The 143805-nt window shown below is 44.6% G+C and overlaps 1 long non-coding RNA gene across 4 annotated transcripts; it reads left to right on the plus strand.

Annotated features, from left to right (window-relative positions):
- The first annotated feature begins 770 nt into the window (after positions 1–770).
- Positions 771–93956, plus strand: LOC104687930. Of its 4 annotated transcripts, XR_005602687.1 has the most exons (10): positions 771–1043; positions 2329–2369; positions 34612–34759; positions 39861–40078; positions 50296–50461; positions 60297–60618; positions 61206–61338; positions 85665–85757; positions 86884–87042; positions 93187–93956. It is a non-coding gene; the product is annotated as an uncharacterized LOC104687930 (long non-coding RNA). The 4 variants fall into 4 exon arrangements; XR_002273370.1 differs by lacking the exons at positions 771–1043; positions 2329–2369; positions 34612–34759; positions 39861–40078; positions 50296–50461 and adding an exon at positions 79830–80024 and having other exon boundaries at positions 59032–60618; XR_002273369.1 differs by lacking the exons at positions 771–1043; positions 2329–2369; positions 34612–34759; positions 39861–40078; positions 50296–50461 and having other exon boundaries at positions 59032–60618.
- Positions 93957–143805: the final 49849 nt, after the last annotated feature.

The following is a 143805-nucleotide window of genomic DNA, read 5'->3' on the forward strand; positions in this document are numbered from 1 at the left end:
GAGAGAATCAAAAATTCTTGAAGGATTATTTGGCCTCACAGAACAGATGGAATTCTAGCTATTTTAGGAGTAGATATTTCCAGATTATTCTTTTAGGTACCCCTTCACTGAATTATTAGGCATGCCTGACAGTCTGCTGCATAGAATACCTTGAAGAATTAGGGAAATTTTATCTCTTCTCAAACACCAGGGAAATGAGACATATGGAGACTAAAATCCACATCCTCAAAGGAATGTAGATTTGTAATTTGCGCTGGAAAGTGGTGGAGATAGCAGGATTTCCTCAGGGTTATGGTTAAGCTGATTGACTTTTCTGGTATATGGGCATGTAATTGATTATCTTGGAGGCTCTGGTACTAAGCATTTTCCTTAGATGAGGTCTGTAGGGGAGGACAGAAATGAGTCTGTGTCTCCTGAGCTAGTCTTCCCTCAGTTGCTTCCCTGAGTCACTGCTGCTGCCTGTGATGGTGTTTCTTACCCTTGCCTCTCAATCAGCTGATCTGAGCTCTGTGGGAGTCAGGTGGGCTCCGATTTTTGGTAAAGTTATTACAGGCATCGTCTTTCAGACTCAAAACACAAGACCCTTCTCTTATTCTTCCTGTTATTGCCCTGTTTTCAGCTGTGCAGTCTGGAGTGCCTGGACTGGCCTTGGCTCTCCTTGCCTAACCTCTCACAAACAGCCACGAATTTTTGAAAAGGGCCTTGGTTTGCTCTGCCAGCACTCTTTAATTTTGCCTTTCCTCCTTGCAAGCCACACTGAAGCAGTGCTTTGCTATTCTCCGGGAGGAAAATTAAAAAAAATAAAGTAGGTCATGGTGTCATGTAAGGCAGCCGAGCGCTAACATGGAGCCAGGCGAGCGGAGCGAAAAAAACCCCTGTGGGATCGGAGATGATGAATGACCAGCTGTGCGGGATAAACAGGGATGAAGGGATGGATGGGGAGCGCAGGAGCCGAGCGCGGCAGGTGGAGGCGCCGGCGGCCGCTCCGCTCCCGGGGCTGGGGGCTCCGGCTCCGCTGGACCACGCGCCCCCTCCCGGCACAGGTGAGTCTCGTCCCTTCCTCTGGAGCAGCTTTCCTTGCTCTTCCAAGCAATGGCGGTGTTTGGTTTTATCATGGCTTTTTTTTCTTTTTTTTCTTTTTTTCTTCCCCTCGCACCGGAGTTCAGTCCAAATAGCCCTCGCAGAAAGCATGGGACAGGCATGGAAAATCACTGTTAGCAGACCAAAAATATCTTTGCAAATAATTTTGTTTTAATTTTTTATCCTCTTTATAGATTTGAGTCCCCTTGTTTATGTCAGGTTTTTTTTTTTTTTTTTCAGAATTAATTTCGAAAGAAGGAGGTGGTTTTATGCCTTCTAGCTCTCTTGATTCTCACCCAGCATTACTTACTGGGCCTGGAATGGATCTCTTTGGAATGTGGACGTGGGCCTGACCTTATCTCTGAGGCAGGATTCCACCCTAGTGTTTAAAGGGAGAAATTCAGGTCTGGCTTATCCCTGTAAGCATCCCTTAACTTGGGATACTGGTTACAATTTGGTGTGGATAATGATCTCTGCTACATGCCTAATTTAGAATTTCAACCTATTAAAAAAAAAAAACCCAAACAAAACAACCAAAAACCAAAACCAAGGGTGACAATCAAACTCAAAAGACAAAAACGTTTTAGAGCAGTGCCAGGTGAGAGAGTGTGGGGTGTTAATCTTCTTGCTGTAGTTCTGGAGACACAGGGATTGATTTTGACTTTCACCAGCCTGTTTATACCATTGCTATTGTCACTCAAGACAAATTCACTTTGAATTTGTCCTGGGTAAACATGTGTTGCAGGGCTCCCAGTCCTCCAAAACATATGCAGCAAGGACAACTTACTTTTTCCCCAGGTCTCAACCCCCAACCTCAGAACTGGGGTGGGGCCCCACTGGGAGGAAGTGATCCTGGATTAAGAGGCTCAAAGTGTCAAACCTTAGAAGTGAGGGTTCTTTCAGACTTTGGAGGGCTTCATTTTTTTATAGCACTGTTCAGAGAAACCAAAAGTTGTCTCTGTAGGGCTGGAATTTAAATCCTGTTCATTGCTCCCATCTGATTATAAATGCCTCTTCAGCAAGTTGAGGCCAACCTTCCCTTGTACCCAGTGTTTGGGGATGTAGCATGTTCAACAAGCTGAAATATTCTTGTGGTTTTTTTCTCCACTCTTTCCCTGTATCCAGCAAGGGTGGTGGAACAGAGCTGGGCAGTCTCCTGGTGCTCTCAACATTTGCTGCCTGAGCTGCACAGAAACTGGTGCTGAAGTCCTGTGTCTGAATGATTCTTGAAATCTTCATCTTTTCCAGTTCTTCAGCCAATTTACTTCTGCAAATGCTTGGAAATACTGGTGAGTGGTGGAAGCAAGCAGTTTCTAGTCTAACCAAGGATTTCTCCTGCTGCTGGCTCTGTAGAAGAGATTTTAAGGTCAGTTTTAAAATAGTTCTGCCTAGAAAGAGCTGGTTCGGGGGGATGGCACTAACTAATATGCACAGGCCAGAGATCTGCAGACAGTTGCTCCTGTAGACAAGCCTGTATCTGGTGTTTGAGCTGAACCGTGGTGTGCAGAAAGCTCTTCTGTCCAGAGTGAGTGTCTCAGCAGTGCCAAGGGCCAATTACCTGCTCCCTGTCCAAAGCAAGTGTCCTGTTTACTGTTTGAACTGGCTGACTCACATTCCAGCTTTAGTCTGTGCTTCTAAAAGACGTTGGTTCCAAGGTTCTTTCAATACTATGCAGACATCAACAAGCCTTCTTGGTGCCCCTAGAAGGCTGCTTGGTGAGGAGGATTTCCCTTGCTTAAGAAAGGGGGCTACAAGAAGTGAGGGTGGGGTTGGCTGCCCATGTCTGTCCCTGTGCTGGTGTTCCTGGCTCCTGCTGCCATGCTTGAAGCATGTGACAACTCTGTGCCTCCCCTCACAAAGGCACTGCTTGTCCTGCAGTTACCAGCCTGTTTTATGAGCGGAAACTGAATCAGCACATGGTGTTCACCAATGTAGGCTACTGTTGCTTCTCCTACCCACTAGGTGTGAGCTTGGAAAACAGTTCGAAACACAAGCATAAAATGGGCTTTGTTGAGATGTGTTAGCTCACCTGGAAGTCTCCAGAACCTGTGTGCGTATTTTTGGAAGCAGAATATCCCAACTTTACAACTTGCAGTATTTGGAAGCACAGCACAATTATGTGGCTGTTCCAGCCCCTGTGAGACTGGGAGATGAAAATAATGGTGTTTGGGGTAGTGAGTGGGGCGGAGGGACCATTTTGGAAACAGCAGTAGATTAAATGGCATCAAAGCATTGGTGGTGTTCATTTCCTTCCCCAGAGGTCTTTAGGTCTGCTATTAGGCTCTCCCTAATTATTTCTAAGGCAATAAATCCAATCAGAATACTGAAAGAGGTTCACCCAGACCAAGAATTGTGTTTTAATGCTCCTCCTAGTACATTCAATTATTAATCACGTGTAGAAGATTGGCTGGTGCCACCTTTTCTTTCTCATTTTGTGTCTGTTGTGATCAGCAGGTATCCTGATAACCAGAGCTTCAGCATTTCAGAGGACTTTGTGCCAAATAGTGTCTCTTTACTCATTTCTTTCTTTCTTTCCTTACTCTTTAAATATTAGGAACTGTAATAAAGCCTGCTGTCAACCTTTGGCTTGGATTCGAAATACTGACCCACATCCAAATTTTGCAATTGGTTCCATTTGTTACAATGGATGGAACTAATTCTCTGGATCCAAGTACAATTAGATTAATCTAGATCATAATTCTGGGCACTGAGCTCAAAAAATAAGTTCATTTCCCTTTATCTACTCCTTCCATTGACTAATAATAGTCCACTACAAGCCTTTCCTCTTTAAAAATCTATTATGAGCCTCCTCAAAGGCCAGTGAAGCCTATAAAGAGAGAGCATGACAACCTGGGAGGAAACAGCTTGTCTTCACATGCTTGCAGGATCGAAGCAGTGGAAATATGTACTTTGGGGGACTTCCAAATAATCATCTTTCTTTTAGTTTTGCCTTATGTCCTGGCCTCCATGTTTTAACCCACATTGGGTTGTTTATCTGTTTTGACTTTCCCTGTTGTGAGCTGCCCAGCAATGGTTTTGTGCACTTTTCCACCAGACAGCAGCTGAACAATTGCTTTGTGGTGAAGTGATGCAGGTCCTGTGTGTTACCTTGTCATTGTTGGGGATGCTCTGGGTCTAACATTTCCAGGCTGATATGGAAAGATCAAAAAGCTGTTTACTCTCTGTCATCATTCTGGGTTTGGTGCTCTCCCTTCTGAGAGACAGCTCCTCTGTCAACATCCCCAGCACAAACTACACATCCATGGTGCTGTCTCTGGAGCATAGAAGACAGCTTAATTCTGTTTCAGTAGCATAATTTCATTTCAGGATCAAGTCCAGTAGTAGCTCAGAGCTTTTAGGTTAGTTACTGTCCTGCTAAAATAAAAAGCTGAGTTCATAAGTGACCTTATGGTGAGACTGATTTTTTTTTTTTTTTTTTTTTTTTTTTTTTTTTTTTTTTTTTTTTTTTTTTTTTTTTTTTTCAGGGGACTGATTCATGAAATAGGCCCAGAGGAAACAGGCCAGGAACACATGCTATTCATAATAATGCCTCCAGAGAATAGCTCATTTCTTTTTCTCTTCCAATGGTATTGTCAGGCTTGTGTACTTCAAAACAGATCTGGCACCAACAGTACAGATAAGTTAATGAAAGTCTGCAGGGGGTTTGGGGCTTTTTAAATTTTTTCTTTTAAACTAAAGGTAGTCATAAGTTCTAATGAAACTCTATTTTACATTTGGATTCTTTTTTACATCCCTTACTTGTAGTTCTTAAGATCTTTGCCAGCTTGTTCCACATCTTGAAGAACAGAGGATATCTTGAGCTGCTGTGTAGCAGCAGGAGAATGCACAAATCTTAAATTTCTGAAGAACCATGAGCTAGTTACTCATGCAGTGTCAGGAGAGTCATCTGTAATTCTTTTACTCTACAGAGTCCTGGGGAAACAGCTGGAGCATTGTGTACAATTTGCTGAGCACATTTCAGGGAAGATGTGGACATGGGGAGATGCCAAAGGAGAACAGGGAGAACAATTGTAGATCTTGAAAGCATAACCTCAGAACAAGGAGGGGGGGAAAAGCTGACTTAACTGTGATTAAAATAAAGTAAAAAAAAGAGCTTTCAAAATATGTAGAAAAACTCATGCAGAGAGGGGGAGAAAGACACTGTTCTCCAAAGCAATGGAGACAGGTTGGGAAATAATGCACTTAAATTGTAACAAGGAAGAATCAGGTTGGATGCTTAGGAAACTTTCCCAGTAGTAGAGACACTGATGCAGTAGTTTGAAATATTTGGGAATGTCATGGGGTTCCTGTCACTAGAGGTTTTTAAGGTGAGGTTAGCCAAACATATCTTGTGCTCACTTACCAGAAGTGACCAATATTTGCTTAGGATGCTTTCTAATAACTGTCTAATCCATAATTCAAGCTTTTTGAATTGTGGGAAACTTAGCCACACTTATCTTTGCAAACCTTAGGACTTAGAACAGAGAAAAAGCTTTGTTTTAAGCTAAACTGCCTCCTCCATTTACTTCAGCAGATCTTGGATTGTGTTTGCAGATACCACAGAGAATAAACCAGGCAAAGATACCCAGGAGTTGAGGCCTGAGACCTCAGCTGAGATGGATGCTTTGAAATCATGTAAGAGGAAGCAGAATTACTTGGCCAAAATGTAATTCTCATGATATTTAGCCCACATTAGCCCCAGAGGGAAATGTCAGCTGGTTTTCCCAAAACTGATGCTTATTAGACCATGAAATATTTTTCCCTCTGGGACATACTTAGAAGTGAATTGGACAAAGTGCTGGAAAATGTAGGGTCCTGTATGGTTTGGAGACAAGAAGTTCCATTCAGTTGGGGCATCTGAACTGGGTTGAGTTTCCTATTTTTTCACTGTTTTATTGTGTCTTTGCATTGCTTTTGTTTTGAGATCTACAGTTGGGAAGAGCAGAAAGTGCTGAGATATTCTGAGTGGAGGGTCTGAAGTGGTGTAGGATCTAATCCTACTCCTGCTTTCAGGTATGCTGTGTCTGCAATTTGGCAGCAGTGATGCTAAAGCAAAATAGACTTGGGCACATAAATTCCTGTATTTGGTAGTTAAAGTTTATTACAAAACTGTGGACGAGCAGTTAGTCTCAGGCACTCTGACAAAGTGCTGATATCTCAGCTGATTCCCTGCTGTTTTGCTTTTAGAAGGCAACATGACATCTGTAACAGCTAAATGGGGGTTATTTCCATCACTCACCTGTAGGAGAGGCAGCAGTGGAATGAGCGTAGTGCCTTTGCTTGCGTGTTGGCCTAACGTAGGTCTCAAACCTCTTCTTTGGTCCAGAAGGTAGCAATGCCTGTTCTTTTGCATTACCTATGGAAATACCTCTTCAGGAACTTACCCAGAGCCCTGCTCTAAGTGTATTTTTTCCAAGTGGCACGCAGTCTGCTATGATCTGGCTTTGTTTTTAACGCTTTTCAGAGAGCAGCTTAAATTTTTGTTTGTTTTGCTTCGTTCCTTATTATTCTGATGCAGAATACTCCACTCTGAAGCACACAGGATTGAATATCATCATGGCTAACCAAGCAATGCTACTTACCATGCTCTTAGTGGTCCTTTCCTGATAGCAGCTGAGGGGCAGAGCTGTAGGCTTGCTGTGACTTCTGAGTGTGCACCTAAACATACTTGAACTCTGAAGAGTTTTAAGCAAAGGTCTTGATACACATGTCAAAAAAGATTGTTGTAATCTTCCAAATACTCCTGAATCAGTCATGTACAATTAGAGGTCAGAATTTAGGCTGATGTTAGGGGTTTTTTTCGTAGGGCTGGGAATAAAATGGAAATGGATCTGAAGGAACTCTAAGATGCGGAGAAATGATCTAACCTGGTTTATTCTGGTGTTCCCTTTTGGGAAAGGCAAAGTCATGGAACCCACCAGAGCACCTTTGCTGTTGTTCTCTAGGTTTGTAGATCTGTACTCCTGAGTATTTTTTTTTTTTTTTTTTGCCTGATTTGGCTATCTTGTTTTTATTCTAGCTTCTCTCAGCTTCATTAGAGTCTTGTTTGTGTCTAATCAGTCTGTACTGTCCTTCAGCTTCTGGCTGTCTTTCTTATAAATCTGTGTAATGCACAGATAGAAGCTGTTCCAGGAGGTTTTCTAGCTCAGCATGATGCCATACCAATATTCACATCTGAACGTGTGACCTTGTTAGTTCAGGATATGCAAGGTAGGTATTTTTCATCTGTCCAATGCACTGCTTATTATTAATGAGATGTGCTGTATAAAACAGTGCCATTAAATTTCTCCCAGCTGGAAGCCTTATTTTGATGTTAACCTACTCATTATAGGATTTGAGGAGAACTTGAGCCATGGCCTAGAATACAAGTCTGGTAGCAAATGATTCTGTAGGTGGGCATTAATGCTGCATGACTCCCTATAGCCGTTGTATCAACAGCTTGTGAGCAAAATCCTAAATTTGTGTAGTAAGTACAAGGATCCTTCTTTGTGTTATGGTTTTTTTTCTTGTGGGACTTGCTGGAAGCCAAATGAAGTCTGCTGTTTCCAAAACCATCAGGGAGAAATTAATGAATCAACACAGTAAATAACTCTCTGCTTATTTCCTGAAACAAAGAGCACCTGTAACATCCAAGGGGTAGCTGCCTGGCAGGAGGCTGGTGGCACTTTTGGGTGTATAGGAATGTTGGGACTGGGTAGAGAGCTAGGAACAAGTGGATACACAGAACCAAGTGTGTGGTTTGGGCTATGAGACCTTTTTGTCAGATGTTGGTGCCTCTTCAATGCCTCTTTCTGTTCCTTGATAATAAAGCCCATGTTTGTGTGGGATCTGACCTCAGGGGAGGTTAAGGCTTCTCCTAATGAGGAAAGCCAAGTCACACTCCTTTCAATCCTGTTTGCTGTTGCTTGCAAGGCTGTTTCTATTTGTGTTGTCCTTTGGGTGTGATGCCTGCAAGGAGGGAATTGCCTTAAGCTGGGTTTGTTTGGTGAGAGAAGGAAGGCCTGTTTGTCAGGTATGTTCTTTTCTGAACTTCAGATTTTGCCAAATTAGACCCAGCCTTCAGGCTAAAGACACAGGTGTGAAGTGAGGTGAGCTATAAAAAGGAAAACACCCCAAGACACATGGAGTGGACTGGTGAATGGGGGAGAGGAGGAGGTTTGCTTCTGGTTCTGGGTTGTGTGGAAGGCAATGAGAGTCTGGACCTGTGTTTCAGCAACCCAGGGTGGCCTGAAGCTGTGTGTGCCTATTGACAGTGCTGCAGCAGGAACCTGGAGAGCAGGGTCTCTCATGTAGGAGCCCTCTGGCTATGCCTGGGGTGGGAGAGGCTGCTTTTCTCCTTGTCTTTAAGGATTTAGTCTGCCTACAGCAGAACAAATAATGTGGGAGCTGCCCCATACCAGCCCCTCCTCTCTGAGCAGGCTGAGAGACTACAGCTTTCTTGTTAAACAGGTTTAAGGTCACCCTTGAAATAAATCTCACGATTGAACTGTAGCCTTTGCATGTGTAAGATATTGCTTCTCTGCAGTATCTCAAGGAGCACCCATGGACAGAGGCATCTTCAGTGTTGATATTGCACAGACTGGTGTAAAAGAAGTGCTCTTCCTTCTTGGAGACTTTAGAGGTAACAGGGATGGATCTGTGTCAACTTCATGTTTGAGTGGATTTGAGAGGAGCATTATCTAAATGCCAGTTTCTCTTCTGGAGAAGTGGAAGTTGCTTAAGCAGCTGATGACTCAGCTTCTCTGTCTGTAGGATGCAGATGAGAAATGTTGGCTTTCCAGATAATGAATGAGATTTTCCCATTTGGGATGTGCTTTGCAAAATGTAGGGTGTTAAAAATGGTGGTATGAAGGTCAGTGAGCAAACTCCTATTCAGCCTTTGACCCACCATAAGATGGCATAGCCATGTAATAATGTTCAGTCTGATGGCACAGAAGAAGATAGTAGAGGTTTCTGCTCATGTGTTTTTGAACAGCAAAAAGGATGAACACAGCACCCCTTCTTCCACAGAAGTTTTTAATATACAGTGATGCAAAGAGAAGCTCTGGGAAATAAGGAAATACAGATAAGATGCTCACAAATCTTGTGATGCCTTGGGATTCACTGTAGTATGACACAGACTTTAAAAAGTTTGGGTGGTGGGAGCTGAACTACAGATTGGGGAAGTGGCTTTTAGTTTCTAGTGGGACATGGATTCCCTGCAGCAAGGTCTTTGCTCCACTCTCATGTAATAATGACTTTCCCTTTGAAGACTTGCATTTAAATGGCAATCTTCAACAAATGCTGAAGCAGAAACAGCTCTCTGAACAGAAGTTTTGGGTGAGATGCCAGAGGAATGAGCAGAGTTAATTCCAGTGAGTCCCTTCCCAACACTGTGGCATGCAGTTGGGCTCAGTGGTGAATTCTCACCACAAATCAAGAAATAATTTGCAAGATGCCCTACAGAGCTGTTCCCTGAGTGACCTTGCTGTGCTAGGTCACTGCTACCCACTGATGCCAAACCATGAGTGCGGTTTAGTGGATGGGAGAGGGGGGTAATGTGGAAAAGGGATGTTTGCCCATTGGACCACTCTTGGTCATGGAACACTGCTGTCAGGCGATTGCCAAGGTGACATGGGAAAGTATTTTATTGATCATTTAAGCAGATGAATTATTGCTGTGTCCTCCCAAAACGGTGTTTCATTTTTGCAGTTTTTTCCTGAATAAAGCTGTCCTTGTTTCCTACCAGGCTCTGCACTGGCATATGGAGGAACAGTGCTTGGCTAATGTTGCCAGAGATGCAGCTATCCCAGAAGAGAGGGCAGGTATGCAGCGATGGTGGTCATGGTGCTCTGTATTTGTAAGAGGGAAATTGTGTGAATCCATATGCTATGGATGCTGGTGTCTCCTGACAAAGGTCTTATAAAACCTAGCACTCATCTTGAAGGCAAGAATTTATTCTGCTTGGTCTGCCAGCTGTACTGGCTGCCTCCAATGTTGTGTGTTTTCCCTTGTAAATATTTTCAGTGGGCTATTTTCCCAGGACCATTTTGCTTACCTTCTTCTCCATCCTCCCTGTCTGCAGAGTAATTTTTTTTTTTCAGACCAAGAGAAGGGGAGAGGATGTTGTTTGTAGCAATCAGTGTTATAAGCATGCCCTGTATGGTTATTTTGGAAGATTAACAGTTCTTGCTGTCACTCTGAGTAGTCACTGGAGTGACTTAGCTCCCCAGAAGTGTTCCTGGTTTGTTCCCAGGAATACGACAGTCTTGTCTCTCACCCAGCTTCTCTGCTCACTTGAGGAGAAAGGAAATAGAAGTTGGAGCAAGGATTCACTATGATTGACTCCTTGCTTCCTCACCCTAGCTCAACATAGAGCTGCCTGGAGGCTGCTCTGCTTTAACACTGCTGGCAAAATTACACTCCTGCCACTCTTCATCCTTGCCGTGGCTTGCCCTCCCTGGTAGGGTAATGCTGGGAATCCCCTGCTACGTGTGCAGCTGTGGGGGTGACACAAGCATAGCTTTGTGTTCAATGTGCCATTTAGAAGCTGTTTTCTCGTTGCTGATGATCAGAGCAACATCTGTCTCCTTGTTTACAAGGGTACAATTGTAAGATGATCAGAAAAGCTGTGTTTGAGGCTGCTACTTACTCTAAATACTGAAATGGATTCCTGCACTAGCAGGAAGAATCTCATGATATATGGATAGACCTTCTAATCTGTTCTGCATTAGCAAGTCATGGAGGCAGTCCAAGCAGCAATAATGAAAACGTGTCTGATGGAAGGCTGTCAGGATCCTTTTAGCTACATCTTGGTGATTGAAGTTGGGCTGAGTGCTGTCCTGCTTAGCTCTTGGGCATAGAGGTTTGACCTGGGTGGGGACTGCAGATCCCTGTGTGTACCATTAGCAGCCCTGCCTGGGATAGTTGACAGGCATGCTGGGCTGGGCTGTTCCAGTGCTGCCTCCTTCAGTGCGGTGAAGACCTTAAATGTGGTATCTTCGTCCAAGATCCCAAATGTTGTCCCTAGTACTGAGGAGAGAGCCACTAGCTTTGGACTTTGAGCACATACTCAGACTTGCTGAAGTAAGTGCCTGCAGGGCAGCTGTGCCTGAGAATTGACTCGTTCATGTGTGGGCACCTGGGTTTGGTGTGTCTCTGCGTGAGGCTGCTTTCCTGTCACCTGCCTGTGTCTGGGCACAATCCATGATTTCTGCAGATCTTTCTCAAAGTGGCACCTACTATTTCCCACTTCTCGTGGGAATCCTTACCCTGCCTCTGATTGCCTGGTTTCTATCCTGTTTTTTTCATCTCCATAGCTCTATGATCTTTCCCTTGTACAGAGGGATAAAAGTTACAGTGGTGAGCTTCCTTGAGGAGCAGAGGCTGGATGAAGGGGCAAAATTTTCAGGCCTCTGGTCTCTTAATGTGCCTGGACAGAGTTCAATTGTGTGACATCTGTGGGATGTTTGGGCCCACATGGCTGCTTTTGTGCTCTTAGAGTTATGTGACTTCCCCTATTTTCAGCATTATTTTCTGCACCCTTCCTATTGTTTTTGTTTCATCTGTACTTTATGGTGTGTGAGAACACTGCCCAGCTCTTCAAGAGCTCTACCCCACACCCAGCAGTTAAAAAAGAGGCATTTGAGACTGGCGATGTCCCCAGGACTGGAGCAGTCAATGCATGGCTGTCCAGTCTTCACCTGAGGAAGCAGGTAAGAGTGTCTGGGTAACCTCGTGATAACTACAGAACAAATGATCTGTAAACAAAAAAAGAGCTGGAGCCTTTTCCTGCACAAAGACAACTTGTGACAATAATGGGAGGAGTCAGCAAGCAGAGGTGGCTTGTCCAGATGTTTTACTGTCTTTTAATGTATATGTGCTTAGGGTGTTGATTGCAAAAAAAACCTGGGTTTTTTTGTCAGTAGAGTAACTTGTATGTCTGTGTCAGATGTTCAGGAAGTATTGTGTGAGTGGGAGTGTGGAATCTCCTGATCTCTTTTAACTCTTTGACATTACTTAAATTCCCTGAGTTCTCAGCAAAGATTAATTGAATGCTTTTAGACATTCAGTGGAAGCTCATGATGCAGTGACCTTACTGATTGCCACTGACAAGAGCAGGAAGAATTGTACTTTTGAGCTTTTACAGACACAGTTTTCATTGTCGTGTTGGAAACAGATCTTGTCCCATGGGGAAGGAACATGTTCATGTGCAGAAGGAGGTGCTATTATTTTCAGCACTTTTGGAGGTTTGACTAGCAAATAGATACTTGGAAAAAACTAGAAAATTAGCTGTCAGTTGAGAGAAGATGAAGAAACAGAGTTGTTGGTGTCTTTAAATGCATTTGTTTCCAGTGCAAAGGCTGTGCTGTGGTTTGAAGTGTCTTCTCTGTGGCCTGATTTCCTCAAGAGGAGGAAGTACTGGCTAAAGAGAAGGTGAGGTGTTTGGATTAGATGTTAGGCTGGAGCTCCAGAGACTTTAGCTGTATTTTTGGGTAGGCTATCAATGACACGTGACTACAGGCAAGCCACAAAACATGTCTATCACCTTGTCTTTATCTTATTTACTTGAATCTTAAGCTCTTTTGAGCGGAGTCCGTCACTGCTGACTATTTGCAGAATGTAGTGCTGTGAATCTGCTTTCTGAGCCAAACCTTTGGATGCTGCTGTTCTACAAGCAGTAGCTCAAGCTCATCTGTTTCAAATGTGTCATTAGCCTGCAGAAATCCATAACCTCTGCTGGAGCTTCCTTTGCACCCAGCTGCATGTTTGGAAGGCCTGTGCCCCTAGACAGCAGCAGAGGAGCTTAGAGGCAGCATCCCATTTCTGTTTAAGTATTTGTGCACTTTTTTTACTGCTATTGCCAGTGCTGGCTGCCCTTTGACAGCATCATAAGCAAAGCAGCCGTTGCTCATCTAGGTAATGTGTTGTGTCCTTACAAAGTCATTGGCACAGGTTTCCCTGGCACTTACCTCAGTGCCAGATACCTCTGTCACCTCGATGGATTGCAGTAATGCTCTCCACAGTGCTGATCCTCTCCTGAGGCTGACTCCTCTGGGGTACGTCCTTATCGGTCTTTATGGCTTGTCCCCAGAGTCTTCTGACGTCACCATCACTTACACTACATTGCTTTAGAGTGTTCCTCCTGCCTTACCTTGTTCTGCCAATCAGTCTCTGGCTGCCGTGCCTGTCCAGGCTGTAAGCCTTTGGAGAAAGGGCTTAGCTGTGTCACTCCTGCTACACTCAGTCACAGCTTGTCTCTTGGTGGGGAGTAGCCCCTGAACTTTCACTCACAGAACAGCTTTGATTATAATAGGCAGGCCAAATTATAGGGCAGCCAAGGTCTCCAGTGTGGCCTCTAAGCACAACAGTAATATACATAATAATTTGGGTAGCTGCATGTGTTCTAAGACCTCATAATAACCAGAGATGGAGGAGGTCATATTTTATCTTCTCCCTGAGCATATATTTTGATAGGTGCAATGGGCATGTTTGCAGTGTGCTTGTCCTATTAAAAGTGTTTCTATTATGAGATTTTCTATTTGGAAAAGCGATTACAGATGCAATCCCATATAACACTAGTTTACACTCTCCTGATCCCACTGTAGATATCCTGGTATGGGCTCAGGAGTGCTAAAACTTGTCTCCACATATTTTTGCTTTCCTTGGTAAGAACAACATTATACCTGGTGATCTGATGTTGGACCCTGTGCAGTACAAATCCAGCATTAGCCTACTGGCTATTGCATTTACCAACACTGTTTCTGGAGTAACACAGAGTCTGGCAGAATCCAAACTTTCAGCAGCCCAGCACTGAGTGTGCAACCACTGCTGGATCCTTGAAGTAGCCTCAAAGACATGATAACACTGGGAAAAATACCAACCATGTCATAGAATGAGAGCTAGTCTCAGGGTAATCACTTCTACGTCAGTCTGTGGGTGGTCATAAAGGATCAAGAAGTTACGCTGACCGAGAAAATAAAATCTATTTTGTGTGTGCTAAGGAAGTTGCTGCCTCAGACTGGGACATCAAAGTTCAGTTTTGTCAGTCTGGGTGAGTTCAAGAGGAGGCCCACAAGCCCTCTCTGTTCCCTGGGTAAGGCCATGACAGGTGTGTTGTGCTCATGCCTACCAGACCCTTGCTAAAACTACCTGCTCTTGACCTTTTGTTCTTTGCTTTCGCTTCTTCCATTCTAGACCTGCCTGAAGCACATCCAAGGTGCTGAATGTCCAGGCACGTGTCCAGTCACATTCACTTTTGACTGGAATTGTGATCCAGAGTGGTGTTTACTTGTGAGGGATGAAGCTGGACAGCCTCTGTGATTACTCCCGAGAGTTGAATTTAGGTGTGCAGGCTCTGATAGCACAAGCTGGAAGCTGGCCAAGGATGCTAAGGCGAACTGCTTTTGGGTGAAATGGTATAATATCACTAATAACCAGAGAGACCAGACTTTGTTTCCCTTAAACTGTTATCATCATGGGGATTTGTATGCTGTTCTTAGGTTTGCAAGGAGAGGGAGAGCACCGTTTTATTAAGCAAAGGCTCTGGGGGAGTAAAAAGGAGGCACTTTTCTCAAAACCTTGACATGATGTAGCTCACTTGTCCTCCAGCTCTCTCATGCCAGCAATACAGGTGTTCCCTGCTGGCATTCCCCCTTCCATCCGTGTCCGTCGATCCTACTAAGGCTCGTTTCAGCCCTGTAACTGCGCTTTACTCGCCGCTTCACTCCGAGTTCGCTCTCGGCCGTGCTCTGCTCCCGCCCGGAGCTGTGTGCCCGGAGCCTTCAGCACTGGGAGAGCTCCAGCGGGACATCGCCTGGCGGTGCTGGGGAGAAGCAGCCGATGGCATCCGGCTGGTGGGGGATGGTTACTAATTAGTTTGCATAAAACGCATTTTAAATAATTCAGTTCAGATCAGTGTTTATGCTCTGCCCGTCTCCATGCTGACTCTCCAACTCAGGCTGCAGTGATGGTTTTGCTTGACCTCTGTGACTGGATGCCTCCTCCCCAGCTGTACGCTGAACAAGCAGGACCTGTGCCCAATCCAAGCCTGGGCAAGTTTCCTGCTATTTTGCTCAAAGACTTTCTGAGTTGGAATTGGGTTTTGCCTTAGATTTGCACCTCACCGCATTGCGTGCAGCACGGATCTGTTCTTAGAAGGGGAGGATCTGCTTCCACCTAGAAGAATTGTTCACCAAAGTGATTTAACAAAAGTGATACTAGGGCAGAATCTGCAGGACAGAGAAACTCTTATCCCAGAAACTAAAGGCAAGACCACAGAAAACAAGAAGTGGTGAATAAGAGCAGGCAACAAAAACTTCAGATACTGTGCATAGATAAAGCAAAATTATTTTTGGCTCTTGTCATGTATTTGGAGCAGAACTCCCTTTCTGTCTATGTGAAACAGAATGCCATGAGGTTTTAAGTTCTCCATGTGACCAGATGGGGTTTGCCACAACAATAGGGTTTCTGCTTGGTTTTGGGAAGGGCAGCAGTTTTGCTGGCATTACAAAAGGCTATGTGTGATAAAATAAGGAACCTTCCTTCTCCAGCACTTCTGATTTATGAAACTGCTGGAAATCAAAACTTCTTTGCCATTTGGATAATTTTTTTATTCCTCCAAACTGTACTGGATGTTCTTCACATATTAATTTGTGGATTACAGAATGTTCTAGGCAAAACATCAGTGGGGCAGTAAAATGTTAATCCAAGAGTTCAGCTGACATAAAATAAAACCACAGTGTTCTTCTATCCTGCTTAATAATGACTCAAGTGAAATGGGGACAGTTGTGTGGTCTAGTGGCTAGTGAGGGGTGTGGTCCTCTGGATTCCTGGAGCTGCTTCCCAGTTCTTCTTTCCCATGCTGGGTGACCTTAAACAAGTTTACCCCTTGTAAATTGGAGCTGGATGTCTGGCTAGGAAGGCTTATTAGGAAACTTAATTTTTGAGAGAGCATTTTGGGAGCTTGAAATGACAGGTGCTAAATAAAGGTGCTTCTCTCTATTAAGTAGCTCTAAGAAAAGACATTCACATTCCAATTTTGTGATATTGATACTTTGGGAACTCATCTTTTGGCTTTTTATGAATTGAGCACTCTTTATCTGGATGACAAACATGGATACTCCTGACCATTTTGCTGGAATGATTGTTCCAATTGTCAGCACTTTGGTTTATTGGCATCAAAAGAACAATGGTTTAATTTCCACTTAAGCAAATTATTCTGGATTTAAACAGAACTGTGTGGCAGTGGTCACAAGACCAGCAAAAGGTGCCCCAGAGCCAGGAAGTTAAATTGATTGTAAATGGCAGTAAAACAGTCTGGCTGAGCTTTGCTTTGTGAGCTGAGTGTAAGGTATCAGTGGGGAAAAGCAAAGCAAAGAGTAGGAAAAAGTGTGTTGCAGAAAATGAAGACTGGACATGCAAGGAAAAGGGTTATCCTGCAGAATACCACTCTTAGGGCACCTAAAGTAATTCTGCAGAGATGTATCTCTTGAAAGCAAATGTCTTTGTGCCTCAAAGACTAGGTATAATGTGAGGTTCTAAAATGCTGAAATGTTGTGATTGTAGAGATGATACAGGTAGAAGGAAAGAACAAGCTGTAGAGTGGATTCCTGGCTGAAGGATCTTCATGCAGGTTTCATCCTAATTAATTTGTTTCTCTAATCTAAATCTTTAAACAAAGAAAACTTTTTACTCATCAGCCTATTTTTCCTCTTCCAATCCCTACCACCAGGAGTGCCCAGGTCTGAATGGCTGGTGAAAACTTCCCCAGCAATGTGACAGGAAGGGTCTGACTGCTTCTAAACAATGAAGTGTGAGCTAAAGTCTTTAGGAAGAAAGTCTGGTATGCTCAGTGTTTTGCACCAGAGTTTTGCCATAGGATTTTGCTGGAACTGGATCAAGCTGTTACTTTGAATGGACTCACGATCAATTAATTTCAAGCTGCGTCCTCATTTATGGCCAGAACAAATCCAGATTTTTCTCTTCCTCCCCCAAATGCACAAGTGACATCATATTGTTGGGTAAATGTTGCTTTCTTGTCCAGCCAGCAGTTTGTCCTGGCTTGAAGTTTGGTAGCAGTTCTCTGCACAGTGTGTACTGTACTGCACAGGACACCTGGAGAAATATGCTTTGCATTTGCAAGTAGTTGCTACATACTTACGTAGCAGAGAAGCAAGGATTGCTGATCTGTGTGTGCTAGGCACACAAAGGCAGGCTTGTGGCTAATTTAGATCTTGAGCCTTCATTGCATTGAAAACTACTCTTTTGCAGGCACTTGTTCCCAGCATTAAGATTTAGGTACTACTTAGGACAAGGAACCATTTGCAAAGTAAGGTTTGCTCTGAGCTCTTGCATAGCAGGCCAATCAGCCTGTATAAACCTCTTGGCTGTGAGAAGCTGGTGTGGATCAGAAAGCCAGAGTCCCACTGGAATATTGGGCAAAGGAGTGTTGTGATCCAGAGCACCCATTAATGAGGTCCTCATGCCTAATATGACAATACATCTCTTCATGAGGTGAGGGTTTATTTGCACTCATTTATCTTTAAAATCTGTCATAAACAGGGCCCCAGTGTCTTTCCATGAAAATGGAAATTAGCTTTTTAAAAAACTTTTTGGAATTCAAGTCCTTTGAAGAAAAACATGAAATTGTTAGGACTACCAGAAAAAGGGAGACAAATGAAGTGATTCGCCTAAAGTCTTATGGTTAGAAACAGCCATGACTTCCTACATGGCAGTCCAGTTTATCTCATGGAGAAACTGCTACAGGTCCAGCTGTGTCCTGATTTTTACTCCACCCAAGCTGGAGAATCAGTACTGAATAGGGCTAGGTTTAGCACCATCACAGTAAGAAAAGGTGATGAGACATGGTTCTGTGACTGATTATCATGGTCTAATGTAGAACCAGCAAGAAAAGCAGAGTGGGATACTGCAGAGGAGACATGGGTAGGTCTGTGAGCCTGGTTGGCTCTGGAGCAGCAAATCTCTGCTGTAGGAATCCAGCAGCATGTTCAGCCAGAGCAACTGGGTATGTCATCCCCTTGACAGCAGGGCTTTGGTGCATCTTTGGCACTAGCCATGAGCTGGTGGGTGGAAATACTCCTGGGGAAGGGATGTCTGCTGGGCCTACTGTGCCTCAAGCTCATCCTTCTTCCTCCTGTCCTATCCCTTACCACTGAGATGAGCTTTTTGCTTCTGGGTTGTCTGAGGGAGGGAGAGGTGCACCTGAGAAACACCACTCCTTTGTGGTTTCTCCTGTTCTTACTGCCTGTCATTCCATAGCAAGGCAATGACTGGGCCCTGGACAGTTTCACCAGGATCAAATGATGAAGAGAGTTGTCTTCCCCTTCCAAATCTGACCAAGGTTTTACAAAGCCCAGAGGAGCTCACCTATGCAAACAGTCTGAGTAGTTTATATCAATGCACCAGTTTATAATATCTAACAGAAATTCCCAGTAGCCTGGGACTCTGCTGCAGACAGATGTGTTGCCATTTTGCTGAGGTGGAATTAACAATATAATAGAATTATTTAGAGAGCTGGTGATAGGGTTTTGACTCTAGAGTGTCTGACTCTCAAATCTATGCTTTCCTATATCAATCTTCCCTAGACATTATTTCAAATAATTTCTCCTTCCAAACAAAAAATAATTTTGGGAAAGACACATTCTCAACTCAGCCATGAAATGTCATCTTTGTGGTGATAATGATTATGGGATGCAGCAAATACATGCATAATTATTCTCACTGCTCGCAGAGCAGCAGATAGGCCTATTTCCTGCCTCCTGAAATATATAACCAAACACTTTTCCTCATGTTGTTTTCTCTGTGCATTTTCATGAGCTTGTTCCCTAGGGCTCGTTGTGAAATTATTCTAATTTTTCTAAGTAGGGAGGGAAAAAAAAGAAATAGTTCTGTTGGAAATGGCATTGATTTGTCTATGAAGTCATTACATTTCTCTCTTGAAGGCACAAGAAGAGGAATTCCTGATTTATTTATTTATTAATGTAGAGAAGTGGGAAGCAGTTTGACAGTAAGAATGCAGTGAATTTTGGAAGCAGTTCTTGAAGTGCTTTCCTATTCTGCATTTGAGAATGCAGAACAAGGATAATAAGTATTTTCTGACTTTCAGAGGTATAGCTTGGTCTGTGTCAATAGTTATAACTGGATCTTGGTGTAGGGTGATTTATTAGATGCAAAGCGTTGTCTCTGACAGTCTGAGCTTGTCAGCCTTAAGTCACATAAGGGAAGGCCCAGCAGAATATATAATGCAAATATTCACGTAGTATAATGAAAAATACCCTTCTGAACTATTTTCCATTAAATACAAAAATTAAAATTACTTAACAAAACATGCCTTTTCTCCCTGTCTTTTAGCAACAAACAAAAGCTCTGATGTGCAGTCTAAAATTGCTCATCAAGGGGAGAGACCAGGCTAGGATTTAGTAAATGGCTTTTTTTTTTTTTTCTTTTTTTTTTTTTGAATAAAGCAATTAGTTCTAAAGGGAACATGTCATCTTCAGTACATTGCTAAGGTAGAACACTCATTGTGCTTTCTGGCACTCCATCAAACTGCTCCTTGTGCATAGTTATTGGAGAAAGTGCATTTACACGTCCTGTCGACGTCCGATGCCGGGAAGAGGTTTCTTAAATAACAAGGCACAGGCTATTATGTGCATTAGCTTTATTATTTTTTCAAAAGTGTCTTAGCCTTTGGGGACTGAAGGTACTTAATAATATGTTGCAATTACAGTGTGCCAATGTGTTGTCGTCATATCTCAGGTGCTTGACAATCAAACAAGTGCAGGTTAACCCTTAGACGTCCATTGAGTTTCCAGCTAGCTGCTTTTATGTCTAGAGCTTGTGATGTGTCCACAGTGCAGTAAAGGCCAACACAGATCTGTTGTCTTGGGGCATTGCCAGAGGCTGTCCCAGGAGGACTCTCCTCTGCCACCCCCAGGTATGCCTAGCCCACTTAGGAGACATGAGCTCCATGCTTTTGGTTTGGATGGCCTGTGACTTTCTGTGCAGAGGTACATGGTGCTCTGGAACACGATCAGGCAGCTTGCCCCAGGAAAACCTGTGTTTGTGAGGGTGTAATGATTTAATCCCACCTGGTAGTCAAGTACCACACAGCCCTCATTCCCTTGTCCCTGGTGAAGAGGAAAATAGAAGAAAAAAAATGCAAACCTCATGGGTTGAGATAAGAACATTTTAGTAATGGAGGTTGTATCTGGTAGCCTGCTCACACAGCAGTAAGCTAAGAGTGAAGTCCCAAGCCACGGACATCACCAAGGGGAGTTGAACTAGTGCTATGGATGAGACCTGAACTAAAATGTCTCATGGACAGAGCTGTTCAGTCCCTAAATCAGAACAATATGAAATTAGTTCTGCATTGTGGGTTTTCTGTTTTCCTGCTACAGCATCCTTGGTGTTGAAAAAGCTCCCAGAATGGATGTCAAGGAGTTGTTCTGTTGAAGCATGGCAGGTACATCACCCTTAAGCCACAGAAAACATCCATTTTGAGTTGATCTCTGCTAGATATCCAGGTACAACTTGTCATTATTTGCACTCTGTATTTTGTAACTGTCTGGGTGTGGACAGAATGATGCAAAGGGAGAACAGCTGCTGTCTGTAGGTACCAAACAGCAAGAGCCCAAAGCAGGCAGCCTTTGTTTGCTGGACAATACAAGAGCTTTTGTAGGTAATACATAGTGTTTGTTATTTTTTCAGTTTTTGATTTTTTTTTTTTTTTTTCCTTTGGAGTGTGAGTTCAACTCAGAGGGGAAGTTTTAAAGACTAGGTGCAGAGGCCGAGTAAAAGCTCTGAAGAACTAATTGAGTTACAGCTGTTAACATGGTTCCTGGTCAGTAAATGAGCTAAGAAGGCATGAGTTCTAGAGTGGCAGTCACACTTCTTTTTTTGTGGGTTTTTTTTTTTTTTTTTTTGCTTGTTTGTCTGGTTGATTTGGGTTTTTTGTTTGTTTGTTTAATTCTGAAAAAAGTTGTCTCCTGCTGAGGAAGCTTGGCTGGCACCCAGATTAGTCCTACTCTAATCTTTAGAGTGACTTTCTCTGTGCAGTGTGAAATGAGGTGAGGTGATGGTGCAGTAGACAAGTTGCAATACCTTGTCCAGGGCAGAATTGCTCTCATTTGAGTGAAACCTTGCATCTGCAGTTAAGCCAACAGCTGAATTTAGGCCTGGGATATTCCCTTTATGCAGCAGGGGTATGTAATTCTTCTCTGTGGTGCAGGCCATTCAGCAGAGTGTCAGTCCTTACAGCATAGCATTACAGGTAGAGATGTCAGGATCACCAACCAGGTTAAGGCTTTTCCATGAATAGCCAGTGTTTGCAAGAGCTCCCAGGTTGCAGACTTTAACTGCTTCACTGCTTCAGCTGATGCCTACTATGCAAAAGGTCATTCCTCTCTCTCATTTTGGTCTTGGTTTTGTTTTTGCTTTCTTTGTGTTTTTGAAAGTTCCAGTTAAAGTGGTTCAGCTGTTTTGGAGAAGGAGACTGGAAATTGTTTGTTAATAACAAAAATAAGCTTAATTATCCTCCTCAAGTTCCATATTTTAGAGCAGGATCTTGGGCTTTAGAGGACAAAGAGTTCACAGGGTCCCCATAGTGTTAAGGAGATGCCTTGCATGACATGTCTATGGGAGGGTGTGTGTTGCCAAATTATACATTTCTTCCTTCCAAAAAAAAAAAAAAAAAAGGAAAAGCAGTTTCATTGTGTTAATTATCTGCCAGCAAATCCTCCTGATACTTCCCCTGATGGAATGAGAATATGGGTGAGGCTGAACAGGTTTGTCTTTGGTGTTGTTGCTCCCAGATGAAGGGGCTTATTGAAATGGGAAATGTCAATCAGATGGACATGACTAGAGCCTGGCAGATATTCTCAACCACAACATTTGATTTCAGGGCCTTTTTCCAAAGTGTGGAAAATACTTGTCTTAACATCTTGCTCCAAAAGAATTAATATGGGCTACACAGTTCTCTCTTTTCTAGTATATGCATTAACCAAAATCCTACCCTTTTATGATCATATTAGACAGTCCCTGGTTTAGCTGCTCAGACCAAACCTGTAAAACCTACAGCAAGAATTGAAGTTCTTAAGGAAAGTCATGTGCAGAAGCCTGAGGTAGACTGATCAAAAACACAGGTGAGACTGGTGAATGGGAGAAAGAAGAGGAAGCATGGCTCAGTGCAGGAAATAATGATGGATCCCATTACTAGGAGAACCTCCACAGTGGAGGTTAGGATTAGATTTCTTAGGTTTTTTTATTTACTGATAATGCCTAAAGTAAGTCTCCATACTACAGAGAGCGCTAATGGAGCCCTGGTCTTTGCTGCTCACAGTCATAAGGAAACAGTCAATCTTGCACACTCTGAGAGTTCATTGCAGCTTCACAACTTTGCTTGGAGCAACAATTCTTTGGTGAGCTTCAGGAATCCACTTAACTTCCCCTCATGCCTCTGGAATTCAGGATGGGGCTATTCCTGGGAATGCTGTTATTACTTAGGGTGAAAAGTCCCTGGAGAGGGCGTGTACTGATAGGACAAGGGAGAATGGCTGTAAGATGGAGGGTAGGTTTAGATTAAATTTAGATATTAGGAAGGAATTCTTTGCTGTATGGGTGGTGAGACACTGGCACAGGTTGCCCAGGAAGGCTATGGACTTGCCATCCCTAGAGGATGTTCAAGACTAGGCTGGATGGGGCCCTGGATAGCCTGATTTGCTGGAAGGTTCCCTGCCCACAGCAGAGGGGCTGGAATGAGATGTTCATTAACTGTGTTTTAACCCAACCATTCTATGACTGTGATATTTCTGGGTGCCTTGTTGGAGCTCTGATAGCTGTGATTAAGACTGAGTAATGAGGTGTGACTCAGTGAAAGAGCTGACTATGAGAGTTGGCCACTAAGCTCAGTATTGCTCACCCTCAGCTTTTGGATCACTGTAGGCCTTGGCTTGCTCAGCACTCAACGTGGGGTGCAGCAGAACCACAACATGACCATCCATGCTGGAGGGCAAAAAGGAGTCAGAGGCCTCACAAAGTAGTCCAAGCAGTGGAAAGAAACACTAAACCACCCATTTATATAACAAAAGAAGTGAAAAATGAAAGCCAAGAACTGCATAAAAGGATGGGGATTTTCTACCTTCATATTATGAAGCACGGTTGCCTGCAATCATGGAACAAGTTTCATGGGAGAAATTAGCTCCAGCTGGGAACTGGTCCCCACTTTTATGTCTACTTTACAGGTCTAAATGGATTTGTTATGCTTCATGGGACACCCAGGAAGCAGCCAGCTCCATGGCTTACTCTCAGCCAGCTCAGCAGCTGCCTGCTTGAGTAGGATTGCTTCTCATACAAAGCTTCTTGCTGATGGTTCCAACAACTTGGGGCACTTGGCTGTCTTCTCCCAGCAATTCCTATTGGTCTGGGATTGAGAGCTCTCACTGAGAGCTTTGTCTTGTTCTCTTGAGCATCCGTAGGCAAGGGACTAATGCACTTTAGGTGCTTTGGAGGTAGGAAGAAGCCTTCTTTGTGGAAGCTTGATATTTGGTAGCCCTATATGAATCATCCTAGCTCCTCATGAAAACCTCCTAGCTCCCTAGGCATGGGGCCCCCTGCCAACAAGTTTGTAGTGCCCATCCTGTGGTGTGAGCAGAGCTGGAGAGAGCTTCTATTTTTCTTACTGTCTGAAATCCTGAGCTTGTCTGTGATATTTTTGTTGTTGTTGTTTGGGGTTTATTAGGAGACCTCCTGGGAAAATGGCTCTTCTTTCTCTCTTTTCATTTGGATGCTTGACTCCTGGGAATGTGTTTAGAGGGAGAGTCTGAAAAATGCCTTTTGCCTGGCAGTGGCATTGTTGCCTGGAAATGTAAAGCCAATTCCACAGGGGGCTGCTGAGCTATAGCATTTAATTCCTGGAACTGCATGAGGCAGCTCAGAGCATGGAAGCTGCTGCCACCTCACTGACACAGAGCTTTAGGGAATCATGCCATTGCTTTCATGCCTGAGCAACCTGGAGCCCTGTGTCTTCTGGCTGGTGGTCACTTCTCTGTGAAACTACAGAAGTGTGGTACACAGCACTCTGCTGCCTGCTCCTGTGGTTTCTGGTAACACATGGTGGGAGGGGTGGGGGATTAATGACACCATGAACTTGATGGGCAGTGCAGTCCCTTATGTGATGCATGTGTGGGAGCAATTCCTTCCTGATCGTGACGTACATTTGGCTCATGTCCTAAAGAGCAGGATTTAGATGACTTTTATCTTTATTCTCATAGCTACAGGGATTGTCAATATCTATAAAATGACCCAGCTACAGTATTTGACTTGGTGACCTTCACTAACAGTGAATTTTATGGATTGGCTATACAGTGGGGGTGAGGAAAGATTTTCCTAATTCTTGAGGGATGTGCAAATGCTTTGTAGAGATGCTAGACTGGAAAGGAGGCCTTGAGAGGCTGTCTATTTTGTTTATCAATGCTGATCTAAGCAGCTGAAATGTGTGGTGCCTTCTGGTGAGAGAAAGAGAAGCGAGGAGAAGACCTCACCTGATTCACATAAAGCAAAGCATTTATCCTGTGGTATAAGGGCTGTGTTTACACACAGTGCTTGTGCATCCAGGTTCCATTTAATATTTAAAAGTGCTCAAGTTATCTGTGCATTAGTACTGGCCTAGGGGCTTTGCATAGTGAAACTCTCTGTACCACCCCTACAAACATTGCCAGGCATCTTTACCTTGTCCTGGATCTGTACTCCTGTGGCTCAGGCCAGGCAGTGAGAAGTCTTTGGCCTCCCTGCACAGTCTGCTTATTAGGAGGCCCATTAGCATGAGCTGAGCTGGGTATTTTTGTGGCAAGGCCTTGGAGAGAGGCTACCAAGTTGATTTGGTTGGTCATACACAAGTAAGCAGGGGAGAGCTCTCCTCCTGTACCTGTTCTGAGAGGATCCAATGGGGCCGGTTTTTCTCTCAGTTCATTCATTTAGTCTTATTGTACCTTCAGTTACGAGAAGTCTGCTGTAAGAGCTGAGGTACATTTTGCAGCCAGCCCAGGGAGACACAGCACACTCAGACTGGAAACCCATCTCCTCTCATGCTGACCTATTTTGAAAGAGTAAATTCCTCTTCTCTGACTTCATTTATGTGCTGGCTGTCAAGTTATAAGAGCAGCATTTGACAGTGCCAACGCTGCTGTTTGTATCAGCAGACAATCACCAGCCTAGCAAGAGTTCATAATTTGACTAACAGCTCATGACATTATTATTCTTATTCATTTATGGCAGAAGAAATACAGCAGCAACTTTCTTCCATGGCATCAGCTCCAAATGTCTGTGGCATCAGATCAGCCAAGGTTCTTTTTGAAAAATTTAGCCGTACTCCCCCACATCTTGCTAACTTTACAGTCCCCCGTGGCATCTGTGGGCAGTGAACTGAGCTGTTGAGACTAAATGCAATTTGCAATCAGGCTTCTGTTAACGTGGAAATGTACCGGCTGCTCTCCTGCAGTATGGATTCTCATGCTGTCTAGCATATGGTAGCATTAAACCCAGTCTGGAGTGCCTCTCGTTACCACACTGTTGAGTGGAGAGTCCTGAAAAACAAGTGTGAGAGAAACACTTGTGAGAGAAATGTATTTTGGGAACCAGCTCTCCTCTAGCAGAGCCTGTCGGGAGTTATCAAAAGGAGACTGTACCTCAAAAACTGGCCCTGACAGCCATCCAAGCAAGTACAGAAAACTGACTTGAACACTGATGCAGAAGCCATGTACTTCCCCAGGCAGGTATTGCACAGGGAGAAGGGGACAAGGAGAATCAGACAAGAGCAAGTTCATTATTAACAAGTTAAAAAGCTAGAGGCAGTCTATTCTTCTGCTACCAGTATGGGAGAGATTTTGATTCAGGAAGATAGCCTTGGGTATGAAGCCAGCAGTTATGTAAAGACTTGATATCAATGTAGGCAAAACAAGAAATATATCCATCCACAGAGGAAACAAACAGGTGAGCCTTTTAACCATTAAGAGTTTCATTCCAGCTTTAGTTCATTGGGTAGCACTTAAAAGTAGCTGTGGAATTTCTTCAGTTTTAGCATATCTCCCATTGTCATGTAAGGTAGTTTAATTTTAATTTTGCTATTTGAGTGATATGAATAATTCAGAGTGTTTTCTCACTGTCGGCTCTGGATGTCCTTATCTCTTCTTCCCTGAGGCACTCAGAGCACTGGCCTTAGTGAAAAAGATGCAAGCTGGATCTGAAGAGAATTGGGTTTGAGGCAAGTTGTCTATTGCTGTGGGCCAGTGGGGACATGGCATCTGAGTCATGAGCTCACAGTGCTGCTTATTCATCGCTCTCTTTGGTCAGTCCCACCCTGAATACCACAAGCATCTGTTATACTTATGTACGCCCGTGTTATTTGTTACTTGCAAAATGACCAATTTGTTTGGTGCCCTGAGTCTTTGATGTGTGAAGAATCTCAGAGATGTGGGTTGTGGCCAGAAGTAAGTTATTGAGTGAGTGCATTTGATCTGAACACCTGTTTTTCTTAAACACTTCTCTGAAAATGTCTTATGAGTGGAAGTTCTTTCAGTGTAGGCCTGTATGTGGCTGTTGAGAAGAACTGGAGACAGAAGTAGTATTGGTAGCTCCAGGAGTATGATTACAAAAACCTTGAATCCTGAGAGGTAGGAGGGAAAAGTGGCAGTAGATCAAAGGCTACTTTTCCATCCTGTAATCTTCAACCCTGTATGCTTCACTCTATAAATGACTGCAGCATCCCAAAGTGCTTCCCAACAGTATTATGTTTAAATAAGACTAGTGTGCCTGTTGGACATTGCTGCGTCTCTTTATTGCACTTCTCTCTACCTCTTGGTAGAGCTAAGACATAGGACACTGTGTATTACCTGGCTTGGACCCTGGCCTTCACTGGTTCTCACATCTGCAATATTGCTTTGTGAACACTTCAGTGTCCTGACCCACAATGCTGTGATGATCTGAGATGGGGACAGCTATGGACAAATTTGTGAGAAAAATAGAAAAAGGCTGTTGGCTAAGGAAGTTTGGTTTTTTTCTCAGAGAATGCTTTTAGACAGGAGAAAAACCTGGACCAGAGAGCAGATGAGGTAGACTTTGACCTTTCTCAGTTCCAGATGGTTGGAATATTTCACGTGTGCTCATGTGGAGAAACTTTGTACTTTACATGGAGACAGAAAAGAGATGCTCATCCTAGCCTTGACCCAGCCTCATCTTTCGGTCATCTTTACTTCAATTTAAAATGTGAGTATTGACCTGGCAGGGTCTCATTTTTGAGCTTTAGGCTACTGCAGTTTTGGCTTTGTGTGGCTAGTGAAAATGAGGGTAATCTCCTTCACAAGAGCTGAATAGACCAAGAGACATCTCATCTCCCCCAGGAGGTGACTAATCCAAACCTAATCCAGGAAGATATAAATGCATTTTAAGAAAATATCTTAGCATAGGTTTAAAATCTGAAAAACATGATGGAATTGAAAAATAAACTTGTGTGTTTATGGGCTTAAATGAATATTTGTAGAAAAGGGAGTATTTTCAAGCAACTTCCTATTTCAGATTCTTAAACCTCTTTCTGAGAAAACCCGGATGTCAATTTTTTCCTGACTGTGAGTGGTTAGTTTGTCCTCAGTAGCGGGAGGACAAGCAGCTATTACTTGTCATGTTTATCCTAAATGTGACAACAGACAATCCCTAACTGTGTAACTCTCTCTCTCTTCTCCTCCTCCATGTGGCATACTCACTTAGTTGCCTCAATGATATCCAACTGGGCTCCATCCCAATTATTTGTTTTTCTGGTAATCATCCATATTTCCATGTGAAAAAAAAAGGCATTGGAATAACTGTGGTTTTGCAAAGTAAATAACTGAGCAGATGCTCTATGCATCTGGAAAGGGGAGAAGGGGGGATTCTTTTTGGGAGAGGCATTTTCTTTGGGTTTAACCTATATCCTCAGGTTCCATCAGCAGAGACCTTAAGCTGTGCAACATTCCTCTCTGCTCCTGTGCTTTGGTGCCCCGTGACAAGGACAGACAAGACCTGTAAGGCTCTGCACAAGGCTCTGTTGACACTGATGCCACTGTCTGCTGGGAAGTACCTGCAGCACTCAGACCTCCAATGCTTGTGGGTTCGGTCTGGCAGGGTTCATTTCAGATGACTTAGATCTGCCCAAATGCTATTCCTGTCTTGAAAAGCAAGAGGTCTCATTTGTATGTGTAGTGTCCTCATGGTGTCTTACAGAGACCTCCTCTGTCCTGTCACTGCTCGGTGATCTGAGCACTTCAAATGACCAAAAGTTCTTGGGCTTTGTGTTCCTTTGACATGAATGTCCCCAGGTTATGTGGGAGCACTCTTTGTGGCTGTCTCTCCAAAAGGAGGTTGTCCTTTTGTCCACATATGCAACAGGAATGCTGCATACGTGGCTTCGGACTTGGGATTTGGTTGACTCAAGTAAGTTTCCTGCCAGAGCCACCTTCACAGTGGGTTGTCTGCTTCTACCTTGCAGATCTTTTGCTACCTTTTCTCATTTGGTTTCAATCCTCACCCATTGCTGCAGCTTTTTCTGTCCTATTTCTAGTTCTGATTTCTGGGGAAGCTTTACAGAAAGAAGAAAACTGCAGTTTCAGCAATGGAAATAGATAAAAAATCTTGCAGTTTCTGCAAACTGTAGTGAAGTGTCAAGAAGTTGGTACAGAGGAAGCTGTATGAAGGGCCAAGATGGACAGGTGCTACATCTTGGGTATTTTGAGAGTGCTGGTGAAATAAAAAGGGTGAAGTTGAAGGCATATTTTTGGAGCTCCAAGGACCATAGATAACAATGTTGCCATGGTGTTGATTAGGGAAAAGGGATGTTAGTTTACCTGTAATGATCTAAAAGAAAAAAAAAAGTAAAAATAATATAGTAGGTGAGACCTGAAGGCCATTGGGAATTGAGAACCAATTTTTGATATCCTTCATACTGATGGTGTGCGCAGTAATTCACAATAATTTCTTAGAAACATTTGAGGAGAAAGGGTTGTGATTATTTATGCTTAATGGGATCTGCCTATGTCATTCTGGGGAAAAATATCCAAGGTTTTGGGAACTTAGTAGCAAGTGAAGCCATCAGTTCTCTGATGGGACTTCAAAAGTAGAATTGTAATGCTGTAAAATGTTTATCTTTGACTTTCATCTCTTGGTGAGTTCAGTTTCCCTTGGCCAAACTTGGGATTAAGAAAATGAATTACCCAGAGATATTTACTTGTTCATAGCACGTGAAATGCTCTAATCACTGGCAATTTTTGAATGGCCAAAAATAAGAACTTCTCACTTCTGTGCAGCATGGTCTGTTTACAGAGTAATGAAGGGAAAGATATCTCCATAGTAACCTGTAAAACAGGCAAGCCTACTTCTTCCACTTCAATACAGTCTTCAGTAAACAGATTTTACATCTGTTTTTTAAAAAAAGCAAACAGAATAAACCACACTTTTGGATTGTGGCTTTTATTACTACTGGATTCAAGATCTGTCCCTCTGCTTCCCCCTTCTTTGTTACATTTGAAACGATTTGTGAAAGCCAATAAATTTTAACACATGTGAGTTGCTGTTCCATCAAGGAGTCTCTATCTGAAGGGTTCTTCTGCAGGTGGAGAGACGGGCACTGTGAATAGCCTATAAACACGTAAACAGATACTGTGAAAACATTTCTACTGACTGTGGATAGGGCCAAAAGTCTTAAGCTTACCTTGAGACAGGAAATGTGATCAGGCCTAGATACATGATGGTATTTTCTGAGGGTAAGAGGAGTTAATGGATTTTTGGCAATATAATTTTCCTTGCTTGAGATCTAAAAAAGAATAAACAAAACAGATACACACACTTCACCTGCCAAAAAACCCCAAAACCACACCAGAAATTCTTTAAGTGGAGATATTATATCCCCAGTGTCTCAAGGCTTGGTTATCAGTGACTTTCTGAGTTCCCGCTCAGTACTGTACTCCACAATCCCTTACATTTCCTAGGGGGCTCTCCTAGGAAGCAGGTATGTTTCTCCTAGGCAGAGGATATGAAAGCTGCCTGCTGGTTTCTGTCTGTTGCCACTTCTGGCAGACAGCTGTGTGTGAACCTCTCCTGTTGGAAGGGTAGATACCAGGTGACAGAAGTGAGGTCTGGCACACGGAAATAAAAAAGGATGGTTGAAGGAGTGACTTCAAATTCAACTTTTGCTTGGTGTAGAGGAGCCAATTAAACCAGTGGTGTACTGCCTGGAGGTTGCTGTGTGACACAGGCATCTGAATGGGGACAGACTGGAGAGACCAGGCACCAGGCTCTGGAAAAGGGATGAAAGGTGGGGCTTGCCTGACAGGGTGTCCCAATCCATTCCTTGTACTGGCATCTATGCTCTTTTGTGTCTTTGTTTCAGTGCACTATGACCAAACCCTCAAACTTCCTGTGTGGCTCTGGAGAGATGACTGGTAGGAGCTCTAAAATCCAGCTGGTTTTCAGGTTTTATTGGTCTGAGGAAGGTAGCCCTAGGGATACAGAAGGGACTAGTTTCTGGGACTACCTGTTTCAGCTGGACTGGTCTGATTTCCCATTAGTATTTCTCAAGATGGCAGAAGAAAATAGAAATTACAGATTGTTGGAAAATAATTCCAGTTACTATTTTTTTTTTTTTTTTAACTTCAGAAAGTTTTATTCTGGTGAAAGCTGACAGATGATGCAGGGGCCAAACATTTGTGGATCCTTATGTTATCTGAGCATGATTCTTGACTGTTGAGAGCCTGTTGAGACTTGGATAGCATGTCCTCTTTCCCTGGAACTGTTCTTAAAAAACTGTACATGTGGTGCTTAGGGCCATGGTTTAATGGTGGACTTGGCAGCATTAGGTCCAAGGTTGGACTCCGTGATCTCAGAGGTCCTTTCCAACCTGAATGATTCTATGATTCCTTTTACTCCATGATTTCCGCCCCCCCCCCCCCTTCCCTTGGTTAATATCTGCACTCATTTCTGCTGCTCCCCGTATATCCTACTGCCAACTGTAATTCTGCATTAATCAATAATAGTCAGAGCTTCCTAGCTGCTGCCATCTGTTTTCTCGATAAAGGCTGTTTTTAAAACAACTCAACTTGTGGCAAAGCACTTCCAGGGTGTGGCGTGTGCGGAATCGGATGGGGGCTCGGAGCCAGCGGGCACGAGGGGGGAGACGGCGCATCCCGGGAGGAGGGATGCTCTTGGAGAGCACCTCCTGCCGTCCCTGCCCAGTCGCTGGGAGCCGGGAGGGTTTCTCCCGCGGGTATTGGGGCGTCCCCGGGAGATGCTGTCGGTGGCCATCTGCTGCCACCTCCCGTCCGAAGGGCGATGCCGTGCGGGGAGGGACCGCGGGCGCCCGGCGCTGCTGCGCGGTGCATGGGGCAGCAGATGGGGATGCCACCTCCAGCCTTCAGGTACAGGATTGCTGTCTCCTTGAGGTTCTGGCAGTGGTGCCTATGCCTACAAGGTCTGCGAGGATCTCAGCCATCCTGGGTGCTACTGCCGGCTGCTGACCTGTCTCACCTCTCTTTTTTCCTATCTCCACTGTGCAATGACCTCGTTTCTTTTCACAGTTTGATCTTTCTGGGTATCTTGGCCACTCAGATCCCCCAGCCAAAGAATGACCAATACCAACAGCTTGGAGGCACCTGGCCAGCAGCAATATCAGGAGGTGAGCTGGCTTGCTTCCCTCTGGCAGAGCAGCGGTGGGAAGCAGGGGCAGGGCTCCTCTCCCTTGTCCCCTTTGTTGCAGTTCACAGCAGCTCCCAGCTCCACTGGCCTTCCCAGTCAGCTCTGGACTGCTTGGCTGGCGCCTGGACACCAGAGCAGGGTGTGCCACACTCCTGTGCCAGAGCTGCTTGCTGGCACCCAGGCTCTGGCCAGCCCACAGTGATTTGCTAGCACTAGCCACTAGTAGTTGCTTTTTAATTTGGATCCCTGTGCCTCCTCTCTGTTTTGGGGGGGAGGGCAAGGGTTATTCTTTGTCTCTGCTTGCTTTTACTTCTTTGGCTTGTTCTCTAATAGCTATTGCAGCTTCCCCTGCTGCCTGTGGTGACTACAAATTTGAGCTGAATTAATCCCAGACAGAGGCTCAATCTGAGGCAAACTTTCCTTCCGAAATGTTCAGTCTGAAAAGACATGAAAGCAGGATGGGCTGGCCACCTACCTTCCCTGTTTTGGTCTCATCCAGGGCAAAGGTTTGTTCTCTCCCTTCAAGCGGGACTGAGAGGCCCTTGGTGCTGTGCTGGGCACTGACCAGGCACACATGGAAGGGAGAGTCTGTCTGCCAGACCTCAGTGAGCAGACAAACAAAGCAGCAGCGTGGCTGGCACTCACAGGTTTTGCTTGCCGCGCTGGAAGCAGCCCTTGGTTGCAGCAGTGGTGTTGCTTCTCCTTCCCCAGCTGGCCCAGCCTGCTGGCACTGCTCAGACCCTCAACCTGTCCTTGTGCAACCCTGTGCTGGCCATGTCTCATCCTGTTCAGTTATCCCTCTCCATTTCTCCTAGAAGCATCAAGATTTCAGCTTTGGTTTCTCCTTGTTTCCTTTCTCAAGGAGTCTTATTTCGTGGCGTCCTGCCCTTTTGTGCTGAGGTTTGTTTTCCTGCTGCCTGGCTGAGGTCAGCATCTGTTCCCACAGTCCCTGCCCAAGGGGCTCTCTGATACCTGATAACACAGTTGCAGGCCACAGAGCCTCTCTGATAACAGCTGGGTGTTAGATCCCCAAGCAGACACTCCTAAATCAAATATAAGGAAACCAATTGCTTTCTTCTTTATTTCTGGGTCTATGTATGCAAGTATTCCCCATTAAGAAAGAGGTACAGATATCTCGTGGTGGGGATCATGACAGCAGTCCCCTTCCACAAGGAGCCCTATGGTTGGTGCTCCTGGCAAGAGCTTTTCCTCTGAATTCGGGTGCTGCTTCTTCCTTGACCAGAGACTAGCAAAGAAGTCCTTCCAACCCCATGCCTGTGACAGGTAAAAATCCTCTGAGCTGTTTTCCTGAGGGATGTTTGGGGGTTTCTTTTTGGTTTTTTGTTTTTGTTTTGTTGTTGTTGTTGTTGTTTTTTTGGGTTTTTTTGGTTTTTTTTTTTTGCTGTGGATCTCCCAGCACTGTCATATTTCTAAAGAGGCTGAAATGCCAGAGCAAAAGCACAGAAAGCCCCTGCATCCCTCTGCCACAGTGCTGTGCTGAGCATGTTGCTGTGCCATGCAACAAGCCTTTTCTTTGGAATTCATAGATAATTGCTAGCCCTGTCAAGGGCCATTCATTTTAGTAGTGTAAAAATCACTATGGTTTTATTTCAAGCTTGAGAAACCACTTTGTCAGACTGGGCAAATTTTACCAAACCAGTATGTGGGCTGTGGGCACAGCTGGAGTTAAACAGAAAGAGCCCAGTTCCACAAATACCAAAGCTTTTCTTACTTGGTTTAAAACAGGGAAACAAAGTAAACAAGGGAAGGAAGGGCTGGGGAAGTGGGGAGAAAGGAAGAGGTGAAAACTTCCTCCTTTCTGCTGAAACTGTTTTCACCTCTTCATTCCAGAGAGATTTTCTGACATATGGGGTTTTAAAAGTTTGTTTGCTCTGCCTGCTTGGTTATTTACTGCTGTGAGAGTCTGTGCTGCCTTTGCTGGCGTGCTCAGTCTTTCAGGGAATATGACAGAGTGCAAGGCTGTTTACTTATTTCTACTAGCACTTATTTAGCAGTGAAGTTGTTTTCTGATCCAGGTTTTGCCAGGAACCAGAAAATGTCACAGGAACACGGGGGTGGTGGGGATCTTAAGGGAGAACTTTTGCCTCTTCTAGGCAGCATAACTTCCATTATATGCTTTGCTATCACTGGTGTATTTGGCTCATGGTAGAGGGGAAAGTTTTTATTCCTGAGTTTTTTCCACGTGGAGAAACAAAGGACTTTGCAGAGAAGGGAAGGTGAGGGAGATGTTTGTTAAAAGGCCATGCAGAGCATCTATGGGAGAGCCAAAGTCAGACAGGACTTGTCTGGTTCCCTTACCCCTGCTCTGTGAACATCCACCATCCTTACATGTACCCTCCACCAGCTTCTCTTTTCTGACCTGGCCCAAGTGAAGGCAGGCTGTTGTCCCAGGGCTGGTTCTAGCACAGCTGTGTGCCATGGAGGGCCTGAGGAGTTACTGGATGAGCCTGATCTCTGCCATCAGCTTTGGGCTAGCCCAGCTGGAAACGTGCATTCGTAGACAAGCTGACTGCTGCTCTTGTAGAAGTTCATGACTCTTACTAAGTTTCATTTTCCTTTTGCCATGTTTCCATAGGGATGCAATCATTTCTCAAGGACTGTGAGGTGAATGCATCTTTTCCTTCATCCTCTTAACTTCAGTGCTGGGAAGGTGTGCCTTTGCTGCTGAAGCCTATTGTAGTACACCTGCAGACTAAACAGCAATCTCTGCACAGCTTCAGGCTGGTCCATTGACCCAAGACAAAGAAGTCCGCTCTTCCTTCAGAATGACACTTTGTTTTCTCTGTTTTTTTTCCACAACAGGAAGAATGAATGACACTTTATTTTATTGAAACCAGAAAGGATGCTGTTGGCCACTTTGCTCAACGTCCTCATCAGTACTGCCCATGGGACGCTCTGCTTGCTTTCTGGATTGGGTCAATAATATGCCTCTGACCCAGGATTTTTCCAGGTAGTAACCTGATGCTGTCTGAGTAATGCTATCCTACAATTAGTCTGAAAAAATGTTCCTTTTTACATATTTCTGTTTTGTCATTTAAGGATTCTAAACCCCAGATCTTCCTTAACTGTCTGTCAAAGAGACAAAGACTGCTTGCTATGTACTGGAATGTGTCCTTTATGTTTGATATTAACTAATGGGGATGAAATTGCTCTTGTCTCCTGATATTACTGAGTGTTCCTCTTTGGGGGACTGGATTCCTTCCCAGGAAGGTAGCCACCAGCAAAGGTGAGTTTGTCATTGCTGCAAACTGTCCCTGAAGTAACCCATGCAACTGTGCCAGCACTAACTCCCTTTGTTCAGATTATTTATTGAAGGTGAACTCCTTGAGCATACAGAGCACAGAATGTTTCTGTGAGTACAGAAAAAGACCCCAGAGATGTGCTGGAGGAAAAGTTCTCAGGGTTAAAACCATGTCAGGCACTGCATAGGCTGCAGGCTGCTACCTCCAGCTGATCTTGGCTACATGGTTCCAGGCAAGGGGCAGCTTCCCTTTTTCTGAAAGATCCTGTTGTTTCCAGTAACTGTGGGAAGAATTACTGTTGTTTATGGTTTAGAAAGTACAGAGTGAGAACTGGGATACTTGGCCCTCTGTGCCTCGCTATTCCTTTCTATAAAGTGTGGGCAACAATATTTTACCATCTTCAAGGGGACATTTGCAAGCTAATGGACAGAAAGTGCTTAGGAACTCCCCACCTCTGCAGCTGGGACACGTTGGCAATCTGCCCAATAGCTTTTAGATGTGCCTTACCTAAGCAACAACAAGCGACAAAGGACATAAACACTTTGTCTCTAAAGTGCTGGGCTGCTCCCTGCATGCTGTGTGTCTGTGGGCAGTGCTGCTCCTTCATTCCGTGTTGGAGTAAGCCTTCTTACTCCTCTTAAGAGAAGCCTTCTCCTCCCTCTGTTCCAGGTTGCACAGAAGCTGCCTGCAATTTTGCTGGCAGAACTGCTTTTTTAGCCAAATGAAAGGTTCCTGTGTTTTGGCATCACCATTAACTCAGAGAAAGTTTGGCTAATGAGCTGTGGTGCCTGCAGGCCCCTGAAGGCCAACATGCTTCTGCAAGCCCCAGAGTGGGACAGTGCCTGCTACCTCCAGCCTCTTGCCTGAATGCTGACTTTTTTATAGCATTGTCCTTATGCTCTCTGCTCTAGACATGCTCTCTGCTCTAGACACTCTCTGTGTGGCTCTAGACACACAGAACTAGCCCTCTGTCATCTCTGTTTCTCTGGATATTTTATGCTGTGAGACTGGGAGCAGAATGCAACCCTGAAGGCTTTCAGCAGTGTTAACTTGCCCTCATTGCTAGTGTATGAGAAAACTGCCATGCTGTCTCTTCATTGATATCTTCCCTGGATTTTTGCTGGTGAGAGGCTTCTCTGATCTCTTTCACTAAATGACACAACCTAGAGCAAACTTAGCAGAAAAGGGTCTCTTGGTTTTAAAACCAGAGTAATCTTTAGGAAAGGAATAACTTAGATCTTTGATGGTCCAAAAGGCCTGGAAACTGAGGCGTGCAGGAGAAATCCAGTTCAAATAGTGGAAACATGAAGAGAAAAGCATTAGTGTCAATCTTAGGTTAATTGGAAAATATTCAAAGGACTTTGCTTAATTTTGAGGTTAGAACTTCCCTGGGGTTCTATGAAAAGAATGTAACACTGGCAGCTCTTCTGAAATAAGTAGGAGTGAGCTGCAAAGCAGAGAAATTTTAGAGGGGATGTGACCTCCTCCTGGCTGGCTGGATGGGCAGCAGGAAAGTGAAGATGAGAATGTTATGCAGTTGCTCTTGCTTCAAGAGCAGTCTCTGGTGTGACATAAGTGGATAGGTATGAAGACACCGTTTTGAAAGCAGATCTCCTGTTCATCCTGATACCCAACATCAAAGATGAGGTTTCCTAGCTCCAAGCTCTCTCTGAATGTACACATGCCCATGGGAAGCACCAGACACATCAGGTGTGTTGTGACTCCACTGGTCTGTCACAAACACCGCTGGCAGCACTGGTGGTAAGCTGTGCATTGCTCTGCAGTAAAAGACCAGGGTTTTGGATTAACTGTATTCTCTTGTTAAGGCCATCCCTTTTTTTGTTATCTTTATGTTTCAGCAAAAAAGAAAAACAAAAGTGTTTCAGGGCAGGGAGTGTCTTAGCTTACATTTATAGAGTATTCTGCAGAACGGGAATCTGCCCATGGTACAGGGGACTCTTGGCACTGCTGGTTGTAACCTGTGGGCACGGGAGGGTGGAGGGACTCACCTGGCAAGTTTGGAGCCTGCAGAGCCAGTTCAGCTCAGGGAGTCACACAGGGGAGACTCTGGGGCTCTGTGCAATGAGAAGGGAGCAATAGAGCAATCAGCTTATCTGTCCTTCTCCCTGTGCCTTGTGCCAGGGTAATTCTAGCTGGGCACTCAGCTATACCATTTACAGTAGGGCAGCACAAGTAGATGAACACTTGCCATCATACTGGCCAAGAAGACATTTGAGAGCAGCTCTTTAGCCAGGGAAAAGTTGGAGGAGCCTATTGAGACAGGAGGCAGATTCACTTTCCTAACCTGCTTTTGAAGAAAAGGAAATTCTCCAGGATTGTGAGGCTCTTCCCCACTGTCTTGCCTCAGAAGCATTTCAAGCCTTGGGGAGCCTGAAGACTGGTAACCATGTTCAGGGTGCAGTGTTTAGCCACATACCCAGATTCATGACATTGGTGGTGCAGTGATGGGAGTAGGGCCCAGAATAGCCAACAGTGCCTGGGAAGTGAGCACAGCACCAGCCTGAGCAGGACCTCCAGCAGACCTCTTGGAAGAGAGAATCCTGCAGGACTCTTACAAAGAGCAGAAGTGTTCCTCAACCCTTTTGGCCTGTGTGCCAGTTCTGCTGATTGAAAAATCACTTCTATTGATTGGAGAACTCTCTCCTCCTTCTAGCAGTTTGAATCACAGAATAAGGAAAGCGTGTGTCAGGCCTCTCTTGGGTTTTTTTTTCTTCCCCACTTTGAAGGCTGAAATGGGCTGCTCTAGTTTGATCAACTCTGTAAGTGAAGCCACCAAAATCTGCATGGTTCCCCTTCTGCCCAAAGTGGGGACCTCTGTTCTACCCCCAGAAAGGTACCCAGTCCTGGGCTGCAGACACTCAGGGATACAATCCATCACTTCACTTGTGTTGACCCTTCCCACCCAGCCCCAAGGTAATGATGCAGGTTTTGTTTCCTTTCTGAATTTGTCTGGCTGGTTCAGGCTCCTAGCTCTCACTTTTTGCTCTGCATTTTACCTGTGGCTTTGAGTGCACTGTAGTAACAAATACTTTTCCATCCCGAGGGAACCAGGCTGTCATGAAGCTGTTCATTGACCTTCTCATTTTGCTCCTAGAGTGCTTAGAAGGCTCTCAGAATATTCATTATTGGTGTTGTGTAGTGGTCACAGTGCACTCCAAGAGTCAACAATATGTTGTAAAAAGGCCAAAAGCCAACACCTGTGTAGACTGGCCCCTTCTGGCCAACAGAAAAGTAACCTCTGGAGAATTTTAACCTCGTACTGACTGCTTTCTCCTGTGTCATCAATAGCTCTTTCAACTTAGGTTCAGTGCAATTGAAGACTGTATAAAATATAGAAGAGAAAATTCTGGAGGAAAAACTCCAACCTTACACGTTATCTGTAATTATAGACTGGGCATTGTATTTATCTTAGACTGAGTAAAATTTTATGTTACTAGAGTGTAGTATCCCTTCTTTAGGAAGATAACTGATTCTCTGGTGGAATAAATTGTCATGTACAGCCAGTGAAAGCAGAGTTGGAAATTTTTTATGTATTTCAACTCTGCAGTGTGCAGGGTCTGAGCTCCTAGATTTGTTGTTACCAGTTTCTTGTGTTAATACTGAAGTAGATGAGCTGCTTGGGAAGTCTGGGTGACCAAAACAACACAGAGGGAAGGTGTCCCTACCCTCCGATGGAATCATAGTCCAGAGGGAATCAAAATCAATGTAAGCTTCAGTTTGGAGTGATGCACTTTAACAAGATGTGTTGAAAACTTCCATTACATAAATGTCCATGACCAGTTTTGCAAAAGATGCAAAAGAGAGACAATGAGTCAAAGCCAAGCACGTTTTCTGTGCCTTGGAAATGAATTGCCTCCAGTGAGCCCTCCTAGGAAGTTCAGGCTGTTTACCATATGGAAGTTACTATGGCCTTATCTTTGTGTTTCTGCATCTGTGGTTAGGAACCATTCCAGCTGTACCAGTGCAGCTGTGCTGAGCTGCTCTTTGCCTGAAACCTGGCTGAGTTCAACTTGCGTTCATCCCTGCAGCGTTGAACTGGGTGGTGTGCGCTGCTCCCGGCCACTGTGCCTCGTTTGGTTCCTTGCTAAATGCAGGTTGAGGCCTCCTATTCCTTGGTTTAGTCTGGGTGTACACAAAAGGATAAATGACTATGGGACTTGGAAAGGTAGTGGGAAGATGTATGGTTAAAACAGTGTTTTGGTTTTCCTGGTTGCTTTTTCTTGTTCAAGTGAAATCTGGATTGGTTTAGATTTGGGTCTGACATTATTAGAGTTGCCAAAAGCAGCATACAGGTTTGGATGATACTCTGGACAAACTTCTAGAAGTCCAGGCATACTTAGAAGACTTATAAACTTGTTGCCTGAGTATTTTACAAACTCTTGAATAACCTTCACCACAGTATTCAACCTTTCTGAACTTGGAGAACAGCACTAGTCTCCTATGAGCTGAGTGGTGCAGGTTGAGATTCAGCTAATATTTGTAGAAGAGTAGGAGTTCTTTAGAGGTATAAGAAGCTTAGCTAATATTTGCAGAACACTTTGAGGTCTTGGGATAGATACTGTTACCAAAGGGTGAAGTGGTATTCACATGTTCTGTCATGTCTGTGTTGTTTACAAATAGAATAGAATGATGTTTTGAAGGTCAGGGACCTTGAGAACAATAGTGGGTTTGAAGCACTCATTTATTTTTACCAAGTTCAGATGCCTGGCATACACTAGCATTTCATTTATATAAAGGATCTGATCAAACATTTTGGTTGTTTAGAGGAGTTGTTTTGCTTATTTTCAGGCTGTTGAAATGTCAGATGGCAAAAACAAGCAAGACTTCCAGATGGAGCAACTGGAAGAAAAACACAACAAAGATGGTAGTGGGAAAGCTTCAGACTCACACTTGATTGGGAGTCCCATGCTTGGGGTTGGGAGTCCCCACCTGTGGCTTCCAAACCCACTCTCTGTGCAAGCCCTTGTGCAAAGCAGCATCCCATGAGGAAGTTCTTCATTAGTATGGTAAGCAAAGCCAGTAGCAGTTTATTTTCACTGTTCATTAGTCCATCCATGCTGGGAATTATTTGGGAGCTGGAATCTCATCTGGAATGCTCAGCTTTTATACGGCCAAGAAAATCATAAGCACTCTGCTTTAACGACCCCAAATCCGAATTGAAGTTTCACGACTTACATTAATAGGGCAAAAAAGTGCCCAGTTGTTTGATCTCATTCACTGGCATTCATGCTGTCATTTGCAGCAGCACATCAATCTCCGTCTTCCTAACTTCTAGTGAGGATACAGACTAAATCTATGTTTGAGTAATGTCGGAAGGTGGGTGATATAATAAATGCTGTAAAATCCCTGGTCATAGATGGAGAAGTAAAAGCTGCTAAAAAGATCTATCCAATCAGACAGATCATTTAACACAAAAAAATTGCCTCCCTTCCTCTTCTCTACGGCCAGCTTTCTTGAAGACAAAGGGAGGCATAATTTGTACTGGCAAAGCTAATCCTGATTTATAATCAAAGTAAACAGTTGGTGCAAATTGCAGCTTTTGTTTGTTTACACTTGAAGCTGTGCTAGTCACTGAGGGCTGGAGTTACAGCAAATTCCTAACGTATGCTGCCATCTAATTTGTAATATTGGTGCTGGCTTATGCCCTAATGTTTTGGAAGCAGAGTACAGTAGAGGAGCCTGAAATTACCTTGCAGTGACCAACTGAAACACCTTCTTTGGTGGTGGTGATTGTAATATAGGAATTACAAAGATGGCATTAGGATGTGCTTGATCAATCACTACCGTTTATTGTGCCAATCAATTATTTTAGGGACTCAATTCTAAGTGCCTTAAACTCTTTCTACCTTCACTGAGGCAGAAGCTGTTAAGCACCTTGCATGGCTGTGTCCTTAGTTTCTGTGCCAGGCTAAGGAATGGGCAGAGAGGCTTTCAGGAAGGAAAGATGCTGCATTGAAAGTCACTAATCTGTGACACAGCGTGAACGCGATCTTTAGTTCTGTTGGAGACTGCTGTTCCAAAACACTACCTCAGGAGAGCCATGCTCATCAGTAGAGATATTCTACTGTAAGATATAAGCTGCCATCAGTGTCTGTCCATTAGCTGCTGTACCCAAAAGACAAAGGGGAGGCGGAAATAATTATCCCTGAATTTGACAGTTGAGAACATGTGATGTAGAGAGGAACAGAGTTAAACCTGTAGGATTGGTGCTGCCTAATTAATGGCTCTTTCTTGCCATAGCCTGTACTGTGCTGTGAGCAGCACACTCTAAGGCAAGTTCCCTATGGTTAGGTTTGGATCTCACCAATTCAGGCTTGCCACATACTCCCAAAAACTAGTCTGAAGATTTCAGCCACATAATACTCTAGGTGAGTCAAATAACAGCAGTGTATGAAATCAGGCATATAGGCACACTCATAACTGAGCTTTCATTTTAGAGGTTAGTATTCAGTTGGTTAAAACCCCAAGTGTAACGATTATGCGAGAAAGTCATCGTTTACTGGCTTTGAATTCCAATGGTGGGAGGCAGATCAGAGGTGATTTGGTATAAAGGTATAGACAGTAACTTGCAGAACAGAGTCCTACTTGCTGAGCAGAAAAAAAATCTGACTTTAATTACAGTCCTTTCTGTCTTTATCCTTTGCTTTGCATTTTTCTGTGGAAGGCAACTTTATCTCCTCTGAGGAAGACATCAATACGGTCAAATTAGAGCTGTGCAGGAGGAATGTTAGGGAGGCTGAGATAATCTAAAATGCCCCTTGTTCTGTGTTTTGCTACTGACATGAGGAGACAGTAATGTTGAAACTTGTTGGCTTTCTAGGTAGAGGAATGTGTGAGGTCTGAGGCCTTTACACACCTTTTATATCTCAGGAGAAACAAGCAGTAGCTCCATGCTTTCTTTCCCCTCCAGCTCTGCTGTGTCAGCTATTGATACTAATGCTTCATGCAGAATCAGCCAGGTTTTTTGAACTTTAATTTTTTTTTTTTTAATTTAGCATTGCTCTAAATTCGATGTAGTTACAGGAAACGTACTGAAATAACACACACACAACAAGGAATCAACTTAAGGTAGAAATTTATAGTCCAGCAGATGACTGTAATAATCTGTGAGGCTTTCTGTGCTTCCACCTCAGGTTCTCTTGTAATAATTCAAGATCTTTGAGATTGCTTTGGTAATTTTCAATGCTTTGTTTTTGGTGACTGAAATATTGCTTGCTCAGAGCTAATTGCTCTTTCCCTGTCCTGAATTCTCTGACAGAATGTCAGTGAGGATGTCACGGCTGCCTTATTGCCATCTACATGAAATGTGTGGAGACACAGAATTTAAAAAAAATTTATTATTTTTTTTTATTTGTTTTAGCCAGATAGAAGATAGGTGAAGGGCTGTCTGAGTAATTTTTTTGGCTGCTATGGAGTACAGGATGTAAAGGAAGCTCCTGTTAATGGCTTTCTATGAAGGCACCACCTACCCATTTAACTGATGACCTGGAAATCAAGCTGAAGCAGTTATATTTTAGCTGTAGTCTTTTATTGTCAGGTTTACTTTACTGTTCTTTTGCAACGTTCCCTGATTTTAGCCAGGAGTGTTTGACCAAGCCATGGAAGGTCTGTGGTGTCAAGAGTACAGAGAAAACTACTCCAGCTCTTGGGATTTGACTGAGAGACCATGAAGGTTCTTGTGGGGTCAGGCTGTGGTGGTGGGCTGCTGGAAAGAAGCCTTGTCCAGGCTGGGAGAGGTGCAGCAGAGTGGTGCACATGAGCTTTGTGCACTCAGGACAGGTGCCCAAACACCTGGACTGTGCTGGCCTCAGTGCCAGCATTGCTTCACATGTAGCTGGTATTTGGCCTAGCTCATCTAGAGGCATGTGTATATTTAGAATGCAGACCTATTTCTAATAATAATCTTTCTGAAGTGATTGCTAGATAAGTCAATTATCTCACTCCTCTTAGAATGGTAGCTATTAATTACTTGAGTTATAGGCACAGAGCAAAGATGATCAAAGCAGATGATGCCATGGGATACTGAAATCCAGAAAGGTTTAATACTGATGATGTCTGTTCACTGTTTCTGAAATTCTTTGAAGATGGGTGATATGTAATGTTTCTAATTGATTATATTAGCAAGAGTGTTATCTGGAGGGCATTTGACGGGAATTCAGGATATCTCACCCTGTTTCTTGGTATTTCATTGGCCAGCTGAGCAAGTTAATTCCTCTTCCTGTGCCTTAGTTATCCCACTATTAAAATGCAGATAATCACTCATAGAACTGAGATAATTATACTGCCCTTTCTGAAAAGCGCTTGGACATTTACTGATTACAAATTCTGGCTGCATTTTTTAAGTTATTACTATTTTCTTTGTTTAGATAATAGTAATAACAGACATCCAACATCAGTGAATCTGATTTGTTCCTAGCAGGCAAGGGGAGATGGGAACTTGAATCATTATTGGTTTCACTTTAAAGGTCTGTGCTATTTCTTTAAAGGAAAAGATAAAGGTTGATGCCAGAGCTCTTCTTTTTGCTGTAACTTGATGCTTCTCTGCAGTGCCTATTTCGAGTTAAGAGAATCCTAGCATTTGGCAAATGACAACTCTTCAGTCTAATAGGTGGCACAGCATGCTTGTCTGGGAGTGTAAATGTTCTGAACTTAAGAGTCTTTGCAGGTGGCACCCTCAATTTAGCAGAGACAAGAATAACATCTATTGCCATTCCTGTCAATTCTTGTGTCTCACAAAGCCATTTGAAAATGTAGAAGTAGATCATGGAGGATCAGGTTTAAGTGCTTTGGAAACCCATTGTGTGCAAAATAGCTGAATATCAGCCTGAGGTGTCAGCCAGAAAATGACATCCATTGAGAAAAGGCCTTTTTAAATTTTTTCTTCTTTCTTACATACTATTTCCCTTCTTGGTGCTTTCTGAAAAACTTGTCATGTTCCTGTTTGACATGCTAAGGAGGAGAAGAAAAGAAGTTCCTTCCTAATCTTGAGTTATTGGAGATTAATATGTCTGGAAGGAAAGTGACCATTTATACCAGTAAGAGAATGGAGAGCTGCTGGTGGAGCCAACACCACTGATAGAGAACTGGCATTGATATACTCACAGGTTATTCAAGGTGCCTGAAAAGACTGTTGAAAGGAGGAGATACTTTAGGTCAGAATTACTGCAAGGTATCCATTTCCATCACAAAGTTTGGGCAGTGAATGCTTCCCACTGTTTTCTAAGATTGAATCTGACCTCAGGACCAATCCATTTTGCAGCTGATCTGTTACTCAGGCCAAGTCCATAACCAAAAATAATTTTCTGCTTTTGTAGGAAGGGACACTTCACATAAGAAGCATCAACTGATCTTGTTGGAGCAGGAAAGGCAGAAAAGAGGAGAAGAGATTCAGTAAATGGTTTTCCAATCACTGACAGCTTTCCCACTTGGGGAGGCTGGACTTGCTAAAACAGTATTAAAATCTTTCAACCCAGCCTTACTACATGATCAGACAGCCTTCTTTCCAGGTGTCACTGAAACACCTTGTTGCTAAATCCCAGGCTGAAGGTGCTAAGTCTGCATTTTATGTGGTGCTGGCTGCAAGAAGCCAAAACTGATGCTGTATTTCCAAGTGCTGGGTGATGTTCACACAAGTCCTGAGCCTTACTCAGTCCCTTCGCCAAAGAATTTGTGACTGGAACCATCAGACAAAGTGGGGATGACAATGGTCTTTTCCCAAAGGCAGTTTTTAGCTGGTATGGGCACAGAGGAAGCTGCTCTCAAAAATATTACTATTATCCAGTTGATGTGGAGAGCACAGTGAATATATCCAGGTTTCTACAACTACTGATTTGACCATTTGGCAACAGAAAGATACACTGTCAGTAGGCTTCTTCCACTTCTTTTGGGAGCACAGTATCCTCAGCTCAGTCATCTCTTCAACTGTCTTCTCCCCAGGATGTATAAAATTGTACCAGATAGGCCCTGACATGCAGGGAGTTTCTGGTAGCAAATAGGAATCCAGATCTGTAGAGTCCTCCAATACAAGGACTAGTTTTCTTCTCTCTTGCTTGGAATATTGTCCCTGACACTGTTTTGCCTCCTGCTTTTATTTCTTGCCCTTCTTTGCTGTCAACTCCTCTTCATTCTTCCTGGACTAGAGGTAATACCTCCTTTTAGCAGCAATACTCATGTCAGCACTTGTCTGGCCTTGCAGTCACGTATATTTGCTTTCATTTTCAAATAGACCATCTAGCAAAGGAGGATGGCACAGAGCAGATGCAGTGGGACCTGCTCCTCCGTATGTGAAGTTCCTAGAGATGTCAGGCTCGCTTATGTGACCATTCTCCCATTGGGACAGGCTGCTGCCACCTTCCAGGCTGGTCCTGCACTTCAGCACATCTTCACAACATGAAACAGCGTGGCTTTCAAGCCAGTTCAGCTGAAGGTTATGATTTGTGTAAGGTTTGAAAATATTTGGGAGATGTACCCTTATAAAGAGTAGTTGTTCATTAGATGTTAATGCCTTAATTTCTGCCCATAGACAGAAATTTTTGTGCCTACCAAATGAAGGTAGTGCCCATGCAACTTTCACTGAGACACTTTGGGACCCAGGAGCTTTCAAGATTTTCTATGTTGGCAAATACTGGGGAATCAGGATACATGAAAATACATTATTGTAGCCCACAAGTTCATTGACAAATTAATTTCTTTTGAGACTTCAAAATATTCCCTCCTTCCCCAAACACTGAAACTTGAAACATTCATTTCTTCTTTGGAGAATGAACTCTGTGATCAGCAAGCTCATTGTCCAAGAGTATCTTTGCTAAGTGACAATACCCAAATAATCAGTTCATAATAAAATCAAACTAGTTTGACACTGCAACTTCTAAATACCATTGGAAAATAACTTCCAGAACTACAGCTGAGTAACTGATTCTCTGGAAATGTTCATCTGAGAGGGACCAAAGTGCTTCCCAGATCTTGCATAGATCCTAGCATTTAGGTGCTGTACTTGCAATTTTGAAAAGTGATACTATTTGGGAGGATAATTTCACAAAAGGCCTTGAAATAATTTAAAAACAGAATATACTTTACATGTGAAAATGTTAAGGCTATTAGTTAAGGCTTCTAAGTAACACCGACACTATCACAGCTGTTAATATTGAGTCCATTTAGTTGTTGCCTTGGAGCTCTTTACAATACAATCCAGCTTAATTAATGAGCGCAGTTCTGTGTTATTAGTTACCCCAAATCAGCTGGAAAAGCTGTTGGCTTTTATTTCTGAAATGGAACTGAATATGCTTGATCTCCAGTGATGGGAACGAAGAATCATTCTGTCAATTCCCTTCCTGCCAGCTGATGCCAGGGTCAGAGAAGTAGGTCACACCTTTCTGATTTTGAGATGGAGCAATACTTATTTTAGACCAATTTGCTCTGAGCACAGAGCTCATCTGCTGGGTTGAACCAGGGCATTGTTGCTTTCTCTAGTGCATTGTTCTGTTCTCCCACTAATTATCTCCAAATGTTTCTTATGCCTGGAACACAGTAGTAGTGATGAATAATGGGCTCTCTTCTCTTAACCCTTTGACCCCTAATTTGGCTTTCCACTCCCACCTAGATGCTTTCACTTTCCTGCCTCCACCAGCGCTGTGTTAGTCTGACACCTGCCTGTATCAGATTTGCTGCCCCATAACCTCCTCTCTTCTGTTCTGCAAATTGAGTAGGAGAGAGCAGGAGCATGGTCTTGGTTCCAGCATTTACTGTCAGGATCATGGTGTTTGCTTTGTATATGTGTGTGGATAAAGGGACATCTCACAGCCTTTCAGCCCTGGGAAGGGGAAAAGCCACAGTCACTCCAGACCTTCTGCTTTGGAGATGACCTGCCCAGAAAAGTTGTTCAAACTGTTGATTTGTAGAATTTCTCTTGTTGCAAACTGATTCTAAGAGATTGGGTTTAATTGCTGATCACTTGGGATAAATAGTAGTGCCTCTCAGATGTGGCTTCCTTATGAAGGGTAGGCTGCAGACATTAGACAGACCACATGTGAGCAGACAGGTGAGACCTGAAGCCTGAATAAAGCAGTGGGAGACATCTGTGGGTTCCTACAGGTGGCTGAGGTTAGTGAGAGGAAGGAGAGGGGAGACTTGCTGCAGATAAGTCATGGAGGCAATGCTTGGAGGAAATTGGACTAGGGCATATCCTGTCCTACACAATAGTACGATGTCCAAACACATTCTTACTACACTCCTTTACCCCTCAAATCCTTTTGCTTCAATTTGGTGTTATTTTTTTCCAGTAGAAAACTGAGCCGTCAGCCCAGCATGTGGAGCTATTCAAGGCAGGGTGTAGTCCCCTTGGGAGGGGACCTTTGGGGGCCAGGCAGGTGTAGTCCCCTGGGGCAGCACTCCCATTTCAGTGCAGCAGGCCATTGTGCCCTGGCTGGTGCAGTGTGCCATGCCTGTGCTGCCTCCCAGAGTGCTCCCTTGGGTTGCTGGCAACACCTTCCAGCCTTGACAAAACACTCAGAAGCATCTGCAAGCCCTTCCTCCACAGAAGAGCATGAACACTGAGTGCTGTGGGCTTCTGCTTTCTGTCTGCCTCAGTCCTGCACCTTCCCATGCTTCTTGTACAGAGAAATGCCCCAGAGTAATTGCAAAGGCCAACGCACTATCATCACACTTGGCTTGTTTTATAACTGTCCAGTCTTGTAAAGCACTGGCATTTGGTTAGGTTGGAAGCAAATTACAACTGGAATAGCACTGCTCCATGTGTCAGATAGGAAAGGCTGAGCTTTTGTTTTTGTTGGTGCTGTCTGTCCTGCAGCTCACAAGGGCTGGGCTGAGGCTGGTAGTGCTTCAGTGGTATGATGCTTTTGAAAGCCTCTCTGGAAGCTTCAAAACATTGAAACTGGCCCACACCTCCATCACTCTCACACATCAGCTCTTGTCCAAGTCTCTTCTCAGCTGGTACCACAGCTCAGGAACCAGCATTCCAGCTGGGGTACAGAATGGTCTGTCTGTTGACCCTGGACAGTTTGGTGTAGACGAGGCTCATGACTTTTTCTTTGTAGAGACAGGTAATGACTGGGCAACAGAAGCTGCCCCATTAGCTGAAGGCCATGTGACAGTCCTCAGAGCTGCTGTCACTGTTGTGTTGACACAGCCTATGAAGTGAATTTGCCAAGGTGGGATTCAGTGCCTACAGCTGAAAGACAATTCTCTGTGACAAGAACCTTGATATTTGTAGACTGTAATTACACAAAGAGACCATGCTGCTAATCTAGTCTCACCTTCTGCCTCATTCAGATGAGACCTGTACCTGTAATGTCTGCATCAAGGCTAATAATTCACTGTTAAGCTGCAGCACATATTTTGGGAAGACAGCACATCTTGTTTTAAGAGCTCTAAGGGTGGAGAACAAAACTCTCCCCTACATCATTTGTTTAAGTGATAAATTACTGACATTATTGCAAGTTTTAGTTTTTAAATACTTGTATTATTTCCAGCTCGATTTTTTTCCGGCTTTTACTTTGAGCTGCTGGATCTGGTTATAGTTTTGTTTATTATATTTTTGAAGTCCTTTAGCATCTCTCACAGTCCCCCACTGAGAAATGTTAACAGATTTAGATCAAATCACCTCCAAACCTTCTGTTTGGTAAACTAAGGAGGGAGATGGAAAGACTTCAGCAGCCTGATCTTTCTTGCTCTCTGCAACATCTGGAACTGAATATGGGAGGTTGGATCAATCATCTGTTCAGAGCGGCATCTGACCACCCATTTGATGATGCTTAAATACATCCTGCTGAAGGTACTTCTTTTACTTCTGGCTGTTTTCTAGACCAAAACCATCTGTGAATATTTTCTACTGCCTAACCCGAAGAACCGAGGCTGTGCCGCCGGGGGCCGGGGCTGGAGCTGCAGGAGAGGTGCGGCACCGCCGGGACCGGGAGCACCGGGCAGCCGCGGCTCCTGCCTCGGAAACGCAACTTGACCATTTCTTACCAGTTTCTTGCAATCGACTTCTTGGCTCCAGTTTTCTGTCGCTTATTTGCTATTGCCCTCTAGTGGAAATAGGGTGGCCGGTGGCTTGGCTTCCCAAGCCCTGTTTTTTCCCATGTCTTATTGCTCTGGGACCATCTTCTTGGTTATATGATGTTGCAATACTGTTGACATGGATTTTAACATTCAGCCTCATTATTCAGTTTTATGCTATGCAGGAAACAAAGATCTGCTCTCTGCAATTGATAACTGTGTTGCTATGTCTGGGAGTAGAACAGACTTCCCTGCTCATCAACGTGCTTTACAAGGGAAACTGCACAAGATGTTGCTGTTTCAGGCTTAAAATAGATCAGATGTGCAGAGTCAAAACTCTGAAATGAACTTTGTGTATGCTGCCAGCACCCACCATCCTGATACATGGAGTGATCTTCTCTAGAAGCAGAAATACTGCCTTTTTACTATTTGTATTTCTATCTGAGGTCTTTGCTTTTATTATAAAGACTGAACTATTTAAAGCACACTCTTTCCAATCAATCATTTCACTTTGTCAGACAAGCCAAATCATTTATTGAGTGATCTTGGCTAATCAGAGTCTGTCTTGTAGAGATCCTAGAAGATGGTTTATTAATGAGACCTAGATTTTTTTTTCCCCTGGTTGTAATGCAGGGAAATCTTAATAAGCAATGAATTGCTGTGTCTGCAATGACTTTTGAGATGCTTAAAGGGAAAACAATAATACTATGACTAATATGATTGCTCTCCCTACACTGCCATCCGGCGGATGCAAAATTCATTTCCTTCTGTAAATGTGAAGGGAAATTCTCCTACTGATACCACAGCTTGCAAACTTGCACCAAGCTGACTCTCACTTGTAATGCAGTTTCCAGACCAGTGAGGAAAATGTTGGTTATTCTTTAATTTTAGTTGTTTCATATTAGGAAAAGATTTCCAGTCTCTCAATGACAAAAAAACATCCTCTATCTTGTAATGGAAACTTGTCTGGGTCTTGAAAAAGGGCTCTGAAAGCTTCTCAGATCCTCAGGTCTCAGTATCTGGCATGGAGAGTCCAAGCCACTGAGCACTACTACTGTGGCTGGTTTTGGAAAAAATCTGATGTTGATTTTCAGATAATCAGTGTGTAGGCTGTTAACGACAGAGCCTAGGGTCAGATGCAGCACTACATTTTTGGTTTGGGGTGGAGAAGTATGGGGGCAAGATTTAACTCTTTGCTTTTTCCCTCCAGGATTGAAGACTGAAATAAATAAAAGAAATTTGTGGTGCTCACAACCTCCTACCTGCTGCTCTGCAAGTGGGACCCCTCACCATGAGATGCTTTTGCAGTGCAGCAAACCTCACTGACCACCACTGACTGTGTTGGATACTTCACTGTTCCAGAGGAATCTGGAGAAGTGAGTACTGGGAATGGATGGAGGCAATGTGAAAGGCTGAGTCCTTCAGCTGAGCACACAGCTGTTAGGGCTCTGTCCTTGCCTGCATCTTGCTGTTTCTGGACCTTATATAAATTATTCCAACAGCTGCAGCAATAAGATTTCCTGTGCTTCTCTGCAGGAGGGCTGTGGAAGTGGAGCAGAGCAGCCATTTCCAGAGAACTGTCCTGGGAGGACCAACTCTGGTATTTTGGCTGCTGCAAGTGAGCCAGGAAAACACCAGGAAGTGATATCCATCCCCTGGAGACACCATGGCCCATGCTGGTCATGGTACCAGTCCTTTTCTGGGAGCCTTGGGTTTTTCTTCAGAGCCCCTCAGCTCTCTGTAGTGTGCGGTATTGGGACCAGGAAGGTCCCAGTCTGGAGGTGGGGAGTCCTGCTGCCTCACAGGGCTGCCAGCTTGTTCCAGTTCTGAGTCATTCCCTCTCCTGTTTGTTTTTGGTGTTTATTTATTTACCGCCGAGGCGTCAGCCCAGAGCAGGCTGACTGTGCTGAACTCCTTCGGTGGCCTGGTGGCTGCTGCCAGCTCTGTCAAAGCCCTGCAGTGCTGGGAGTGTTTCACCCAGAGCCAAGGGGGAGAGAATCATGTTCCTTTGAGAGCAACACCACCGCAAGCTCACATCAGAAGCGTGCTTGGCTCTAGGTAAAGAGTACAGCAGCACAGGGTAAACTACTTTCACCCTCCCCACAGAGCCCCTGGCTCCCAGATCTGCTCCCTGAACCAGCTGGGGGGTAGAAAAAGGTTAAGAGGTATATCCTTTGCTGTAATTATATCCTGTTGCTGGAGATATTGTGCTCTGCTTAAAGAAATCATCATAATGCAGCCTCCCGGAGAAGGTAATTACTGCGCATCTTCTGAACGGCTGCATGTGAATGTCTGCTCAAACTGCTGTCAGCAGCAAGTTTCAACACATCTTACATACCAGGCATTTTACAGCCCTAGTTTTATTTGTTTTCATCATCCCTTGCCTTGTGCTTTAGTTTTCATTAATGGACCTGGGGCTTTTTTGTTTGTATTGGTTTTCTTTTCCTCTTTTTATTTCTCTCTCTCTTTTTTTTTTTTTTTTTTTTTTTTTTAAGGGGGCCAGAGTTCATGTCTTTGATGGATCATTTCAGTGGTGGCCACAGCTCTTATTTGCTGTGTTTCCATTGCTCTGTGGTGGTTTGAGGGGGACCATCTGGAAGATGTTGTTTCTGAGCCATTCCCATACGGTAGGATCTGAGTGGGCCCTGGTTTCCTACACTGATCCCAGATAAAATGGACTATACCACCTCTGAAAAAACTTGGTGTCTCTTCACCTCTAGCTTAACTGCACAGATTTAAGCCCGTGAGACAACCTATTTTTCCTGTTGTACTTTCTGAACTTCTCTCTCATGTTGAAAAAGGGTTGCTTAGGGATGTCAGACTGTTGAGCTTTCTGAAACCCATCACCTCCCTGCCTTGGTTGGCAACCAGTGCACATGTCACTGTGTGTGGTGGCTAAACTGCTGGAGGGTCACAGCCTGGTCATTCTGTGCATGGGGATTGCCATGTCTTCAGAGCCTCATCCTTTGGCTTTGCAGGGACATGTGAGCCAAAGAGATGGGGCAATACCAAAGAGCCCTGGTTTGTCACACTAGGAGTGACCCATCTACTTTTTCTTTCTCAAAGGCACTTGTGCTTGCCTTTCCCCAGCGCTGTGTGATTTGCCTTCATGTTGTGCGTGTAGGGTCACAATGTGTGATCATGACATCCTGCACTGCTGTACAGACATCCTGTCCATCTTGTGGCCAGCTCAAGGGAGGATTTGAAACTACTCCTTGAATCCCCTCTTTGTGAAAATGGCTGAGGCTTACTTTTTCAATGCTGAAGCTGAATTATCTTAGTACCCTCGCTGATTTATTGTTTGTGGCCAGTCTTTTGTGCATGCTGAGCATCTGCTATGTTGCATCGAGAGGTGGTTCCATCCTGGTGCTGTGTCCATCCCTCTCTGTGATTCTTGGTGAAGCCTGAAAGGCAGTCTGGCTCCTGGAGGATGGAAGGTGCTGTAATAAATGTGAGCTCATAATGTTGTTGTTAAAAATAACAGGAGCTAAATTATAAAGAAAAAAAATCAATCTTATTCAGTCCTAGCCCAAGGGGGAAATGGGCATGAAGGATTGGGCAATCCTTCTGTAAGTTCTTTCTTTAGACTATATTTAAACCACACTGAGAGCCAGATTCTCAGCTGGTGTCAATTGTTATTGACTTCAGTGGAGTGAAGCTGGTTTACACAAGTTGAGGCTGCTAAATGCCAGTATTTGGATTAAGCTGAGGCAGCTGGAATCACTTTTGCAGAAACCTCTAGTGTGATGCTGGTTCAAAAGCTCTGAGCCCTCCTGAGTGCTTGAGCCATCAGTGCTTTTGGGATGTGAATGGCTATGAAAAGACCTTCACTTGGGTCAAAATTTTATCTTAGCTAGGTTCTGCAACTCTGATGTCTGTCATTTTTCTGTAGTCATTGCTTTAGATGGGCTCCTCTGAAAAACTCTGCAAAAACCTTTTTTGTTTGCTACTTCACTGGCATCATCTCCTGTCTAGACACTCTAATTATGAGAACCAGGGAGCATACAGTGTGATGTGTAGATAAACCTGGATAACTCCAAGGCAACCGTGTGCTGCTTCCATCCCTCCCTGACTGCTCTCCAAACTAGTTTTGCCCATTTGTTGTCTGTTCCAATATGAACATTAGCAAAGCGGGGGCTGTAAAGTGTCACCTGGGCAATGTTTATTTGAATTTTGCATTCAGAAGCAAATGTTCCGAGCCATAGAAACAGAGAGGCAAACCTCAGATTGGAGTGGGATCTAGCAATAGTGGGTTAGCCTTCCCTACTTTTGTTTTTCAGTATGCCCAAAAACTCTCTTTATTAAATAAACAACCTCCCCTACCACCCCGTCAGCAGAATGCGTTAAATCCATAAGCTGATTTGAGTAATTTTTGTGTACTTATATCCACTCTAATTCTCTTCTTATCCATGGACTTGTTTTTTATTTATGCCAGCACAGACTGTATCCAAACTCAAGCTCTATCTATTTCAGCAATTTTTTTTTTGTAAGAGCATTCAAAGCTGCTGGTTTAAAAGGAGACCATCAAATAATCAATACATATAGAACATTGGAATGCATTTTATTGTTTCAGTTGCTGTCCACAGTATGTCACCTCCAGAAGTGTGTAATGAGAAGAAAAAAACCACTTTTTTTCTATTGCCCTTTTTTAATGTGTCATCTTTCCTGATTCATTGCTGTAACTGGTACCAGGGAGAATTGTCTGTAATACTTAGCAAAGCCACTGGGATTCAGACTCTTTCTCAAGTTTCTGCACTTGGAGTGCCACACGGATTTCTATGGGTCTCTGCAGGAACTGGGGCTCATGAGAATAATCTGTTTGCTGTGTTTTGACTCCAAATCAATGTGCTTTGAAGTGATAAGGAGGGATATTTTGTTTGCTTTTTGTTTTCTTGGTAGCAGCTTTTCAAAAGCACCGTATTGATCCATGGGTGAAGTGCCACCACACAGCTCCTTTCCTCCAAGGGAGGCACTTTTTGCTCTCCTGGTAGTGATATGGGTGAGTGAATGCTCTGGGACGTGCATTTAGGGTCCAGCTGTTTAAAGTCTGCATCAAAAATAATCTTTTTATGGGTCCTGGTAATGGAAACATGCCATGAGCATGGATGACTTGAAAGAAATTGATAATAGAGCAGGTTAATGGGTCACTTGGATGAACCTCCCAGCTTTGGGCTCTGACAGAAGCTGTTGAGTTTGAGCTGCACAGTGCTGCCTCTTTGGGAAAATTGCACAGGTTTAATTAGAATCTGTTTCTAAACAAATGGAAAAGCTATCTGAGTACTCTTCTTTCAGTGTAAGCTTGCGGTTTCACCTGAATTCACCTAGGGCACATCAGAGTGTATCTTTATAAAGAGCTGGATTTGGTGGCTGATCTATTGAAAGAGTGAATCTCCAATCCTGAGCCCCTGAAGTCAAACTCCAGGTGGGATTTCTAGACCAGTCTGTGTGGGGATGTCCTCAGCCTGCATCTAGCCAAATCTGAGACTCCAGATGGAGCTGTGACTCTAGGACTTTTCCCAAAGGAGTCGAGGCCAGATCAGCTCCAGTCCTGTATGGAAGTGGGAGCCCATCTTTCCACTCTCCAGCCTTTTCTACTCTCAGGCTGGTGATTTGTTTTGTGTTGGGTTGTTGACACTTGTTCATATCCCAGAATTCAGTGCATGCCCATGAACCCAAGGAGAAAGGAAGCTCCATATGAGGGAAACATACTTCTTTCCCTTCTTTTTTTTCCCCCCCATCAGTGTATCACCATGTTGCTGTGAATGGGTGCATGGGCATTGTGCTGCAATGGCTTCCTGCACCTGATCCAGCCCATAACCAGTTCTCCCATGCGCCAGGGTGACAGGGCCACATCATCCCTTCTCTGTGTTGATCTTTGGAATGGATGATCTTTTCTACCTTTTGCATTGCACTGCTACTAAACCCGCAGGAGCAGCGGGAAGCTGGTTGGCATTATTCTGTATGAGAGCTGTAGGAAGAGTAGGTTTGTGCTTCCTGCACTGGTTTGAAGGTAAGGGTGCCAGGCTGGCTATGCACTGAACGTCCCACTATGGTTATTTTACTCCTCTCCTTGCTGGGTGATGTTTCCACAGAATGTACTATGGCAGGCTTTGAACCAATTTGTTGTTCTTTGTTTATGATGAAATTAATTCACTTGTTTTATGTAAATGATCTATGAGATTGTTTACTTTGGCACAGGGATCCATGTGCTTTCTGAGATGCAAGGAATTTAGCTACTGGGAGCTTGTTTAGTTTGTTGCATTTGCAAAACAGATGGTGGAGGGAAAAATGTATGTGTGGGGAGGCTTTAGGACAGGATTTGGTTAATATTTGCTGCCTCTGTAGTTTTCTTTGTTGCTTGCTGGATGAAGAAGGATGGGTTTCCATCACAGGGAGAAGAAAGACAACACATAATAACTGATATGTATTTTGCACACAGGGAAAAAGAGATATAATTTGGACTTGAGCTGTCATTTTGTGGGCATCTTTGACAAAGTGGAACTCCCAGTTTTTAGGGCTGGTGGAGATACAGAAGCACCATGGAGGCCTTGTACATTGACTTGGCTCTGTTCTCCTGACTCCTTTGGAGTCCCATGGGCCTCAGCAGAGCTCTGAGGCATCTGTGATAGCATTGCTGTGCTGCTGCAGAGCAAAAGGAGGGAAATCTTCATGAGATGTGTGGCCCAGAACTGGCTGGAGTGGGGTGAGGCCATCCCCATAACACTGGGGCGTCCTTTCAATTAATGCATTTAGGTACAGCTCTCTGCTGAAGTGAGAAATGGATGTTGTCCTCAGTGGAACACTGAAGCAGAGAGTAGAGGAGGCAGGGCCCATTCAAGGTCCCACAGAGGGTGCCTGAAGGAGAATGAGGGCGGATCCCAGCTCTGCTCAGCCAGCTATTTGAGCCTCATGTCAGGCGGGTTGTTTTGTAAAAGGCCAAAGTTTCTGTTTTCCAAGGGCCAAATTAGTGCCAAGTTGCAAGGGATGCCTGGGAGCTCTGCCATGTCCATTTGTGGTGGGTTATGCTTGCTGGGCTGTAGGCCATTGGGAGAAATGCCACTTTCCTCTGTACTTCCTAACAGAAAGGTTGTCTGTTCTCGTGGGTTCTGCCACTCCACGTTACATGTTTGGGGGAGGCTTGGCCAAAATCCTCTCAAGCCTTCATGTTCTTGTCTTTGGGTTCATTACGGGTGGCAAGCAACTCCCTCTTTTCAAGATCCTCACAGGAAGGATCTTGGAGCTATCAGCCCCAATCAAACTTGGCATTTGCTCAGGGCAGGATCATATTCCCCTGCATGCCTCCGTGGATCTGGCAGGCAAAGAATCTGTCATCGTGTCTGATGACCTTGCCTGCAGTGCAAAGTGCCAAGAATGCCCCATGTTTTCTCAGGGTGGGGTGCTGTCCACCACCAATGCCTGGCAAAGCGTGATGGTGGGGTGAGCATGTGCTGGGATTGCTGGGCATTTGCTGGTGGGCTTGGTGGGGGTGGAGCCCACATGCCACCACCTGGTTATTTTGGGCAATGGACTGAGCTGCTGAGCTGGATCTTTCACAGCTTCATCCAATCTTCTGGCCCTACAGAAATATTTCTCGGACATTAATGCTTTGCCTATCTAGGTGTCATGTTTCTGAGAGACCTCTATGCTTCCCAGGATGAGCCCAAGTGTATAGGCTTTTACCTTTCTTCAAATCTCAGAGCTGAAGGGCTGTGGTTAAAGGTGCTTGAGCATTTTGCAAGCCTCCACTGACAGAAGGATGGCTGTCTTGCAGGTCAAACAGTTTTCTGTCTGCTTATTGACCTTGTTTTTACCAAGGCTAAATGGATATTGGTTACAGATGCTGCTGAGGCAAGTGGGGGCTTTATTAGCAACCATTTAATCCTTGTCCCTTTTAGATATTTATGAGCTTCGGAAGTCTCATATCTCTCTAATTTCCATAGGAAGAAGTTGAGGCATAATGAGTTGCCGTGGTTTGTCCCAAGCAAGTCTAACTAAAAAAGTGCTTGAAATTCAAATTTCTTTTTAATTAGTCAGATTCTTGATCAGAATGTCCTTCTGTTTCTGGTAGTGGAGCCTGCTGGCATCTGTGTGAAAAGAGAGGGCATCCTGGCCAAATGGGAATTACCAGGAGCATGCAGTCTTCCTTCTCCTAGTGTGCCCAAAATGAACAAAGAATTGGTTGGAGCAGGAACAAACCGTTGCCATGGATGAACCAGCTATGGAGAATAACAGAGGTCAATGAGCAAGATGACTTCTGCCATACGTGTGTAGCATCTGTGCCCCGTTGCAGGGTGTGCCTGCAAGGTGAAATGTAGCCTCCAGGCAGCACCTCGGAGCCATGCTCTCCAGGATAGGCTGGATTTTGCCTGGCTTTGTGTGTAAGTGTGGTTGCCAACACCTGCACAAAGCAAAGGCAGAACAGACCTGAAGAGCAGCATCTGGTACCTGTTTGACCATGGCAGGGTGCATGGCCAGGTGAAGCTGTGAGCAGCAGCAGCACTGAAGGTGAAAATGACACTGACAGGGTTTTCTACTGGGCTGCAGCCCTGTGTGTCTTTACTCTTCCCCCATCCTGTGTTGGAGCCCAATCTTTCTCATAATTGTCCACCTGGATCAATTTATAGATTAAGTCCTGCAGCCAGCTGTAGGAGGCATAGATGTATGGCACCATGCAGCATGTCCAGGAATGGCCTGGCCTGCTCAGTGGTCCTGCCTGCAGTCCTATGCTCTTCCCAAACTCTATTTGCAATGCAGGTAAACTGTAAACAGGGGACTAGGTGTAAGAGGAGGGGGGTACACCAGTGTGTCTGCATTTTCCTGCCTCTTTGCAGGCTTTTCAATGAAAGACAAAATAGTTGCATGCCCCTTGGTATTATAGGTTTGCAGTTTCCCTCTTGTAGATTTTAGATGTGGATCACAGCCCCATGTTGGTAGACACTACACAGACAGCTAAGGAGGAGACCATCCCTGTCAAGTTTTGGGACTAGATACCATATAAAAGGCCAAAGCAGGATAGCTCGTGGGTGGAATAGAGCTGGAAGGAGAAAGTGACAGTGCAGGGGAAGGATGTAGTGGAAAATCAGGAATTGCACCTTGCAACTAGTCTAACCAGGACCCTAGGGGAGAAGGTTTCCAGGTGTTGTGGAAGCAGCTTTGCACACTTTTATGGGGTGGTGTTTGGCAAAGAGCTAATTCTCAAAATTTGTTGCATGACCACTCACTTAACCACTGATTAGTGAGTGATGCAGGACACTACCACTGCTGTTCATGGGAAGAGACAGTTAGAAAGGGAGTAAAAGGTAGTCTATAGGAAAGGAGATAATTTCAGGAATCCCTGCAAAGTCCTTGCCTTGGCTGGCCATTTCAGACCTTGTGCACTCTCTGGCCTGTCCTTTTGGCTGCAGTGCCTGTTGTGGTGCCACTGTAAAACCACTGGTGTGTGCACTTTGGGGACTCTTGTGGTCGGACAGGACAGGGCAAGACGTTTATTGGGAAGGGTAGGGGTGAGGAGGACAAACGCACCAGGGAGGTATGGTAGGTTGGTAAGAGAAAGGCTGTGGGTCCTGCATAGATTTAAGTTGAAAACTACTTTGTAATCTGGTTGTGCAAGAGTGTCTGGGGCAGAGGGGATGTGTGTGATGGACAGGAAGGAGGGGTGCCTGCGTGTGTGCATAAGGAAGGTACCTGCAGCAGCTGTTGTAATTGTTTTAATAAAGGAACATTTCCCTGAATTTCTCTTTTGGCACCTGAGGGCCCTTCCCAGGATGCCCTTGCTGAAACTGCTGTTTGATTTCCAGGGCAAATGCAGTACACACACACAGAGCCCCATCTTGTTCATGCAAACCCACAATCCCATTAGGACATGGCTCCTCTTCCTTTTGGTAACAGGGAAGGGGGGGGGGGGGGTGCGGGGGTTGAAATAATGACAGAGATGATTATAATTAATATTTTTTTATGTCTGAAGAGTGAAAGTCCTGCCCAAGTCCCCCAGCTGAGCACAAGCCAAAGTGCTAAATCCCTGTAGGGGTGTGTTTTATTACTGACGCTCTGCATGTTGAGGCTGGTCGCGGGGTCTGATGCTGTGCATGTGGAATTTTTGTGGCTCTTTTCCATTGTGCCAATGAAAAGCAGGATCCCATCCGTATAATAAAAAGGAAACTTGAAGGTTTCCACGCCTACATGGAGGTGAATGCAGCATTAGTGTTTTAATTAAGTGTTTTACCTTCGCATGACTTTTCTGTACGATCACATTGCAAGCGATGAAGCAGATATTACCAGGGTCGGAATATGATGGGATTCTCAGTGGCCCTTCCACAAAAGGTTTTGGCTGCTCCTCTGTTAGGCTGGTCTGCAGCTGGGTTGCTTTATAGTCTCGTAATTCTTCATTGGGCAGTGTGTGCTGGGTTTGATTCATCCCTGACCGTTCCTCTTTCAGGAGCAGGGCTCTGCCAGGATGATGGGGACTGGGAGGCACTGATTGCTTCCTGATCCTCCCTTGACCAGCTGGGTGATCTCAAACAGGTAGCTTGCTCCTTAGGATTCCTTTTGTCTGTGTGCCTGATGTCACACACAGATGGAAGGCTGAGCTGGGTATGGAAGTTGTTCTTAGCCAGGCTGTCTACACAGTGTAGTAGTGAGGCAGCTGCTCTTCCCAAATCAGTACAAAGCCGCATCCTGCAAGAGCTGATCGCTTCAGTGGGCTGAAATAAACCCTCAGCACAGGTTGGACAATGGACAGGAGAATGTGGCTCCCTATGTAACACCTGAGAGGTGCCTTTAACTGGGAGTAGTAGCAGTACTGGCAGCAACCCTGCAAGCTTTCAAAGATCATCTGAGCCTTTTGGATGTGAACGTGTGGAGAGCTCCAGGAGCATTGGTGACCTGAACTGAGTTGTACCTGTGCAGCTCTTGGTCTCTTAAAGCAAATTTCAACCATCAGAGTACATGTGTTGCTCCCCTGAGAGAGAGGCTGTCTGGATCCAGTCCCCAGGAGCTCCCAGCCATCCCTTTTCTCTGTCCTCCCCATAAAGGAGGGGTGTGTTGTCTCTGCTATAGCTGTGTTTCTCTTGCTACCACAGCAGGTGAAAGCCTGTGGGGACACAGGCCCACAGGTGGCAGCTCACAGCTTCTGCACCCAGCTTCAGCCTTGTCTCAGGTAAGGAAGAGGATGTTTCCTTATGAAGTGACTCAGTGTTTTTCCCTTTCTATCAGCAGAAACTCCACCAGGAATAGGCTGAGCCATGCCAGCCTTGGTGGCTGCTCCTGCTGTTCCAGGATGGGTGTCTCTCCATCTCCCATACAGCTGGCCCATCTACTGCTGTTGCTCAACCTCCTCCTTTCTGCCCTTTTGGAAATGATGTGGACAAAACCAGCCTGTAAGTCTGTTCAGATTGTGAGCTTCAGTGCCTGACCCTGGATCTCCAGTCTGTACTTGCAATACCTGCAACTCCGACGTGATCTGCCATCCAGGGGTGAGATGCTTTGGGCTTTGAACTTCACACCCCAAAAATACAGTCAGGTCTGTTTGACAGAGGTATGAGGTTTTCTCTGAAATTTTATTTATTATTTTCACTGGATTTTTTTTACCTGGCAACTCCTCTTTTTTCTTTTCTTTTCCTCACCCCCAGAAGAGCATGCTCAGCAGCTAAAGGAGAAAGCTGGCTGGAGTAGGCAGACTGTGAGCAGTGTAGGAGCTGCCAGGAGAGAGGAAGGGCAGCAGGATGGCTGTGACAGAGCACACGTGGCTCCTGCCCTCAATTAGCCTGTGTGGCTACCACTGTTGAAATGAAAGCACAGCAGGTCTCCAAGGAGTTCTCTCGTGGGTCTTGCTGAACTTATAAGCTGGGGCCACAGTATAACTTAATTTCCTGAAATGTCAAGTGGCATGTACTGGCTGCCTGCTCTATTGGTGTTGGGGGTTTTTTTTATGAACACATTGTACTCCCATTTCCTGCAAAAAAATTCCTATCAGTGTTTGATGATTGCTTAATAAGAGAAATCAGTAAGCGCACGGAAAGTTCACATCCTGCAGATGAATATAATGACTGTAAGCCTCTGAGTTGCCAGGGATTGGGGGTTTTTTGGTTGTGGTTTGATTTATTTGTAATTTCATCCTTCCAGCCAAGAACACTGATGTGAAGCTGTATCCTGCAAGTGCTGAGACCATTGGTGAACTGTAGGAGGCCTTCAGCAACCACCAGCCTTACTCCAGAAGGAAAGGGTAGAATTTCTTGGATGAGCAAGCTGGGAGAAGGTATATCAAACTGGGAAAAGTAACAATATTGAGGATGAAACTGTCATGCTTTTATACCTGTCTTGTGATACACTGTGGGTTTTGTTTGATTTTGAAGCAGGCTTTTATAATCGTAGTGTGGGTGTGAACTCCTAGGAAGGTGACTGTAAGGCGTGCAGGCAAGCCTGACGGATCCCAAATGGATTTGTTGTTGTTTTTTATATCTGTTTCTAGACAAGCCTTTGTATTATTTCTTCTTAGGTGTGATTTCTGAGTCCTGTTGACTCTTTATTCAAGAGCAGTCTTTTATAATTTTTGTGTGAGCTAGCAGTCTTTTAGACTTGGAGGCATTGCATTTATAGGGACCCTGAAAGAAAATTTAAAAAGCCTTTTCTTCATGATAATTTTCATTACTAACTCTAATACTCCTCTGTCTAGAGCTTTCCCAGTTCAAAGTGCTGTGCAGTCTATCAGCTAACTGTGCAGCCCTGGTAAATGGGAGGTAAATAAAACTCCCTGCTGTCTGTCAGGCTTTTGAATTTTTTGTAAGTCTCTCAGCATGGTGTCGAGCAGGGAGCCACTGAGAGCCACCCATTGGGAAATACTTGGCAGAGGGACTGGCTGACAATTTAGACCATCTGAACACAGGCCTGAAAGGAAAATCTTGTCTTGTAGCGACTGTTTGCTTTCCACATGTCTCTTGCAATTTGTGTCCTCTCCCAGCTCTGTTTCATGGTTCTCATCTCCTTTCCTCGCACAAGACCATGGTTTCCCAGGCTCTGAGGGCGAAAAGAACTAGCCAGCAATTGTAATGGAAACCCTTGCCTGATTAGGTGTCAGGAACATATTGAAAATAATGCAATTTTTATGCCACTTCCTATATTTTAGAAGCTGAGGGCCAGTAAGAGAGAAATTGGTCAAGAAAAATAAAAAAATCCAAAACATAAGGAGCATTTTAATCCTTAAATGATAATTAGCCTTGGTCTGGAGCTGAGGAGTGCACCAGCCTTTTTGAGGAGGAGCAAAGGATATTTTCTCATCATGGCACAGGCAATTCTTTTGTTTGGTTCCTTCCTATCTCAGTGCCTTACATATCCCATATGCATGAGTATCATCTGACTACAGAGTAATGTCTTAGTTCCCTAAATATTGGAGGATATTAAGACACTGAGGTAAATGGACCTTGGCCTAGGGTACTGCCTGTTGCAGAGGGAAGATTCATTAATTTTTTGTTGATGGGTCCTGGCCTCACCCCTTTGTGTGTATGTGTGAACACTCCTGGATGTAGAAAGCACTAATGTCTAATCATGTTCCACAGAAGATAATTTGAGATGATTAAAAAAAGTGTTCTGTTTACTTATTTTTAAGGAGTTATAATGCCAGCAGGCACTTCTAAGACTGTAAAGCTTAGACAAGGTGCTGTGAAAGAAGAAATATCAGTCAAACCCCAGAGTTTTGGGTATAGTCATGTGACTGTCCCACTGTTTGCAGCTGTCTTCTGGCTGTTCAGTCCCCTTTTTGACTCAAGGGGAGACTCTTTTTACTGTCATAGAGGGTGAAGGATGCAGTGATTGAGGGCTTCATGCCTGACCAGTGTGAAGGCAATGGGGTGTAAATCCACGTACCTCCTTACTAATATGGCTGTTACTTTGCATTAAGCTGGCTACTCTCTCTACCCAAATTTCTGTTACAACGGGCTATCCAAACCAAGGAAAGAGAATTTTTGCCCTTCACAGATAAACTATTTCCTTGGGGGCCTAGCCCCATTGGCATCCTCTGCCCCAAATAAGTTGGAATCAGCTCTTGGTGGGAGAAGCCAGCTGAGGTCATGCACAAGCACTGCAAGAGGCTTCCCTGTCTCCTCACCCCAAAGGGCCAAGATATTTAGACAGCTACCTCACTATGAATGGGACTCTCTGGCAAAAGAATTAAGCAAAGATTAAAATCAGTTTTAGCTGCTAAATGTGTGCTTTGCACAGCATTTAGCAGCTAAAAGTCTAATTATCTTTGAACTTATGCACATGGTTTTAGATGTGATGCACACAAGTTGCTATTTTTTTTATTTTGTCTACAAGGAGCTGGAAATCAGGATAAAAATGAGATCCTGGTGTCAGTAAGGGCACAATTTTGTGAGTAGGCTGGAGGCAGTGCCCAGTCTGCAGGGAAGTAGGGCACCTGCTGAATGAGAATAGGTTAAAAAACTGCTTTAACACTTGTCATTTAGACTCTCCTGTTTAATGGAAGTTCATGCTCTTGATTAAGGAAATGCAAGTGTGCATGAAGGTAGGAAAATGAGACTGCTCTGACAGAAAGCCAAGCTCCTAGCTGGAGGGAAAATTTACTCTGGGTATTGATGCTTGCAAGACACAGAGAGTGAAATCTGGGAGGTGAAGAGCACTGTAAGACCTACATAGGTCACTGCAGAGCAAGTCAGATTGAGTTTTAGAAAGTGCTGCAGGGAGATAAGGAGGAATTTGATGCTGAGTTGCCATAAAATAGGGAGAGGGGGCTCCATGTCTCCTGTGCAGCCTGGGTGCTTTGGAAACCTGCTCAAGGCTCAAGATACCCATGTCAATGAAAACACAGACAATGGGAGGAGGTACACAGGGCTGATAAAATGTTGGTGCCATTTAAAAACCCTTTAGGGAAGCAAGTAAGTATTGCCAAATGGTGATCAAAAATCCTGGATCTTCCCATCCAGCATGAGCCAAATCATGACATAAGACAAACTTTTTTCAGTTTGGTTTTTTTTTTTAACTTCAACTTTTTTTAACCTTTAGATTACCCTTAAATTATATTTCAAGCTTCTTTCTTAACCATAAAGTATGCAATTGGTACAGAAACAGGTCTAGGAATCAAAAGTGAATTTTTCATACAGCCACTGAAGAAGGGCTGATTGGAAGCCTTTTCTTGCATAGCCTTTTACACAGTTGAGGACATCCCGCTTGCTCCATTTAATCAGCTCTCCCCTTGCCTAAACACCCCAGCTCGTGTGTTTGCTGGAGATGGTGTTTCCCATATTTCTGATTTTTCCCTGGACTCTGTGATCTGTCCACATATTTTTTGAAGGGTGAGTGAGGCTACAGGCAATCCACCAGTCGAGAGCTTACCTGTGCTGAGCAGGCAGGAAGGATTCCTTTACAATCATAGTATCTTGCACTGGTTTTTACTAATTAAACCCCCCCATCCCCAGTTTTCACAAATGATCAAGATAATTTTGACTTTTAGTCTTCTCTTCTATATAATGTCAGCTCATCTTAGCTTTGTGTGGCCTGCAAAAGTGGTATACACATTGTCAATTAATTAATGTGATTTTCTTTATTAAACTATTGAATGGAACTAATTTCCAGGATCAAGGCTGTCAAGCAGAACACTCAAGACGATGCAACTTATGGAATGCTTATCAAGTGTACCAGTTACAACACTTTTGCTCTGTTTAGGAGATTAAGAGTTCTCCTTCTCCTATTCTTTCTGTTTCATGTGATTTGTGTTGCAAAGCATCTCATGAAAAAAAGTTGGTAGAAAGTAGTGGTTAAAGAGCTCTCTTGGGTCCAGAGTTCAGACCTTCTGATATCAGGCACAGGTAGAGTCACAGCCTGACCTGTCACAAACCTCTGCAGCTTGTCATACCTCTGTTTTGCCATGTGTAAGGTGTTGATCAATAAAGTTAGTTCTGTTAGCATTGGTGAAGGTTCCTATATTGATGTCAGAGAACCAATGCTATGAAAAGGCCAGATTCAAGAACATGTCAATGAGAAATTTTTGCTTCAGTGATGAGCCAGGCATGAACTGTAGGACAGTAAGACTATGATTTATGAAGTGAAATGTGTGGATTATTCATTTGAGAAACCCATTAAGGGTTAGTAACATTACTTAACAGAAGAAACATCTTCAGCTCCAGCAGCTTTGATTTGAAGGTATCAAGGGAAAACCAATTTCTTTTAGCAATTTAACAATGCAAATAGGTTCTAAGGTGATGATGAGAAGATGAATATGTTACCCAGAGTAGAACGGAGCAGCAGCAAAGCATTGGTGTGGCAAGGTTCACAAAAGGCAACTTTGAATGACAAACACCAATTTGGGCAAGAGGCTTTCACTCCGAGCCAGCCGGGAGAGATTAGAGATCCACAAAGGACATGTTCCTGATGATTCCATTGCTCTGTCCTTATTTCAATGGCTCTGCTGGTTGCCTACCACCTTGGAGAGGTGCTGCAGGCGCTTCCTAGTGGGCTAATGTCATTGGTCAGAGATCTCTATGTATGTAAAATCTGGGAGAGATCCATACCATCCCTGCACAACTGATGTTTGTAGATGATGGGTGAGGCAGTGATGTCTCAGGGAGCTACACTGCCTTGGGCTATGATCTCATAAGTTAAGCAGGGTTGGGCCTGTTTGTTTTTGGATGGGGACTTAGAAGGAGAAGTTGATTGCTACAGTCAATTTGACTTGGTAATTCAGAAGGTGGTGCTCTTCCCCCTGGGTAGCACAGGTTGACATGCCAGAGTTATTAGGCTCACCACAGCTCCTAACCTTTTGGAAAAAATGTAAGCCCAACACCCTCATCTTTCCAGAATGAACATCACGGGACTCCTGCTATTACCCCAAAGTCCAAACCAAATTCCATCTCAAAGCAACCACACCATGCAGATGGAGATCCACACTGCCCTTTCAGGAGGATGCAGCAGACTTTGCTTTCCCTGCTGGGTCACATTGTACCTCCAGCTGAACCGCTGCAGAGCTTGGGACAGATGGCAGCAGTACTACTGGGGCAGACAGCAAATGCCCTCTCAATGTGTGCAAATGTCCTCACTGTAAAGGGACTGTTTAAATGGGAAGTGCTCCCCACCAATAGGGGTTTTGGAAGTCTTGGTCATATCTGGTTTGAGCAGTAGCCTCCTTGTGCTGCATGTAGGCTAGCAGCTGGAGCTCTGTTTTGCCTTTGTCTTTTCCTACTGCAGCACAGTGCTAGGCTCTCACAGCACAGAAACACTCTGCTGCCCACTGCCCTTTTAGAGGGACAAAAAAAATTTTCTTAGCTGTTTTGCACACCTCTTCATATTCCACTGTGGCTACTTGGGCCAAATTCTGGAGTGAGGTAAGTTATTTAGCAGCATGTAGGTGTAAAGTGCAGCAATTTTCTGTTCTGAGTGGGTGGTAAGGTAGGGGTGCAGCAGGAAAAGCAGCAAAGAGGGATGGCATTAGATAACATGCTCTCTGTGCCGAGGGCTTCTGGGAAGGGAGCTCTGGTTTCTTTGGCCATGTCTAAAGGCAGGTTTGCTCAGTATTTGTTTGTTTTCTAAGCTGTGAATGTGCTTGTGTGTATTCTTTTTGGTTTAGCTTAAACCTTTCCTAATCCTGTTAGCAGAGATAAATCTCCCTGAACCACAAGTAAGTGTCTGCACGGGAGTTTGCACGAGCTGAATTAATTCTGCGTGAAATTCTGCAGGGTGCCCTTGTGTGGGTAAACACAACCTCACGTCCCTTCCAGCATCCTTGGCTTTCACTGTTGTGCTTTGCCTGCCTGCTCTCCCCTCTTGGCAGGGGAGGTCACATTGAAGCTTCTTATTTTCAATTTCCACAGGAAAATAAGCTAATCCCCCTTCACCACCATGGTGACCTTACAGGAAAAGGGCTGAGTGAACCCAAATTGGGCTCTCTGTGTGGGGTCTGTCAAGAAAGGCTCCCTGAAGGGCTCTGTGCCAGCAGGACCATGTCCCTGACCTAGTGGCATGGAGAAAGAGGGGTTGCTCCCAGTACTAGCCCCGCTGCTCTGTCCTGGCACAGCACAGTGGGAGAGGCAGCTGGGCTTAGCTCAGGATTTTGCATATTCTTTACCATGCATGTCCTGTCTTGACAGTATTTATGCAAATTTTTAAGTAGAGGAAAAAGCTGTCACGTAAAACAAAAAAATTCATCTGAAGGCCAAATATGTAGGTTGGTTGGCTTCTGTGTTTTCTTTTTTTTTTTTTTTTTTCCAATTAAAAATAAGGTAACCTATAAAACGACGATCTAGTTTAATATCCTCATTACATGTTCCAGGCAGTATCTGAGTCACACCGTTTGCACTGTGCTTTGTACCCCTGCGGGGGATGTAAAAGCTCCATTTTTAGAATATTCCTAGGTCCACCTCAGTCAGATGTGCCAGGTGAGAGTTCCAGGGTGCAGGATTGTGGGTAGTGAAAGTGAATTCTCTCAGGATACCATTGCTGTCAGGACAGGACAGTATTTGAGGTAATTGGTTTGGGTGGTCCTGTCCTTGCAATCCATGTCACCTTTTTGAGTGGAAACACACCTGAAATCAAAAGAAATTCCCAATGGATTGTGTTGTCCTTATTGTTATTTCTGGCTAGTGGAACTCCACTGAGTTTAATTCCCACCTAGTGCAAAGACCCATCACCTTTAATTAACATCGAAAAACACTTATGAGGAGAAACAAAAGGAGCTGCTGGAGGATGTCTCTTCTTCAGCACTGGAAGAGCTGCTGCATGTTCTCATGTCATGAGCAGCCAATTCTCATCAGCATGGGTATTTCTTATGCAGGTAGGGGTCTTCTGGCTTTACTGGGCCATTTCACCTGGGTGTGTCTGCAGAGATAACTAGTAAGGTGCTCGGTGGTTAATTCCAACTGTGATATTGGGTTTTGTGATGCAGATTCTTGTTTGCTAAGAGCCAGAGTAAACCAGACTTGCCTCCTGGGATCTACATACCACAATAGCCCAGAGATCACAATTGTGGAGACTTCTTTTCCTGAAGACTCAAGGTCACAGCTGAGGTACAGCAATCCAGTAATTTATTGCTGATCAGCTCACAGCCCCCACTATGAGCCACAGTGCCAAACCTGCTTTTCACATAACTAAGTGCATTTGCACTGAGGGTTACTTCTACCCAGCTCATATAATGTGCCTTCATCTGTGGGACAGCACTTGTGAGCCTTTTCCACCATTGCAGCATCATGAAACACAAGGCTGAACGTTATCTTCACTTTAGAGCACTTTGTACAAGACAGGAAGGGGCTGGAAAAAGGGATTCTCCTTTGGGCTATAGATCCCCCACTTGCTGTATCTCCATACCCCTCCCAATGTGGTGAGCTCCAAGGACTTGGCAGATATCAGCACTTTTTCCACTAGAATTGCAGTTTTCTCCTTGGGCTGTGTCTAAATTTCCTTGGCATGGAGGGAAGAGCTGACGTTACCACCACTCCAGGGAATGCAGTGCCGTGGAATTATTACCTTTCAGATATGCTATACAGATACACTAGGAAACCTCCATTCTTTCCTTCCTTAAAAATACCTGGCTCTAGTTACTGCATTTGGAAGCTGTGGGTCTCTGACTCTCATGGTTTGCCTGTTAAGGTGACAGCCTGCAGTAAATGTCATGGCTCACCAATAACAGAAATCTCAGCCTCCCAGCCCGTTTCTGTGTCTGGCATTGGGGTGAACCAGCCAGACTCCACCAAAAAACAGCTTGCAGGACTGCTCCCATAGGGTAGCACAACACTGGTGTTTGGCTTCCATGTGCCCCTTGCAGCCCTTCTGTGCCATCCTAGACCTTGTGCCCTTGGCTGTACCCTGCCACCACCCTCCTCCTGCAGGCCTTGCAGCACAGCCCTTCAGTGCCAGGCAGGAAAATCATCGCCTTCGTGAGCTGCCACAAAACTCCCAAACTATTTTAAGTGTGTTGACTTCAAGCACGCACACAAGCGCAACTATTGTGTCTTATGGCCACAAGGCCAAGTGCCACACGTTGTGGGCATGGCCATTCTGCTCCAGAGCCAAGCTGGCCCTGGGCAGTCTCAGCAGGAGATGTTCTGTATTACCTGTCCTGGGAGGCTGGGAATTGCTCCCTAGGCTGGGTGCCATTAGAGATACAGATATAACCTTTACCTACTAACTAACGAAATTGCTTTTCCCAGTGCAGGGGTATACCTGCATGCTATTAGCATTAGAGATTTCAGGTTCCAGACCTGCTGCTGACTTCAACGAGTCTTTTGTAACATTATTTGAAATATTGTCTGTTGGATTTTTTTTTTTCCATTGGAAGTTAACAGTTGAAATTTCTTTTTTGTTTAATGCCTAAAAGTTTTCCTTTACCTGATTTGCCCTCTTCCTCTCCTAAAACATATGCATGCACAAAAAAATTTGACTTCTGGAGTCTGGATGCTTTCCTAATGCATTTAATAGCACCAAGGACATGAAATACTGTACTGAGTCCTCTGGGAAACCTACAGTTAGTGGGATGAAAATACCTTCTGTAAATGATTGAGCTCATGAAACAGTGTAATTAAAATGCTGTGCAGGACAGAGCTGAAAATCCTTACAGGATTATCAGTGAGACATTGTTTAAAAGATGTCCTTGGGTTGGACAGTGCAGCAACATTGAGTGCAAGCAGCACTCAGAGCTCCTGCTGAGAATGGAAGGTGGCAGATACCTGGTTAGTCTTCTGTTTTCTTTCATTTTTATCCTTGCTGTTCCAGCTGAGAGGAGCTCTTCATTGCTTATTTATTTCATCCCAGGAGGTCTGCAGATTGATTGACTGGTTGTTGGGGGATTTTTTTGTCTGTTTGTTTGTTGTGGTTTGTTTCTTAAACAAGTCTGTAATGATGGTTGTGAGGGCAGAGCCAGGGAAGGGACAGCTTTAAAAAGTTCTCTGTACATCTACTTGTGTGGTGGTCTTAGTGTGTGTGTGTGCATATTGATCCTATCCCAGGATAGGCACCAAAGAGCTGTCCACAGACCTGGTTAAACATTTAATAACTAGCTGCAGTTTCCATGTCTTATTTCCAAAGGCATTTTAGTACCTGAAGATGCCTACAGAGCTTTCAAAGGGCTTTAGCTCATTGGATATCCAAATTGCTGTGACTTTGATGAGATTGCTATGTTTACCTTTATCAGGATTCTTAGAAAACTCCTCTAGGAGTCCATTTGCCATGCACCCAAAGTCCTTGTGAAGTTTAATCAGGGTTTGTTTTTTGTTTGGTTGGTTTTGTGCCTGGAGCTGCACTTCCCGATGTGGCAAGTCCTGCCCATAGAACATAGTCCTGCTGCATAGAACAGCTTCAGAAATGGCAAAGGCTGAAAGGTGCTCATGCACTGTGATAACCTGTTGGACAGGATTGAAAAGGACAGTGACAGGTTATATAAGTGAGCAGTGGATAATTTACTTTGTGAAGCTGTTTAAAACTCACCATTGTTTTGGGCTCATGAGTGGAAGTTTATTATGGTAAATTTGTTGGAGGGTAAGGTCACATTTTTGTTTCCTGGGTGAAAAGTGAGGCCAGACAAATACAGAAATACAGTTACAAGCGCAGTTAGTAGATGTCAGCATCCTTTCGGATGTGGGGTGACATGATGGGTGTGGGCTGGAGGAGGAGTATGAAAAGGGAAATGATTTGCACACAGGAGAGGCCTGGAGTGAATTTGAGTTGAAGAACTTTGCGGGGGGGACAGGAATGAGAGAAAGGGAAAAAGAAAGGAAAAAATAAATTTTCCTTGATTGGGTGAAGGTGATGGGACTGGAGGAACTGGTGGGAAGATGTGTTTGAGTCAGACCTGAGCCATGCACGAGGGCAAGGGGGAGCTGACTTGGGTACAAAACAGGTTAAACAAGGACACATGGCAAGAAGGTAGGAAAGGGAAGGGGAGTTGAAGGTTGGGAAGGTTGAAGGTGAGTCCAGCTTGACAATGGGGGTGAGATGGCACGCAGGCCTTTCCTTTTCCAGAGGCAGTTGCTTATGAATACCCATTATGTCTGGTTTTATCTCTCTGCAAGGAAGCTTTCCAAAAGCATGAATAATACCTTATTAGGTAGAGGGTAAAGCCCCTCCTTTTCATCCTGCTTTAATTCATGCTTCCTCTGCCTTGGTGGCTGCCTTGTACGTGGTGCTGTTAGAAGTGCAATTATCATTCTTCCTGGTTGGGCGGTATCAAGGGCGTAGCCTCTCACAGTATCTCCTGGAGGCTTATTACTCAAGAGAGAGGAGCTGTGCACGAGAAGCCAAATTAAACTGAGCAAAGAGGAGGCTGTTTCCACCGCAGGGATGGAACAGATTGTTTTGCTGAAGACCAGGTCAGGAGCTGGTCCAGGGGAGAATGTAGCTGGAAGCCTGCAATGTAGGGAGCTTGCACCATGGAGACGAAAGGCAGAACACTGTGGTTCTTTGTGGCTTAGCCTGCTTCCCTCCCTTTTGTCCACTGCTTTACGGATGTGGGATTCTGCTTGACAGTGGAATATTGTCCTGCACAGACTTCAAGGCTTCGAGTTGTAAAATTGTGACCCTCTTCCTCTGGTTTTCTTCAGGATCTTGACTGTTGCTTGTTAGAGCAGACAGACCTAGTTTAAAGATCCCAAGTCATGGAAAATGCAGTGCATCCTTGAAAGAACCACCTTCTCCCTTCCTTTTTTAAAAAGCATCACTTTTCTCAGCATGAATTAATCTGTTTTTTAGCTGTCTCTTACCATTGCATCACCATTGTTTTCCCTCTACTTTTTGGCAAGAGTGCCTTACACACCACTCAGTGGTCTGCTTTGAGGGGCAAACAGCGTCTCCATCTCTGTTTGCCAGGATTTCAGATGTCTCTGAAGCTTTCTGAGCACCAGGCAGCAAACAGTTAAGGCAGCTGAGCCACAGGTCTCAGAACATTTTGCTAGGGAGCCAGGTGAGCAAAGAACAGATAAAGGCAGCACCTGCCTATGGGTTTGGAACAGCCTGGGGCCATGGATAGAATGTAAATACACTCTGAAAATCTTATTGTCTGACACTGTGCCAGCGTCTTCTGGGCTCTTGTCATGGAAAATATTTCAGCTGAGGTCATTCAGTCAGCAAAAAACCAGGATTTAATACCCTCTGAGGTGCCAACTTGCTTCTTTCTTTGTGTCGATAAATAAACAATGTAGGGTAGCATTTCATGTTGCCAGGATGATCTTTGTTTCATTAGGAAGGGCTTAAATGTTGTTGATTCTTTTTTTTTCTTTTTTTTCTTTCTCCTTCCTCCTCTTTAAATGCAAAGACTGTATGTTTCTGCTCCCTTTCTCTGTTTGCTCCTCCTGGCTCAAGCACACACCCAGCTTTTAGAGTTAGAACTAATGTCTGCTTCTTGTAAATCTCTGCTGGCTGCCCCAGGCTGTGTTTTTAATTCCTTTATTCTGCTTTGAGATGAGTAGGAGAAAGGTGCAGCTTTTTGAGATGATGGAAGTTGCCATTTCCCTTCTTCAGTCAATTAGGTGCTTTGGTTGTTTTCAGCTAATTCTCTAAAACTTTCCATTGATGATAGCGCTAAGGGGCTGGGGGGAGCTGAGGGATCTGGGAGGGAGAAGAGGGAGGGCTGGTAACTGGATTATCTACTGGTGGGATGACTGATTTGCTGCCTGTGCCTCTGGGACAGAGAAACAACCTGACTTCAGAGCTGTATTCAGAGCAGCTCAGCTTCTGGTCAGTCAGATTTATGGCTTTTAATTGCATTTGTGCTGTGCCTGTCCTTTCTCAAGAGTGACATGAGACATGGTGATCCTGTCAGGGCATTCGGGGAAACCACTGCTTTTTCTTCCAAATCCTTGCAATGGGAAATTACTTCAAAGCTTGCATGGAGCTTCCCTTAATTGTGTGTCCTTGAGACATTTCCCCACATCCTTCAGCTCCAGACCCTTCCACCACTGCCCATTTTGGGTAAGTCATGGGTGTGCAGACACTGCTGGCTGAGGAGGAACCATCTGTCTAGAGGTGATCCCTACCTATTGAAAGCCTTCACTTCACGTATTTTTTGGCCAGTTGACCCTCCCTACCTCCTCTGGGCCTTGCTTACTGGTCTGCAATACCCAAGCCCCTTGTGGGTGGTGACTGCCTCATACAGATGTTGTAGAAAGCACGACAGTGCCCCGGCAAGTCCAGCAATGGTGGTCCCTTTCTTCCGCTGTGTTTCAGCAACAGTGTGAGAGCAAGGGATGGGCTTTGCCTTCTGAAACATCATCTCTTTCTGCTTTCAGGCAGGAAGGAATGAGATCAGTCTTTCCACATCAGCACTTTTCTTTATCTTGTTGTTTTCTGCCCTGAGTCTGTCAGGGTCTGTGGCTCACCTGGTAATGAGTCTGCAAACCTTGGGGCTGGGAATCGTCTCACCTGATTTTGGTTATCTAAAACTTAGACATAAAGTTTAAGATTGTCATCTAGACTCCCTCTTTGCTCAGTGAGGAGTGATAAACAGCCCATGCCATTCACCTTACCCACTCTAGACATCTGCCTTAGGTTGGGATGATTCACTCTTTGGAAGCTCCCGTGCACTCCACAAGCTGTCTGGGAGGCATAGGGGAACATTCAGATCTGGACCCCTAACTCTCACAGGGCTCTTCATCTGAGAAATCCAGCACCTGCTTCTTTTTACTATTTACCATGGATATTGTCTGTGTGCAGGGTGGAATTACCCTGTCCCTGGCTTTAAGGGGAGTGACCTGTGCCCAAGTGACTGTTGAGATATCTTTGTGCTGATTTTGGTTTTGATGGAGATGGTGTTCTGCCTGTGGTGGCCCAGAGGAGCAAAGGAGGTTTTTAAAGTGAGGAGGTAATAAGTACTTTGTCAAATGTTGTCATTCTGCTATCATTTGTTTTCAATCAATCAAGTGGATTTTAAGGTTACCAGTTTCAGAGCTAATGAAAAAATATGGGGGCCTGCTTTTCATTACAACTGAAGATCTCAACTGCTTTATATTCACCCTTATGTTAATCTGTGATGTGATTGCTTATCCCTGTGTATATCTTTGAAGGGGAAAGACTGCAGGCATTCCCCACCCCACATGAGATACAGACCTTAAAATACAAAGGGGAACATAGAGCTTGGAGCCGAGCTAATCTTCTTGGGTTGCTGCTGGGAGCACAATGGTGGCAAATTGCTGTGGCAGTGGACCCTGCTCTTCAACCAAAGACAGGAACTAGGCTGACAGGACAATAATAGTGTGTTGGCTCAACTGGCAAACACACATCCCCTTTGGACAGACTCAATATGTTACATTGAGAAGCAGTTAATACACCGTTGTGTAAGGTTCCTAATGGACTGGAGCCAGAATGCTCCATTAACCACACACACATAAAATATTCATTGAGCTTGGGTTTTGTTGCCAAGTTGGAGAAAGGGGGAGAAGCTTTGTGTATAGAGATAACACTGTCAGTATTGAGGGCTGAAGGGAGGAGTTGATGATGTGTTCCGAAATCTTTTATTCTTTTTAAGAAGAGAAGTACTTTTGATCCTTGGCAGGGGGCTAAGGGGTGCAAAGAGGATTAAATGCAATACCTGCCAGGTTTTACATTTCATGTTTAATTGACCAAGGGTTGAAGGTACCTCCTGCCTCTGTGCTAAAATCCCTGATCTGTTCTGTACCATGTGATTTCTGCAAATTAAACACAGGGTCAGTCTTTAGAAAATAAAAATATTGCAAAAACCACAGTTGTGTTCCCCAGAAGGTTGGCTTCTAAATAGAAGAAAACTTCCCTAAGCACAGGAAAGTGAGGACTGTGGTGATAGGAGGTATTAGCACCAAGATTTCTCTCTGGAAAGCACATGCTTGCCTGTTTTTGTGCTAGTTTTAGGTGTGTGGTAAAAGAAGCTTTGTTTTCTGGGTGCTGAATGTACAATGAACATTTAGAAGAGATTTGATTGGGAGAATTGGCTTGACTTGCTGTTGGTGCTTCAGTTAGGAGACAATGAGGAAAATCATAAAATCGTGTTTCAGACTGAATGAGTAAACATGTGTGCAAAAGATACTGTCCATGTGACCCCTCTCTATTTTGCCAGAAGGCAACTTTGTGTATCCACTTAAGCCAGACATGCTGGAAGAACCACAGTCCCGCTGAGGAGGAAGAGGCAGGCTGTGGTGCTGTGTGGGATGGATAACTGGGAATATGAGGCCAGGAAGGGAGCATGTAGTGGTTTGCCTGTGCTCTGGAGGCATTGTATCTTGTGGTGTCTGGGCAGCCTTTGAGGGGGTACTGGAGAGGAGCTGATGACCTTCCTTGTGCACCATGTCTGGTCATGGTTGTGTGAGCAAGAAACACAAGGGAGAGGTCCAGGAGGCAAAACATAACATTTTGATTGGGGAGAATGGTAAAGAACAGGAGCTCCATTACAGCATTAAAGAAATACTTGTCCCAGACAATGAGAGACCCCCATTGTGTGTCTAAGCAAGTGGTGTGGGAAGAAAGAGGAGAGATATCTTAGAAACAGGAGAGATGCTCAAAAATGGAAGGGAGGGATGATGTCTTCTGAAATGGGGACAGCCAGGTTGGTGGCACTGGGAATGAAAACAAACACTGGGAGGGTCTTCAAAATTATTTGAGAAGAGATCCTGGAGAAGAACACACTCGTCCTGATGGCAAATTTCCTTCTGTGCCTTCATGGCAGGACAGAATAGACACCAGTAATGTTCAGATAATCCAAGAGTCTAAGCAAATCCCCAGTTAAATGAGGCACTCACAGACTAAGACCGAAAAGTATCTGTGCTTTCCTAGAAATATTAAATGCATATAAGGTAAGGATGTGGGTGAATTGCACTGTTGTGGCCTCACAGAAATCTTACTGAATGAAGCTCATCAGTACCAACACTGCACTACCGGGATACTCATGATGTGGAAATAACAGGAATAGATTTTGCCATTGGAGGAGTGACTCACGGTTGGAAATCAGAGTCCAATAAGATAAATCAATTACCTGTATCATCATTTGCCACCCACTCTCTATGGATTGGATGTTGCCATGCCAAATCAAGAAAAACATTATTATAAACTTATCCTTTTAAACAGCTGACCATGGCAGTGAAAATATCTATGAAATACTTTAAAAAGATCAGAGGCAATGGACAGTATGCAAGAAAATAGACTGGAGAATATTTATCCTACTTAGGATATAAAGGGCAAATTTTAATTTATATTTCTAAACAGACCAATAAAAGACAAAATTAATTTTTGGCTAAGACCTTGTTTAAATTATAGCTGTTGCACTGAAGAATGGCTTCACAATACTGACCAATTCATGGTCAGTTAAATTACTTTAGTAGGAATAGCAACACTAGGAAAAACCCAAAGACCATGACAGTTTTTATTTCAAAAACATTGTAATATTAAGAAATTTAATTTATTTTAATAACGTTAATGAGTGGAAAAATTAACTAAGAGTGTAAGTACTGTACCTGTATAGTGGAGAAAACATACCTGTTCCCAAAATTCACCTAACCCCCCAAAAAGTTACTACAGTTAAACAATGGAGGAAGGGGACAATAAAATGGTGTCTTTAAAAAAGTGGAAATCACACCTAAACAAAGAAATCAGAGAGGAATATAATTTCTTACAAGATAAATGTAAACTTACTGCAACACAAACTAAAGTGGTCTGAGGAGTGACTCACAAAAACCATGGAAATCGTAACAAATTTCCTTCAAATACGACAGGAACTGACAGGTTCAGCAAATACTCAAGGTGTAAAAGGAGGTCAGCAAACCCACTGACAGCAGAGGCACTGCCTGCACAGCCAGTAGGAAAGTCCTCCAAGGTTTGAGCCCAGCAAATGGTATCTAATTGAATTGTTGGCAGAAGAGCTTTTAAAACAGACGTGAATGAAATGAACAATAGCGAATCACCAGGACAATATTCACTCAAATGTTCTAAATTGCTCTGGGGTGAAACTTCTGGGTTCAGTCAGCCTCAATCCCAGCAGAGGTAACTAATGCAACACCAGTCCTAAAAAGTGTTCCTGCAGGGATGAAAAAAACTGCAGGTGCCTCAAGTCTGGCTTCTCTACCAGGAAAAATGGAAAGGAAATTACAACAGATTTAGTGGCAGCATACGTAAATACGATATAGTGCGGGCGTGCTAACACGACCCTTGTAAACTAAAGGCATGCACTGCAAACCCTGGAGATCTTCAAAGGAGTGAATAAGCATCTGGAAAAGCATGTGACACCTAATATAGTGTGGTTGCGGTTTTGAATGGATTTTGAAAAGGTCTCAGCAAGGTATGAAGAAAAAGATACCTGTAACTAGCCAATTTTCACACTAGAAAATGTTCATGTTCCTTTTAGTGATCCTTTCGGGGTGAGGAGGGGAGGGCAGTTCTTGTAGAGTTTCTGGGGCAGGGGAAACTATGTTGTTCAACAGCCCTATCTGGAAAAAAGCATTAGTAGGGAGGGCAGGGAAGTCATTCATGCCAAAAAATCACTATCACAGTGAAAACTAAACTTTTTTTGGTCCTTTTCTCAAGGGTCTTGAGAGACTGGGCAATAGAATGGTAGACAAAAGTCAATGTTAATACACATAAATAACACAGGGGAAAATAATCCTGACCATTCATGCCTCTAGGTTGCTATGTTCTCTGTGGTTTCTGTACTCAGGAAATTGATTAATAAAGTCATGGTTGCTCATTTTCCTGAAATGTCAGGTAAGTACTAGAAGTCCTATAAATGTCAAAGAGAGATTTTTGGAGGTTTTTTAATAATTGACAGCAAAATAAAAAACTTATGCCACTGCAGTATATAGAGGAGAGAGACAGAGATGTGGATCTTCCTGTAGTGTTCCTGCATTCTTGGCTGCTGCATGTAGGACTGTTCACTCAATTTCAGAAAAGATGTATTAGGAGTAGAAAGCATAGAAAAGAGCAGTAAGAATAGCTAGAAGTATGAAATCTCTCCTTTTTTTTTTTATGGAGAAGTCTAAATAAAGTAATGCTTCTCAGCCTTGAAAATGGAAGAAGCATTTGACAGAGGATCATAAAATCATGAGTGATATGGAGGAGATGAATGGGAACTGACCATTCCTTTCTTCTTGCAACATAAGAGCTAAGGGTGCTAAAGAAACTAGATCGAGAGGGGCATTGAATAAATCGTGTACTTTTAAAATTATTTTATTGTGTAAGTGATGACAGATACTGGAAATAGCAAAATGAAATAACTTTAAGAGAGGATGAGTCAAAATTCTGTAGGATCCATTCACCAGAGACTTGCAAACACAAGGGCCTGTGTGGGCTTGGAGATTGCTTCTAGTCCCTAAATTGCCAAGGGCCAGAAGCTGGAGGACTGTGGCCATTCTGTGCATGGCCTGTGTTGTGTGGTTGTTAAGTATCTGCTTTTGGACAGAGTTGATGGTAGACTGCTGGGCTAGATAAAGCCTGGCTTTACCTGCACCACCATGTTTATATCCCTATTCTGCTAAGGTTGAACCTGCTTAACTCCAAAATTTGTTTCCTCCTTTGTGTTGTCCCGTAATTCACTTGGAAACACTCCTTTTCCTTTCTGTAGGTGTGTGTGAGCTTTTAGCCCAACTGCCAATACTCAGCTTTTCCTGCTTGATGTACAAGCTTCTGCATCCTGACCCTATGGATCCCTTTTTTATATTTGGAGATCAGCAGTGTGTGTTTTCTTTTAAAAATCACAATATTTCAGCCAGATTCATGAAATCAGTTGATTTATAAGCCCTGAGTTAACAATGCGTGTAAACAGAGGACTAACTTTACTCATGTGCTTAAGTTCTGTGCATCTCAACCACATGCTTAAGTGCTTTGCCAGATAAAAATAGAGCATGATTTAATAGTAAGCCTGACTTTCCATTGTGCTATTTTAGTTTTATGCTGATTTAACTCCAGCTAACTCAGCCAGGATACAGGACTTGGTTTGGAGAAGACAGCTTTGGTCTGAAAACAAGTTATTCCAAACCCTAGAGCTGGAAGAAGTTCTCTAGGATCAAAGATTTACAAGAAGGGTTGTGAGGGCAGAGTGTTAGGCTGCTTCTTCTGGATTCATGATATGAGTTTGAGTTTCATGCTGGAATTGCACAACACCCAGATACAAGTGGGTGTCTGGCCATGCTGACTAAGTTAAAAGCATCCAGATGTGAATGTTTTGGCTATGGAAACTTTTGTGCTTTGAATGTGCTAGCCCAGTTTCCTTGGGAGAATATTTGGACTTCTCCCTCTGCTAAGATTTCTTTTTCAGCATCATTTAAAATGTTGAGCAATGTAGTCATTTGCCTATAATACAATATATGGATCGGCCCCTTGAAAGCTAATCACAGGCCATTTCAACTGGATTTGCCTAAAATATTAACAGGTATTAGGAGAGAAAAAGTACTGTTCCTGTTTTGAACTGAATTGAAAAATCAAGAAACCTCAACAGGGCTTGAGAGAGGAATAGCTGGATATTGTAAATATTGCGCTAGAAGGATAAGATGCTGCACCCACCCGGATTTGATAGCAGTACAAAGGCATGGAAATGAGTCGGGAGACCGGATTCTTTAATTTCTAATGTTGCAAGCTCTTAAATCAGAGAATCAGCAGCCTGATTTTGTTTGTACTACAGTCACCCAGCAGTTTGAAAAGGAGACATCAGACTCTTCCTAAAATAATCTAGATTTATACTGATTGCTTTCAGCTCTGTGTGAATAGCTGACCTATAATTTGAAATGCTACTGACTTGAAATTGTTGAGAACTCTTAGTTTTGAGTCACGTTATTGAATGTATTTCTTTGTTCTGAATTGATTATTTAGTAGGGGAAAGGAGAAGGCATGAGAAGTCCCTTGAATCATTTGAAGGAAAGATTGGTCCTGCTCCACTGAAACCCTGGGTCTACAGATGTCCCCTAGGAGACCTTTAGTGAACATCAGACAAAGAATGGCAGTAGAATTTTCATTGCACTCTCTCAAGTAAGGGAAATGAGGAATCAGGACAGCAGGTGGTAACCTGTAAGTATCTAAAGGATGATGTAGGGAACATAGAGTAATATTTGTAATGCTTTGCAAGTGGCTGGGGGTTTTAAATTTTTTGCCTCTAGCTCTAATGTAGCCTGCAAAGGTTACTGATATCTAAATTTTGTATGTTCCTCTAGACGAAAAATATAAATGTGTTCTTATAGAAAAACTAGAGGAATTTCTATATCTCTGAGTTTCTTGAGTGACTTACCCCTCACATTTGTACTGAAGTCTTTCAGGACTGGTAAGATTAGTTTCCTTTTTTGGTTGGGTAAATGCAAACTAATATCAGATAGTGTAGGCAGCTGTGGATTGATATGAATGAAACATCAAAACTCATCAATATCTGCAGATATTTTCTTGACAGCAGTAGAAAATGTCAGGGCTGGAGCTGCAGGGTGCTGGAATGAATATTTTTTTGCCAGCACATATGCGAAGGGAAGAACAATTCCCTTGAGTCTAGAGGTAGGAAGAGTTACCTGCACGGAGATGTGTGGTAGCTTTATCTTTCTATCCCAGCAGAGGAATGCTGAAATAGCATCTTTCACTGTGGTGATAAAGCCAGACTAGTTTTGAAATGAGTGTCTGCTGTCTTCTGCAAATAAGATTGCAGCAGAGGGTTTCGTTGCTCCCCAGCCCCAATAAGAAATACGAATTCTTCTTAAAACACTTAGGAAAATATTATGAAAAAGCAGTGCAGGCTTTTTGGGCTGGTTTGAAATGGGTGTAGAGATACTATGACTAAAACAGAGGTGTAAGACTTGCCTTTAATGGGTACCTCATCTGGAGAAATTACATAAACTTCAGGGCTTATCTTGCAGTTCTGTGCACAGACAGGTGTGTGTGCTCTGTCTGAACATAGCAGAGACTAGCCTGGGTCACAGAAATTGAGCAAGTCATCTTCTCTGGGACCCCAAGTTGGGTTTTAGGAGTGTGGAGTTCCATTCCTCATTTTGTTATAAAGTTTTTCCGTGTCTTTCTGCCAGTTCTGCCAACTTATTGGCAGGTACTTTTTCATAGTACTACAGGCTAAAATATTTGTGCATCTGAAAATATATAGGGAGAAGTGCTCTCCCACTCTTGCAGAGAAGCAGTGGAAGGATTCCTGAGTGCGGTTATGCCACCACTCTGATTTTGGGACTGGAATCTCAGCCGTAGAAAAATGTTCTCCTGGAAACAGCAAACTAAGAGTGGGTTGTCCCCTCCTGCTGCAGCATATCCCCAAGTCCTGGTGCAAGGAACTGCTTTTCATGTGGTCAGTTACATGTCCCAAAACATTTACATGCATATGCACATGTTCTCTCTGGTTTTTTTGCACTTGAGCATAAAACACAAATCCCTTTCAGGTGTGAAACCTCCATATCCCCACCTCTGGTTTGCTGTGTATCTCACTAGGAGCAATATGGGTGCACAGATAGTGGCTTCTTTCACAGTGTAGTTGTCCAGCTCCAATTCACTGTTCCTTTTCCCTTGTACTGAATTGCTTGCTAATGCCAGTATAACCTCTGCTTCCCTCCCTCTCTCATCCTCAATGTAAATTGACTTGCTGCAACCTGCTACTCTCCAGAAATTACAGAGCCTAGGAAGATAATTTGTTGCTGGTGCTGATATCATCTGTTTATTCTAATGCACCAGTCGGGCTGTGCTCGCCTGCACACGGGGAGAAAATGACCTTCAGTAGAATCACAAACTTAACTCTGGAACAGCATCTCCCTCGGCAGCTGACTGCTGGGAATCTGAAGTTTTCAGGGAGGCAGCAGCCAAACCAGTGCAGAGCGGGGCTGCCCCCCAGGGCGGCAGAAGATAACCTAGAGCTTTTCTGAGAGTAAGAAAATATTGGAATACTCACAGCAGATTTGTGGCCTGAAAAAATGCTGTGTCCCAGATCTCTTTTAGGATGCTTGGATTCCTTGTTTTCATAAGAGTGAAAACTGCTTCTGCTACTTTGCTCACCAATGCCCAATTAGAGTTCAGTGCTAGTGCGTCAAGGAAGGTCTGATTAGGACATTCTCCCTTGGAAAATCAGATAAATAAGATAATAGAGTTTAAAGTAAATAATCCATAGGATTAATCCATCCAATCCATCAATTGGCTGACTGGTTGTGATAAAACTGATAATAGTGGCACAAAGAGACCCTGTTTTGTATCTTATGAATAAACAAAAGATGAATGTTTTCTCTGGGTAATGGAATAATTTTCACTTCATTGGTACTCGGGAGAATATTAATCAGGTTTAAAGTTACATATGCAAATCTCACTGGGTTTTTCTAACTCCAAATCCTAGAGGTACAAAGCTGAAGAACTTCCTAGGTCTTTATTTTGATTTCTGATAAGAAACACTGAGGAAGTTCTAGAGGCTAAAGAAATCTAAATTTAGATCAATATTTTAAGTAGATTGCTATGATCGTTAATAATTTAATATTCAAGGCAATTTAAGGATATGCAAGGAATACATAAGGAATAACATACTAAAGCAGTGTATCACTTGGAGACATCTGTTACTGTTTTTGGCAATTAACTTTGGTCAGCTTCAGTTGGATTAAAAAAAAAAATAAGTCCCTCTGGTTGATTATTACACTAATGTTGATGGGAGAACCTCTTATATGCCTTAAACTTGCTCCCATATGTATTCTTTCATCAACTCAAATGTTACAGTATCAAATAAGAAATAGCAGATGGAGTCCAACTGTTTCAGTTACAAATTTTAAAGTGGGATTTGTAAAGAGGTTTAAAGTGTAAATACATCAAATAATTGTGTTCCTAGTGGGATCCATTTGTTGCACTGAATTGCTTAATGGTGTGGCAGTGACTGTGAGAAGGGGTGAACTCCACTCTGCTGGTGTTAGCAGGTGATACAAGGGCCAGATTAGCATGGTTTGGATCCCCTGGTAGAATGGAAGTAGCAAATAATTTTTCTTTTCAGGATCCTACAGGTAAAGGAAATTAAAAATCTGAGATCTATGTACCAGATGGAATAGACCGGGCTGAGAAACAGGAATCTGGAAAATGATTGAGGGCTTGAATGCATAATTGGCTGAGTGTCATCTCTCACTCTAGTGCTGTGGCCAAAGGGTCTAAAGCAATCTTTGGATCCTTTCTAATGCCTGCGTGATATTCCCTGTCTCTGTACTCAGGGATTGCTTTACTGCTGTGTTTGGCATTGGTGCAACTACTTTGGGAACACTCCATCCAGCTGTGGTGCCCACAATTAAAGAAGGATGTTGAAAACCTGGCAATCTTTCAGAGAGGAGCCACAAAAATGACTGGGGGATTGGCAAACGCCTTACAGTGCAGTCCATCTCCTTAGCTTACCAAACAAGAAGTCAAGAGAAGTCTGGTTTTCAGGCATGCTATATAAGGAAGACAAATTCAGAAACAGAAGCTCCTTTGGGCAATAGTAGTATAAGAATTAATAGTCAGAAGTTGGATGAGTTCATACTGCATATAAGTCTTCAACTTTAACAGCGGAAACCGTTCTTGGAGCAAAAGTCAGAACTATGATTTATTTGCATCATTTGCAGTAGAGATTGGATGCTTTTCCCATCAGTTACACTCAGGTTCATGCAGGATATTCATTCAGAGCAGCCTTGTTGCTGGCATCCTTTCAGGAGTCAAACCTAGCTGACCACAGCTGCCCTCTGGCTCTGTTAGCTTATAGATCAGGATTTTCCTTCCAAACTGTTTGTGATCTAGAGACACAAAATCCTTCAAGATGCTAATTCTGCTGTCTGATCTTAAGCTCCATTCTTCAGTTTCATTGTAGGATTGGATAGAATGCGAATTTCTGGAAGAATTTGTACGTGAGATTTTGTTTGACCATATGAAAAGCTGAGGGACTAATGTTCATTTTAAAACCATTTATCTGTGTTTACAATTCTCATATCAGCACACAGCCTTTGGCAGGGGGCAGGGCAGGAGGTTTGGAATGAACAGTTAAAGTCAGGCTCCTTTCCTCAAAGCCTTGAAGTCATGGTCTGGCAGAAGGATCCACCAACATTTGTGAAATGGACAAGGGAGAGCAGAGAAGAGAAGAACCATCTCTCTGGTGCCAGGTCATACCCCTGATGCTCCCTGTAACAAAGCCTGACCTTGCAGTTTTGACTACCAGTCAGTCTCTGTGGTACCCTGTGGCCTTGGCTGTTACCCTGCCTTCCTCTCTGAGGAGAGAATTCCTCTTGGGCAGCAAAAAAGGCACATTGGCAATGGCACAGCAAGAAATTCTGCCTTTCTGCTGCCTACACTGTACATGCCCTGTGAGAATGAAGCCTGCCTGAAATCTTCCCCTGAAATCTTAAAAACAGAAATGGGCATGGCACATCTCAGTGTTCATTGAATTGGGATTGAATCCTAATATTCTTTGGTCAAACCTCAAGTTTGGAGGATGTCTGAGCCTTGAATTTGGGTTCTTGACATTTTAGAAATAGTACTTCTCTAGAACCACTCAAAACTCTCCAAATGAAACCAGATCTGTGGTTTTCCCCACTTCCCTACTGGGCTGCTTTGATTTCTGAGCCCTGGGTTTACCAAACAGAGGCCACTTTTCTTCCTCCTACAGAAAAGTATTGTCACCAGGATGATGTGAAGCAAGGAAATTTTGCTGAAGCCTTGATCTGAAATATTTTATTTCAACGGAGGTTTTTTGCTTACTTTCATGTCTGTATATAGCTTTCTCCAGAAGTTCTTTTGTAAGACTCAGACTCTGCTATGATTGAAGTTGATTCTGTACTCTCAGTTTTCCCGCTTTGATTGGACAAACTTCCTTTTTTTTATCCCTACCCAGACTGTGGAGACAGCCCAGCACAAGGACCCACAGTTGGTTGTGGTCCTGCACCAGGCTCTCCATGCTGACACCTACACAGGGCCCTTGGGTTTTTTTGGGCATCAGAACAGGTGTGGTTATTCAATTGCTCATGCAAAGCTGGGCTTTTAAAATCCCACCCCCCAAGAACTCTAAGAGATACTTCTGGTTCATTTTTTCTCTTTAAAGCTCTTTATCAATGTGGTAGATAGAGATGTAGTTCCCTGTTTCATCTGAAGGCATTTGGTATCATGACTGTAAAGTGATATAAATATTTTCATTATCAGCAGTTGATAGGCATTCAGGGTAGGTTGTGGGATGATTACATTTGATACCTTTGTGGAGCAATGGTAGTAATATCATGAATAATATCTTTTAAAATACATTCTGTTTTATAAAGAAGTGGCTTTGGTTTGGATCAGTTGGAAACCTCTGGAACAATTTAATAATAAAACTAGAAAGAAATTGCTCCTTCTTTAATATACTTTCAATATTGGGTCTCCTTAGTCAAGAAAAGATTGCTGTCGAAATTAACTTTGTGAAGATCTAGTCAAAGCAAAAATAACACTGAAATAGTGTTGATTCTTACAAGATAAACATTCTTTCTGGAGCTGTTCTCGAAGGACATTTCACCTGGAACAATAAGATTAGGTGAGAAGGAATAAAAAAAAATAGTTTCCTAGATGTTGCAAGGTCTGATTTTTTGTAAAATAAATACATTGTATAATTAGATTGATGAAAGCCCTGTTTCTATAAGGGTCAGGATAAAGTGATAAATTAACTTGTGATTTCCACACTTTCAAAACTCAATACCTTTCATACTTGTATTTCTCTAGGTTTCCAGAAAAACAGATGAATTGACTCTGTGTGTTCTCCGGGATAATGTGTATCAGAAACCCTATATTCTCCCTCAAAAGATGCCCTGCATGGTAAATATTACGTCTTCACCCAAACTCTCTTTGCATGTCAGCCTTCTAGCTCCAAGCTGTTCCATTTGTCTGCAGAGAGCAAAGGGTGAATCACTGTCTTAATTAAGGTCAGCGTGTGATACCTTTGCTATTCTTCCAGTTATTCGCAGCTGGTGAATAAAGAGTTAAAAATAGGACATAGACTGTCCTCTTCTGTGGTCTTTACTGCTAGCCCAGAATGTTTATAGAACCTTTCTCAGTGATAGTGTCTTTTGATTAATATTCACAGTTCTATCCAGAATTTTCTTTAAAAGCCTAAGTTGAATGCAGCCCACGAGATCAATTGAATTGTGTTTGCCAGTACATCATTAGCAAGTCAGGCCATCGGTCACACTGGAATTTTTTTCAACCTAACTCTGAGTTGATTGATCTTCATAGTTTTAGTGCCCCTTGATAGGTTTATTTTTGTGTAAAGCACATCAGTAGAAATATCTCAAATCATATCCATTTCTGAAGCTCCAGCTAGAACAGTAGTTGAAAGTCAAGGTCAGGATCTTAAAAGGGGGGGGAGAGACGAAAGAGGGAAGTGGGGTTTACATCAGTGCAGTGTTTTCTCCCAATAACTTGTATGAGCTTCATTGCAGGCCCCAAGGGAAAGAATTTTCTGCTTGGGCTACAGAAGGGAGTGTTGAAGTGTTGGGAGAGGCAGGATGAGAAAGCAGCTATGTTGTTCTTAGAAAAGCTCCATTGGCAAACTAGCACAATAATTTTGCAAAAGGAAAAAAGTCCTCCCTGAGAAGGAGAATTTTGCTGACAAGGTGTTAAGAGATGAAATATCTGCTTTTATTTCATTCTGTTCTCTAAAGGGATTTAGAATTTTGCTGTGTAGCTCTTTCATCCCAAACTAACTTTCAAAGTAAATCCAGTTCCCAGTTCCTCTGCCAACACACTTTTTAAAGGTGCAACAGAGCTCTGTTTTCAGAACTTCATCTTGTTTGAAATTTGTTGAATTTGTTGGGTTTTTTCTGGCCTAAAGTGAGCACGAGTGCTTTGTGTTCTGTAAAAATAGTGGTAACATGGTTGACTCCTGCAGGAGTCAACCATGGCCAGATGTTTCTAATATTAGGTTGTATGTGATTTCCTCCAGGATTAGAACAGAGATCAAACAAAGGCTCCTTAATGCTGCTTGGAGGCTGATCTCTGGCCTCATCCCTCTGTTCCAGTGCCACAGTTGGTGGGCAGTGCTGGGGACCACTTACTCTCCCTTCTAGTGCTCCAGCTGGATCACTGGCACCAGGTCTTTAAGGTATGTTACGGCAATGATAAAAAACAGCGTTATAAGATTGCTGTAGTGCTTGGATTCAGCTTGTTGGTCTGGCCTTTCAGTAGGTTTGTAATGGCACCAGAAAATGGTTTTGACCCCTATTCCTCCTGGATTGTCTGTTACTATTCAGAGTCTCTCCTGCAGGTGCGAGTATCTCTTTCAAAGAGTGGGTGAAAAGACTGAAGGAGAAGGGTGCTCTGTGTGTTCAACTTGTATCAGCATTGAAGCATGTGTAGCTGTTCCCCCATCAAGGCACGCTAAGTAGGGACACCTCACAAGGTGATGTAAGGGCTGGATTTTATGACCTGAATGCAAAACCTGTATTAGTTTCAACCTGCTTCTGGTAACATGTGTCTAATGCTAAATTATCTCTTTCATGTGGTTTTTGTGTTATACGCTAACCTCAGATTGCTTTCATGTGTTCAACTTTCACGAGTTCAAGAGTTTTGCAGGAAGAGCAGTGAAATGTGTTTTTGTCAATCTCTTTAGTTTTTGGGCCAAGCTGGGTTTCCAGTGGGCAATTGGAACAGCACTGACTGCCTGGAGGAGCAGGAGTCAGCAGCCTGTGTGGTGCAGGCATGTGTGAGTGCATGTGCATGGAAGTGACTACAGAGGATGCTGCTTGGGAAGAACTGTAATGGTGCAGGTCAAAGGCTAGAACAACCCAGTGACAAGCACAACATGTTGGATTGGGAAGTAACACTACAGAGTCCATATTGTCTTAAGCATCTGTGTTCCTAGAGATGTAGATGTGAGTGTGTAAATGATAGCCCTCTCAATGTTTCCTGCTGAGAAATGCTGTGCCACAGTAGGGGGCTGGACTGATGGCTCTAGGGCTGCTGGGCTCACTTCTTGCTGACCTTCTAAGCCTCAATCTGATTTTTAAACTAAAACTAGTTTTAGATACCTTGGGAAATACTTAAGATGAGTGGCTTCCCCAGCTGGTTATTGAGACAGGGTTAGTACCAGCATGGCAATAGTCATGGGGACTTCGTGCTTGTCATGTTTTCATGTGGATTTCCTGCCTTTAAAGCCAAGTATCCACAGCCCCTAAATCTACCTGGGCCCACAGTGGCCTTCCAGAGACTAGCCATGGAAAGGATGAAGCGAGCAGCCCCAGGGGGTTGTCCTAATGCCCATGGGGAGGCAGGAGCAGGGAGGCAGGGCAGTGCAGGGGTTACAGCCAGGCTGGGGGAAGGAGCGGAGGCGTGCCAGCATGCCAGGGATGCTTCTTCCAGACTGCCCCTGGCCAAGGGCTGTCACTGTGATGGATGCCACAGTGTGGGCTGGCAGACAACATCTTCCTTAGGGGCTGTCTCTTTTCTTCTGCACAAAAAAGCCCCAAACCTCCCCACTTGCAGCACCTGCTTTGCTCCTCCGTGCTGCAAATCCTCCCTGGAGGAAGAGGTGGGACAGCTCCTTCTGTCTTTTCCTGAGTGGGATAATCTCAGCATGAGTCACTTGCAGCAGGATGTGGACCCTGTTTCTTTGGAAACTGCACCCAGCTAGCAGCTGCACAGCTCAGCACGTCCGTGACACAGCTTCTGGAACAGGGCAGGGCACCTTCCAGACTGAAGCACCCAAGGGCAAGGCTTGAGCATGCTCTAATTTTGTGAATGGCTCTTGCCTGAGAGCAGGACGTAATGACCAGAAAAGGGTGGGGATACTGTAGATCCATTTCCCTCATTCTTGGTGTCCAGTTAGTACCCTCAAACTGTTCACTCCTGAGCCTACAGGGAAAGCCACAGGAGCAGTGAGCTCTCTATTACAGATACTGGCTGTAACACAAAGGGAGATATTGGTTCATTGATCACTTCATGGTCTTGGTTCATATCTCATTCGGGTTTCTTGGTGGCTGAGGTGTATTCCTGAAATGTTCGTTTGAGTCCCAGCCTTTTTGCTGTGGGAATCTGCCTTGCTCCTGCCTGAGTCTTCTTCTTTTTTCCTCATTTTAAACGTATCTCAGGAGATTATCAAATATCTCCTAGACCAACACCTTCCTTTCCTCACAGAAAGGTCTACCCTCCCTTTGAGTCATTGGAAAACACTACCCCAAAGCCATTTGCTTGGGCTGAGTGACACGCTGGGCGGTTAATGAACCAGCACAGCTGTGTCCAAGCATCCCAGCAATGAATACGGGCTAAAATAGAAGCCACAAGCGGGAAACATGCAAACCCTTCCTGTGCCAGAGACGAAATCCAGGGAATGCTGGGCCGGATTGCTGGCTTTTCACGCCTCTCACTAAATAAATCCCAGTCTGCAGTCCACCCGTCCGCTCTGTCTGAGTTGGTGGCTCCTTAAAAGCTTTATGGAGGCATTTCCATAGAGGCATCTTCCAGTAACAACAGAAACCCTCACACAACACCTTTAAGGTAGACACATGTAATTAGGCTGTTTTTCGGGAAGCTGGTTTGATGCAGGCAAATGACCCTTTGCAGAGTTTAAATTACCAGGTTGCCCAGTTTTTAACCTCACAAAGATTTTGTTACAGTTAATCCTTTCCTGATGGTCCCTGCACCCTGTTCCAAGTAACTTCCATGGTACACCTTAAGTCTATTTAAAAGAAAGGGTGGAATACTTGTCTCACTTATTCCAGCAAGGAAACAAATCTAGGCCAGTCAAAAGATTTCAACTAATATTGGATGATACTCAAAATATGAAGATCTTTGGGTTGTTTAATGAACCAAATGTGGTGAGTGGAAGAAAGTTGTCTAGCTTTTAATCAAGGTTTTTGCAACGCTGGATGCAGAAGTGGAAGCAGTAGTTACTGTGTAGCCAGTTCTCATAATTTTATTCTGAATTTTGCACTGTGATGCTTTTATTAAAAAAAAAATAAATCTGTTTACATCTAAGAAATTTAATTCCCATAAAAAACAACCAACCAACCACCAAACTCCCCAAACAACCCAAAATGTGTTTCTAGCCCTTACGCTTATGTAGAATATGACCCATGTACATCCCAAAGTAAAATAAAAGTACCTCACCGAATCTTACCGTTTCTGAGTCAAGCCCTGTACACTCATATTCCATTTTGCATTTAACTTTTTGTGGTGTTGGCATTTCTGCAGTTATAAGTCAAGGGCTGCCCTGAAGCAGTGATTTGATCTCCCTTGCCTGAGCTTGCCCCACAAAAGCCTATCGGTAATAAATATTATCCCAAGTGACTGTGGTGTAAGTAATGGCATTCCTTGCCCAAAGATCACCCCCGAAACATCACTCTCTGTTCATGTTTGGAAAGAACTGTTGGAGAGAAAGGTGCAAATGACTCTTGCCTCTGCTCGTAATGTCAGATACAGTTCACCTGGACACCAAGAACAAAATAGACCCAGCAGAACCCAAGCAGTCTCTAGTTCCTGATGTCTGCCCCTGTTTTTCTGGTGATGCCCATGTCTGAGGCTGTGCTCAAACCACCCTCGCCTTCCTTTTCTATAAGGAAGAGCTCTTCTGGTGTGGCAGCCCAGGCCAGCTGTACATAGATGTGCACCTTCCCAGCAGCAGCAAGGCCAGGCTCACTCTAAACAAGGACTGATGCCTTGGGCCTGAGCTTGGCCAGCAGACACCAATATAGAAAGATGTGAAGGACATCAGACCCTGCATTTAAGGCCTCTGTGGCTTGAATCCCCTCTTTTTCACCAGCACCATGGCTCCAGCATTGCCCTGGAGAGCCTTCCACACAGTACTGTGGGATAAGCCCAGGCACTCCCTCCTGCACTGCCCACGGGAGGTGAGTGTCACTGGTGATCCTATGAGGAAAGAATGAGTCTCCTTTTTTAGTACTCCTTTCTTCTTCCTTCTTTTGTTTGCAAATAGAAGCAGTAGAGGGTGGGAGGATGTGGAAATATGCTTCATCTGTATTTTTAATTGAGTACTTTGCCTTTTAGGCTTTGCTGTAAAATATGATAGATTTCTTCAATAATAATTGCACTGGGGAAAAAAAGCTTCATCTGAGTTGCATAAGACTTGCTTTATCCAGGCATGTGGTTTTATAAGAGCTTAAATGTGATTATCTAGGAAAGACCACAAGCTTTTGTTTAGTGATAAGGAGGGTCAAAAAAAATTAAAGGAAACACAAGCCATAAACCTCTGTCTGAAGGCTGTTTTGTTCCACCACAGTACACTAGTGATTCTCCCTGGAATCAGCATGTGGTTCCCTTATCTTGTGGTGGGGAGATAGAAAGTCCCTGGGGAAAGCAGCAAACTGCCTGAGTCTTTGAGTCAAGGAATGGAAAACAGAGTGTGATTCTCGGAGTCCCTGTCCCTAATCCATCCTTAAATATTCCCATAGTTCTGTGCAGTTTGAATTCCCTTAATTACGTGATGGATTTACAGTTCAACATTTCAGATATAATTACCTCATTATCAAAAACAAAGGAGACACGTGCTAGTCTGAAAGAGTAAAGACATAGCCCCATGGAGAGGGATTAGTTCATCTTGTCTTTTCCTCTCACACATGCACGTGCAGATATTTCTGCACAAGTCCCTCTATATCTACTTGTGAGTGTGTTCATTGTTCCTTGGCTTCCAGGGCTGCCCTTTCTTCATGCCTCTGGGAAGTGGTTGAAAAGTCCTTTGATTGATTAAGTTCATGGTCATCATCATAGGCTTGGGTACCAACAGGGTCCAGCTATTTGAACTTTGATATATATGGCAAGACTAAACGGAGCTGTTGAACAGTGCTTCCCAAGGTTTGGACAACTGGAAACCTACTGGGCATCAGACAAGAGCACTGTGGCACTCAGTGAAATCACTGTACCTGGTTCATAGAAAGTAAAATTCTTCACATGAATGTTGGCTGTGTGAGGCACTAAATCTCATTTGTTAAATCATCTCTTTGGAGTTCTTTTTGCATTTAAAACAGGCAATGTGTCTGCAGGATCTTCCATACCTTGCTTATTCTCTCACTGGAAATATCTTGAGTTACTATTGGGACCTGGCTGTTGAAGGAATTGACTGCAAATGGAAGGAGGGCTGGACTCCAGTGTTCTGTTTGCATTTAGACATTTTTATGAAAACTATTCACTTACCACTATCCAGTCAAACCGTTTGAGTCCACACCCAAAAATAAACATGATAACTGATACCCTTTGCTACCTGCCTTTGCTAGGTGGACATCATTAAGATTGGACCACAAGTAGTGAAAATTAATTTAAAAAAAAAATTAAAAGATGCCTTTTAAGGTAAGTAGTGCTGGTACAACCGAGGGATACTGAAACAAAGGGCAGTGAGGTGTGTATGTGGACACACAATTTTGGAGAATGACACTGAAGAATTAGCTCCATTACAGCAGGGTGGTGCCATTTCTCATATCAGTCTCCTTCATCTCTCTGTGCCCTGTGCCAGGAATAAAAGGTTGTGATGATCAGTGAAACAGAAACAGCTACCTGATGGTCCTGTTGTGTACACACTGGGGGTGTCCCCTTGGAGACCATAGGCAGCAAGGGCTGCATCCCTGTTTTCACCCAGATGCTGGGAGTTGCTTGGAGAAGCCCGTCCATCAGGCAGGTTAATTGGGGGCTTCATCAGCACTGGCCCTCCTTGTTGTGTGGCTTCTTGCTGCCCCTGCAGAGCTCCCAGAGGGGAACAACTCGGTTACCAAATCACCCCAGGAGAAGAGGAGAGTTGGGCTTTGGGCACTGTTTTTTTGCTTGCAGCCACATGTGGCTGTGCAAGTCATCCAGGAGTGAGGCCACTAAATCCTCGTGGGGGCATAGGCTTCTTCTGCCTGTTTGCAGCCCTCTGCCCTGCTTACCAAGGTGGTGTCAGAGGGCTGCCTTGGCACAGCCTGTGGTCCTCCAACGGGGATTAATCCCACTGAATGTGGACACGGCAACGCCTACACCTGAACTGTCTAGACACCCCTTCTAACAAGCAAAAAGCAAGAGGTGTGTCTAGGGGCTGAGTCACTTTAACCTGACATCCCACACAAGCCTGGCTAATCTTCCCTAAAAATATGCCAGTTTTTTTCCAGCAGCTGTGACACAAGCCCAGAGGGCTCATGTTGGATGGAGATCCTGGGCTGTAAGGCAAGCTGAATCCCTCTCTCTGTCTTTGTGTTGGCCATGGCCATGTAAAGCATCAACAGATGGGAAAGCTGATTTGTTCTGTACTTGTCTTTGTGTCTTCCAGGTCTTCTGCTGCTTCTGGGGTTGAGAAAGGAACATCCAGCTATCAAGTCAGTGCTCCATCTTGAATTTTTATATATCCCTCTTCATCTTATAATGAACTGTACACCTGGAAGTGTGCCTCAGTGTGGTCAGTGCAACCAGCTGGGCACAGTGCTGAGCAAAGATTGTATCTCCTCTCTCTAGGAAGTCAGAGCTACCATCAGTTACACACAAAGTCCCCAAATATCTTGGTATCTCCTTTGCCCAAGCATGAGACCATGATATCACCTACTGTGCTGGGGGTAAGTTGGGTTCCCTCAGCAAAGAAAAGCCTACTTCACCAGGCTTCAAAAAAGAGGGGAGATTTTAAGTGGCTTTTAACTGTGTGGCTGGGGGCCTGCTAGCTGCTCTCCAGTTCTGGGCTGCTTCCAGATCCTGGTGACAGGCACGGCATTCAGCAGGTGCTCTAACAGCCAGTCCATCAGAGCAGCAGTATATAAATCAGAGGATGGAGGCAAGAAACCATTGGGGTCAGAAGCTGGCTTTAGGAGTATGTTTTCACCCATCTGAAATCTGTCCACTGTCTGAGATGTTAAGCCATTTTCTGAGCTTCTCATCATTGTGTTGTGCTGTTTCTTTCCGTCCAGTTTGTATAAAGAACAAGCCTTTGGGGTAGAACTTTTCTGCCTTTGACACTCCCAATCCATTCTTGCAAGTTTATGTTTGTTGCTGTTGTTGAGTAACCTGTAATAAATAATGTTTTGGTCAAGACTCTTAAAATGGATACGTGAACCTCAAAGCATCTCTGAGTCGTCTGTACCATGAGGACCATTGCTCCTGATTTAGGATTAGGTGAGGCACTGACATCCTAGGGCATTTTAGAGTGAGACCAGACAACCAAAAATTTGTGCTGTATTGTATTTAGGGAGATGTAGCATCCCTACAAGGAATCCTGCACACCTGGATGTAGACAAAGGAACAAAGTCCTGAACAGTCTAAAAGAAAATACCTCCTCCATCCAAGAAATGTGGGTTAGACAGGAGATTTTTGCCTTGTGCCTCCTGCTTCAGTTTAGAGTTGATCAAGTAACTTCCTTCTAGAGACAAAGTGTTTCTGTAAGTGGCAGAAGAAAAATATTGCAGAGAAAAAACCTTAGGCCTTGAATTCCAAAAATACTGTCTCCTTTCAAATTAAGATTTATAGGCAAGAAGACAATCTCTCTTACAGAGTTTTTCCTGTCACTTGGAGTCCACTCACTGGAAACAAACATACAGTTTAAAAATATATTGGAAGAGCAGCTTGGACACAGAGAAAAGAATGACCTGTAGTCTTAAAAAACAGAGAAGCTTTTCAGTAGCTTGGGGCTTGGAACAAGAAGCTAAAAGTTATGTAACACCAGTGAAATTTGGGGCATTCTTGTTACCTAAAAAATAACCGTTCTTGGCTTCTCACATTAGTATCTCTGCTTAGGGATTACGTTAACTGTTTTGTGGGGAAGCTGGATGAAAATCTGCAGCTGTGGTGGTGAGTTTTCTTCAATGTGTGAAGGGTCAGGATGAGCGAGTGGTTGGGTCATTTGAGGGCTGGTGTTCCTGAGCCCTCTTTGCCTGGGATCCAGACAGCCCTTCCTGCTGAGAAACACTGTCCTACTTCTTCAGTGCGAGACAAACAACAGAAGCAGTCAACTGTTTCCAGTTAATGCTACAAGCATGAAGTGGCTTCTGGAGTTATCAAAGCGGAGGTAACACAGCTCCTTTTTTGCTCTCCCTCTTGTTCTTTGTTTTATGAAGATAGTTTTGGTTCTTGCAAAGTTCTAAGAGATGTTGTGTGGGATTTTTGCAAGGAAAAGGTTTGGTTTTGCTCTCATGCTTCAGCTCCTGAGGATGAAGAATGGCCTGGACAGAGCTGAGGATGCCCACGTGCACCTCCGAGGTGGAAACAATGGGTACCACTAACTGTATTCAAGGACACAATTTCATCTTCAGCATGAGTGGAAAGTATGTGGGAATGCTTAATAGCTTTTCCTAAAACAAAACAAAAACCTAAACAAATTGCCCCCTCCCATAAAAAACCAAAACAGCAAAAAAAACCAAACCCCTCAACCAAACAACAAAACAAATAGAGGCATATGTGTTTCATTTAAAGAAAAACAAGCCCAGATTAAAAAATATATATATTTGTGTATATATATATGTACATGTGTATAACATCTTTGGAACAGAATAGAGCAAGGACTTGTTTGTCATGTAATATGGCAGCCCAGCAATGCATGGCAATGCCTTTGCTGCTTTGGTGAGCTGGGAAGGTCTCAGCCATGCTCTGAGGAGCACTCTGCTGTGTCCCTTAGAAAGCACTGTCTAGGAAATGGGGAAAGAGGTGCAGAAGATGTTTTGTGACCTTTGAAACTGATAACTTATGTCTGTAAGTTGAGCTGCTTTTTGGAACTGTGTCCAGGTTGTCATGGGGCTGCTTAAGAAACCCCAAAATCCCACAGTACCACCAGTGGCCCTCCCTTTGTTTCACCACAGATGCCATGCACAGGGGCAAAACCTGTGGATCTGCCTTCAGTAGCTTTTGGTTTCATTCCTTCTTTTGATTTTATTCCTTCTTTTGTTTTTATTCTTCATGGTATTCAAACAGCACAGTCTCTTTGTGTCCTGTCCCTTATACACCCCTGTGACCATTTAAAGGGGTCCACAGTCTGTCTACATAAGAGCATGTGTGGGCATAGAGCCCATCTGTTCTCCTAATGACTAGATGGGCTATTACACGTACATTTAATAATTGTATCACATGCCTACTTTTCTCTGTGTGAAAAGCACAGAGGTACCTATCAACAGATATAAATGCCTACTAAAATGCTGTGATGTGGTAGAAGGGCTCTTAGCAGGAGATGTGTGGGAAGTAATCTTTGTTATGGCTCTACCAACCTTAACTAACCCAACTGTGATGATCCCAAGCTGAAGAAACCTTTGTACCACACAGTATTTTCCAGTTAATTATATATATTTGTGCATCTGGGTGTGTGTGTGTGGACAAGTGAGATCATCCATTCCTGTGAGAGTTTTTTTATGCTATCCAGAACATTTTTCCTCTCACTAGTTCCTTTGCAGGAGCTCAACAACAACAAAAGCGCCAAGAGCCTTCCCTCTCATCTGATGTCTGCAGTCCAGTGTCTGCACTGGGGTGTGGACTCTCCAAGTCAACTCCAAGAACTGCTCCAGCTTGAGTCTGCTGCATTTCCAAGCTCAGATAACATGGGATGTTTTCAGGCCAGCCTGGCTGCTGGCCGGGTTCTTTCCAGAAGTGGGAAATGGGAACCAGGAAAACAAATACTTTATTTTTTTTTTTAGTTTGTATGTGTCTGAATATGAGAGAAAAATGACAGAGAAAAACTCTAGATTTTGAGCCATCTGGCATCTCTTAGTGATGTGCAAGGGTCTAGCCCACCTTTAATTCAAACTGGTTTGTTCTAAAGTTGTGTTTGAAAAATTCTATTTTAGTACTTGCTTAGAAGTCTAGGAGTTAGTTTTGGTTGATTTTTATAAGGTGGGTTGGTCTGTGTAGGGTTTTTTCTTTTTGAAAATGGCACTATTATTTTCTCCTTCCTGTATTTTCTTGGATCAGAAGGTTCACTGAGATGCCAAACTCTGGCTGGCTACAGCTTCAGCACATCTTGTAACAATGCAGGCCATGACATGCCAGAGTGATGGAGCGTGGTATGTACAGTCCAGGAAAGATGTGACAGATTAACACTGCTGATAATGTTCACCATTCCAGATCTTCTACTAAAATCCCCTTCTTCCAGGTAGTTTAACTCTTGAGACACTGACATGAGAAGAAAAGAAAGAAGCAATGATCATTACTGTGTTGAAGATAAAAATCTCCAGGGTACCCTGGAACTTTGCTTTGCCAAAGATGGAAAAGAAAGGACAGATTACCAGAAGCAGTCTGAATTCAGATAATTGTGTTTTTCTGGAAAAGAAAGGAGGGAAGGAAACACTTGTTAGTTTGTCATTTTTCCCTGCCTTGTCAAGAGAGCCACTGGTATAGGGAAACTAGAGCCCTGCTTGTTATTTGCAAGCATTTATTAATATATATATTTGTTCTTATGAAACAGAATCATCACATTAAGTTCCAGCTGTTTCTATTTACCTTCTTAATTATCTGATTGTGTGTATTCCTATGGCATTGGCTACTACACATCATCCACCCATCCTTGCATCTGTGCTGGAGAGCAAAGTTACTAAAAGATTAGATCAGTTATTGCGCAGATTTACTGCACCATATCTGTTCTGCTGTAGCCAGCCACGTGCACACCCTCACCCAACAGCCTTCAAAAGGCAGCCTGTGCCGTGTTCAGCAAGGACTTAACCACCTCCCCTGGTCCCAGGACAAGAGCTGGAAAAAGGGAAGTTACCTTATTGTAAGTGGTGTGCTCTGAAATTACACCCTCGCTCACCTTGCGGTAACTTGCTCGCGTAGTCATGGCCTTAAGGCTTTTCTTTAGTATCCATGGCCACAACATCTAAGCATTTTTATAGTACAGCACACACTAAACATTAATTTCAAATTATTGAGAGTATTTTCATGACTCAACAACTTTCTAATGACTGTGTACCTTGTTAAAGTCTTGCAGCTCTTTAATAACAAAGTTTTCTCTGATCCCCTTGGCATTCAAGCACTCTGTATAACTGAAAAGAAATGCATAGCTGAAGTGGTTTTTAGGACAAGATTTAAGGTGAGCCCAAAGCAGCAAAGGACTCTTTGAACATCTCCAGAGTGGACACTCCCAGAGCTGGCTGTACACAGTTTGAATTAATTATTCTCTTCATGGAAATTGTACAAAATGTCCCTCAGGCTCTTTTTGACTGCCTTGCTGCCCTTTTGTGATAATCCCTTGCTATCCACTGGTCCTAAACTTAACATACAAAGCTATTTTTATCTAGGGGCTAGGGTGTGAATAAATGCAGGGAATGTCTCTCAACATGACTTTGTGTTTGTGAGCCTTTTTGAAGCTTGACTGGAAACGCTCAAACTTTCTTGCAAGCTGCCTTTGAGCATCCTCCTGTGACATAGCTGCAGTCAGGAGGATTCCTTCTCCTGTGGGTCACGCAAGTCAGCGAGCAGCCAGGAGCAAAAGGGAAGCTTGGAGGCAGACCGGAGGCTTAGGAGATGGATCCTCTGGCCTCTACTCTTCAGTGCACTGCATAAAATGACCTTGGACAAGTCTCCTTGCCATCCTTGTGTAATGCAGGTGTGACAGAGCCATGCTCTCTGCCTTTACTGGGCTCAGCTCAACCCCTGTAGCTGGGGTTTCAAGAGCACCTTAGGGAGATGGGTTCCCAGCCCTCCACTAACTTTAAATGGGGACACGTGTGCCTCTAGGGTTCTTGAAAAACCCAGCCCTTAATGTTTTATGGAAAGGGTATAAAGGGCCAGAAGAAAAGAAGGATTTTGTTCACATCATTTGTTGTGATGAGTCTTTTGGATGGACGAAATTCAGTGAAGCATTGCAAAGATCCTCTGCAACAAGCCCCACAACCTCTGTTTTTAATGACCATCAGCAGAGAGAGCACACAGCACACCTGCTTTATACCCAGATGGCACTTCAGTCAAGCAGCAGCCAGCAGCAGGATACCTGCTTTGCAAGAGCCTCACTGAGCTCCTCCTGGCAGCTGGGCTGCTTCTGAGAGTTTGAAAGGTATGCAACTCTAGTTGTCTCATCATTTAAATATTGGTTGAGAAATAACTTCTGCTAGACTTACAAAAAAACAACCAACCAAAAAAACACAAGCAAAACAACCAAAACAAAAACCGAGCACCAAAGCCAGTAAACCAATGTAACCAGCTTGGGACCCGGCCATGGCAGAGCTGCTGTTTGGGGTGAATCAGATATGTGTCTTTGGGCACTGCCAGCTGTGCTCCAGCTGTGCTGGAGACCACACTGGCAGGTTTTCTGGCTCAGGTCTTGATATTCCCTTGTACCTGCTTGGTTCAAGGCTTCCACAGGGGTCCTACAGAGACCCACCACAAGCTAGGCTGGGATAAAGGCTGGCTTAGAGACAACATCAGCTTGCTTGTGAGAGGGACAAAACACCTACAAGCAGCAGCAGCCCTACCACTGCACGGGACCCTACAGGCATTCAGTGGGCTCTGCTGTGACAAATGGTGGTCTCAGATGTTCTGGGCCCATGAGAGCTGTGGCCGGTCAGTTTGGGTCACAGGTAACATGACCAGCATTCTGCCAGGCCATCATCCTTCTTATTTCAATGTAAACACTTCCCACCTGTCCCAAATATGCATGCCATTCTCAAAGACTCTCCAGCATTGCTTGCATTTGCAGAACTTTATTCCCTGCTCCCGCTCCCTGTGCCGCATCTGTTCCCATCACAGCTGTGGCCACCCTGTTCTGGCTGCTGACACCGTGGCCCCCCCTTTCCCTCCAAACCACCTCCCCTTCCAAGATCAAAATACTCTGTTTTTATTTATTTACCCTGCAGCTGTCAGTGTTGTGTCTGGGTCACTGCACTGCAACGTGGACGGATACAGGACACACGATATGTGGAAAATCCTTAAAACCGCAGTCCCGGTAGTAACCAACATACATACCATCAACAAATATATCCCTTGGCCCCTTCGTTTGAAAACAACAGGTCCAGGTGATGGAACAAATGACGTTGGAGGCTGGTACGAGATCCTGGTCCAACGTAGAGCTGCATTTGCCTGTGGCTGGGGAGAAGAGGCAGGGCTGGAGATAGTGGCTACCCCAGGGCTGCCCATCCCGATGGTTTTTGGCACTGCACAGAAATACACAAGGCAGAGATGTGGCTCTGAGATACCAGAGCTTTGTTGTCCCTCTGCCCCACATGCTGCTTTTTGAGATGAAGGGAAACGCTGTCTCAAATGTCTCAAGGTGGAAGATGCTGTTGAGGAACAGGAAGCAGCTGGGATGGTGCATGGTGGCAAGGAAAGGCAGAGCCTGGAATGAGTTTGTTTTTCTTCTGTTTGCTGATTTCAAGCTCATTATCCAGACACTGGCTTTGGAGGTGAAGCCTCAGCCCTGTTCAGCCACAGCACCTTATAAACACAGGCTGGTCCATTGGCTCACCAGTAGCCTCTCATTCCTACATCAGTGCTTAGGAAATTAAGTTAACATTCCAGCAAACTCCAGGTAGTGGGGTACCCAACACCCTGCAGCCCTGCGTGCAGAATATTTAGTTGAATGTTTTGGGAGGCTGTTGTGCCCTCATGGCCACTGGGAGCCAGGGATGGATCAAATGGTTCAGGGCTATTGTGTGTCAGCAGCAATCAAATTTTCAGTATGTTGGATCCCATTTTATAGCCAGCCACTTGTTAACCTCTACCCCACTGAAATGGAAATGCCTTCTGAAAAATAGCAGTAGTCTGCCCACTGCTTAAAGATGCTCACCCAAGTTTCAGCTACACCATACCCGGGGCTGTGGTTTCCCATGCACAAGGAGCTGGGTGCAGCTGAAGGCAGTGCTCCCTGCAAACCCAGGTGTTCACTCCCGCTGGCAGCTGTGATTCAGGCTGAGGTAGGACACACACCACAGCACTTGGGTGTGTGGCTGCAAACCAGGTCTCCTTCAGCTGCAGCTGGTGCCCCAGGCAGTGCTCAGGGCCACAGGCACTGCTCTTTCCTCTGTACCTCCTTAGTGTGCAGGAAGAAAGGGGCATCATTCTCCGCATGTAGCTCCAGGAGGATGTTAAAAAGGGGTGGCATGGAAAAAGGGAGTTTTTCCTCTCCTTCCTTACGAGTAGCCAATTTTTAGGCCTGTCTAAAATCAAAACAAGTAAACTAATACCCAGTTGAGGAAGAAGCTGATAGCAGCACTGTGGGCAGGTCACAGGTGCCCTTGTTCAACTTCCAATCTGCTCAGCATCACCTGCCTTTTCACTGGTGCCTTCCCAAGTGCTGGAAGGCAACAAGAAGGTACCTCAAGAAGAACCTTGCTGAAACCTCTCTGACTGCCAGGACACGCTTTTGGCATCCAGGATTTTGGGAAAGGGGATGGAGATGAGCAGGTAGGCTATGGCAAGTGGCTCCAGGTAGGTGTCATGGAAGCTGCAGGATGCCTGGAGTCTGGCATTTAATATGGGAATAGTATTAGGAGCCTGAATTAAGGAGCATGTTCAGTGGGGACATGTCAGCTCCAGGCACTGAACTCTCACTGTTTGACAGTCAGTTGAGTTGTTACACTGCTCTCTCTTCAACCAGGGAGGGATGTGCAGGACCCTGAGTGCTGCAGGAGGCACTGGGAGAACAGAACCTGTGTCACACCTTTGCTGCCATGCACTCTTCAATCTCTGCAGCTCATGCAGCTCATGCAGCTCAGTGAGAATCACAGCCCAAGCCATGTCCTCCCTCCTTCTCCACCTTTGCCCTCCTAACCTTCATGATGTGCCTCCTTTTTGCATTGCAGGGCAGTGAAAAGAAGAGAGACCTGCAGATGATGAGAGGTGGGAGAGACATGACTACTCTTTTTCTGGCAACTTGTCTCCTTTTCCACCTGGTGTCGGTTCCTTTCTCAAAAGTATCCTTTGAGAAGACATAACCCCTTCCAAAAGGTACAGGAGGCTGAGATATACATTGATATTTATCTATTATTGTTCTGTAGTGTATGTAAGTGATGAAAACAGCTACTGACAGCCTAGCAGGTTAGGCATAAATAGATTGCCTGGAACTACAGGTTCACATCCCAGCAGTAAAATTTCCAGTCCTTGAGATGCTGCTAAACTTGTAGCCAGGAGCTTGCTGGGTGTTCAGAGATTGACATTAATGACATGCTATGCAAAAGCATCTCTTCCGGGACAGAATCTTATTCCCCCCAGTCCAGCACACGCAGTTCTTGCTGCCTTCCACCCCAGAAGTGGCTGTGTGTCTGATTCTGGCCATGTATACAGCAGTCTGTGAAGCATGCCAAAACTCTCCAGCATGCAAGGCATTACAGAAATGTAAGACAGGATCTGAGCTATGACAAGCAGAGTGCACAGCATCATATTCCACTGTGCAGCAGGGGAAATAGGGATGCAAAATATGTTCTTGAGCTTAATAAGCCATTTTGACAAAATAAGCACTGAGGTGTACTTTTGTCTCCAAATTTAAACCAAAATTGGATCATAATGTTTCTCATATTGGTCTGTCACAGTTAACTCATGAAATTACCCCACTTCCATTGCCACCAGCTATTTTTTAGTGTAGGAGTTTAATTTATCATTCCAATCACTGTAAACCACCCAAAAATGAGGGCAAAGCAAACAGAAAGTCTTGCAGCTGGACTGTAGCAGGGTGAGTAATTTCAATACTCAGTGCACTGTACGACCTCCGACCCCAGCGATTACTTTTCATTTCTCTTTTTACCTCATGGGACTTTTTGTTAATTGGACTTGCTTTGTGAGAAAGCATTTTAGATGTGAACATTTTTTAGGTCTTCTTGCTGCTTCATGATTTGTGGTTAGCATGTGCTGAAGAAACGCAGCAAAAATCTCTCTGGTTGGCCCAGTATAATCTAATCTAGACCAGCTGCAGCCCCTGAGCAAAGAATTGCAACATCTAAAGGTTTTTCAGGCCAAGTAGCACCTCATCACGTACAGTCACCACTTCCACCTGGAGCAACAGGAAGATGGGAGCCCCAGCAAGAGGATGATGCGTTTGGGCTTAGAGTGCATCCATGGGGGAGAGACCCCCCAGTGCAAAGCAGGGGCAGCCACTATCTTTGCTCTTAAGCAGGAGATGCAGTAGTGTTAGCCAGAGAGCCTGAACCTTCCGTCCCTTACTGGTTACAGTGGTGAGCCTGTGGAGCCTCATGCCTGCAGGGACTGTTCAGCAGTATCTGCAGTCTCTGTTTCTCTCTGCTGCAGGAAGGGCGGGCAGGTGCAGTGCTGGCCGTGTGGAAGGGCCTGTGGAGGGTGATGGCTTTCCTTGTGCTCTGTAGGGTGTATGTGGCTCCTAAAAACTGAGCAGTCAGCAGCACCAGCGTGCACCAGCATCTCAGCTTGCACAGACTGGGGCTCCCATCAGCATAGGTGGCACTGGGTGTGCAGAGATGGCTTTGTGCGTAGCAGTAACCCAAGAGTTCACACCACTTCTCAGGAAGGATTTGCTGAGCTCTGTTATGTGTCTGTGGCTCTAGACAGCTCAAAGCTGCTTTGGCCACCCATGCATCAGCTGTGCTGTGCCTAGAGTTGCTTGGGGATGTTTGATTGTCAAAACATTTTGGTGTCAAGGGCCTCTCCACACCCTCCGGTGCAACGTGATCCCTGGCTAATAGACTGAGCAGGACTGTTTGGGAGCCCATCCCCATTCAAACTAGACCTGCACAGAGAAAGGGTAAGAGACCACGGTGTCAAAACGATACCCGATGTGACACTACCTGCTGAGATGGGTGAGGTGCTGGGTGTGCAAACTCTGAAGTAAAGGACAGGTATCTGAGCTCAATCATCTGCTGTGGCAAATGACTGAACTGAAGATGGCAGAGCCCAGACCTTCCTGTCTCATCAGGGCCTGGTGCTCTCAGAGATGACCAGAGAGGCTGTTTCTTGTTTTGGGGAATTTTTTCCCTTCTGCTTTAGTTCTTCAAGATCTTTGATCTGGGCTTGCCCAGAAGCTTGGCCACAGGTTTTAGTCTCTGGTGCTTGACCATGGTTTAGTGAGCCAAGTTCAGCTGTTGCCTTGTTGGGGTTGGGAGATGTTCAGCTCCTCATGTGCACCCCCAGAGGAGGAGCTTGCGGTGGAGCGAAATCTGCTTCCGCACCCAATTCCTGGGATAGGATGGGCTGTGCCATGCGCAGGGTGCAGCCCACCCGAGTAACAAGTGGCAAAAGCTGACATGTCTCAGGCCCTGTGCTCTGTCCTCTCCAGTATCTGGTGGCATGAAGGGGCACAGGCAGCAGCTGCTGACATTCCAGAGTGCCCAGCTCCATAGCTAACCTGGCAATCTCCCTGCCGGTCCCCACTCCGTGCTCATTGGGTTATCACAGCCATCAGCAGCCCCAACCACTGGCAGCAGCAGCAGGGTGACTCACCTGGCCTGGCCCTCCTTGCACTAAATCTTGCTATCAAGATGATAATCTGCTGGTATTTTTTGCTCCAGCTGAGAGCTGTAGACTTGCTCTCACGCATCCTGCTCTCCCTGTAGGTAGAAAGCTTCCCCCCAAATTACCTCACCCTCGCTCAGTGTACCCACAGCCTCTGGCCATTCTCCAGCACATTGTCTGGTTTGGAAACCAAAAACCTCTGCCCTAGTACCTAATTTCAGGAATTAGGTTCTGGAGGCCAGTGAGGTGCTGTGGAGAGATTCAGACAAGTGCATTTTTGTGGATGTTGCAGTGCTGAGGCCATTCATCATTCAGTCAGGGAGGCGATGCCCAGGCTGCCCTGCTGAGCACAGTTAATGCTGAGCAGCTTTTCCCTTAAAGTTTCCTCCTAGGCCCGTAATGCCCAGACAAGGACATGTCACATCATGGCACAGCAGTGGGAGAAGCCATTAGACCTTCAGCAGCTCCAGAGCACAGACCACAAGCTGTGAAGTGCAGATGTGTATTGCTGCACTAGTAACAAGCACAGGTCATGACTGTGTGTCCTTCTGTCTTCTCTGTTCCTCCCGTCATGCGTTTCACCTCCCTTTTCTTTCTCCCCCGTCTCTCCTTTGTGATGTTATATGTGATATAGGGGCTTTGTTCAAAGAGGATGCTGTACTACAGGGCTGGGCTGGGAACTGCCGGCTCTTTTCATACAGGACTGCACAACTCTCACTCCAGCCTGCCTGGGCACAGTAGAGGTGCTGAGAGAAACTTTCTGAAATCTGTTACTGATATCCCTGGTCTGACTTTGGGATTTGGGATCTTTGTGAAAAAAAAGCCAGGCATACACATCTAGACCCTACTGCACAATCCTAGCATTTAAGAAAAAAGAATAAGAAATTAAATGCTAGGATTTTTGCTTCTCCTGATTCCTGGGAGGAATTCCATGTTGAGCACCTGACTAATTTGCCAGTTTGGAGGGGTGACCCTTTACGTCCTTGGAAAAGGAGTCTGAGTCATCTCCTCTGCTAGAAAATGAAGAGTGCTGAAGCTGTGCCACCAGCCCTAAGCCCTGCAGTGACACTTCCAGGGGTGGTGTGAGCCCCATGGGAAAGCTTTCTGCTGGAGGTAGGCAGAGACTTCTCTGTGCCCAGAGGAGAAGCATCCCTTATGCATAGGGATATCAAAGCTACCAGCAAAGCTGAAAGGTCTGACTGATGTTCTAAGACCATCTTGGAGCTGGTTTAGAAGCTTCTGGGGTTTGTCTGAGCTGGGACTGTGAGGCTCCTTAATTATGTGTTTCTGTTCCACAGATACTAGTAATACAGGAAAGCAAGTATCCCCTTCATAGGTGAATCCACAGACCAGGAGCAAAGATAAGGATGATGTGAATGATATCTTCTTGCATATCCTCTCCCTGAGACTGCTATGATCTAATTTACATTATTACTTATTTCACAGTGACCAGTGTCCCACCTTGCCATGGAGGTCAATGGAAGTTTATTTGTCAACTTCATGCACAGGATTTCAACCCGTGCCTGTGATTAGTCATGAAATGAAATTCACAGCTTGGAATCATTTATCCAGCATATCCAATCAAACACAAACATCCTTTGTGCTTGAAAATGAATGAGGACTGGAGGCAGCTAGCCTGGTGCAGAGGTTTGTAATAGATTAATGAGCTGAGAACAAGCTGCCACCTCCCACCCCCATCATCAGTGACTTTCCAGTCTGGGGAAAGGGACACTGAGCTAGAGGTGAAGGATATACTCTCTGATAAGTGTTGCAGTGGGAGGTGAGAAATAAGAGCTCCCAGTGGAGGAGGAGGAGGAGGAGAAAGGCAAGCACTGTCCTCTGTTAAGCAGGGTACAGTTTAGGCAGAGCAGCTGCCTGACAGGCTTCTGGCATGAGACTGAGGGCAGGAGCAGCCCTGTGCTTGCAGCACCTGTTATTGAATGGTACCCGCAGGTACCAGAGCAGCACAGACCATGATTTCCTGACTTTTTCCAGTCACGTGGGAAGGTAAGGGGCCTGTGAGATGAAAGGAGATGATGAAAGGGCTGACAAGGTCTGCCCTCAGTGAGATGCAGTAACACCAATGAAGAAGGGTTCATATCCCACAGGCTTTTTAGGCTTAAAGCTGGAAATAATGTCTGCATTTGAGTGTCATGATGCAGTGATTTTTAATTGGGAAATTCATATTACTTACCCTTTCCTTCCTTTCCCCCTTAGCATGCTAGCTTTGTAAGTGTGACAGAGGGTCCAGGCTGTGGCAGTAACATGCTTCTCCTGATGCAGAGTGGCTGGACCATCAGCTGAACTGAGCTGTCAGGTCAGGGTGAGAGGGTGATGAGCCTGTGGTTCAGCTGGGGAATGGTTGTTCATTAAGCCAGGGCCAGTCAGTCATGTGTACTTCTCTGCCCTCATCTCAGTGTTCATTTACATCAAAGTGAAATTCTAGTTCCCAGATTAGCAAAGAAGAGTTTGAAAGGGTGAAGTGCGTGTTGCCTGAAAGTGAAGAAGCCGGAAAGGAAAGCCAACCTTTAACTGACCATTTTGAGTATACATTATTTGTGATTGTGGGGTTTTTTATAACTGGGGCAAACCACACTTCAGAGTGATATGAGGCTTTTATAAGTGATGAGCTGACACTGTAGGTTTTACAACCAAAGAAGATGAAAGAGACATTTCAGGGCTGAGACCCTGGGTTGAGCTGGGTGCTTAGTGGGGAAAAGATTTTTGAATTTGGTGCTACTTATGTGCCATGTGCTTAGACTCAAGAACACTGCACCGGTGGGAAGCTGGCAGGAGAAGCTGCTACTAAATGCAGAGCCAGGGGAGCCCAGTAGGTCTGCACCCTGACAGCACTGCACTTTAGGCTGTCTTCTAAAACCTCCTTTATCAGCATGTGCTGGGGGTCCACAACTGCATGAGGCAGGGAAAAAGCTGTCCTGATCCCACTGACTGGCTGGGGTCAGAATCTCCTGCCTGCAGGCTCAGATGGAAAAAGGTGGTGTGAAGTTTCTCTTCCTTCCAAAGGCAGCAGGCAAATTAAGCTGATTTCATGATTTAAAGCAGCTTCTGGGGTGCTCTAATTATGCATCTTCATGGTGCTACATCTGAAACTCCAAACCCACACAGTTTGAGTGGTAAGAGTAGCTCCTGCCTCTTGCTGCCTGCCAGATGTTGTGTCCTTTCACACCAGCCCAGGAGTGCTGCTCATGAGGGGTGGTTTTGCCCTGACTCCTGTAAGGTCTCTTCATATCCAAAGGAGGAGGAGGAGGAGGCTCCCAAGGGACAGAACTTGGGGCTATCCTGTGCAGGGCCAGGAACTGGACTTTCATGTTCCTCCTGAGTCCTTTCCACATTAGTATATTCAATGATTCTATGAAGCTGCAGTACCAGCCACTGAATGGACTCTGGTAGCTGTGGGAACCAGGCACCTCTCCCACTCCCTTGAACCGGTTTCTGGAAGCACATCCCTGTGAGGTGAAAAGAGCCCCATCACTGGAGCCCAACTCTTGCACAGAGGCATGGAAGCAGTGCTGGCTCTCTTAAAGCACTGTCCTACCTGCTCTTTTGCAAGGAAATGTGAGAGATTTATTTTTAAGCCACATCTAATTTCAAAAAAAAAAAGACAAAAAGGAAGTGGTTAGGGGCATATTTTACTGTGCACTAATGAACTGTAAAGGATACAGTCTAAATTTTTCAGATGTTTTGAAAGCAGCCCTGCAAAAAGCAAATACACTTCACAGAAATCTCTTTGACTTCTAGGTTGTTTCCTACGTGTTGGTGCTAAACCAGAATCTCCTTGAACTGAGGATCTTTTCTTCTCACCATCCTCCCACCCCCCACTGCCTTCTAACCGCTGACAGTGGGTAAAAATATTCACGTTTCAGTCCAGTACCTTTATATGCATCTCACACAGGAGGGTTTTTTCCATTCCCCTGGGGTTGGGCAAGCCATGATTATCACTCTAATAGAGTTAATTAAGAGCCTTGAAGCCCGGACTTTTTGTTTTCTTTGGGACTAGACCTATGGCTTGGGCCTCTGAGCTACCTGCTCTGCCCCATCCCTTTCCCTGGAAAAACAGGCAGGCAGAATCTGGCAACCGGCTCTTCAGGAGCTGTGTGCACCCTCTGGCCTCAGCTACAGGATCAGATATAGGTGTCTCCTCTCTGTTGGCTAAGGTAAGCTCCCTGGAAAGGGACATTGTGTGCTGGTTCTTAACTGTGAATTGGACAATAGCTCAAAGAAATAAATTTACCCTAGGAAGTGAATCAGCAAGACAAGACACGTCCCCAGAAAGTCCATCTCCGGGATGGGTTTGATGCTGGCAGAGCAACAGTCTGCTCAGAGAGCAGGTGAAGGCCATCAGGTAGGGGCTGTACTTACTTAGCTGTAACACCTGGGAGAACCATCTCCCAAAGGGAGCTTTTCCCCTTGCAACAGCCTCCCTTAGCTCAATGGGGATCTCTGAGATCAGGTAAGGACTTTTTTTAATAAATCCAGGAGCATAGGGTCACTCCCAAATGTGGAATAAAATAATAAAGCACTTTCATGTGGGAATCTTGCTGTCCTCTGGAGAGTTATAGAGATCAAAGACTTAAAACAGTGGCTAATTGCAGGTGAGGTTATTCCTGTGAAACAATTAGCCCATGTGCGCGCGTGTGAAAACGGAGAGGGTGCGTTGCTAGCAAACTGAACTGTGTGCTGTGAAACTGCCTCGGTCTTAGGGAATGTTAACTATTCCCTTGCTGGGTCGTGATTCTTCCAAGTGACCAGTTTGAGTCCACAGGATCTTAGTACCCTACTGGTCTTGTCCCCTTTCTCGGTTTGTAACTGGAATACAAGTCCTAAGAACACGCACAGGACTTAAACGATGGGGAGAAATGAGGACAAACTAGTGTGGGGGTCTGGAGAGACGACTGTGTCCTTTAGCTTGTGGAAGCTGCTAATGTAGCAAAGAGGAAAATGGAGATTTGAAAGATAAAACCTGGGGCCCTGAAGCCTTTGTCTCAAATCTTCATAGGGCTGTTAAGTAACTGAAAGGACGCAAGTAAACTGTGACTGTAATTTAACAGTCAAATATACAAAACCAGGATGAGAACAGACAGTTTTACATCAAACTGAAGGCCCCCAAAGAGGGCTCTGAGCTGGACAGTCAACCCTAGTTTGTTTATTGCTTCTGTGGAAACTATGATGAATGGTAGAAAAAAAAAATGTCCTTAGGAGTACTGAGGAGGGGCTTCAAAGGGAGGGAGTTGAGCTGGTAACTGAACAGGAAAACAGCCTTGGGAATTCATGTCTGAGAAATGTGAGTCTGGAAAGGACGAGACGAGCCGAACAGGCACAGCCCTTGGATCCAGGGTAGCCAATGTTCAGGAGACAAGGCCTGGGGCTGGCTCTGTGGTGAGCCCTGTCTGGTCAGAGGAACAAACAAAACATGACTAGTGTGGGGTAGAAACCAGGACCTGATGCTTTCACAAGGGTATTGCTCTGATCTGGGGTCTTGTGTTTCCACCTCAAGTAAAAGAGAGGCTGAAAAAGCCAGGGAGAAGGGACAGGAACTTGAAGGACAGGGAGTAGTTGTGTGTCAAAGCAAAATGAAAGGTTCTGCTCATGGGAGTTCTGAAGATACTATAGAGAATTGTGAAGATGTGGTGAAATGGCAAATAATGAGGAAAGTGCACCTATTTTCCCTTTGCTTCTCTTTCATATGAGAGATGCTTAGCGAAGAGATTAACAACAAGCAGGTTTTCAACAAGCTTGAAAGTAACCAAGGGGAAGTCTTCTATTAGCTTTTAGGCTAGTTGATTGGTTTTTTTCTTTTTGTTAGTGTCTGTGAACTCTGCAGACTGATAAACTGTGGAAAGGCTACTGACACACAGCTGAGTCTGAGGGGCCTATAAGCCTCTAAGAGGGGCACCAGTCACATTGAGCAGTCATTTCAGGTCTTTGTTCAGAGACAGGAAGCAAAAACCTGTATCCTTTTCCCTCCTGGGCCTTTGAGGTTCTGCTTCACATCCTTATAAAGTCTGAGTCAAGACACCTGTCCTCTGAGCTTTGGAACATGGCTGTGGCTGCCACTTAACCCCTCTTTTCACAACAAGTATCTCCTTTCCTCCCTGCACCAGTGGCCTAATTGCGTGAATGCATGTTGACACAGGGTGGAAAGAAGAAAGTCTTTAGTTAAGCAATTAGTTGCTGCCATTGCAGGCCCCGCCACAAGATAATTGAGCGCCATTAAGTAATGTTTGGTTCTGAAATGTAGCAATTATCTCGGTAATTGCAAGGACGTTCCTTGAATTCTAACCCATTTTTATTGACATGTTGAGTGTTTCTGCTGCCATCCAAGCTGCTGGAGTGCCTGGTGTGAGACAGCAGGGAGAAGGAAGGAAGCGGATCCTCTGGGAGAGCCTGCCAAGAGTGATGCTTTTCGAGTTGCAAGCACCTGATACTGAGCTGGCTTCACCCTGCTCTGGTCAAGACCTCTCAGCCTGAGCAGGGAGATCTTGCCCTTCCTAAGACCAAAGCAGAGCCGGGGTGGTGGAGCCTGGGCTGGCGTTTGGCCTTGCCAGGTCTCTGTCTCCTATCAAATGTGCAAATCGCTCTTGCACAGCTCTAAGCTCGCTTCTGGTTTTGAAGGTTTGCCGTCCAAAGCCTCTCCTCTGCCGACAGTGGATATCCGAGCTCCAAGGGGATGGCATTGGCCACTAGAGGGTAGCACAATTAAAAGCATAAGGAAGTCTCATTTCTCAGAGTGGATCTGGCTGTGCCGAGGATGCAGAGCAGGGACGGATGGTGAGACTGACGCAGGCCCCATGGACACACAGTGCTTCCAGGCTACCTGCTGCCCGCTGGATGGGGCAGTGCAGGAGCAGAAGCAAGCTCATGCCGAGGAGAGGACTTGCCATGATGAATCAAGAACACGTGGGAGCAGAAGCAGATGAAGGCTCCCAGTGCTGCTGGTGCTCTTCTTGGCCACTACCCTCATTGCTCCCTCCTCACCAGAATCCAGGGTCCCCAAGGAAACTTTTGGCTTGGCTCAACTGTTGGTTTAATGTAATTTCTTGATCTGTGGCTCTGACCCCAAGCTCAGAGCTGGGATACCACCATGCCAGATGGACAAAACCAAGGTCTTCCTATCTTTTCTGAGTTAATGCATCTATAAAAGACTTCTTGGGTTAAAAACAGAGCACGCACTGTCCTTCTCTTGGCCTTTGCTGGCATGTACAAAGGGCCATGTACACTAGCAGACGAGAATGCAAATGGTTTTTAGAATAACACTATTGTATGAAGGGAGATAAATTAGTGGTGGGTCACAGAAGAAGAAAGGTTTTAATTCTAAAGCGTGCCTCTGGAGCCGAAGGTCAGAGTGGAGCCATCCTGCCTTGAACAAAATCCCCACCACAACACTGTATTAACATGATACTTAAAAATGCAGCTGCGCTCTCGGGTTAAAGTCCTGGCTCTGCAGAGAGCACACTCCGGCAGGATCGGTTTCAAGGATGGAGAAATGTGGTGTCTGACGCACACTAAAATGTCTGTGTCCCGATCTGCTGTGCAGCAGCGCATCAAGCACGTCTTGAAACGTGGGCTCTGCCAGCTGCCAGCATGCGCCAGGCACAGGGGGTTAGTTATGATGGTAATGTAGTTAATTGGAGGGATGGAGAAGTCTGTGAAGGAGAAGGCAAATGCTTTCCTTAGAGTCGTGTGGCTCATTAGAGCAATTGCATAGCACTGGCAGTGTGAAAGAGCTTTTTCTCTTCAAGGGTATTCGTAGCATGCCAAGAAGCCTTGTTGCTTCATGGGGGTCATGATGATGTCTTCTTGCTGTGTTTGGGGCAGCATTGGGCCATGAGCAGGTGCATTGCAATAGCACAGTGCAGTGTTATGACACTGCTGTGAAAGAATCCAAGTGACTCAAGGTAGAAGTTTCTCATTGCGTAGAAAAGGGCCAGCTTGAAACTGATCCTCGCGAGCTGCAGGACATCACCACTATGGTAGCAAGACATAAGAGCACAGAGTGCTTGTTTAACTGTGGATATACCCTTGCAACTCATGGGGCAAAACTGTGCTGTGTCTGCCCATTTTAAACCAAAATATTTGTTCACCAGACCCATCAGGTTAATGCATCTTCAGAGGTCGTTGATGGTCAGCTGATACCAAGGAAAGCTTAATCTGTTTTTCCCAGAGTACTTTAATGTGAAGTGACTCCTTGCCCACTCTCTCTCTCACACACACACACACACACACACAGCCTCCATGAATCCTTGCAGTACGTCCCCTTTTGGATGGGTTTTATACCATTCTGGTCTCAGATACATAATCCCCTTGGAGCAGTGGGGGAAGGTCATGTTCAACCCCCACCTTGTTGTTTTACAGGCTGCAGGGTGACCTGGGGCTCTTGAGTTGTGTGTGTGTGTTATAGTCATGTCTACAGTGAGGGTCATTGCTTTCTGGAAGACAGGTGTCCTTCCTAGAGACATGGGCAAGGAAGCAATGGACCTTGAACATACAAACTCCTCAGAAACTGAGAAGCACATTTCTCCTGTGCCTTCCCTGGTAGCCTTCAGCTCCCCTGTGCCTCTTGCTGCATGGCTCTGGGCTGGTTCTATGTGGGCAGGACAGCCCAGGGGTAGCCAGCAAAGACTGGGAGGCTCTGGAGTGCCTTGCAGAAGGCAATGAACATTCACCAGCTGGAAGAAAGGGTGCGAACCTTTCCCCTGGGACGTTAGAAGGACGAGCAAGTACAGTAATGTGTTGAGTTGTGCGTGTTGGCTTTTTTCTTGTTACCTTAGGGAACAAACAAGTCTGTCCTTAGCCCTCAGGTGGCCAGCTCGAGGCTCTGTATTCAGCGTGGCACACACTGCTTCCCTGGCCTGACCCTGACCCTGGAGCACAACGGGAGGAAGATGACTGGGAGGGAGGGAGCACTGGGGCTATTTTTGCTCCCATATCACTATCTAGTTAGAGTCCAAGATGCTGTCCTTCACTGCTGTCTGCTGCCTCACTCACTCTGTGGCTCTCAAGTGTTTATCATTGACAGGCTGTGAGCAGATGGACTGGCAAGAAGAGATAAATTTGACCCAAGAAGATGTCACTTGAGGAACAGCTGAGGCTAGTATTTCACCAGATGTCCCAGCTTTAACCCATTAGCAACTTCAAGGAACTCAGCATTGTCAGTGGCTTAAACACGCTCCATTACCACACAGGCAGGGCACAAAGGCTACTGTTACAATTTGCACAACAAGCAGATATTCCAGGTTTTTCCAAGGGGGCTGCCATGAACTCAAGCCCAATAGGGGCATGCAGCAGTGGTGTGTACCATGGTCAATGGTGTCCTTTGCAAGCTTGGCTCAGACAGCTTGAGTTAGTCCAAATGTTACTCATTTAGTGCTAAATGAGTCTGTTGGTGCATGAACCAGCAGATACTGTGCTATGGCAATACTGACAGATGCTCTCAAAGGCATCCGCGTGATTTGGGTAGCTGGTTTTCCCCTCCGTGGCCCTGTATTGGGTGTCCCAAGAGGCACTGCTGCTTCTGCTGCCAGATTAAATGTGCAAGCATGTGCCTGGTGGCTGTGCCCCTCAGGCTGTGTCAATGTGGGCTGTTCATCACCAGATTGTGCCTAGAAAATACTGCAGAGCAGTGTACGAGCCCGTGTGGGTGGGTGGATATGCACACAGTCACTGAGCTAGAACATACAGAGCACTTGCCAGCACCCTTGATGGAGAGCACGCACAGCACAGAGCAGTGATGTCTCTTCATCTCACCCCGTTTCTGTAGCTGTCTGTGTGGTCCTCCAGGAAGGGCTCTCATCTGCTGCTCAAATAAATTTAACAAACCACATTTAAACAGGTAAAAGGAAGTTGTGGCTGTAAGGTCATTCCTGAATGTAGAGATGTGAGTTTTCTAGATATTTGAGCCAGTGAGACAATCTGGTTGTAGCCTGATTGTGGGAGTATCTCCCACAAGGGCAGTATCTCCCAGCTTCCACTGATGGCTTTATCCTGGTTTATTGGAGGTGACTTTAACACTGGTTTTGTTGGTGTGGCAGCTCCTGCACTGGGACAGTGTTCAGGGTGGCAGGAACACAGACAGGTATCTGTCACTTCCCCATATACCCCTTCTTGCTGTCAGTGTTGTCAAGAGCTGAGCATCTTGCGGTTATTTCCTATGTGAAGTCTGAAAAATACCAGGTTTACAGTGTCTTGAGTTAAACCCCAACTTGTCACCTTCAGCTCTGATGAATCCATTACCATGTATGCTCCCAACTGACATAGCCAGAAAGCCCAGGAGAAACTGAGCACCTTTTCATTAGCTGGTGTTTGTTAATGGATGCTTTTTGCTCCAGGCAAAATTGAGTCTAATCAAATTGCCCTTTTCAAATTAATTGCTTTGTTAAAGGCTTGATCTGGGAGGTGGAAGAGCAACTCCTCTCACTTTATCTGGGAGAGTGTGAGGGAGTGTTTCGCACTGTATGAGCCTATTTCAAATACAGCACTTCTCTTGCTGGGTCCCTACTGTATGATTCTGGGGAAGTTACAGGTCCAAATTTGCCTCTATCTTTCCTCTAAAGCCATGGAATGAGCATCCTCTCGGCAGCAGTCTGTGCAGTTTTCTACCAAATTTTGTAAGATATTTAGGGGCCAGATTTTCAGCCAGTATAAAATAATGTCCTCAAATCCCCATAAACCTGCACTTTTCCCTCTGAGGTGATGCCATATACTTCTTGACCTAATTCTGCTCAGGTGGGAGAATGTTAACACTGAAGTCAGGGATTGATGTGTACCAGCAGAATCTTTTCATCACAACCAGTTTAATCTAGGATTCTTCAGGGGAACTACTACTGGGCTCAATCACAAAGCTGAGAGCTCCATACTGCAAGGATTGCACTGCAGACAATTTTTGTGCCTGAGCAGGGCTCCAAGGGCTTGGCTGTGAATGCCAGCCTTTACTCAAGCTGCCCAGCTGCTTTCAGATGTGTGTGCTGTTTACATGCAGACTCCAGCTGGTTGCTACAGTAGGATTTAGCCAGGCAGGGTCTGTTGGGAAAAAGCTTCCCTCTGCTACAGAGATGGGGCAGTGTCTGGATTGCTAGCAGGACAAGCTGGCTGCTTTTATCACCCTGGGACTTGCCTTCTGGACAAGAAAAGTCACAAAATCTGCCTTGGAAAAGCAAAGGAGTTTGTGGTGTTAATCTACACAAAAGACGCTGGCACTACCAGTGCTGGGGCATTCGATGTCTCTGCCGCACTTGTAGCGACAGCTCTGCTGTCACTTGGGAGGGCACATAAAAACTGAAGTGCAGTAAGCAAGAAATCCCTCTTTCTGTCCTAGCAGTTATGGTTTCGGCCACAATATTCCCTCTTTTCCTAGGAGATCACCTCTTCCCAGCTCTCCCTGTCCCTTGGGAGTCACGGGGAATGTTGAAATGGTAGATACAATAACGAGGACTGAGTTTCTTGAAAACAGTGCTCAGATAGGAAAAACTGGAAGCTGTTCTATGCACTGGGCTGGGAATCGAGCACCACTGTGGGCTGACCTTCCCAGATCGTCCATATGTGAGTGGGTGTTTTAAATATCATCTTTTCATTGGCATTTAATTCAATGTTTCATTCAAAAGGGATTTTCTATTCCACCCACTTCTCTCCCTCCTTCCCAGAGTGCTGGGAAGTTCATCCCAGAAAAAAAAGAGACTGGAAGATGTGTGTGTCTCTTGGGGGTTTTTTGAGAACTGATAAGAATTATGGAAAGTCCCATAGGTGTGCATTTTCCTTCATTACTCAATCAGACTTGGCGTTAATATTTCTTAGGAACCTGCTGCTCTCTGTTTCACACAGTTTGATTGTTATGACATGTTGAAATTTCAGTAGCTGAAATTTAAAATCCATTGAACTGGGGCCCACATCTTCTCAATGGCCACTGATTGGGAATTCTGTGATTTTTTTAGGTACCTGTGGCAAATGGTTCACCCCTGCCTTTCCAGAGGAGCTGAGCATTCATGAGTGCTCTGAAATAGAGCATGACGTGATCCTAGGTTGGCAGTTTTAATGAGATATGTGGAGCAGCTCCTGAAATCTCATTATTCTACTGCCTAGTAATCGTTAATGGGAATTTTCTTCGCAGAGAAAGTGAATATCTTGTCAGGATAAAAATTGCTGGGGCTTATCAACTACTTTCTTATTAGGTTCCTCAGTCAATGTTTCTGATTAGAAAAAGAAGAATGTATTGGAAATGCTACTTTTAGGAAAACTACTTTTGAGAAGTAGAATTTGGGGAGTTTCCTGACATCACATTTCTAATGTAAGATGCAAATTTTTTGTTTTAAAAGGTTGCACAAGAAAATGTGGATTTGTTTTGTTGGGGAATTTTTATTATTTGTTTTTTAATCAAGAGCAAAGCAAGAGAATAAGATGTCTTACATCATTTTACTGGGCAGAAGTGTTACCCTTTCAGTATTTTAAATGTGTAGCCCATGCTAGGCAGTAGAGCAATGTTTCCTTCTTGACGGAAGTGAGAAGTCATTGATGCTACAAGCATGGGCAGAACAGTATGAACTGCCTGGTGACATCTGTGCTGCCTTCTGGGCAAGGTGTCTCTCTTGTCATTCAGTCCATGCTCTTCTTCGTCCTACATGGCATGGATGCAAACCCGTGTGTGGGCTGTGGCTTCAGGTGACGTGGGAGCAGTGGGGAGAGAAATCAGTGCCTTGTGCTGTCCCTTACCACGCACAATCCCGCAGTGCCGATGGCACAGTCGTGTTTTGCCTGACCTGGCTCATCCCTGCACCACCTCCCTCCCTGCAGCAATCCCAGGTGAGGAGAGAATCGTTCTTAGAAAGGCCCCCAAGTCCCAGAGCTGATCCTCTGAGCTCAAGCTCAGAGCTGAGCAGACATTTGCTGGTAAGCTCAGGTGGCTGCACAGCCCTTGTCTTGCTGTGCCCACACAGTGCTTGGCCTGGCTTCAGAACTCACCTGCACTGAAAGCAGCAGGTGATTGCCAGAGCAGCCTTTCTGGGAGATGCATCCCAGGGAATGGCCGGGTTCACCTCTGGGATGGATCTCGGGGGGTCACTGCGGGCCAGGCGTGAGGAAGTCACTGCTGCTGCTTGGCTTAGATCTTCCAAAATTGCTGAAGGCAGAAAGAAGAACAAGCAGCAGACAGCAAAGGGAAGATTAATTGGCCAGCTGCCTGAAGGGCTGGTTGGGGTTGTATTTCTTGTTCTTACCCTTGCAAATTTCTGCAGGATTGTAAATCTTGAGCTGTTTCCCAAATGGGGAGACTTCAGGTGTGTTTTTTTAAATAAGCAAACCTGAGCATACTTAAGTTCTTTGACTCAACACCCAGGAATTCCCATTGGCTTTATTACATGCTGACAAGCGTGCTGGGGAAAGCAGAACAGATCGATGGCTGTGTTTGAAGCGGGCCATAAATCACTTGTGACACCAGGCAGCAGATTGAGTGACTCGCCTTGTTCCTCCTCCCCTCCCAGCACCCCAGCGCTGACCCCGGCTTGCCACCGAGCCCCGGGGAGAGCTGCCCGTGATTAATGCTGCAAATGAGATTCTGGCCCAGTCGGCAGCAGCAAGCTTGAGCCAAAGGTCTCTGCAGGGAAAAGTCAGAGGACAGCAGAACGAGTCAGACAAGGAATAAATTTAAATGGGTTAAATCCTGCTCAGCTCCCAGCACCTTTGCTCCATGCTGTACCCACTCTTTTCTCAGTAGCCTCATGAAATCCAGGCTTTACATGAGTGTCTGTCCCTGCCTCAAACACGTTGTGAGAGCCTTTAACGTCATGGGTTGGACAATGACGATGTTAAAGCTGCAAATTGGACAGGAGGTTTGCTGATGCCAGACGTGGGAATTCAGCCTCTGACAGGTTTTGACTTTTTGGAAGGAGCTGAGATGGGCAGATGGTTTTGAATTTAATGCTTTCTTCACTGGAAATTGTAGCCTTGGGGTGATAGAAAATCAGACGTAGCCCTGGTCTAGACAGGAGAGGGGTGTGAGAACCTCCAGAGTGCCAAGCACTCTCCTCCCCTGTCCCTGCGCCAGGGCTGGCGTGGGAAGGCAGGGACAATAAGAAAAGCTGCTGTAAAAATCACACCATTCTCTTTTGAACCTTTCAGACCACTCTTTTGTTTTTAGTGATAGATTGAGATCAAAATTTGGGAAATTATAGTTTAAAAAATGAAAGCAATAGAAAGCACAGCCACTCGTCCAGTCTGGTTGAAACCCTTCTGTTTGGGTGGAAGGAGAGAATGGGAAAGATCTATATTTTTCATAAACCTTCCTGCAATTCCAGCAGCGGTTTGTCACCTCACTTTGGAGCTATCTTTGTGGAGGAGACAGTTAAGCAACTAAAAGAAACCCATCCCTGCATGCACAGAGCTCGCTCCTTCCATAGGAGTACAGGATACTGGGAGTGCCTTGTGCTGGCAGATAAGAGATGCCAGGGCTGTGGGTCTGCCCACAGGCAAGATCTTAATTAAAAATTATCTATATGATATCAAATATTTTCCTGAATTTTTTCAAAGTTGTTTCCATGTCTTGGTGCTAAAAAGAAATCAAGGCAATATTTTGCAGGATCCTGACATTCCTGCTTTTATCATCTAAATGCTTTTTTTCTTCTAAAAAGTCCAAGCCCTGTGCTGATACAGTGTTTGGTAAATAAGAGGTCTTGGTAACACTGACAGAAAATTCTTCCTTTTTTTATGTCAATAAGAACTGTAGGAGAAGCAGGAAATGCCATTCATGATAGAATCTTCAAGCTTTTCCTCTTGAAAAAGCAGACCTGTAATGGACACCCAAGGGCCCTGCCCTGTCTGTGCAAATAACCTCAAAATTGAGGAAAACGCAGTAGAAATCAGCCACTCTCCGGACAGGACCCTTCCAGCCTCGCAGGCAGGGCAATGTGCAGTGTTAGCACATACCAGAGGACCTCTGCCAGTTGCGAAAAGGGAGTTTGATGTTTGTTGGCACTTTGATTCCTGCGCTCTGGGAGCGGGCAGGCCTGGCCAGGTTGCTTTCCTTTGTGGGTGGTTTTTTTTTTTTTTTGGGCAAAGCAAAGCATTCAGAAATGGAAACTCTTGGTGAGGAGATAGCTTTTCTTTCCCTGCCATCATGCTCCTCTCAAGCACCACTCAGTTTTACTTTACAGGGTTTCCCTTTCATCTGAAACCTTCCAATTTCAGGCAGGTTAGCTTGCCAAGGTGCACCTTCCCTTTCATAAATATTGCAGTAGCTACAGGCTATGGAGAGTTAGCCAAGCCAGTTCTCTTCATCTATCATGATCTCACCCCTCCCTTAACCCCCTCCTCTCCCACCCTCTCATTAAATAAGAACAAAAGGTAAACCGTAACCCTCTCACATGCCACATTAATATATGGTATAATTTTCCAGTTCTGCCCAGTTCTGGTATGGCAGCTGTGTGCTTGTGTAGAAACTGGGGCATCCCTCATGTTGGGAGCACTTGCAATTTTCTGTCCAAACTTGCTCCACACTGGATCATCCTGGACTGCCCAAGTGATGTTCAAATAACAATGAGGTATTGGGCACCTTTTACCCTCCCGGGGGGTCAGAGGATGAGGGATCCATCCCTGCTCCCTGGAACCTAGGAGGCAGCTTCCCAAATTTCTGTTTCCCTGACCGTCAGATCATGGAGGGCTAGCAGAGCTGCTGTCTCTGATGTTTTGAGGGCCAGGTCTTTGGGGAAGTGGCACTTGCTCTGCCCTTGCCTGCTGTGGAGGTTTTCCTCTTGGGGCAGGCTGTGCCACCAGCTGCCCTCCGTGAGAGCAGGGGCTCCAGGAGCTCTGCAGCTCGTGTTCCTGCCAGGAGCCAGGGCTGCTCTGCCTCCCACCTGGGCTGCAGGGGAGTTCAGTTTAGTTCTGCAAACAGAAATGACTTGAAATACTGGTTCCCAGTGCTCAGATAAGTAGGGAATGCTTTTCATTCCTTGTGGCTTTCTGGCACTACTAACACATGAGAGAGCGGGGTTTGTGTGCACCCTCAGTGCCCGTCTGTTTGAGGCTCTGTGCACGGGCACGTGTGTGACTGCAAAAAGGAACACTTTAAATCAGTGTTCTTTCCAGGATACAATTACTTCAGGTTAAAGCAACCAAAGCCAAAGATAAGCAACTAATATCTCATGGAACTAATTCATGGAACCATTCCTTTGCTCTAATGTCATGACACCAGATGCTGAACCGTGCTCAGTCCTGTTAGTGGCTGCACTACAGCAGTGTCCAGAAACCCGTATGCTCTGACTGTGTTCACCCCTGTGCATAGTGAAGTTTACCCACGTATGTAAGCCTGAGAACAAAAGATGATGAAATGGGTGAAGGATGAGACCAGCATCTGTAAAGTGATGTGAAAAGAGTTCTTCTTCTCAATAATTTCAGGCATGAAAAGAAACATAGCAAGGAAACAAATTATTCTGTCTGTTTCAAATTTTCAGGGAAAATGTTACATACAAGCAGTTGGTATTTTGTTTGGTTTTGGTTTGGTTTTTGTTTTTTTGTGGGTTTTTTTTTTTTGGTGGGTTGTCTTTTTTTTTGGAAAGCACAATTATAAACAAAGTACAAAACTGCCATAAAATCTTAAAATTTCACCAGAAGATAGCTCAGACCTTGCAGCTTACATGAGAGATACATGGAATGGATGTCATGATCACAGGGGTGACTGTGTGATTAATGTTGTCCAAAAACCATATTTCCCTCATGTTTTCTTAGAAACTTTTTAACAAGCTCTGATCATCACTAGACTGAGCAGGTTATGTAGAGGTGGGCTTTAGGATGAATATGCTTTGCCCTTAGTACCTCTCTCCGTTGTTCCCAGAGGAGAGATGCACTGCTCGGTATTTTCTCCAGCCTCTCATTCCCTTTCACACTGAGTATCTTTCATTCCTGTTCAGGGCTGAACTGTGCATCAGGGGCTCTGCTGGACCCTTGGCTGCTGCCAAGAGTGGTTTTCCCTCCTTCCATGTTTCTGAAATGTCTCCCCTCGCATGCCCACACTTACATCTGTCAAGGACACCAACAGGTGATACCTTCCTCCTCCCCTCACGTCAAGGCTAGAAAAGGCTGTGGCAAGGGGAGCACTTACAAGTAAGGCCAGATTTGGTGACCAAGGTCCATGATGCATTTTTTTATTTATACCCATGCACGCACACTCGCGTGTATGTTACAATGACTTCAGGGGACTGGAGGGGACTTTCCGCGAGGATTAACTGAGTGTGCCCTCAACAAGGTAACACAACGAGCTCGCCTCGGCTGCTGGGTGCTCAATTAGGGCTTTTTGTCATATAGGAACTGCTTTTTTGAAGAGCTTAATGTGGTTAATAAAAGATACACTGGATCCTGCAGTCCTAATGTGGTGAAAATCTCACAGGAAAACTAAGCAGGTTTCTAATGGATCTTCTTTTAAAACCGTTGCTGGATTTTGTTACTGATAGTGCAGTTCTAAAGAGATAGTGTCTGCTAGTTGTCATCTGTATGTGAACAATGAGCCCCTGCTCCAAAGAGTGTACAGATCTAGATGCTGGGTGCAATCTGATGAAGAGTGGAGATGATCTGGAGACTAAAAAATATGCCAAATTTGTGCCAATTCTCTCCCTAAAATCCAAAGTAATATGCATTATGGTTGAACTGGGTCCTGAAAAAAAATTAGGAGAGAAGAGTATGGACTTTCCTTTTGCACTACCTTTACCTCTGTAAACACTCAATTTGCCAAGTGGATCTTTGCAAGAAGGTGACCAAGCAGTGGTCACAAAAAATGCTGCTGGTGTGATGACAAGGTGAAGCACCCAGGGGTCTCTCTCTCAGCCACTTTGAAGAATTACCTACCATCTTTTTAATGTCCACGGCATGCTCTCCCTCTATCCAAACTTTAGTATAGCATCTTCTGAAAAAGCATTCCTAGTTCATAGTAATTTCAAGGCATCCAGACTGTGCTTAATACCTGCATTATCTATAAGGTACAGAGATCTGTGGGCATCACTCATTGATGCTAAAGACCTCTCCTGAGACAGAAATGAAGACGTGGAGTTGGAAAGCTGTGGGTAGCACCCATATGTGCAGCAGTACATGTAATACATAACCAGGATTTCCCAATGGAAGATGCAGTGAGTGCACCTTGGACATTGGGTGTGTAACAGTATTGAGCCTTGGGACAGGTTTTCTGCTGTGGGTGGTACGTGTGCATTTGAAGGCTCAGGACTCAGGGAATCTTTGTGAAGCATGAGAATACTGCCACTGACATAATGGGGTCAAACTTCACTTCAATCCTGTATGCAGGCCTTTGAGTCTGAGCCACATGTCATGAAAAATTCAATTTTTAAATGAGAGGCTTGGTGCTGACCTATCCCAGAAACTGTCACAGAGGTGGGGTAGAAAGGCTGCTGGTTAATAATTTTGGGTGCAGGAAGAGGAGCCGGTTGTGTCGGTGCCCTAAATTGAGTTGAAAATGCTGTGAGCATAGAATTTCTGAAAAAGATCCCCAAAAACCAGAACAAGCCAAACCCAAAAACCCAGCTAGGTCTCTGGAGGTTATGTTACAGTGCTGGAGAAAGAGCTGATGCGTGTAGGAATCAAGAGATTTAGAGAGTGGGAATTCAGACTTTTCCAAAACACAATTTCCTGTGCTACGGGGAGCTGGGAGAAGGGATCAAAAGCATTTGCTTTTATTCCATCCCAATCCACCCACTCATCCTTGACCTCGTCTCTCTGAGCCGCTGTCAGCTGTAAGGCAGAAGTGAAACTCCTGATGTGAGTTTTCTCCTGCACTCTGAGCATCAGTGCAGGAGCTGCTCCTCAACAAAGGTCTTGCCATGGTGCCTCCCAGACTTACCACACTGCAATCATGGGCAGCAGGAGCCTCATCCTCCCCTTCACCTGCTCTCACCACAGCTCCCTTCATGAGTTATGTGCACACTGCATTCATGAGCACAGGCAGCCACTGAAGAATAATTTAATAGGGTTAATTTGCACAGCTTGACCCCAGCATGTTTCTGCTCATCCCAGGAGTCAGCTGGTATCAGTAAATTATGATTTTGACTAACCACACACAGTTTAGTGTCTGTAGAAGCACTTGAGGCTCTTCAACACTCATACTTGCAAGAAACACCTGCGTAGGGTGACCAGGAAAGGTGAATGGAGACAGCCTTATCCTGCCCTAAAACCCAAGAGTGCTGGAGAGAACAGGAATGGCTCAGCAGAGTGGCAGCTGAGACCACATACTCTCCAACACTTGGTGGCTCCTTGCTTTCCTTCCTTCTCTTTTCCTGGCTGACATTTTGGCTGTTGGATAGACAAGGTAGTATTTTCAAAGCCACATTGTCCCAATGGGGACATAAGGGGGCTTTGGCCAAAGGACATTCCTCATGAAGCAGTGCAGAGTTTTAGGAACCACATTGTTGGGCTCTGGTTCCAGCACTGCCAGAGCCTGGCCAGGCCACTCCCCACTGGTTATTTCATGAACTCCAAGATCTCTGTGCTGAGTTTTATTACATAGCATCAAAGCTCTTTGCTTCTCAGTGGGACATTAATGGAAGCCAGGCTCCTAAGGCCCCAAGGGTTCAAGGATCTGCTCACTACATGCTCTTCTATCCAAAACCAGCCTCATCTCCAAAGCTTGGGATGGCTGAGAGTGGTTATTCCTGGTGACTGGGAACTTAATTTTGCTCCCACTGACTGAGAATTGATGGATAAACTCAAAAAGGCCTGGCTATCCTACATCAAGGAAGAATCAAGCATTTGAAAAATTACTCTGCTTAGCAGTTTAATCTTTTGATACTTCTATGAACGTAAGTAAATTGAAAGGTTTTTCTTGACAGGTTTTTATTTTCTTCTTCTGGTATCCCCTGGAGATAAAAAGAGAATTTAGCCATGTGCTTTACAAGGTTCGATTCAGTGTTGGTGGGGCTGAGTCACATGCCTGCTCTGACTGATGGCATCACACCCATGAAACACACAACATGTTATTGCTCAGTGGCTTAGCAACATGTACTGTACCCTGCCTCCTGCAAGCCTCTCACCTTTGCCTTCCCTTCAGGGCCAGTATCTAGCAAACAGATTTTGCAGTGCCATGGTTACCAGCAAATAGGGCTTGGGACCTTTGAGCCATTTGCCAGTCTCTTGGGTGATTTCATCAGCTTATAATACTGCAGCACCTTTTGCTAACTCAGCATTTCATAGAATTGTAGCTGCTGAGGGGGAATCAAATTTTGGGGAGTCTCAAGACGGTGTCATTTGGTCTCCCACTGCAATGACAGTAGGAGCTTTCACATGCAGAAACCCAGGAGAGAATTAGGGAACTTGTGTTTAAGCTTTCCATACCATCTGCCAGCCCTGGCCAGTGAACTATAATGTGTGTACTTTATTATAATGGACATTTAAGCATTTATAGGGAAGGGAATTACTTCCAAGAGGAGAACTCCAGGAGCTCAGAGCTCTGCTAAAGGCTAAGGATTGGAGTAACCCAAGCACTGCCTCTGGTTGTACCCATTTATGGCTCGGAATAAGTCTGAAAACAGGACACGTTGTGGTGCTTGCAACCAGGTGCTTTCCCAGACCATCCTGATACTTTCATGACACTTAATAGCTGCAGATTCCGTGAATGTGTTTGGTCACCTCTTCCACTCGTTTAAGCCTTTAGTGACCTAACTGCCCTTTCCTTGAGCTGATGACCCCGGTCCTCAGTGTCCAACGCTGCACATCTCACTGCCGCTGTGTGACAGAACCTTGCTTGTTTTTTTCCTAATGTTCTGCCTCCTGGATGTGATCCTGGAATATGGCTCTTACCTGGCAGACCACGGCCTTTCCCATCCCAACAGCTGTCAGAACATTGCTGAGGTTGAGGTATACCAGGTCAGGACCTGGCAGAGGAAAAGGGGGTCCTCAAATAAAAAATTGACTCTTACAAAATGTCTCCTTTTGTCTCCAAAATCCAGTGCAACCATCACTTCTCACCTCAACAGTCAAAATTTATTACTGAATTTTGTCCTGCAGTCTGGGCTCATGTTGTGCAAACAGACAGATTTACAAATTTGTTTGTGTGGAATTGTTCACCCCACGTTTGCTGGCTGTGTATGCGCCCTGCTGGTTATTCAGATGTTCTTCAGTGCAGGGATTGTTCTGACTGTGCACCAGTCAGCAGCTGCTCCCAGGGGTGTCTCATCGGTCACCTGCCTCACGAGCACAGCTCTCACTCCCCAGTGAGCTGAAGCCCACAACACTTTCACGATGCCTGCACAAGCACTTTCGGGGTAAATGTGCCTCGGTGAAGAGTGTTTGTGAACCTTCCTTGCCTTTCTCCAAGGACCTTGCCAAAGGAAAAGACCCTACTATGTTTTTTTTTTTTAAGGAAAAATGCTCTCCATTGTACATGAAGTGAATGCACTTGGAGCAAAATTGTTCCATGAAATCTAGTATTTATTCAAAATCACAGATGCAGGTATTTAAGCACCTAAGGCTTCACAGAAGCACCCAGAGGCACCAACTTTCAAACATTCCTTGTTCTGCAATGCCAGGTCTTCTTCAGACACTCTCAGGAGAGGTGAGATGGAGTTTGGAAGACTGCCCAATCCTGAGACACTGCTTAGTCCATATTGTTCTCTGTAGGGAGAGTATCTTACAAGCAAAAAGCTAAGAATTTGGGAGTTTAATGCCTCTGGGGAATTGCAACTCAACTTCTATTTTGCTTTATGCATCTGGTTTTCTTGCCTATGCTTTGCAGGATTGCGTTTCTTTGATCAAAATCATGAAGGATTGGCTCAGGTGGGATTAAGAAGGACCTGTGATGCTAGCTCCCGTTGTTGAGTTTTAGGCACACAACTCCTTGATGGAGTTGCAGAGACAGAGGTGCCTTACTCAAAAAGAATCTCAATACACAAGCAGTTGACAGGAGATCCCTCTTTGATTGTTGTCCAGATTTTCAGGACTTTTCCTTCCCTATCTTTTTTTGCCCAAATTAATCCTGTTTTACAAGCCACACCATTTTACAGAGTTTTCATTCAAGAGGTTGAGTTCTTGCCTACTGTGTCAAATGCAGCTCCCTAGAAAAGGACACAGGCACTGTTCCCTTTACAGCAGCTCAACAATACCCATTGTCATATGGTAACAGTGCGCACACACAGACACCTACGTTGCAGCAAATTGCATTTAACGTGAGGAAAGAGAGCCAAGCTTCATTTGCTTCAGGCAAAGCCCAGGACATAATCTCTTGCACCATGTCAGAGGATGTGCAATAGCTCATTAGGCAATAGCAACTTCATCACACACCAGATCCTCGCATCCTGACCAGTGTGGGAGGAAGATGGGAAGTAGCCCATCCAATTTCCTGACATCCTTGTGTGGTTGTGTCATCACAGTAGCTGCAAATCTATCTTGAAGGTACTTTTCCTCAGAATTTCACTCCAGCCCAAAACCAGTGTACACGCTCTGGTTTGAAAAGAAGCATGTCTCCAAGCAGGCAGCTGAGCTGCCAGAATGGCAATAAATGCTCTCCAAGGAGAAGGACCCCTTTTCAGAAAGACAAATACTGTTGAAGGATCCTTGGCATCATCAGCCTTGACTTTGGTTTCCACTTAGCATCCTCCTGAGGCGAGATCTCCCTCCACCTGTGCTCTTGTGTGCCCTTTGTGCTGAGATCACAGCATGGGATATTTTTGTAGATTATCTAATGGCCAAACTGAAAAGATAGTCTTTCTAAGGTTACCACTGAAGGCAGGACACGGCTCCAGAGCACAGTATGCAAGCATCTTTGCTTACTCTGGGAGGGTGGTTGGCTGCAGTGTCTGCCCCATGCACCCAATGAGAAGGGCTGCAGGGCTCAGGTTAGCAGTATCTCTGTGATATGAGCCCCCATAGGGTTTATGTCATACCTATATTTCAGAAGTTACAGAATGTGGAAGATATTATTACCAAAGAAGCATGTTGCAGAGCCAGCTCCTCTGGCCTAACGACACCTTCTTTTTAAAGGTGTCTGTGTAATGCAAATTTAAAATAAGGGCTGTGAAGTGGATCTTTATTAGAAGTAATATGAATTTCTCTTGTGCCATTATACAGAGAATGGAACGGTTGTGCAGCAGTAAATGGACCTTGGGAGGAGCCCAATGTATAAAGCTGAGATCTGGTTTGGGAGAGCACAATGTTAGCAAGGGCAGGTCCTGTGTTCACAGTGACACTCACAGTGTCTCTTCTATAACCGATGTGAAACTGAAATTATTCCAGGACATGAATACTGTCATGTTGATCCTACTGACACATCTGTTAGTTAAACATAAGGTTCAAATACTGCAGTGTTGGAATTCAGATTTTTTTTTTTAATGGTTGTGAAGTCAGGCAAAATGTTTGTCTCTGTTTTTTAATGGAAAATTATAGGTTCTTTGGTTTGTGATTTTCAAACCTACTGAATTATTTTGTTTACTTGTAATCCCGTGACATTGATAAGCTTAAAGTAGATCTAAAAAAGGGAGTCTAAAGTTGGCGGGGTTGGTTAAAAGGACTCTTTATCTAACAAATTTCTTCTCACTTTAGTTTATGCTGTAGTGTTTGAACTTTTATATTCTTTTAAGCAATCTCTCCTGGTTAGAAAAAAAATTTCAATCAGAAGCAAAGACTTCCCTTCCCATATGTGCTGTGCAATGAAGTCACCATGCTTCTGTCTGCATTCCAGGACAGCAGAATTCTCTCATTCTGATTATCAAAACTGCCTGTGATAGCAAAGCAGTGATTTTAGTAGTTCTGGGCCTTTGGTTGAGTGAGGACTCCTGCCCTCTCCTGGAAGGAATGCCAGATCTCTGGTCATGCCTAAGAGCATCCATTCCTAAATTTGGGACCAAGCCCTTGATCATGGCTGGAGCATTTTTAGGACTAGGGCATGTAGCAGGACAAAGGTGGTCCCAGAAGCGACTTTTCAACCAGTAAATTGCAACCAAGTATGGTTCTGTGTACCAAAAACCAACAGAAGGAAATTCTGTGGCCAGCTCTAATGGAACAGCAACTTTATTCCTATTTTTTCTATTACTAAATATGCCCAAGTGTCCGTATCCTCTCTTTTGGGGAGTGGACAACTCTGGAGGTGTATCTCATCCCCCAAATGCAATGCCAAGAAATTGTTGTAGAATGATTCAGAAAGCCTATTATTGCCTGTGCATGGGTAGTCCCCATTGTTCCCCCGGAACTGGGAAGTCTTAGAATGATTAACTGTACCACCTCTTTATACAAACTGGGCTGCCGTAAAGGAGGAACCCCCAAAAAAGTACAGCAGAGAATGAAATTAGGGCAAAGTTCTCAGTCATGGCTCTGAATTAGCAGAAATTTTCACTGCGTAAAGGAACCAAGGCACACAAGTCTAAAGGCTCATAGGCATGTGTGAACACTTGCCCCTAAAGCAACAATGAATTGTTCTGTTTTAAAGGTAGGATACCAGGGAGATCAGGTTATAAGTTAAGACACAAAGCTGGGGCATTATGAAGGGCTCTCCTGAAGTTCATCTGGAAAACTGCTCTGCTTTTTGAGATAGAGGGTCATACACAGGTGTCTGTCCTTTGTAGGGATAGGGTTGTCCTCCTGCAGGAGATATAAAACCTCTCTGGATGCTTGAGGTCTTTACCTGGCTTTGGAAAAGGAAAGCTGCTAAAACTTTTTTCAAAGGACATAAAATGGGGCAATATTGGACTTAGTCCATTTCCAGTCCTACTTCTCTCTGCAGGTTTTTGCCTTTTGACATTTTTCCTAGCCCTTTTCCTTTCCCCTCACCATCTGTAAAATTGGTTGGACAATATCTCATCTCTGTGCCTGACTTTCTGTGCCTGACAGGCAGTTCTACTTCCCCATCCTCCCAGGAGTCATCAGGCCCAAGGGGATGGCGGGCAGGAGTGACTGTTTGCAGGATGGCATCAACTGGAAGATCCTGAAAGGGTCACCAGATGTGATCTAAGGCTTGTGAAGTTTTGTAGGTTTTGAGGAACGAAACAGTGGAAGCCCAAAGCGTGTTTTTTGCTTTCTCTCTCCCAGCTTCATTTACTTGCTCATTAAACTCAGAAGCATGTAGCTACACCCAGAGAAAATTACTGCATTTCGTAACCTTTAATTGATTTGCCTATTTATGGGGAAACTGGTATTTCGGGACTATCCAACTGTGCCATCACTATCACCCTTTCATGGGTCTCTGTCTGTTTGGTTGCTGCAGAGAAGCCCTGATGTGTGTCTGCCTGGCACAGACCTGGCAGATCTGTAGGCTGAATTCCTCACTGCAGGTTACTGAAATGGGGAGAGCTCCTCTTTGTAGATGGGGCAGATATTCGTTGCAGCATGCTCAGCACTGTTTGTTTGCCTGGGTGTTGGTATTCCAGCAAAGATTTTGAAACACATCAGTGTGCTGTTTGCTGCTAGTTATGTTCCTTTTCTGTACTGTTAGGAAAGGTAAGGACATGGCTGGCATGGAAAGTACTTCAGCCCACAGTTACTGACAGGGGTGTAATTGCTCCCCACATTACCTCTCTCAGTCTCCTGGGATTTTCAGCCATTCTAAATTCAGGGATGCAGTAGGATGTTCATGGGAGCTGGGAAGGGGGTAAGGGTCCTTCCAACTCCTCTTCTGTCTCAAGAGCACAATCGCTGAAAATCCAGTTCAGTGGCCCCAGCTTTTGCTTTGATGGTCACAACTGTAAGGGGACAGTGCAGGACAAGAAAATGCTGCTTAAACCATTTTGTTGACCTCAGTTTTAACTTCTGCTTCTGCCTTCTGAGTCTGGAAAGCCTTGCAGATAATACGCTGGCCATGAAGATTGGTCACTGGGTGTCATTTCTGTAGCTAATGCTGGGTTTGGAGCTGGTTATATTGCTAACCCTGCTCGTGTGAAAGGTACTGCTTCAGTCTTGGATGTTACAAGAGTCTTGCTGAGCATAAATAATGATTGAGCTGCCCAAAATAGCCCAGGACAAGACCATCCAACCCACAGCTGATGTGTAAGTCAGAACTCAGGGTCAGCTCCAGCCTCAGCTGAGGGGTTTGCAGCTGCTTAAAGGTAGTGCTGGGTACTTGTCCAGTAAATCCCTCCTCAACAAACCCGGTGGCCTCAGGGAGAGCACAGTCCCAGTGTGCTCTGCTCTGCCTCCAGCAGGTATTTGGAATATATGAGCAGAGTGGGGCCTTGCTGTTGGGATGTCCAGACCTTCTTGGTGAAGCTGCAGCCAGCTTGAGCAAGCCCAGGGTGTGCTGGGGGACAGCAGTGCAGCGGTGGCAGTGACACCCCGGCTGCTGCTGCCAGCTTTAGGAACTGATATCCAGCCAAGCTGCAGCATTGGCAGGAGGACAACCAGGGCAGGCAGGAGGCTCTGCAGGGAGCTGAGACTGCACAACACAGCAGTGAGGAGAAGCACCTGCAGCCCAGAGGCACCTGAGGTCACTCTGTGGCGGCTGCGATTCACTGAGGCTTTCAAGCCCGGCTGGCTCACGGCAAGCTGAGGGCACTGCATGACCGTAACGTGACCTGCCCTTCTTTGTAACCCAAGAGCATGAACACTTATTAAATTTTCTGTGCCTGGTGGGAAACACCACTCTTCAGGAGCTAGAGCTGATGCAAGGATGCTTTGTGGAAGGCAAAAAGAACATTCATCTGTAAAACACCCTGCCCATGCAGTGGGACCTTGCAAAACTGTTAGCCCAGGGTTGCTTTGCAGCAGAAACTGGAGCTGTCAGACAGGGCTGTATACACAAATGCAAACCCAACAAAAGAAACCAGAGAGGAGCAAGAGTCTGTGTTTTCTTGAAAGCATTTCCAACACTCCAGTCTTCATGGTTTTTCTGTTTCTTTTTTTCCCCCCTCATTGTGCCTCTTATCTGTCCTCTCTTCCATTTTCCCATCTTTTTCTCTGCTTTTTAGATGCAGAGTTATGCCCATTTGTCCAAGCATCTCTGCAAACCCCAGTCTGAAACCAGGCACATTGTGTAAGAGCCTCATTTCACTCCATCCAAACTGTGGTCCTCAGAGGGGTCAAACTGACTGAGGCTAGAGGAGCTGGAGGCTCCTTTGCTGCACCTGGCCCAATGTCTGGAGATTATTGCTACACCAGAAGCCATCACACACCCTCTCCCTCGAGAAAAATCCCTCAGGCCATGCCACCATCTCCAGGTTATCGCCTGCTAATTGCAGGACATCCTGGGGAAGATGGTGGCGTTTACACCTTTGATCCCAGTGCTGCAAGCTTGGGTTCTCTCTTCTGCAGGCTCGGAGAGAGTGTAGGTGTTTGCTTTAGGCTACGATGACATGAGAAATACCTTAGTGAGGCGAGGCGTGGGTGTATTGGGGCGTGACTCAGAGGAAGTCAATGTACAGGGATTTGTTTTGTGTGCAAGAGATCTATTCACTTTAGTTACCAGCATGGGTGTAATTACCTTTTTTTTTTCATTTTATTATTTTGATTATTAATCATGGCTTAAGAATGGCTGAGCCAATGAAGATTATGTACGCAATTTCAAAAAATCCAAGATCTATATTACCAAGTACTGTCTTGAGAGACCTAGGGAATTTGATGACAGTTCTCTAGATTCTGATGAGGGACCAGTGCAAATTGAAGAGGCTGGTAGCCTGGGGCAGGGTATCTTTGTTTAGAAAGAGAATAGTGAAGGATATACTTTAAATTTGCCTTGGAGAAGTCTTGTCAAGACAACTGTGGAGAGGATCAGTATGGAAACGGCAAGAGTCAAAGAAAAGAAAGCTGCTTGTTTAATTCAGATTTCCTTGGGTTTGGAGTTGGACCTCTTTTTCTCTTATTTGTTTTAATTGACAATAGACAAGACTAACTACAGTTCTTACACAGAAAAAGGATCACTTTTAAAGTTATTCAAGTTTGCGGAGCCTTTAGTCTTGTCTTAATACATGCAGAGTCGATCTTTCTGCAGCAGACAAGGCTCTACAGGTCAAAAGCTTGCCACAGTTTGGGGCCCTATTCTTATTCTGGACCCCTCAATTCAGGAAGGACATCGAGGTGCTGGAGCAACTCCAGAGAAGGGCAATGAAGTTGGGGAAGGGTTTGGAGCACAAGTCTTATGAGGAGCGGCTGAGGGAGCTCAGCCTGGAAAAGAGGAGGCTCGGGAGGGACCTTATCCCTCTCTACAGCTCCCTGAAAACTGTGACCTGATTCTGCGATTCTGTGACTCTGTGATGTGCCAGAAGAGTTGCTGTGGTGGGTATAAAAGAAATCTGAGACAGATGCACAAGGACCACATGGCCCTGCTGCAGGAAAGCTCCTCTTGACATCACCCTGCTGCCTTCAGCAGCGAGATCACCATAGTAATACAACAATTTATGCCAAACCAAGTCAGCAAGCAGGTTGCAAATCCTATAAAAGTTAACTTGAGAGAAATATTACTTCAAAGCAAATAGTTATTCATTTTCCGAGAAGAAGAGGGTAGATTGAAGTGAGAGGCACATGAATCATGCTGCCTGTAATTTGACTTCTGCCCCAGTTTGAGACTAAAATCACCATGTTAGGAGGTGAGTCAAGAGAAGCAGCTGGTGCGTCTTGTGCTGATCAAAACCAAAAAACGTTCCTACAAACCGTGCAAGCCTGGAATGTTCTAATAGGCAGGTTCAGAGGATGTGATAATATATTTCTGTCCCTTGGGAAACTCTAAGATGTGTTTGCATTCATCCTAAGAGGGAGAAACAGTGTCAAGATATTCAGGAAATAATGAGGGGATTTTTTACAATTAAGTACAGTATGTTGACCTGGATATCTTTTATAGAACCTCTGTAATATTTTTGATTAAAATGAAACTTTTATTGAATCTGCAAGTATTAAGGATTCTGAAGCAGTTCTCAAAAGTTAGTTTAAAATGAAGGGTTTTGGTTTGCTTAGGAATTTCAATTCAAATTATACTTGAGCCAAGACAGGAAAGGGGAAGAGTGAGGAGGTCTGGACCAGATGGTTTTGCCATGGGAGGAACTGGGTGGTTTTTCCATGGTAGAGCATAAAATGGTCAACCGGACACATGAGACAGCACGTGCAGACTGGAAAAGTGCCATTTCAGCACGTTAATCCTGTTCAGAAACAAAGTGACTGAGTTTGCGCAGCAGTGCCTGGAACTGTGACCAGGCCATCTCCAGACTAAAGCTGGTAGTGTGCCATCAGAACAGGAGTAAGTGCACTGCCTTCACGGCTCATGTCAACCCAAGGCTGCCACATGCAGAGCCTGCTTGGGCATCTCTGCACCTACTGCACTGACACATCTGTGTCCATTGTGTTTTGGGAGGAGTGACAGTCGCACTGCACCCTGGATGGTTGTGGGTCTCCTAGAGAATCAACCTATCTTCTTCCTTTTTTCATTTCCAATGCTTTCTCAAATGAGTGCCAAAATCTTACTCTTTTTATTGCTGGATGAGTTCGTGTCACTGCTGATGTTGAAGTGTTCTCAGCCTGTAGTACAGACTAGGATGAAATGACAAAACTCTCTTATCACGGGCAGAAAAGGGAAAGAGGCAGAAAGAGGCCGGTGCTGCTGAGTGTCAAGCACAGTGAGGACTAGAAAAAGTTCCAAGGTCTTTCTTGCAGTTTGTCAAATCCCCGGTTGACTTTTCCACAACTCATTCCTTGTACCTTATAAATAATAGTTAAGTAAATGCAGACAATTGTGGCTACTGGTAAAAAGCACAGAGAGCAGCTAAACACAATGGAAATGATTTATTCCACCATTTGGTTTTACTTTGGAGCAAGCAAAAAACTTATGAAAAGAAATGAGTCATTTTTTTTTCATCCATCTTGGCTTTTGTCTGCTCAACAACATGTCCTTTTTTGCTTGTTGTTGTGGTCTTAATGTTTTTTGTTGTTTTTTATTTATTTACCTTTTTCCTGCTTTGCTCTCTTGGTTTATGATTGTCTCCCAGTGACAACTGCTAGCACCACAGGACTAGAACATGGTAAAAGACAAAGCAAAACCACCATGCCTTTGGGGAAATGACTCTGCTACCTTGCCAAGAAACATGTTTGGCAGGTTTATAAGCCAAGGTGGAGTTGGAGTTCTCTGAGCCCTTCTGCCTTCCTTGAAAGATGTCAGGTGGGAACCTCAGCAAAGCTAATATCTTGAGTAGCATCTCCAGGGCTGGGCAAACTGGTTCAGGAAGAAGAAACTGAAGCTCAGACTGAACCTTTGCCCATTTCTTGATGGGCTGAGCCTAAATTTTGTCTTCCTCCAACTCAGAAACCTGAGCTTAGAATATGTCTATCCTCAGAGCTGAACCTTCATAGACATTGAGAAATGTATGGCTGGTACCTTAAAACCTTTCTCCTGCATGTCTGCCCCTCTGCCCTACCTTGAGGTTGATTATTTGAACATCAGCCAGCGTTTATTCCATGCACACCTATCCCAGACTGGTGTGAGCTTCAGGCTTCTGGTAGAGATTTACTCCCCACAGGACCACAAACCAATGTGTCCCTTTGGCTTTGCCAAGAGGGTGTTAGAAAGTAGGGGCTGTGGGGATGCATGTGGTTAGCCCAAGCAGCCACTTGTCATTGTTGGAGAGGCTGTGTGGTTTTCATGAGGAAAGGGATTGAATAGTCTTCCTCTGAGTTGACTCAGAAAAAATAGAGCAAGGGGCTCTATGGAGAGGTTTCTTCCTGCCCTTAGGGCAATCCTGGTGATTACACCTCCATAAAGAATTGGTCTCTGCACAACAAAGTTATTTTTCAGTTGTATTAGCCCTAACTCATTGCTGAAAGGGTTACAAGCTGCTCACCCAGCCCTTGTCCCAACTGCTCTAGGAGGAAGAACAATTAGCCTGATTTTGTAAAAGGACACTTGCCCATTTAGGGAAAGATCTTCTGCCAGTTACTTCCACAGAAGTAACCTGTTAAAGCATTGGTCCCTCCCAGATCATGTAGAATGGGAATAGGATGGCCCAGTGATAAAGAGATGCCTAAGGAAAGGACCCTGCAGGGATGTGGCTGAAAGAGGACATCTAGTATACAGATGGAAAGAAGGGCTACAGGACACGGAGCAATGGGAGAAGGCACAGAAAAGGGAACAGCTTCTGACAGGGTAATCAGAAGCATTTGCTGGCTAAACATCTTCTGACATTTACCAGCCATGGGAGAAAATGGTGAGTGATGAAGAGCAGGGCTACGTACTGTATCCCTGAAATCTGGGATGGGCTCTAGATTGAGGATGTCTGTGTCCATTTTGTCAGTAAGCCATAATGAGCAGGACAACACCAAGATTTGTTTAAAATTAAATTAGGAATTTTGGTTTAAAATGGCTCAAAATCCAGACTGCTCCAGTTCTGTTGTATTATTCTGTAACTGCAGCTGAATCTGTAAACTCCTGATGCCTCTGCCAAAGGGAGGGAGGCACTGCTTCCCAGTTGCTCAAGCCTATAACATCAGCAGCTCTTCTGAGCAGAAACCAAGTCCTTGAGTTAGCAAAATAATGCTCCTCTGGCCTAAAACTCAGCTCAGAAGATGCTTCCTCAGCTCCTTATGTAGCTGCTGCCCTGTTGCAAATCTTCATAAAGCAGAGAGCCTTCTGTTTATATTTTTGCTTGCAATTGGCAGGGGTTGGCAGGTTATCTGAATACTCTATCTCTGTCTATATTTGCCTACTTCTGATCTGTTGACAGTATAAGAGTGTCAATATTTTTTTCCTTGTAAGGTGATATAAGCAACTGCCTAACTGTTGACTCAACTGAGGATTACTAATTTCAATAGCTAGTTAACAAATCAGCCTACACTCCAGGGAGAAGGTAAGTGACTGCCACTTCTGAAAGAGCCCTGGGAAGCTAACAGCGATCAGTTGCTTTGAGCCCAGGGCTAAGCCAGGGTGGAGAACAATGATGCTCCCTTTGGGAGGTGGCTCACCTGGCCAGGAGATAACCTGGGTGGGGCGGGGGCGGGAATGGTGCTCCATGGGATGCATTATTTCTTCTTCCAGCTCTTTGGATGGTAGTTTCCAGTTACTTTGCATTTAAATTGTGGCAGGTAACTGCTGGATTTCCTTTCCTTCTCTTAGCATGATTTTGTAAAACTTATCCATCTAACTTGGATCTCTCTTCAGAGAGAGAATGGAGGAGCAGGCTGTAGTGAAGGTTTGTGAAAATGTTTGCAGGGAGATTGCCAGCCCAAATCCCACCTGGCTGGGTCATAGTGAGGTTTTCTTGCCATGTGGCAGCTGTGGAGTGCTTTTAAGAAATAGATTGGTTCCACCTTGTGCTGAGCTATGTCTTCCTCCAAGCATATAGGCATTGATTCTAAACATGCACAGTGTGCCCAACACCTGTGCCTACTCAGTAGTGCTTCTACTCTAATTTTTATTTTTAGTAATGTTTGAGATACCAGAAGATGTCTCAGTGGAAAAATTCCTGTTCCATTTCTCTTTGTCTTAAAATGCTGTTGAGATGGCCATGAGAACATGGCACGGGCTGGCTGTGTTTATCTGGCTCTGCTTTCTATTTGATCTGCAATTATCTTGTGAAACACTGTATGCTTTTAGGCATGGGGTTTTTTTCCCAGCTCTGCTCATCCCTTTCTTTTGCACATGTGCACTTACAGTTAATCTTTTCTAATGGAAATAATGTCCTGCAAAGGTCTCTGGTTGAGGGAAAGGGAGCTGTGTCAGAGCTCTTTTCATTGCATTAGAAATGAGTGTTGATCAAGTTCCACTGGAGTATTTTCATGTAACAATAGCCTAGAAAAGACTTTTTTTGTCTTTTTTTACAGTTCTGCCATGTGTATGAGCAAAATGAGCTCAAAATCTAAGGAAAAGATGTGGTGGTGGGAGATGTCTCTCTTGGCAGTTTGGGCACATGTCCACATTGCTCTGTTAATATTCAGTCTGGGAAATGGTGTCCCTAGTTTTGATGAATGTTTTTGTCAGCTTCTGTGGAAAATATCCCAAAATTATCAAATCTATTCTTATTTTCTGTCAATGCTGAGGGACATCCATTGTGCCTACAAAGCTTTCATTTCAGCATCCAATTACCCACCTGAATGCACAGTGGCACATGAAAAGCAGCTGGCAGCTCTGTAGGACCAAAGCCACAGTTCAGTTACAGGTACTTGTTCATTGCACAAATTCTGGATGTTTTGCTGTTTCACAGCACCTTTTACATGTAAAAGGACTTATCACATAGATGGACAAGACAAAGAGTGGGAGAAAGGGAGTATTGTCCCTGTTTCTCTGGGGGGGGGAAACTTGCCTGGACAATTTCATCAGTGCATCTGAGGTTGTGTGAGGAGTCTGTAGTGAGCTCTGAACTGCAGTGGAGTGAGTGTGAGAACATCACCCCTCTCCTTTCTCCACGACTGTCCCAGCTGTGGTGTTGATGTGACAGGGAGAGCTGTGCAGCAACTCTGTGGTCAGTCCTTGAACAGAGAAGCTTCTCAAGGCCCTCTAGGTCTGTGCAGAGACACGAACCTGCACCTCCTGGTGACTCAGCCTGTGGCTATTTTGAGCACTGGAGACCTTAAGTTTACAGACTCAGTTGCAGTTTCAAAATAATCTGATAGAACTGGATTTTGAGCCACTTTAAATCAAATCCCTAATTTGGATTAAAATAAATCTTGATAGTTTGGATCCATTATTTTTCCTTCCGTGATTAAAAAGTTCCTATCTAGACTGGTTGGGAAAACTGTTTGCTCCTTACCTTCTTGACAAGAGCAAGTATTTCCCTGCTTATCTCACTCAAAATCATCTATTTCACATTCATCATCTGAATTCAATTAAAAATAACCTCCAGCTGTAATTGTTAAGGGCTGTTTTTAACTGAACTCCCTTCATCCCAGAGCATGTGGGATTTCCCCCTACAGTTTCAAGAGCAGGTGGTCAGTGGGAAATTCCTACAAGCTCCTCAGTGTAGGGTTGCTCTTGGGGGCTGTTCTCAGCATATCAGATGTGATTTAGCATTCATCCCTCCAAAGCAGAAGACTGAATACTTCCCCCCTCTCCTTTCTATCAATACTTGGCACAAGCTATGTGAAAAGTGGGGCTATGGGGTGCAGAGCCATCCTTGAGTTTTCTGGAGCATGTGTAGGCTGTTTGCAATAGCCAGCCAGAGCACCCTCCTGCAAATCATTTTGTGCAGCCTGCAGTACAGTGCCGGGGCAAGATGTGCCACAGAACCATTCTGGTTCACTTTGAGCATGCAGAATAGAAGTTCTCTGAAAAACTTGTGTGACTAGCATGGTTTATATCATAAAACAATTACAAGTGAAGGGGTTTGGAGAGTATGTCAGCGTTCATTCGTCATCCATCTCTTATTCTTAATGGGAAGCTTCCTGTTAAGAACTGGGTGAGGCACTGCCTTGCAGAAATGTGCACAAGCAGAGTGAGAGACTCTGGCTTTTGTTTCTACTTTGTGGGAACTCTATGGAGTCTGCAGCTCAGACCGAACTTCTGCAAAATCCACACCTCAGCTGTGGAGACAGAACTTATTGTGGGAGAAGAGAAGACCCTGATTTGGCTTGAGTGGTCTTAGCTTTTCTATCCCCTGTTCCTTTTCCAGGAATCTTGGTAAAATGTCGTATGCACTTTTTCTGTTTAATTAGAGATTTTTTTTGTGTGTGGAAACTCAAGGCTCAGTGGTTTAACTCTCCTCTCTGACTAATAGCAGAGAAAAATGTTAAAACTTGTTACTCTTTTTTTTAATTCAACTTGGCACATGAGGAGAAATAGTTTACTCAGAGAAAATTTGGCAAGGGAATTATCTTGATTTCATTCAAAGTCTTTGAGTGTTGTAGGGAAAATGGGTTTTGATTAGACAAAGTCAAAAGCCCTTGAAATTCTAGTATGTACAATGTAAGAAGTGGAATCCTTCTCTTGCAACTTATCATCGCTGTGTAAATTTGAGTTCTTGGTACCTTTTTCACTGGCTTTGAAAAGGCTTTGAATCCAAGAGCTGCTCTTAGGGGAAAAGGCTTCTGCTGTCTGCTGGTGTACTTGGCAACATGGTCTTTCACTCGTGGTCCAAGACAGAAATACACTGTGCATCTCCCACCCCACTCAAATAGGAACATTCAGTGTGGAGCAGTGCTCCCCCCAGCCTGCTCTGAATTTGGGATCTGCTTGCACACTCTGTCATTTTTCAGCTTGAGAAGCTCTATTTCTGCTCCAGCCAGGAAACTTGGTCTCCCCCTTCCCCTGCTTCCTCTTCCCTTAATGCAAAACTAAAAATGACACTAACTTAGAAAGGTACTTGGCATCCAAAATAACACACCCATACTGGAGCTTGTCCAAATACACATCTCCAAAGCAACTGGTCCTATGCCCACTGATGACCTTTTGGAGTGACAGGGTGGGTGTCGCTCAGGTGCAGGGATACATCTTTGTGGCCATTCCCTGGAGCACAGTGCAATGTTTTGCTCCAATTCCCACGTGTGTCCCTCCCAAAGCCCAGATCAGGTAGGTAGTTTCATTGCAGTGATGCACAAGTGGTTGCAATCAGAGCTGCAATCACAAAACCCTTGTGTCTCTCGTGTTTTGCAGGGCTTTCCTTGCTTGCGCACATCTGCTTTGTGCATCCCCGGGCCAGCTCTGTCCCTGCAGCGTAGGCTCTGGGACACGAGCCCAGAGCTGCCTCCTTCTGCAGCAAAACCACCACCAGTTTCCTCTCATGCAAATGGGAAATCAAAACTTGGAAAATGAGTGCTTTTCCAGGCTCTCTTCCTTCCATGCTGAGACTGACCATGATATTTTTCAATTTTAACAACGGGCAAGTGGGTTCTGTCATGGGCAGACAATGAAGTCAGATTTATTAGGTCTTTGTCTGGTGGATAATGAAGGGCTTGTTTGTTGGGTTTGTTTGGTTTTGTTTGGGTTTTTTTTCCAGAACTTTCTTTCTCCTACTTCATTATACTGAGACTGCAATGAAATAATAAGCATTATATATGCACAGCAGAGAGATCCCCTGATGGACAAAGGGATTCTCTGCTATTTAATAAAATAGCCTCCCCCACGGCTACTTCTCCTACATCCTTATAGATCCTACATCCTTTATAGATGTTCTCATTAAGATTAATTTAAATCTGATCAAGGCTGAACCACTTCTTGCATGCTTCCCTTTAAGGAACACAGGGCATTCATGTTTTCTACCTACCTGATCACCAGGCAGCATAAAATTTGTAAGAATTGAGAATTTTCCTGAGCATCTGTCAGCAGCAGTGGGAACTAGCAAGTTCCAAAAAGAAAGTAGGGAAGTTGTAAAGGCAGAGGGAGAAAAAACATGTTGTTACAACCTTCTTAAAAGCTTTCTTGTAAAGACAGTACCACCTTCTGCTGAAACCTTTGTAAGGAGAAATTGGAACAAAGCATTCAGACACAGTCACAGTGCACCAGACCCTGAAGAAAGATGCCTTAACTGTTCTCTGGAGGTTTCTGTAGGGATACAAATGGGAACACATACTTCTTTTTACTTAAGCTTGAGAAAATGGCTCAGTTCCTGCAGGTCTGTCTCTCTCTAGTGGCTTGTATTTCCTGTCCCATTCCCCAGCACCACCACATATCTCTCCTACACAGAATGGGTTTCATTCACTGATTCCTAGAAGGTCTTATCAGGTAAGAAGAGCAGCAGCATCCGGATGTGGTTGGCACACAGACCTTATCTGACTCAAGGCCCCACTACAACTATTCTTTGCCCCTTTCCATCTCTGTTTGATACCTCTTAAGGGATGTATGCACATCTCCTAGTGCTGCTTGAATCCCAGGCCATGAGGCTTTACAGAACCATCCAAAGCAGTCCAGTAATGTCCCTTTACTCTGTGCTGATCACATGGTGATTTCAAATGACTCGAGCATTTCACATTTTTGTGTAATCTCCTTAATGTGGGGGCACTTTGGGAGCTCTCGGATTGCAGGGAGTTCAGGGTAATTTGAACATGTTGGAACACTACAAGTTTCCACTGATCTGAGCATGGATGTTTGGTGGGGTTAGGAGCTGCAATACTTGCCCGGAAAATGAGAAGGGGAATCAGCAGGTCCATCCATTTGCCTTTCTGCTGGAGCAGGCATTTACTGAATGAGTAAGGACACTGACTGGTACCTAATAGGCACCTTGGAGTGATATCTCCACAAGGAGATCTGCATGTGGTCTTTTGCAGAGGTGACATTTCAGAGTGAAGTGGATAGTGATGCTGCCTGAGAAAGTTAATGTAGTTTTTTGCTGAAGAGTTGGACTTCATTTTACAAGGTTACTATTCAGTCAGGCTTTATTGACAGCTCACTGACACACAGATTATTATGCAAATTCTCAGAAATGCTTATCTGCGGTTTGTCACTGTTGATCTATTCACAGTTATAATCTTCTTGCCTTTATAAATTTTCCTGCTCTTGGGAGATGTAAAATGTTACAGGATTAAAAGCTATTTCGGTGTGGGAGTTACCCTGAGTTCCTTGCTCACTATATTTCCCAGTGATTTTTTGGGAAACATTTAGGTTTCTGGAAATTTAGTCAAGATTCAAAAGAACCAATTGATGAGTAAAGAAGTGAAGCAGTTTCCACAGAAGAGACAGCTAAGGAGGTGATAACTCCAGCCTCAAAAAAGCAAGGAAAAGGGGAAGAGGAGTCAACTAACTAGTGAGTGACATATAGAAGGTTATCTATATGCTTCCTGCTCAGTTATTCTCAGGAGCTGGAGCATAGAAGTAGATGGATGGCTGTGAAGTGCAGAACAATCCAAAGGAGAGTGCCTGCAACTCACAGTCATGCATTTCTTTCCTCTGATCAGAGTTGCTCCTGTCATACTGAGACATTACGTGGTGTAACTTCTTACTAGAGGAAGCTGTGAGTAAAAAAGCTCCTTACAGTTTAAAATTAGGTAACTAATGAAAGACATATGACTGGGTTACTAAATGCAACATTAACATCTCTGACTTGGGGTCTCCCAAAGCTGGAAAACATTAAAGAATGATGAAGTGCTGCAGGTAGGGACCTGGTGAGTCTGATGTGCTGTAACCCACCCCCTTAACTCAAGCGTGGGCATGGTCCCTCTCCCTTAAGCTCCTCTTCAGGGTCCGGCAGAACAGCAGAAAATGTGGGAGGTGAATTGGCCCATATCAGCTGCAGGATAATGAGACTTGCAAGGAAGCAGCTCAGCAAGAAAGATATTGCTGTGCTGAGATCCCACCATCCTTGAGTGGTGCAGAAGGAAGCCTGCGTTGAACGCTGGGTTCAGCACTTACAGGGCAGATTTTCTGTGTCAGCATCAGTGGTGATATGGTGATGTAATAAACTTCAGCCCCCCTCTTCTTTTTTTGAAGAAGCTGTATCTCCTCCTTGTCCTTCATCCTCCAGCTGAAGCCCAGGGCACGAGTCTTTGCCTTGTGTTTGTTCTTGGGAAATCGTGAAGAGAACAAATGTTGAGCCAGGCTGAGTCTCCTCCAGCAGTCAGAGAGAGTTTGCAGGGGTATGTGGAACATCTGGGGCTGAACACAGCAGTGACAAAAAGCAGAACATGCTGAAATACAATGCTGAATGCGTGTTGTCTGGCTGCAGAGGAGTTGGTTCTCCCTGAGGCATTAGTTCTTGAAAGAGAAGACCTGAAGTCCAAGAGGTTTCCTTTGTGCTGAGGCCCGTGGGCATCCTGGTCATGCTCCATGCTTGGTGGCAGGGTCGGGGTTGCAGGACGCTGCCAGCATCCCTGCCCTTGCTGACACCTGGGAGAGATGCAAGGAAAAGGGGCTTGCTACCTTCAATAGCTAGACTGCAGCTGATTGTCAAAGGCAGCCTAATTTAATTAGAGTTGAACTGGATCTTTAGTTAATGAGATCTGAGACTAATTAATTTTTGGAGTCACAGTACGAAAGACGCTTTGTTCCTTTTGAATAGGTAATTAAGTGAGGCATATGCAGACAGTCAATGCTCTGCTGCATTTGCAAAGGGTTTGTTCTCTTTCTTATCTTCATCTTCTTTATATAAGCACTTTGGAATTAGGAATTAATTGTTTTGTTGCTAATGATGTTGGGTATAATTATCTTGCTTTAGAATGGCAGACTTTGTCCAAGTTGTGGGTCATGGGTACAGAGCAGAAGAGAAGCTGCCCAGGATGATGAGTTGTCTTTGAACAGCCCAGAGCTAAAGCTACTTTTGCTCAGGAACAGAGTGGCCAACTGGGATCCACTGCAGAGTGGCAGGTGACAGCATTTCACAACACCAGCTCCAGCTGGCTTTCCCGTGTGGACAAGCTGTCTTTCATGTGGTTTATCCTCACCTGGTTCTACCAGAGTAGCAGGGTCACACCACAATATTTAGCTGCCTGGTTCTGGGCGAACGAGATTTTTTTTGTCCTTTTTTGTTCATTTGTAGTGGTCCTGTGTGTACCACTGCACTGGATCAGAACAGCTTGGCTGTTTTGATCCTCACACCCATAAAAGCCTCAGGGGCTCCGATGTTCGCAAACACAAGGCAGTATCTCATTAATTGAAGTGACATTCATTTGCAAGCCAAGAATTAATATTTTGAGTTCTGATGTTTATGAAGTAGTCTTGTGTGACTCGTTCCGCATTGGCACCAGCAAATAACCCACAATGTTCAATATCTAGCAGGTTGTTTCCATTAGAAAGCAAACCTGGTGTTTGAGCTCAGCTTTTCTTAGGATG

The sequence above is a fragment of the Corvus cornix genome, chromosome 9 (genome assembly GCF_000738735.6).
Source record: "Corvus cornix cornix isolate S_Up_H32 chromosome 9, ASM73873v5, whole genome shotgun sequence".
Lineage (NCBI taxonomy): Eukaryota > Metazoa > Chordata > Aves > Passeriformes > Corvidae > Corvus > Corvus cornix.